Raw genomic sequence first — 140,661 nt, forward strand, 5'->3', positions numbered from 1 at the left:
CTCTAAGTTAGTTACTCTAAGAGTCTCACACTTAATAATACAGTGCGGGTGCGCGTGTGCGCGTGCGTGTGTGTGTGTGCGCGCATAATGAAAAGAGGAGGGAATTATGCCAAAACTTCCTACAGTTGTTGTCAAACATAAATACAATTGGTATCTAATTTTCAAACAGCTGAACTATGGTTATAATAGATGTTCATCCAATCAACTTATAGCTTGAATTTTTGTTTACGGCCTTCATTCGTTAATGCAGATCATATTAATGGATAATATTTCTGATTCTAGTTTATAGGACAAGAATTCTTATGCGTTATTTACTGTCTCTTCTGAATGTCGAGTAAATTTTATTATTCTAATATCAATTTCTAGAGGTGTTGAATAAATGTTAAAACCGAAAAAACTGATCAGAATTTTGATTTTTATGGTTCGGTTTTAAACTACTTTCGGTTGGTTCTGGTTTCGGTTTTTCGAAAATTTCGGTTTTACAGTTATGTTTCGGTTTTCAAAATTAAAAAACCGTAAAAAACCGAACCAACTATTTTATATATAATAAATAATAAAATAGTCAAAAAAAGTAATTTATTATTTTATTCATAAACTATTCATGTTCATGTTTTCTTTTGTCATTTCCAGTGTTTCTCATGTGATAATTTATCTTTTTATTTAGATTTATGAGTTATGATGTTTTTGGTTTTATTTAATTTTTGGTGGTATATTTGAAGATGATTATGTGTTTATGGTCGGAAGATATTATCAAAATTAAATCGTGCCCATTATTGGTGGGTTTTTTTTTTTTATTTTTAATAATATTTTAAGCACTTCTTTGTTTCAATTCGAAATATTAATAAGATAAGGTGGACATAATGGAAGATGTTAAATTGCTATTTTGTAAAATAAATTACAAGCTACTTGTTTGATTATATATTAGGAACTTTGATGATATTTGATTTAAATTTGCTTATTTTATTTAATATGGAAACTTTGACACTTTTAGATATTTTTAAAAAGTATTGAAATGTTTACACGTAATTCATAATTAGTAAAATATGCAACTTGATATATAACTTAATTTATTTCACAAGCTGTATTAAATCAAAACGTAATGTAAACAAAAACGAACCAAACCGAAAAAAAATTGATATGGTTTCATATTAAGAATTTGAAAATTCGAATCGTAATTTATTAAAACCGAACTAAATTTACTGTTGAACACCCTTACTAATTTCATACACCTATAGAAATCAAACATCAAAATAGTTTAATCATTTTTTATGGTTCTCTTTCAATGACATCAAAAGAAATTATAGATCTCTCGAACTCTACAAAAATCATAAGTTGTGTTTTTCTATTATCTCTCAAGTGACAGATTTCGGATAAATTTAACATTCAGTATGTGATCTAAATTATAAGAACAAAAAATATTAGACAAAATAAACATAAATTTCAAATCAAATTCCATCACTATCTAGAAACTACCAATAAGTTTACAGTTAATTAATTAAACACATGAGCATGCTCAACAATCTCATTATAAAATCAAGGAAAATAATAAAAGTCAAAGAGTGAAAGAATTTCTTTCTTCTTGTGATTCAACCATCACTTGTCATTCCATCTCATGTCTCCAATTCGTTTTTCAAGCCTCTTTGAACGTGTAGTTGTGTGTTGTGTTGTTTATGTATTGTGTTGTTGGATGTTCTAGGGTAAAAGAATAATGAAAAGTGTAGCATTTCATTTACAAAACAGCCGTGATATTTTATTTATATCATAATTTACAGGCAAAAAATGACGCACAAAGCCTAAATATATGAGGTTTCCATGAAAACGAGATTCCTAGCGCCCGGACGCCTTTGGATTTTTATTTCATCGTTGGACAGGGCAAGCGGGGTGCCCTAGCGCCTTAAATGAGGCGCCTAAGTGCTCCTTGATCTGTAACGACGCTCGGTCTCTGTTTTTTGGAGCCTCAGTGCCTGTGTTTGTGCTGAAAAGTCTGTTTTTTCTTGTTTCAATTTTTTTTTTTATTTTTTAAAAGCTTTCTCCTACAATATAAGCATAAATCAATGTCATTTTATCTTTGTGTTCAAAATCAACATAAAACATCAAATCTATGACATACAAACATGACAAATTAAGGACTCATCATTTGTCTATATTGAGCATATATGTTTTTTTTTTATGTTTTTCTAGATTGTTGAGAATCTTTTCGTTTTTTTTTCTCTCTCTCTTGTGTTTCTTGACTAAGTTCTCCATTTTCAATAGAAACATATGATGATTAAAATCGTCGTTCTCCTCGGTGAAATCCCTCTGCGTCGACGTACGCGAGAGAGAACCTTTTGACCAATCTTTCTTACATCTTTACAAAGTATAACTCAATATAAACTCACCAAATGCTATAATTATTTTCCTATGTGAGACATTTCTCACTTACCATCCACTTGTCTAGTTCTTGTTTGTCTAATTTCTCATTCAAAAAAAACAAGCCCAATAGTCCAAATGTTCTAAGTCAACAGTTTATACTTTTTTCATCTAAATTTTGATTTCCCACTTTTTCTGAAAAAAAATTAAAAACAATTTTAAATCAAAATTTGGATAAAAACCATTCAAACAGTAAATTAGTTTGGTTTTGTAGCACCTAAACCAATTCATTTCACGAATATAATAGACTTTAGGAGAAATTACATACACTATCCCTACGATATCTCGAGTTTGCGCAAATCCCCCGATGAAAAAGTATTGGCTTGTATTTCCCCACGGTTTTTAATTTTGAGCTCACTTACCCTAATCCCCCTTTTTTAGTTTAAAAAAAATCCGGAATTGCCCTCGTTCAAGAATTCGGAGATGACGCCGATGAGCAAGAAAAACAAACCATCCCATGAGTCTACGGAGCGGAAACGTTGGATTCGGCAGAAAAATCCCGTGGCCGAGAGGAAAAAGAATTCGAATTCGCGTTTGTGTGGCGGGGTTCTGAAACAATACTCCCCCCAATTTCAGCTGATGAGATCTTCCACAACGGTATGATCAGGCCCATTTACCCGATTTTCAACCCAATTTTTTTCCTGGGAAATACGAAATATCACGAGAGAGTAGACGAGAGCAGGATGAATTCGGGTTTGTTTAAGGGTGTGAAGACAGGGGACTCCAATAAGGAAGCTTTTTACTGAAGAAAGGGAAGCATTAACGACATCATCGTGCTCTCTTGGGAATCCGACGAGTTGGACGAAGTCTCGGCTGAGATGTACTGCGTGTGGCAGCCAAAACCATCGGCGGAGAGGCAGCTGCAGAAGAGCAGCTCCACAGGTTGGAAGTTCAAGGGATTTCTGCAAAAGAGCCATAGTTTTGGCAGCTTCGCAATTGCGTCTCTGAACAACGGTGAGCGTAAAAGGGATGAATGTGGCAGCTTTTTAAGATCATTTGTTAGTATAAATTTGGATGTTTTTTAATTTATCATTTCATTTCTTGATTTTATTGCAGTATTTTAGTGAGAATTATTTAGTCACATATGTAGGAGGATGAAGCTATTTTAAGAAACTAAATTTTATATACAGTTTTTTTATTATTATTCAAAAACATAAAAGGGAAAAATCTATATATAAAACTCGAGATAATGGTTTTTATACCTATCTCCCAAAGTATCACCCACTTTTTCCGGTGAGTCTTCCCTCTGTTTACAAGATGGCATTTCATTTCAGAGAAATCATCAATGATATATAGCAACACATAATTTCAAGTGTACGGTCGGTGCACATCTGTTGCATACTTGGAGGGGAGAGTGTTGAGAATCAGATTACACTACCTTTTATCAACTAGGATGTAGTCCATTCAAACGCGTACAACGAAGGGTAAAATCACTTGATCACAGTTGTGTCCGATTCGGTCTTGAATTTAGGTCAGTGGTCAATGGAGTCTCTGAAGCAAGTTTTCCACCCTTATTTTTTGTTGTGTCGGGCTCAACGACTCCGTCTGCATGATTGTGTTTGCAACAAGAATAACAATAGAAGGAGAGATAGCATTCACCTACATAGTACAGTGTTCTTCAGTTAAGAAAAGGGGGACTCAAATGTCAAAGAAGACGCCATTAGGCAACAAAACACGTAGTTCGTAAAAAGATACATACCCAAACACGACCATTCAAACCAACTGCAATCTCAAAGGCAAGCTTCTTCCCAAGCGTTTCGAGAACTGGGCATGTTGGAGATTTCAGCAACCTGAAATGGTAGTTAAGAGAAAACTGACTAAATAAAGAAATCGCCAGCTCTGTTCTGTCTATAGACGAAGCAAGAATCAGGTCATTAACTGAGTACAAAGACACAAGTGGAAAAAAAGACAATCATACATTCTACATAATCCGGTTGATGATTCAAACGAGAATCCATCTTTAAGAGGGCCATATTCTGCTGCTTTCCCACTGGCTATAGAATGCAAAAGGAAAGAAAAGATTATTTACACATATAACTGAAACCATATCTTTGTAAACTCAAAACTTGCATAGTCAAACATAAGTCTAAGCATAAACAGTAAAAAAAGGTAAAAATATCAACCATCCATGCATGATAACTCTGGGTTCATGCCAATGTTTGCCTTGACAACACGGACATACAACAAAGTACCCATCTGCAGGCAATAAAAAGTTTCCACAGAGTAAGAATACACACTTGTGTTATAAAAGGGCATATTAGCATAGAATCATAACAATGATCAATGAGCACAGAACAACCAGCTTCTTTGAATATTTTTCAAGAATATAGTATGCAACATGATGCACATAGTTATGAGTGCAGAAAACCACTTGTTCATCACAAGCATGATCTCAGTATTTACAGCGTACAGATGATGAAGTGTTGAAGGAGCGCAAAAAGGAATAACTGGTTCAATCCGTTTAGAGCTTTAAAAAGTCGACAATCATGTGTTACCAAGAATCACATCAAGAACGAGAAAAAACATACACAACATAAACTTACGTTAAACTTAGGAATGTTCCTCCTGGTTCCACCTTCAAAAGCAAGCACTGGCAAATATGCCACTGTTGGACCTTTTATATCCACAAGAAAATTCTGTCTCAAATAAACAAAGATGGGTGAGCCCACACAATATAATGATACACATATTATCAAATTATATCAAGATAATCTATATTAAAAAGGATAGGCACGTGAATAGAAAATCATTCTATTCATAAACTTGAACAAGGAACGAAAGAAAAGCAACAACTGATTCCTTTCAAGTAAGAGGTTCATTTGGAGAATTAAAACAACTACCTAGACTTGAATACTTACATCAGCTTTTGTGTCAACCACTATGCCAAGAACATCATCCCCAACACAAGGTGTGTACTGCAAAAAAAAAATATTTTAAGTCATTAATCATAAACCCTCTGGTCATCAGATGTAACAAAGAAACAAATGTTCTTCACAAGAAATAACCGTCAAAATTCATTAGGTCACAGTCAAAAGTTAGACCTATTCAAATATAAAATAAGTACAGCCATAAAAAAAAGAAACAGATGTCAACATGATAGAGATCTAAAGAAACGTAAACATAAGCAGCAAGGCACATAGTTCTTCTTCAGTGCATATTCATATCAATGGGCAAGGTTCATAGAGAAAAACATCTAGATTTTTTAGTGAGTGACACGATAAAAAATACAACTAACCAGGAAGCAGAACAATCTTTATGAAATGCTCCAAAAAAAAATATCTCCGAAAGATCACTTTGTGGAAAATTAAAAGAGACTTGAGGTCCATAAATGATTGCTATTTCGCTTCCAGATACGTATCTTATTACAAAACAAAATGCATTCAATCAGGGTTTCAAAGTATAGATATCTGCAAGAAAGAACATTTATTCTCCATGTTCAAGTCTAATGCTTGATGCTCTACATGAAAAGCTAGGCATAATTCTGACTTCAGAATGTACACGTGGATGCACATGGGTCATTAGAACTTTACTCAAAATGCAATCTTCACTTGTTTGGCGATTGAAAGAGAACTCTACATAAAAGTAAAAAGAATACGAACGTGTAGCATTCTTATTTAGTATACAACTATTTAAAACTTATTCTGGAATCAGCCGATAAGCTAGAATAGGTTCACTCATCACAATTCCTTTTCCTACTCATAAGAAGTAAATCACACTAAACTCACCCGTTTATTGGAGCTCTCAATCCAATACTTATTTGGTTTTGAAAACCTAAAGATTCCTGCTTTCATAACAGATATCACATCACCATCCTGCAAATTAAGACCTATACAATCAACATCTCAATGAAATATAACTAAGAATATGTAAGGCAACTAACTAAGGAGTCGGCAAAGTTATGAAAATGGGTGAGGGGTACAATATGAAAATGTAAATAGAGGATAAAGTGAACAGAGATTAACAGTTGGACGGAATAATATAGAAAAAAAAAGAATAAGAATTGCATCTCAAACAAGCCCTAGTTGAAGAAGGAAACCTGACGGAGGCCACCGCCGAGCTTGATAGTTTGATTTGTCAGATGGGAGAGATCCAACACCACATCCCCTGGAAACTAAATTTTTTTTCCACACAAAATCGAGCAACAAACACTATTTTATATGGATATACAACTGAATATGATAACATGCCAAAAAAATATATTGTCCACCGTACTTACTACTTGTTGATCGACCAAGCTTGCGGGAGAACTTGAGGATTTTGAATCCATTTATCCACCGACGATTTCCGTGCTGCTTCCGAGCCTGACAACCGCTGCGCTCCGCCGCTGCTTTTGATTGTGAGAGACTGAGAAGCAAATCAGAGGTGGCCTGCAGATAGGTGATTAAGCAGGCCCATTAGCACAAAAAAGCCCAAGCTAGCCCATTTGAAAAGGTCGGGTACCCGAGTCCGAATTAGGCCACGCGCAATCTCTCACATATACCCGTGTTCTAAAAAGTACTCTTAAGCGTACGTTTAAGTGCGCTTAAACTTGAAGTTTGACAAAAAACAGCCTATTCCGAAGAAAATCGGTCAAACTACAGTTAAACGTAATTAAGGCGTTTAATTAAGCGTGTTTAAACACAATTAATCGCATATGTTTATTTTTTAATTTTTTTTTATTTTGAAAGTATGTTTTTTTATTTTAAAATAATAAATTAAGTTTATAATTTAGATGATTATTTTTAAATTTTAATTATGATTAAGCGTGCATGACAATGATTTGACAAATATTTAGCAATTTAAATGTAGTCTAGTTGCAAAAACAAATAAAGATTATAATTTTGAGATTTTTATATTTTTATAAATATGAGAATTAATGTATCAGACTTAAATTTATCATATTTATGTATTATTTTATCTATATATTGATTTAAGATAATTACATTTACACTAAAGATAAAAAACGCTTTTTCACGCTTTTGCTAATCTTGCTTAAGCTTAGAGCTCGACATCCTCACTTCGAGACGCTTCACGCTTTTTTGAACCTTAGACATATACACACTTGAAGATTTACAAAAAAACAAAGACAAGAAGATAGCATCTAATGGTTAATGTAAACACATTGAACATTCCATCACAATGTATGTGTACAATACTGAGCAAAACACCTCAGTCTGGCATGAAAGTGTTGTCCTCTGAGGATATGTAAGGTAGCTCCGAACAAAAAACACTCAACAAATCGGCATGAAAATGGCATCAGAACCCCGAATCATATCAAATTCTTGAATCCCAGTTGGTGTGAGCATTAACGAAGTTATGGGGAATCACAAATTTCAATTCAAGAGAGACGAGGCGAAGACTCTTCAATCACAACCTGCACAGGCTCCATAAATTCCATGTTGCTAGTTGCTGCTAGCGGCCCTCCGCTTGCCTCTGTTTCAGCACTGTCTACCTCACTTCCAAATGAAAAATTCTATGAGCTTACAACCTCAAAAGATAAGCCTGACTATGAGGTTGCTTTCTCGATATCGACTTGTTATAACTACATTGGAAGATGACCCTTTCTGAATCAGCCCGGATGCCATTGGAAAAATAGTGAAAAATTGGAAGATGACCCTTTCTCGCTTCGTCAATGCATTCCACGTGAAAAATTGTGAGCACAAGGAAGACCCCGGACCTGCATCATGTCCAGTGAGGAAACTTGCGCAAGTACTCATAGAATATCCGACCAGGATCCTCTACGATAGCATCCTCACAGTAAAGGATGTTGAGCCATAATTTTTTTAAAAAAAGATTTTATATCTATATTTTTAATTTTTTTATCATTTTTTTGGATTTTTTGTTTAATTTTTTTTTACTCCGACTCAAAATTTTTATTTTTAAATATTTTTTGCTCCTTTTAAAATATATTATAATTTTTTTCCCTCTTTCTTATTTGTAGAACCAAGTATAGAACCAAATATAGTTTGGCTCAAATCATACTTGAGTTCGATTAATTTGTATACGAATAAAACATTTTTCGAGTCAACTAAAAAAATGTCGTAATCTGACTCGATTTATTTATACCTTCAGCCAGGTATAACTTTGGAGGTCAATTACTAATTCCGTATGTACCGATCCTTGTATACGCACACATCCATGTATACAAATGTATTGTGTATTTAACGGGCTTAAGAGCCCAATTCAACGATCCGGCCCACCTAATTCAAACATTCCAAATTAGGGCACAAATCGATGCCCTTTCTTGTTCTCACCTCTGCTCTCTGTCGCCTTAAAGGTTTGCAATTTCTCAATTCTCCGTGTTCCTTTTTTATTTTCCTTAAATCCCTTTGCTTATATTACAACCTTAAGTTTTCTTTCGTTGATTTTCTTATTTATTTTTAGTCTAAAGTCTTCGAACGAAAATTTCAACCTCCTAATTAGATTTTATTGAAATTAATTTCTGCGAAATGGGTTCACCCTGCTAAGGAAAGGTACTAACTTTGATTACATCGAGGTACCTACTTTGATCCCTAATGTACAACACACAGTGTTGTGCTGTTGCTATGAAGCTATTTCGAAATATTTTGAAGAGATGAATGTTCTGGAATTATATTCTTGAATTATAATTTTTTCAAGTTTTCATAGCTTCGGATGTAACTAAGTTATGTTAAATGAGGAGGATTTTTTTGGGATATCATGTTATCTGTGTTTATGAAATTATTAAAACTAACAAATTGCGTATATATATAATCATACATAAAATATCTGTATAGTGTATATCATAAATAAATCATTCTAGAAATTGAGAAATTAGAAGAATTCCCCAAAGGGAGTCACCTGACTTTGGTTTTTTTTTTTTTTTCTTTTGGAGTCAGAAAACACTTGTGTTGGCAAAATACACAAATTCTTGTAGGGAAATCTAAAATATTTTATGCAGTCTCTACAGGTGAAAATGTATGCAAGTGAATAGAATATGACCTCAATATAAAGATTTAAAATGTGCCTGTGATATGACACTAATGGTTGGCTAAATTACTGTAGTATTGTTTGTGAAACTTCTGCTGTCGAATTAAGTTACCATCTGTGATGTATAATGAACTGCCTATAATTTGGGCCATGCGATTCAAGCCATTGTACCTTGTTTTGGCTGGATGAACGTTAAGAATTTCTGTTGCAAATATATGGTATTTTGATTTTGATTAGATTGGGATGCAATTGACAGAGGGAAAACCGGTGGCATGAATATGTTGGAGCATGAATGCGTATCAAACCCTACTCATAGTAAGACAACAGGACTGCCTCGGAAGCGATTTTATCGAGCTCGCGCTCATAGCAATCCTTTGAGTGATTCTCATTTCCCTGTCCCAATATTCCCCAGTCAGGTTGACTATAACCTCCATTACCCCATGTACGATGGTTCAAAAAAGATTGAATTTGCAGACATTGGTTGTGGATTTGGCGGGCTTTTAATTAGCCTCGCCACTCTTTTTCCTTGTACGTTTATGATTGGGATGGAATTGAGGGACAAGGTGACAGAGTATGTGAAGGAAAGAATATTAGCATTGAGGGCCGCTAATCCAGGCCAGTATGAGAATGTGTCCGTGGTTCGGACTAATTCCATGAAGTACATTCCCAATTACTTTGAGAAAGGACAGCTCGCCAAGATGTTCTTTTTGTTTCCGGATCCTCATTTTAAAGAGAAAAATCATAGGCGCAGGGTAATCAGTCCACATTTACTCGATGAGTATGCATACGTTCTTAGAGTCGGTGGGATTATATACACAATAACTGATGTCGAGGAGCTTGGTTTGTGGATGAAGTCATGTTTGGAGAGTCACCCGTTATTCAAGTCTCTTACTGAGGATGAGCTCCAAAATGATCCGGTTGTAAAGCTCTTGAGCACTGCAACTGAGGAAGGGCAGAAAGTTGAGAGGAATGGTGGCCAAACGTTTCAATCTGTTTATAGACGCGTTGGACTGGCTCTTCCTCATTGAGTTATGCGCCGAGTAACATGATTTATGGAATTAATCCGTTCATGTTATAGTTTTCAATCAAATTAAATGATGAATGGAAAGCCGGTCTTTCTTTTTGCGCGTAAGTTAGCCCTTTTTACTACCGTGGTATTCCTGTTATGGTGAAGAAGTATTGGACTGCCGTATATTATGCTCAAAATCTGAATGACGCTATTGAAAGAGCTAATTGATGCCTTTTATATTGTTTGCCGATGTTTGAAAACAAATATAGGGCGGCTGTAAGAGAGAAACCATTGAATTGGACGTCGGTCGATGTTCATATGAGTTATGCCTGTGGGATCAAGTATCCCAATGATAGGTTGCTCTTCATTTATGATTTTAGTTTAGACTCTGAGAATTATTGGACTCCATTTTTCGCAATGATATATATATATATATATATATATATATATATATATATATATATATATATATATATATATATATATATATAAAACATAATATCCATTAAAAATTATAAAAAAATGTATATTTTTAGCGAAAACAAAAAATCATTCGTAATTTTATATTTTATTTTGAAGTATAATTTTCAATTTGTACACGTAATATCTTAAAGTTGATGTTAAGGGTGTCAATTTGGCAGGTTACGTCTGGTTGAGCAATAGTACTATTCAAAATGAGTAGGTCTCATGTAGACCGTCTCACGGATCTCAATCTGTGAAACGGGTCAACCCTACTCATATTCACCATAAAAAGTAGTACTCTTAGCATAAAAAGCAATACTATTTCATGGATTACCCATATAAAGATCCGTCTCACAAAATTTGACCCGTGAGACCGTCTCACACAAGTTTTTGCCATTCAAAAATTGTTCAATTCGAATCCGAGCTAACCCGAAAACTCTAAACCCGAACCTGAATCCGAATCAACCTGATCAACTCGTATAATCTGATTTTTAATTTTTTTTAAAGAAAATAAAATAAAATTCAAAAATAATAATAATAATAATAATAATAATAATAATATTTTAATTTAAACACATAATAATGAAAGAGTGAGTCTCATGTGAGACGATCTCACGGATTTTACTATGTGAGACCGGTCAACCCTACCGATATTCACAATAAAAAGTAATTCTCTTAGCATAAAGTAATATTTTTTCATTGAGGACCCAAATTAGAGATCAGTCTCACAAATACGACCCGTGAGACCGTCTCACACAAGTTTTTGCCATAATGAAATCTCCCTCATATACATATTATTTAAATTTGAAAATCTAATGTAGAAAAATAAAATATATTTACTAAATCAAATAAACAATTGTTTAAAAAATAAAAATGTTTAATATAAATATTAAATTATGAAAATTTATGATATAAATATACAATAATATTTTTTCAGACATACAATACATAAAAATGTAGGCAATATTTATTAATTATATTTTTAAAAAAAAATTAAAATTTTCGGGTCAACCTACCCACCCCAACCCAGCTCGATCATTTTTTTAGGATCAGCTATCGGGATCAACCCGAACCCGAAAACTCCAAATCCAAACATAATTTTTTTTCAGGTTGAACCGTATCGGGTTGGTGGATCGTGTCATCGGACTCCTTCCTCATTGTCATCGTTCGTCATGTGAACTATAATTCATTTGAGGGGATTCTTCAAGGAGTTCTTGAGAATCAGGTTGTAATCCCCGTCGCATCGACTTCGTTTATCAGCAATTCTTCATCTTCAGATGCATGCACACGATTTTAAATTCAAAAATTATAATTTTTTACGAAGGAAAAATTTATAATTCGATGATACATATATATGTACATATATTAGTTGAAGGACATATAAATAATTTTATTAGAGCATTGATATAGTGAATCATATCATATTATCTAAATCATGTTTTGGTGATGAAAATGGGGAAAAGTAATATATAATAACTATATTTTATTTAATTAAAATGTGTAAACTGGTTGTGCTGATGGCGTGGTCATAATATTTAACATGTTATGTCATATTAATATGAAATTCATAAAAATATTAATATTATTTTACATATAGTATGATAAAAAATAAAATAAAAGACGTTGGAAGAGCCTTCTCCATGGGTGATCATTTCTAATTGAATTAATTTGATCGTCCTGAGTCATACGTAACAGTGCAATCAACTAATAAGATTTACTTCCAATGTTGTTTATTTATCTGAAAGGAAATAGAATTGCAACACCTCCCAAAATATGATCAAAAAAAATTGTTCTAAAATCATCGAGACGAGGAAAGACAAAATCCAGGTATAATAATCGCCAGTAGAGAATATTATGTAGTTGAAGATGAACAAAATATAAAATCTAAAAAAATCATCGCTTCATGCAAGAGAAATGAACTTTCCTATAGATTACCACTCGCTTCAATATGAATTCAGTTCGGTGATTGGTCATAGCAAGTTGGGGCATGCCAATCCAATTAGCAAAGAAGTATCCCTTCTCCTAATCATATGTTGTTGCCCTAGTATTTGTTTCAGTGTCAATCTTTGCAGTAAACCCTCTGTCAATGTAAATAATCATATAATTTGTCAAGAATTCTTCTTTCATTTATTCCACAGAGAAGTTTTAGAATGATTGTGCTATTGTTGCAGTAGAAATATGAATCATTAAAATAAGACAAATCAATCTGTCAATTAAATGATAATGTTGTCTCTTTTCATTCTCTACTAATCATCGATATAATTCAGAAATAGTAGAAATATTCTAAACCTTTTATGATGAATTATATCAAACTTATAATGATCTAATTGACTGCTCAAATAATGTAGTTCTTGTCAATTGAAATCACTGGATAGAGTTTCTCTGCAAGATTGTAAATATCATCAACATTAAACAACTTAAAATTGTCTCGAGGTTCCAAAGAAAAGCTAAGTCTAAGATGTTCTACAGCTCCATCATCGAATCTATTATTGAGTTCTTCCACTTGAAAATCTATTGCAGCATGAAATACATCAAAACAGTAATGGTGTTCAAACGTAATAGAATTTCAATCCTAGCACGAACATCCTGTAGCGGATCTATAACAAGCATAAATATCTGGTATCTCAATGCCATTAATTTCACAAATTGATTGCACGATCATTAGAAGAATAGCATAACCTTCTCTCAAAGTATGAAGTAAAGCTTTTGCGGTTGAGACAAAATCCATTGCATTAAAAATGTCTAAAGACTTCTCTTGCAAAGCTCGGCAAAACAAATCAGTTATCCCCATAATCTTGTGCATCAAATACAATAAATACGAAATCAAATGATCTCAATGCAATCAAAGAACTCGTAGCTTCCCCCCGTATAAAATTCAAAGATGCTTCTTTCACCATGTACTCAAGCACAATAATTACAGAGTTGTATATAACTATTATACTACAAATCGACTCAAAATGAGAACTCCAACGCGTCTTGCCAGCTTGCTGCAAAGTTCCAATCTGATTAAGGCAAGTACTTGTCTTGCGAATACCAGTTGCTATCATATTTGCAATTTCAATAGCTTGGGCAGATTGCAATTCAGTGTGACGTTTTGGAGACGCCTTAATGAGATTACAAATAAAAGTTAATTTTGAAAAAAATAGTCAAATAGAACTCTCTTTCAGCAACGACTACCAACTTTAACTGAAGTCTATGTGCGAAACACTGAACATAATATGCTTGTGGAAAATCTTTCAGAAAAAGAACTTACATTTCTTTCCATGAGCCACACATATTGCTAGCTCCATCTTATCCTTGACCCCAAATATCTTTGATATGCAACTCATGTCGACCAAGCACATTACACTTTTTTTTGGTATCATCACAGTTTTATCAACAACGTGTACAATATTAAAGAAACGTTCTATTAAGAAACATTTACAATCAACAAATCTCAACACATTAGTCATTTGCTCTTTGTTTGATATGTCTTGAGTCTCATCAACCAAAAGACAAAATTTTGCACTCCCAACCTCCTAACATATTTTTTTTCTCACTCACTAAGCAAGAATATGCAAAATATTTCGTTGAATGTCTGACGATATATACTTTGCATTTCATGGTGATTTTTCTAAAACAACATTATTAATTTAACAACCATTTTCCCCATAAGCTTTATCATCTCTATAATATTACCTTGATTGTTGGAAGACAAAGATACATCATATCCTCTCACAGAACATCTTTGCAAACTAAGCTAACGAATGCTTTCAATTGTGACTTCAAGCCTCAGTCGATTCTTCTTCACTTCTTCATATGTTTATGCATTTATCACTTTATCGATGTGACTACTTACATTCATCAAAACACTCACATATTGAGTTGCATTGTTAGGCCAATTCTATCCTACGCTAGGTGAGGTACTTCTCTTTACTTTTTTTTCTTACGCGTGTCTTTTTTTTATTATTATTATTACATTTCACACTACTTTAACCAAAATCAACCAAACTAATCATTAAACTAATTTCGTTTAATGTATATAACATGTGTTATATCATTATATTATTATTATTATTCTCAAAATTTAAACTTAATATTTTATATTTAAAAATTACGTGAAATTTTTTTTGATAGTAAAACTTTTAGGTTTGAGGTTTGAGATTTTCATTTCTATTATTCTTATTTTTGTGGTAGAATCATATGAAATGTAAAAAATCAATATTTTAAAATTTAATTATTATAAGAAATTCTATGTTCTACCTATTTATAAACGCTAATAAAATTATTGTAGCTATTTTTAAATGTTATACATGTATATATTATTTAATGACAGGGAGTAAATCTCCCGGAGTAGGATAGAATTGTCCGCATTATTATGTGGTGAAGTGGGACCTACCACATTCATTAAAAAGTACATATCTTCTCATCATTAACTATTTTCCAACTTTTAAAACCATTAACTATAAATGTTGGATAACGAGTCACTTTTCCTTGGAAAGGAAAATAAGGCCCAAAAGACCGCATCTTTATTAGGAGAGTACTCCAACCAGGAAATTGCTCAAACCAACATTTTTGGAATAATCGATATTGTTATACTAATTTGGTTCGCAGATACTCCATAACATGTTGATATGACCCCTTTTAAGATATAAGCTCATTTGATTGCATCTCTTTCATTGACAGGACATTGCCATATTGGAGTACGCATGATCGGATCTAGTTGAACATAACCGCTAACATCACTTTCAACCCTTTGATACTTGGCGGGATGTTGGTCCTCATGGTTTGAGGTCCCAGCATTAGTTGGAGAATGCTCATCTCTAGTTGATGTACTATCTTTTGGTTTTAAAAATGAACATATATTTTTCTTCTGGCTGCCTTGAGCTTCTCATGGGCCTAATCCTCTAATTTCTTTTCAAGCCCATCTCAAACTTAACCCTTGTAAATAAGATTGTAGATTTTATTTTCAAATGAGACTCAATCTTTATCAAAACTTCAATAATATCAAGATAATAAAATATAAGAATATTTTATTTCTTTTCCTTTGGTATTTTATTTCTTTGAAGTCTTGTAGATTTATTTTATTTCCAAATTTAATCATTTTTTCTCTTTTATTTAAATCTACAATTATTAATTCAATTAAGCATATAATTAGGGATAAAAAGTCTAGATAAGGACAAATATTATCAAATCAAATCCCTAAAATCTTTGTAAGATTTGGCCTATCAGCTTCCATTAGAGAAACCAATCTATTATATATTAAAAAATGTTATTATTGTGAATGACTAATTCACTTAACCATCATATGCTTATTTAAAACTAAAAGTTTAAACAATTCCAAAGATTTTAAATGATGGTACACCACAATTCTATCAATATATGATTATTAAAGTACATGAAATCTTTTCTTCATCTTTGGTGAAATTAATCGACTTGTGACACTTTTCAACCTTAAATGATATTGAATATCATTAAAATAGTAAATATCAAATTTCAACACATTGTTCCCACAAACCCAACACCAAAACCAAAACCAATCTTTAACCAATGAATTGAAAGTTCTTGAACTAAATAATTCTCAATGTATCGATTCATTCATCTTGACCAAATGTAAAGAAATATCATTATTTTATTTGGATTGCTTCGATCAAATGTAAAGAAAGATCAAGTTCTAAATTTTTATAATATCATTTATTTTTTTTTTAAAACAAATTTCCAATGATCAAGCTTATTATCGCTTTCATAATAATATCTTATTTAAATAATAATCCTTCCATGTTTCCTATAAAATCCAAGCTATTCAAAAATCCAAAATGATAATTTCATATAATAAAATGAAGCAATGATATAGAGGAAAAAAGAAGAACATACAACTAATTAGGGGGTAACAGAAAATCGTCGATGATGTGAGAAGATCCGATGAGCCGTCCATGAGATAATGACTCCGAGTCTATAGAAAATGAAGGAAACAAAATTGAGAAAGGAAACGAAATTGTGAAGGCAAGCCTTTCTGTCAGCTGAATGCTATCAAAACAATGATTAGGCTATAAAAAAAAAAATTGGAACCCACTCCAGCTTTTGGGATGACTCCATCCCGAAAAATTACTGAACATCATGAATATTTTTGGAAAAGTAAGAAGCGAATGAATCGTTATTATGGAAGATAAAAAGTAAGATGAAAACATATTCTTCAAAACTGATATTAAAAATATGATGTGTTTTAAAAAATATCTTGATAAAATTCTAACAATGTTATGTCTATGGAAAAAAAATGTTAATAGGGTTCTAACAATCAATATTATAAGGGGGCAAAATTCATACAAAAGCCTCAAGATTTGAGAGTTCAACAACTTTTTATCCAAAATGCCTTAAATGAATAAATTAATGATAATACTTTTATTTTAATAAATAAACCTAATTTGAAATTTTTAAATCAAATTAGTTGATGTAATCCGATTTTAATTTTATTTCTTTTAACATTAATATATTAAGTTTTAGTAGGTCCCTTATGAAACGGTCTCACGAATCTTTCTCTGTGGAATAGATCAACTATATCGATATTCACAATAAAAAATAATACCCTTAACATAAAAAATACTATTTTTTCATGGATGACCCAAATAAGAGATCCGTCTCACAAAATACAACTCGTAAGACCGTCTCACACAAGTTTTTGCCATTAATTTTTTATTGCATGTCTACATTTTGAATCAAACCGCCGTTGTACAATCTATATTTCACATGCATAAAAAATGAGGGTAACAAAATGATACTCATAATGATTTATAACAGAGGCATTATCTATATCACTGAATCTTTTTGTGAAACAATATATCCCATCAATTCAATAATCAATATATAAATAAAATCTACCATACAATAAATATATATCAATTAAACTTCTCAAACCATCACATCTCCTCAACTCATCTTCCAGTATCTATGTGAGTTTATTAGATTACACACCTCAATGTAATTGAATGTGAAGTCTACAATTTAGCGGTGAGGATCTCTTGCTTAAGCAAAGGCCTCACATATTCGTAGTAGCCATCGGGAAGAACTGAATCATTCAAAGGATCCTTCCATGCCGCCTCATAAAGTTTGGGATAAACATTCCCATCATACCGTCCCAGAATAGAACCAAGGAAGTGATCGGTATAATTGAATGAATCAACAAGCGCAATAGCATTCGGACGAACCTGAAACGAACCAAATTTCTGAATATGCCACGACCTTTTTGGGGAGATACGTTATACAAAATTACACACACACACCTTGGAATACAGTGATCTTAACAAATCATTAGCGAGTGAAGCTTGTTTTGGAGTGACATAACCGGTTGCAAGGAAGTCGCCTTGGTGCTTGTGAAGAAGGAAGAGGTAATATATACCACAAAGCACCTCTAGCTGTTGCTTGACCCCTTTACCAGGGATTTCTTGCTTCAGTTTCTCGATAAACCTAAGCAGGGAAGGTTTTTATCAATCACAGCTCAGGTAATTTAATAACTTGGGGCTCAGAAACAGAATGAAGTTTGCATGCAATATCCGCATACAGGAAGAGCATGAAGTCCAGAACCTTAAACCGAGCAAGAAAACGATGATGCTTTTATTCTACATTCCCCTGATTCTGGCCCAGTGGAGTGCTATTATATGAAATGTTACCTTTTTTTACTACGTCAATTGAATATCAAATGTTTCGGGTGCCAAGCGTAACAATGTGTTTATAATTATTATTTGGGTTCAAGGGTGGACTAGGCCGGGAATATTGAAACACCAATACATAACACAAAAGCATAGGAACAAATTAACTTGCCAGAAATACAGAACTTATAGTGTGTTGGATTGAGTAATTTAAAATCAGGACTTACAAGTCCTTTTAATAGTTTGGGTAATTTTGACTAAGAGGAATTTCCAACACATCCCCCGTCGATTAAACCTTTTGCTAATTATTTTGATATAATTCAAATGTACTGTACCTAACCTTAGTGTCATTTTAAGTCCAACCTTTGAATCCTTTCCACAAATGAAATACCTACATCTAAGTCAAATTAATCCATCTAAACATGCAACCTCAGAGATTTGCTCCCGATAATTTAGATGTAAAAGTTTAATGGTGCATCTTCAATTGCTGAACGGTCAGTCTACAAAACCAGAAAGGTTGCGAATGGATCGTGGGTCACCATCATAATGTTTGGTGGTTTTGGAGCAAATGGGAGATGTAAGCTCTCGAGTAGCATATTGTTATTTAGAAGAACAAGAACACTTACTTGGAAACAACAATTAGTTGACAGTGAGCGACTGCTGCCTCCACCAAATCAGCTGATAGCTCTGCAAAACCTGAAAGGCGAAAGGTAAAAAAATAACACTAGGAATTAAGAGAAACTACAAAATGAATTTCAAGATAATGCATTCTCAACATACAAAGGACCAAAAAACGAAACCCTTTAAATTGTTCAATTTGATTCTAATCAGATCAGTCAAGACAATGAGGTTTCAATTACAAGGTCCTTTGTTTGAATAACAGAAGGTGCAAGCAACTCGCCTAATTAGCGAGAGTTTATGCAAGTCCTTTTCAGACAAAAATTAGGTTAATGATGGTAAAATCCGGGAGTATAATTCACATATCAACTTTCAGTTGCATATTAAATAAAGCAGATTTTAAAGGATAATAACATTACCTTCCTCTGGACTAGCAAACTTGCTGACATTTTGAGCGCACGAAACAGACATTCTAGCAGCTCTTGCCTCAAATGCTTCCAATACTCGACTGGGCTTTAACCAATCCTCAGCTATATGACACACAAGCAGAAATCACCAAAAGATTCCTCACAAATATGTAAAATATTGATCAGTAATTTGAGAGGGTCTTTCATCACCATATGCAACATTTCTTATGATCAATAATGGTGAGAGCCGAATGAAAATAACAATTTTAAACAGAATAATGCTCATATTTTGCTGGGCGAACAGCAAAATTCCGACCAACTGATTATATAATAATGAACAACGCAATGCAACCTAAGATTGTGTTTGGTTGATAGATTTGATTTGGAGAAATAATTGAGTCATAATTTCAAATGACACTCCTCGTGCATTTAAAGTCCACCACAATTATTAATGAAATTGCATAACTTGATATGAAGCAGATTTGAAATTCAAGTCTAGTTTGTTCATCCAAACGAGTCAAAAAAATTGGAAATCAATGGATTTAAAATCCATCATCTTAAATAAATTAATCCAAGCACAACCTAAAAATATAAAATTTCATTTTTGTATTTCAAGTGCTTCACTAGAAAAACCTAACCTTTTTGAACATTACAACTGCATTTCATTAGCTGTTCAATTCTTCCCATATAAGAAACCGTCCCAACTGGTGGTTTGCCAGTTCCAATCTGGGAGACAGTTTTCACAAGAAATCGAGCAACCTAGAGGAGAAAATGAATAGATTAGCGAAAGCTTAAGTGTGCATTACCACAAAGGAACATTTTTATCAGCGAAGTAAATGTATAGCTAAATGCAGAAGTATGGAAATTATTAATATGAATTCTCATCAAACATTAAATCATTTGATGTCATGCTAAAGCTTGACATACTACGTTAATCATTTTCATTGAATTCATTATTTTTTACTATGTCTTAAAAAACGAAAATCAAATCAATTTGCGCTGCACTACAGATATTGGAAGTCCATCCACTAACAATTCAAACCATTTTTAACCGAACACCAATGATGGTCCATTAAAGCCCCAAATTTTGGTCCATATAATGTTCTAGCTCCAAATAGTATCATTCATAAGCACTGAATTGACCCCAAAAAACAAACTTAACAACACAGAAAAAGCACAAAAAAGTTAGAGATAATAGGAAAAAAATTGGTGGTCGCCATCATTTGGCAATCGAAATACAATCCAACATTTTTCTTTATAGTCACTCCGGACCAGAAAATACAAATGAAATATTTGCTGTCTCGGACTCCATCAAGCAGATCTTTTTCCAAGAAGAAAATAAACAAACATGTAATGAGTGAATATGATTATTAGGGAAATAAAATTTTTTGAGAATAAAATGCATCGTGCACACAGAAAAGGCTACCTGTAGAAGCAGCACAATGTTGTCCCCTTCATATGTACAAGCCGGAACATAGACCGCAAATAACTCTGGAAGTCCACTACTGCAAAGGTAACCATGGCCTCCACATAACTTTCGACATTCTTCAATACCATCCTGTGATGCAAAAGTAGAATAATGAAAAGACTTGCTCAAAACTCAGTAAACATGAAGTTTAACATCAGTCGCACCAAGACAAATTTGACTACAACAGAAGTCTCATATTGCGCATATCAACCACGACAAAGTCGTAAAGGCAAACAGATACCCTCATATACACAAGTAAGAATGCAGGATGGAACAACACTCACATATGAAAATACAAGGGTAGAAAGATGAAATATGTGTTACTTACAGCAGTGGCTGTAGTAGTCAAGGACTTCAACCCGGCAGTACAGGCATGAGCTTCGGGTAATGTTGAAAAGTCATTTGCTTGCAATCTTTCGGTAACATCGGTGTACAGCCATTTAAGCCATTCACCAACAAATCTAAAGGCATAAGCAGAAGCCAGCAAAGGGAAAAGTCTGCTCTGTTGTGTTTTGTAGTCAATAACCTAAAAAAAAAAGGTGTCCAACCAATAATTAAAAAAAAAATAATAATAACATAATCAACTAAAATTCTAATACATGTAAATACCAGAGTTTAAAAGCATATACTTAATCGGGGAACCTGTCCATCAATAAGCATCTCATGGAGCTTCATAGTGAAAGTGAAATCAGACACATAACGTTGATGCATATTCAATGATACAAAAGTTTCAGTCCAAATGCTGTTATGGTATGTTTTCCCCGATCAGAGAAATAGCTACGAGTTATAACTACCACATTCTGAAATAACCCATACCTGAGTTTCAGGTTTACCATTTTGTGATCCAAATTGTCTTCGTACAGCACTATATCTTGTCGCAATACAAACGGCCTTTGATAAAGCATAAGATGCATCCACTACAATTGTTTGTCGAACATATACCATAGTCCCATAAACTAACTGTCTTGGGACATCAGATTGCTTATATTTGCCCTCTCTTGTAACCTGTGAAACCCTGAGAGATACAAAAGAATCAGCTACACCAACTTTTTAAGAATGCAAAAATGGAAGTTTACACATGTTCTCTTAAAAACCGTTACATAAGTGGTTGTGTGGTGAACAAATGTGTTGTATTTACAAACAAAATGCATGGCAAAAAGGGAGAGTTGAATACAGTGAGGACTGAGGTCGATCCAACCCTTATGATATCCAAACATATTCTAAAGCATAGACAAAGATTTGTGACTCGATCAGATTTTGACCCATCCAGATACAAAATGAATTCCAACAGCAAAATTAATAGCCAAACCTGCACATACTGTTCTTTGTTGAATCTTGCAGGGAGAGTGCATGAGATTAAGATATAAAAGTACCAATAGATATCTGAGACAAAACATAGAACTAGACCAACATGGAAACGCTAACAATCATAATTACATTTCCCAAAAATTGAGATTTTTCTAGTTTACTACTAGCTGATTTTATCGTCTTAATATTGCATTGGGCTTCTTACCACAATCCTTTCATCAGAAAATGTCAAAATTAAAACCCAACTTGTGATACACTTCCACCTACTGACAACATTTCTCATTTTACGTAACTATCAGTGTCACTTGACCATTCCACATGGAGAGCTGAAGTTTCATAAAACACGTAATTCATAACAGAATTAGACCAGTCTGACCAGATAAATAGATTTGAAGCATTTTATGAATAACGAAGTTGCAAAAAGGAACCTCATCAGCATTTGATTTCTCGGAATGCGAACATGCTCAAATCTCAACACGCCGTTGTCCATGGTGTTGTATGCTCCATTTCCAAACTTCATACCAATATCTCCAACAGTTATTCCTGGAAGAGGTGTATGGTCCTCCATTTTCCGTAGTTGGACAATAAATCCTATTATATGTTAGTTAGTATGCAACATTATGAAGGAAGAAAACATACTTTACACCCAACTACCTGTTATCCAATAAAAACCTAAAATTCCTAGCTTCTTTTCTTTGGCGACGGGGAGCCCTTAAGGGAAGCGTTTGGGTATCATGTACTCACCGTGCACCCCATGGTCTTTACCATCGGTGATGAGACGAGCATAAACAACAGCATGAGTTGAGACTTTACCCAGTCCACCAGGCCACCACTATAAGAATATAATAGTAAATGAATATATGATTGGGAAAATTATATGACATAAAAGAGAGTACAAAATACTGTACATTGACTGTGTGTAGATATTTCAAAAGCAGAACATACAAGCACCACAATATTGCAAACATCAGAACAAACAAACATTAAGAGAGAAAAAACAATAAGATCTTGTCAAAAAAATGTTACTTTGCTTGATGTCAATGTGGGACTATGAATTACAAATTCATCTGTTTGAGGGTCGAATGAGGCCGTGGTTTCAAGACCTTGCACATTAGAGCCATGACCAAGTTCTGTCTGTGCATAGCAACCAATTATTTTCATCTTATAGGCCAGTGGCAACCATTGCTGCTGCTGTTCATCGGTGCCTTGTCCCTTGATGGCTGGTACGAACATTCCCTGCACAGGAAAGTGTAAAAGTAAGCCATGATGTTAGAGCGACTCTCCCGAAACAGGGCCCGGAAGATAAAGTCTAAGTTACCAACAACTTCAGTAAAAAACAATATATTACAATTAAAAAAAGTAAAAGTAAAACCTACCCAATGAAGATCAGTATACGCTGGCTCATCCATGTAAAACCGTAACCTGGATGCCTCTTCCTCTGCAAGAATGATATTGAAGAGATAAGAAAAATATTGTCAAATAAATATGAAACCGTACAATCACCTTCGAATAAGGAAAATCTTGCCTGTCAAATGAAGTTCGATGATCCGTTTCCATGCATAAGCTGCCTTCCTAAGTGTATTTTTGAACAATTCCTTTCTTGGTAGCATAGTTCTTTCATCCTTCCGAAATGCCTAAAGCCAACAAAATAACACATTTAATCATATTAGCTATCAGCATACAAACAAATATCAAAATCTTCAATTCATCAGAGTTTTAGAAGTAGAATTTCAAAAAGGTAAATATTTCATTTTCTAGGTGTTAAGATGAGAACTTGGACCTAACTCAAACCCAAAAGCTAGCTCAAGGGGGGAAGATTGAGAGTGGAGTTTACAAATAACCTAATTATGGGCAGAACGAGTGGCTTAATTATATGCAGTCCAACACATAACGGTGGAACCCGGGCTCTGATACCATATTAAGATTGGAACTTGGACCTAACTCAACCCCAAAAACTAGCTCAAAGGGGGAGGATTGTCCAAGACCATATATACAACTCCCAGGTATTTTATACAACCGATGTGGGACAACTAACACTAGGTAGCAACTTAACTTCTAAAGGACAAAATCTCTTTCGTTGTTTCTTAAATTTATATTTACTCATGAATAAATATCACTTTCTTTGAGGTCCAAAATGCGATAACATAAACCAACTACATGTAAATCTAGGAAAAATAGAAAATGCTTAATTAAATTATTTTAATTGCATTAATTATATGTGGTAGGCATGTTAACATGTTTAAAATATGGTTTTCTATTAGAATACATAAAACTGTCTTTTCAAGAGTTATTCGAGACACGTCCAAATAATGGAGACCGAGGACGATAAATAGAAAATATTTTTATTAAATGATTATTTTTAATTATTTAATAAATGGTATATTAAATATGAAATTTTGAAAAATGGTGTCTTTTGATATGTTTTACATGCCGAATCGTATTTTAAACCGATAATCAATTGTTGACGAAAAAAAGGACTTTTTGGAGGCTCGGTTAATATTTTCGAAAACTTTCCTAAACGAGATATTTTTCCTACATTAAAATGGGCATAATGGGCCTATTATACTAAGATTATTGAGCCTAAGTTTCTACTTTATTATTTATAACCATAGGAGGTATTTCCAAAGCCTAAAACTCTTCAACGCCTCAAGCAATAAGAAACCTAGGGTTTCTTTCCCTAGCACACACGCACACACGCCTACGCGTTTAGAAGCAATTCACGTTGGTTTTAAAGAGGATAAACGCAACAAGGATTCCCCGTCTCTCCGACGTCCCTTCGCGTCTAGAATCGAATCTTCGTGCGTGAATCACAAAGGCACGCATTATTCCTTCTTTTCTCATCATTCATACCATATTATGTGTGATTATGTGTTCTTACATGAAAAATCTCAAAGCATCATGGTATTTTCGTTTTTAAGGGTTATACATGGAAAACATGACTTTTCTTGCATGATTCTTGATGGTTCTTGTTAAAGAGAAGGGGCTGCCAGGTTAGGGACTCTTAGATGCACGGCTAAGGGCTGGAAAGGAAGGGCAAGGGCTGCACGATTTTTGGGTTCAACAAAGGCTAGGGCACGGCTTTGGGAAGGAAATAGAAAGGGGGCCGCGCGGGGCGCTTTCCAGGCGAGGGGCTGGGCTCGTGAGGGTCCTAGCATCAAGCCATGGTGGTCCACGCACGGCTGGAGAGGCTAGGAGGGGTAGGCGCATGGCTAGGGCACTACCTAGAAGTGGCCGTGCGCCAGATGGACGAACCATGCACGTCCTCGTGTATGGCTCGCTAGGGCTGGTCCAATTGGGTCCTAAGGGCTAGGTCCTAGGGTGGTTGGTTAGGGTCTGGTCTCGTCGGTTTGGGGCTAGCATCGAAGGAGCTTGGGATTTGTTGAGCTAGGGTTTGGTTCAAAGGTGCAGAAAAATTCAGTAGCTTGCTAGGCTATTCTGAGGGTTCTAAATGGCTTGAATTGGGTTGAAAAAAGGTTGGTTAGGTGTCATAAAGCTATGGTTAAAGTTTGGTTAAGATTTGAGTTGATTTGGGTTAAAACCGGGACTTCGATTCAAGTTTTAAAACGAATTACGAATTTAATCAAGGGGCTTAAGTTTACGACCAAGAAATGTTTATGGGTGTGTTTTAAGGTGTTATGATAAGTTTGGATGGATTCGGGTCGAAATTTTAAGTTCCAAGGGTAAAATGTGAAAATTAGGTTTTCAGGGGTAAAATGGTCATTTTACACTGAAAAATATTAAGAGTCCTGGCAATGTCCTGAAAGCTGTGATGAATGTTAAAATGTTTATTTTGAAAAAATATGGAATTTTATGATGAAAAATGCTAAAAGACGAGTTGCATGTTTGGTTTAAAAGAAAATGACATCTATGCATGTATTTTTATAAAGTGATGGAACCGATGAAAATGTTTTGAATGAAGTGACTTAATTGTGACGGTAAGGAAATAGGGATTTGTGAGGGACTAAGCCCCAATGGCCTCGTGGAAACCTAATACCGAATTTCCATAGGTCATGGCCCAGTAACAGAAAAGTGGTTGCTATTGTCCCCGTCAATTATAGGCCAAGGCACAGAACAGAAAAGTGGTTACTATTGCCCCACCGCCCATGGTTAAAGCTGAGATTGATCAATCGACCGAAAGATGAAATGATGGTCACAGAACGAACGAATTTCACCTCAAAAGGAAATATATATGTATATGTTTATGATGGAAAAAAAGTATACAATGAAAGAAAATGTTTAAATTTATGCATGTCATGAAAAGCTATTTTTATTAAAATTATTTTTACTGTTGCATGTGAATGTATACGTATTACTTATTACAATGGTTAAGGCTTGTTGAGTCAATAGATTTACTAGGTGTGAATTATGCATGTGAGAATTTTACTGTTGAGACAAGAGCGTTGGATGACTGAATTGGCTGGACGGATGATGTACTAACAGATGACCTATGCATTGGTAGTTTTTCCGCACAGCTATTGATTTTACATTACTTTATATATATAGGTGTTCGGCCGAGGCCTAAGGATTTAATAAAAATTCTAGTATATTTTAAAGAAAACGAGTTAGAGACGTTTCACTTTCATACAAAAACAAACACTTTATAATTAAATGAATGAAGATAAAATTGTAAGTAAAAAGAATCTAAGTTTGATAGCGGGTCTTCTAACCAAAACCAATCAGTCCAATCCCTTGATGAGTAGGTCTCTTGTGAGACGATCTCACGAATCTTTATCTGTGAAACAGATCAACCCTGTCGATATTCACAATAAAAAGTAATACTCTTAGCATAAAAAGTGATATTTTTTCATGAATGACCCAAATAAGAGATCTGTCTCACAAAATATGACTCGTGAGACCGTCTTACACAAGTTTTCAGCCCCTGTCTATACCAATTACCATAGCTTATAGTCTTGCTCAGTTAAAAGGAAAAAAGAAAGGCGAAAATGCAAGCAAAATTCCAGCCATTTACCTATTTACGTCCACCGACCAAGTTAGAACAAAACCAAAAACAACATAAATAGTGTAAACCAACAAAATTGTAAAAAAAAAAAAAAAACTAAAATTACAGGATCGTTAGCGACGAGCTTGGAAATCCGATCCGAAACTTCAAAGGCGTGTGAAGAACCAGCCCATACAATCTTCATCGCCTGCACATCGAACTCCGCCTTCTTCCTCTCATCAGCTAAATGATCCACTCCCGCCATTTTTCCCTGGGTCAACAGCAATACTAATTCCACCGATGCAATTCTCGACTTTCTGAGTGATTTTTGAAGTGTTTCAAGGAAAATGCTGGGATAAAAAATATCGATATAGATAGACGTCGAGGATTCCAATGGGGATTTATGCACATTTATTTCAATGGAATAGAGTCATACTTGGTCAAATTTGTGGTTAATCAATTCAATTATTTATTTTAAAAAACCGAATAGAAAATAGAGCGATATGATTTATGGTTTTTTCTAAGCATCAAAGACAATGGAATCGTTCTTGTGACCCAATTAAGTTTTAAATCGAAAAAAATAGTCATTTTAATTTTATTATTTTGTCGATAAAAATAAAAACTTAAATTAACCAAAATAAAAACTACACGTCAAACTCAATTCAGACATAAAACTTCATCTAGTCCAAAACTCAACTCCAAATGTGTAAAACTCGAACAAAATATAAAAACATTAATCTAAATGTGAAAAACTCGACCCAAACATGAAATCTTCGAACTAAATAAGAAAAACTCTACCTAAACGACTCAAGCTCGATCCAAATGTAAAAAACGTGGCCACTCGAACCAAATGTGAAAAACGTTACTCAGATATAATATGAATATAATTATTTACGTAAATATTCAATTAAACATGACATAGTGTAGGGGTAAGATGTTGTGTCGTGCAAAAATACAGCGTTTGAATCTGAATTGAGTAAAAAAGAAATGTTATTTTTTTATTTTATTTTAACAAGCATTTGTAAATATTATCATGTCCTTTAAGTCAGTCTCTTTGATCAAATTAAAAAGTCTCACTCCTTCCAAATAAAATAAATTGTTGAGAAGTCGTATATTTTAATAAGGAGTGAATCTCATGTGAGACCGTCTCACGGATCTTAATCTATGAGACGGGTCAACCCTACCCATATTCACAATAAAAGTAATACTCTTAGCATAAAAAGTAATACTTTTTCGTGGATAACCCAAATAAGAGATTCGTCTCACAAATACGACCCGTGAGACCGTCTCACACAAGATTTTGTCTTTAGTGATTCCCCAACTTATTTGGGATACTACTGAAACGTCCCATGTTCTTGTGTTTAAAATGTACTAGAAATTTTTTTTTTTTTTTTTAAATTTCGGTCCTTGTAAAAATATTTTAATAAAATATTTTTGTCCATGACCTCGAACATTCGCTAGCTAGCATTTAAAAATCAATTGCAAACGTCATAAAATAAAATAATCGCATGAGTTACCAAACCTAGAAAGCAATAATCGTGAAACGTATTTTCCTCTCCAAAACCACTCTAAAGCATAAATAAATGGTTTTAAAAATCTTTTAACGTAAAAACGTAATCATGATCGTGAGTGGGAAAAAAGTAGAAGCGCTGGTCCTCGGGTTGTGTGCACCTTCAGTCCAGTCATCTCATGCGTCAAGCCCTCCCTCAACCTCACCTGCATCCATCACACCTAGTGAGTCTAAAGACTCAATACACCAAATCTTTGTAACGAGTAACAGATATAAAATCACATGCAACAGTGAAAATACTTGTACTTAAAATATCATTTCATGAAAATGCATAAACTTGAGCATGAAAATTTTCGTAAATATTTTCATGATGCATAACATGAACCTGAACCTTTACCTTTTCCTCAATCATAACATGACATAATAACTTGACGTGATAACATGACGTGATTCTTTTCATGATCATAACATTATCTTTCTCTTGATTGAATTCAGATCGTTAATTGTGACTTTCCTGACGTGACATGACATGACATGACATGACGATGATACCATCTACATGAAACCACAGTACTGGGCGGCGGGGACATCAGCGACACAAGATCGTCAACTGAGCCTTGGCCTATTCTTGATCGTAACCTCAAATCCTCAATTCCTGACATGACATGACATGACGATGGTACCATCTACATGAAACCACAGTACTGGGCGGCGGGGACATCAGCGACACAAGATCGTCAACTGAGCCTTGGCCTATTCTTGATCATAACCTCAAATCCTCGTAGTCACAATTACTTCACCTTCATCAATATTTTCATGTTTTCATCACCTTATAAAATCATGCATGAATGTATTTTCTTTTGAAACCAAGCGTGCACCATGTATTTTAAATGTCAATTTTAATCATAAAATTTCATGGACATTTAAAATAAATCATAAATAAATCATGAACATTTCATAAACATTTGAACATGAACATAATATCACAAAAACAGCATTTAGGGCACTGCCATGACCTTTACTAATTTTGGGTGTAAAAAGACCGTTTTACCCCTAATCGTGACATTTTTACATTTCTGATTTTTTTCTTGATTTCTTGACTTCGACATGTCCTGAATAGTTATTTAAGCTTACATGAATTTCCTCATATTTTTATTTAGCTTAAATCGAGGACTTTTAAATTTAATCTTGAAACGTGACGTATTAATGCGTTTAAATCTCGAATTAAACCAAACCTTAGCATAAAATTCCCAAATTAGAAATTTGGACTTATAATAATTATTTAAGCTTAAATATAATTTTTCATAATTTTATCAAGCGTAAAACTAGGCGTTTCAATTAACTCGTTAATTAGCGTTTCGTGCGGCGATTAAATCCCGAAAAATACCAAGCTTTAATATAAAATTCCTAAATTCTAAATTTAGTCTTTTTATATTATTTCAGCTTTTATATACCAGGACTCGACCCCCGTGAACCATTTCAATTTTTATTTAATTAAAGCCCCTCATTTGACACCTAAACTTCAACCCCGAGCCAACTTTCGATTTTTCACGAGCTACCCCCGAACCATGCTGGTCCAAAACTTGCCCAACCTCCTAAGTTAACCTCTTGGGCCCTCAACCCACCGAGATACCAGGCCCAAAGCCAAAAACGAAGGTCCCCAATACACCTATGTGCTGGCCGAGAGTTTTCTTTTGCGTGGTGACTAATTTGTGAACCTATGGACCAAGCCCACACTCCAGCCCCTGAACCGACACCTTGAGCACTTAACTAGGACCCTGAGGACTCGCCCTAAACCTGCCTAGGAGCCTTGGACCGAAGCTCCTTCCCTGCACGAAGTCTGCATCTCAAGATGCAGCTTCTCGGGTGGGAGTCCTTGCAAGGACTCCCCCCTGCCGTTCCAGACCGAGCCCTAGCATGGCTAGGACTCTCCCCCTGACACCACCTGACCCTAGGCTAGCCGTGAACCTCAGCCCACGCCAGCCCTCCTTTTAAATCATGGAACCCGTATCCTTAAAGTTCATGACAGCAAAACGGGTTTCCGAAGACAGCTTGCGGTGCAGCGTTTTGAGTGTGTTTAGGACTCTTTAAATTCGTGTAAAAACCTCTCTCGATCATGTTCTAACGTCATGGCAGCCCCTTGCATGCAAGAACAATTTATTAGATCCAAAAATCATGAATTAACCACATGTAAGTGCATAAACTCGAAAGTTTCAGAAAGTTTCTTGATGAACTTTATGCATTCAATATTTAAACAATAATATGATATGATGGATGAGAAAAGGAAGATCTAGGCGTGCCTTTGCGTCGTAAACGCACGAAATACCGATTGCGACGAAGAACGGAGAGATTCGAGGCTAGTTTCCCTTAAAACTCTTGAAGAACCAAGCTATTTCCCCACGGCCGAGAGGTTGCAGCCGAGGGAGTGCTTCTGCTTTTTGGTAAATATTTTAGCGGCGTGAGAACGAGTGTGTCGTGAATATTTTCTGTGCGCTTAGTCTAGGTTTCTTTTTGTTTTTAAATGCTAAACATTTTATTAATTAGGCTTAAGGCCTATTAAACTCTAATTAAGCCCACTAGTGCAAGCTAAGCTTTGAATAAACTTTAAAAAACATTTTCATAAAAAAATAATTAGTGAATTAAGTAGCTGGACTGCTTAAAAGATCGAATTTTAGTTGAAAATCCAACACCGATAAAAATTAGTCCCGGCGTATAAAATCACCTCAAAATTCTTTGATTTCAAAAAATATGAGAAAACCATCACCCTTAAATTAAATAATTAAAATTAATTAATTAATAAAACATTTTACATTTTTCCGCCCTTGGTCTCCGTTCCTCGATCGTCACTTGAATATCCTTTAAAAATGCAGTTTAATGCAACCATGCAGAAAATATATTTTAAACATGTCAAAATGCACCACATAAATAATTCATGCAATTAAAACATTTAATTAAAAATACAAAAGAATTTAATACTTGCATGTACATGGTTTGCGTGGACCTTAAATTTTCGGGGCGTTACAACTGCAAACTTCATAGATAAATAAATAAACTAGTGAAAGGTCTAATAATTGTATTACGGCTTCTCTTGCACTATTATGATCATTTCCGTATAATTTCCTTCTAGAATTTAAAGGAAAATTCCAATTTACAATTTAAAATACACAAAAACTTGTGTGAGACGGTCTCACAAGTCGTATTTGTAAGACGGATCTCTTATTTGGATCACCTATGAAAAAATATTATTTTTTATGCGAAGAGTATTACTTTTTATTATGAATATGGTTAGGGTTGACCCGTCTCACGGATTATGATCCGTGAGACGATCTCAATGAGACTCACTCTTTAAAATATGATCTTATAATTTGAATTCATTTTCTCAAATATTCATTAATTTTGGAAATAAAAACCAATTTTTTTAAAGTTAACATAATTTCATCAATAACATATGATGATATCAAAAAACATAACTTGAGTTCGGTCTTGTGAGCTCGATATTTTTTTGCGGGCTCAGTGTGGGTAGGACTAGGGTTTAACTTGGATCTGCATAGACGAACAGAAGTTAGAAGGAGACAGAAGTGTTTCCGATGTAGTATCTCCGATGCATATGTCATTACTTGGACACAACTTAAGTGTGGAATAAAAGTATTGTTAGTGATAACAATGATAACAATGAGTGAAAGTATAAAATCATGGGAAGTACCTTATATTTATATAGTGAAGAGTAGCTAGATACCTTGTAATAAAAGAACTCTTAGTAAGACAAGTCGGTGAAACACCAGATTTGTAGCTATATTTGTACTGACTGGTCCTTGTATTTAGCAGATTATGACTTTTAAATGTATCCCCATAGCATACGTGTTTTTCCTTGTACAAGATATTTGACAATGTATTTTGCATTAATAGGACTGTGCATTCACCGCCATAATTATTTGATTGAGTTTGGCTCGGACAATCATGTTGCGAGCTTGGTTGTTCGTCTTGTGTGACCTTTTTCCCGAGTAGAGAACAACTCGGCTATTGTGTAGGATCTTGGGCTCTTACTATGGTCTAATTATGACGAATATGGGCTTACCAGCTTTTGTAAATGGGCTCAGATCTTGATAGATTCAGATTGGATTCTGGTTGGGTCGGATGTACGGGGTTATCGATGTTACATCCCCTTTTTTGTTCTAAAAGTAGTATAAAATTTAGACCAAGTATTTGGACCTAGACTCGGCCAACTCGAGTATAATCTATTGATTCTAGATTTGGGTTTCTTCCAAATTTGTGTTAATTAAGGCTATATCATATCCAACAAATGGACGATCGAGATCGTGATCTGTGCACATTATGTTTCTTTCAAATATTTTGTTTGTTTGGATAGTATATGAGCCGTTAAAATCAATGATCGGGATTTCGATCAGCTTGCTTGTTTTTAGAACCATTGATTTTCGATCAAGATCCTGATCCTACACACATTTTTCCGATATGCATTACTTCAAAGATCTTCGAGCATACTTAAAGCTTTCATATTTCAATTCGCTCAACCTAAGCACACGTCTATCTGATTACATCACAAAGTCTTTTAGTGAAATCCTTCTTAAGTGGAAAAAAGGATGAAATATGGGTATTTATCTCCGAGCATTCATATACTCGTCTCTTTACTTTACACACATTTTACTATTTGTTCATATATAGTTGTTTTTTGTTAACTATCAATCGCATAATATTTACTTTATCACCAGTCAAGCCGGATACTTATTCACTTTTTTCTAGTGGTCCGGTTGTTAAGGAGAGTCAAAGTTTGTAAAAATTTTAAAAGAGTTTATTCACACCCTTTTAAACTCTAATTGGATCCCAACAAATGGTCACAGAGTATGTTTTTTCTTGAATTCTGATATATATTTTTTAAATGGCATCCTTTAATAAGATTCCAATGTTTTCTAAAGAAGATTATGATGGTTGGAAAATACTCATGCAGACACGTTTTACTGCTCAAGATGATGACATGTTGTATGTCATTACTGATGGTCCAATGAAGCCGTAGCAAAATCTGATGGTGATCCATAGATGGTGGAAAACACCGGTCTGAATGGACGACTGAAGATAAAGATAGGGCCAACCTCGAAAATGTGGCCAAAGACATCCTAAACAAAACTCTTGAAAAAAACAAGTTAAGCAAGATCAAGACATGATCAACCATCAAAGAGATCTGAGAGAAGCTGACAAATATGTGAGGGCAACGATCAAACCAAAAAGAACAAAATAATTGTTGCAATCCAGAAGATCAATAATTTCAAAATGAAGCCCGATGAAACTCTTTACGAGTTAATGAACGGTTTAGTTGTACTGTTATTGAACTTGTATCACTTGGTAAAGAATACTCTAACCATGAAATTTCTTTAAAGGTTATGAGAGCATAACCCAGATAATGTGAAGTAAAGACAATGGCAATAAGGAGTCCAAGGACCTCAACAAACTCGAGTTGTAGGACCTTTTTGTTGATCTAAAAACCTATGAGTTTGAGCTGGGGATTCTGACTGAAGAAAAACCATCCCCTCCACAACCACCAAAGCTCTAGCCACCACAACTTCAAATTCTCTAGTGAAGAAGCTTCCAGGATAAAATCTGTTGATCAGATAAGCAATGAAAAAATGTATTAATTTAAAAAATTTGGCAAATTTATGAGAATGAACCAACCCAGATATAAATCTTATCATAAAAGTTATCATAAAATGATCAAGCTGCTGACAATCAGACTTGTATTAACTGTGGAAAGAAAGACCATTTTATTGTAGACTTTAACATGTCGAAGAAAGATGGTAAGAAGCCGTTCGAGAAGAGACGATATAAAGATGACAAAAGATATTTCAAGAAGAAGACATATCAAAAAGTATTAGTTGCTGAGGAAACCAAAAGCAAATAGGTTGACTCGGATTCAGACCAATATAGTTTAGAGACCTCCACAAATAAAAGTAAGGATGAAAAAGGTCAAGTGCCTCATGGTAGATATTGATCCGGAGACTTCAGAAGTTGAGCTGGAAACTATCAATGACGCGGTATTTAATTTTGACCCAGATAAATTCACACGAGAGGATCTTGTCACGACACTGCATGATATGGTGTATGATTTTAAAAGATTCTCGTAACCATTCGAGGAAGCTAAGGTGGAAAACAAAAATGTAACAAATAAATCAAGCAACTCTAGCTGCTCGTAGCTAAAAGAACTTGACTGTTTGAGAATAAAAATAAATCTGTTAGAGACTATGAATGATGACATGCGAAGAGCATTTTAAGCAATTATTAATGAAAATAAACGACTGATACTTCTAGTTAATTGTTGGAACAAATCTTCCGCCTCCATTGAGAAGATACATGAGTTGCAAAAACCATTCGGTGACAGAAATGGGCTAAGGATTGGCAATGATGAGTCTAGTTCTTCTGAGGTGAATACTCAAACGTGTCTAGACAAAGTAAAATCTAAAATGATGAACTTTGTTTGGTCTAGTATGATATTTAAACATGATCATCCAGAAATCCAACATATCCGAAATGTAAATCTTGAGAACAGGGGCAAGTATCGTGGATTTAGGCTATGTTGAACCAGAGAGTTTTAAGTCTAACAAGACATGGATAAAAAGCAGAAAAAGTCAAGCTGATTACAACGACTCCAAATGATCGTGCAAAAAGCCAAGTTCAACCGGACATTACATAAGAACTCTAAAGTTAAGCGTGCTTGACTTGGGGCAATTTTGGGATGGGTGACCTCCTGGGAAGTTTCCCAGGATGCGTGTGAGTGAGGACATAAGCACGCTGAAAAGACCCGTCTTGGTACAGTGAGGACAGTCGTCAAATCTGGGGCGTTACAAGACATTACTCTGACAAGGGAAAATCTAATTGTTACCACAACTTCAGACCGTTTCAAAAGAGATACATACTTGATGGGAAAGATGAATGGCCCAAACAACACTTTGTGAGGGAGAGAACACAACACACAGCAACACCTGGTTTTGCATAGAATCGCACTCTTTTGGATATAAACACTAGTAATCATATTATACTTATTCAAGTGTGAGTCTCGAAATAGTTAATCCATTTAGGAACCAACAAAAATTGGATACCAAAATCTTATTTGAATTATTGCAGGTACTAAAGAAAAATACTCTTAAATAATCTACATGGTTTCTAGACTTTGAGTGCTCCAGACACATGACTGGTGACATCAAGCTGTTGTTCGAAGTTAACAACAACAAAGGAACAAAAATCACATTCGATGATAACTCGAAGGGTAAGGCTATGAGTAAATATAAGATTATCCACGAGAACATAATCATCAATATTTTTTATTAGTTGAGAATCTTTGCTACAATTTTAATAGCATCAATTAACTATGTAAAAATGGTTATTATGTTGAATTTCACAAACATACTTGTACTGCTAAATCTATAGATGGTGATATTATGTTAATCGGACAAAGAGAACAAAACACATATAAAGTAGCTGGAATGATGATAATCTTAATTCTACCACAGGTTTTGTTGCTTTACATGATAATAAAAGTTGGTTATGAAATTATCGGCTCAATCACTTAAATTTAAATTTTATTGCAAATGGTAGCAAGAAAAAATTGGTCTTGGGGTTACCTAACATTGAATTTTCAAAAGATGTTTGTTATGTATGTCAGTTAGGTACACAGGTCCGATCAACACTCAATAATAAAGGAAGAAATTCAATGACTCGGTGTTTGTAACTTCTTCATATGGACTTATTTGGTCCAATACCCGTGATGAGTATAGGAGGAAGGAAGTATACACTAGAAATCGTTGATGATTTCTCCAGACATATACGGGTTATCTTCTTGAGTTCTAAATATCGGATCGTTGCACACCTTATCAAGATTCTTAAAAGAAATTATAATGAGAGATCCTCGGTGCTGGATCGGATAAGGAGTGACTGAGGAATTGAGATCATAAAAAATCTCATTTCAACCTGTCTGGATGATAATTGAATCAAGAATGAACTTTCTCAAGATCACGTCAGCAATAGAGTAGCTGAGAAGAAGAACAGAACACTCAAATAAGCGGCTCGAACCGTGATAGCTAAATTTGGTATCTCTCAAATTTGGGCAGAAGCTATGAACACTACATTCTATACAAAAAAACTTATCAATGATTAACAAGAATAATGGGAAGACTACCTACGAGATCAGGAATGGAAAACAACTAGAAATATAAGGTTTCTACATATTTTGTTGTGAGTGTTTCATTCACAATAATGGTAAAATGATCTAACTGCCTTTGATGTTAAATCTGACGCTCATGTGTTTCTAAACAATTCTTCGATTACTAAATCATATAGGGTTACAGTTATAGAACTCTAATTATTGAAGAATATGTGTATTTTGTCTTTGGTGAGTCTTCCATTTGTCATGGTAATAATATAAATATTATACATCATTTAAGCAACAAATTGGATTCCACTAACATTGATTCTAGTAATGATCATGAGATATATTTATGAAGAATAGCTTGAATCATCCCTGAAGCAAATCCAGTCGACAATAAATAAACTTCTCATAATCAAGCCGATGAAGAAGGTGAGCTAGTGAACAACCACCGGCCAGAAATGCCTCAAGAAGAGAATGCTATAAAAACTAATGAATATACAATAGCCTAATAGCAAGGTCCAAATCCATTTGGACCAAGCCTCCAGTTGAATAAGAATTATCAACTTGAGCTGGTCATTGGTAACTCGACTGCTCCTCTTAGGACTAGAAAGCAATGTTAGATGAGTTCATACATGCTGCATTTTTTTCTCAACTTGAACCAAAGAAGATTGATGTGACCTTAGGAGATTCAAGATGGATAGTTGCAATGTAGGAAAAACTTAATCAGTTTGAAAGAAGTAAGATTTGGCACCACCTAGTTCCTCGCCCATCTAATCAGCATGTTATATTGAACTATATGGGTATTTAGAAATAAATTGCATTAGAGTAGAAAATAATTAGAAATAAAGCTAGACTTGTATCCTTGAAGTTTTTTTTTTCACTCATGATTTGTTGAAAAATATGTGATATTAAAGTTAAAAAAAACACTCAAGTGATAACATGGCCAATCTTTTAATAAAACCATTGTTTATTATCAACTTTTGAGAAATTGGTATACAAGATCAGAATGCGGCACTTTAGAAATTTCGAGCGATACTTGTACCACTATGTACAATTGGTTTTTCTGGATAATTATTTTTTAAGTTTAGTTAATTTTTATTTAAAACTATGGACAATTATATCGAAAATATTTGTAATTAATTTGTTATAGTTTGTAATTATTGTTTGTATAATGTTTATTTTTTTTACATAAATAATTATCTAATTAAAATTAATATATCTGTAATTTTTATATAATATGTGAATTTTGAATTTTAGAAAATTGATGGGATACAGTAATTATGGTAAGTTTTTTTTATTATTATTAAAATAGGTTTTTTTATGAAAAATATTATTTTCCTAAGTTGTTTTGGGTATATGTAGCCATATAAAATAGTTACTTAAACCAAGAGAATTCAAAGGATACAAAGATGTCGGATCCAGGTGCATGAGTGTCACTCTTGTGAACCGTAAAAAATATGGAGGATTATCGTTGGCGTCACAAACAAAAATGTTATAGAAACCAATACCCGGCGAAAACTGATAGCTAAAAAAAATTTCATAAATTACTTGTAAAAAAAATACATAAATGAATAAAACTCTAACAAAAATGAACAGCAAAGGACTATTTGACTGATGCAGAAGTGTTCGATATTCAGAGTATCAGAGTAAGAGTTTTGGAACCTACAATGTAATTGTAAGATGCTGACATGATGTTAATCTTAACCTGTACACAAACTTACGAAGACAACCTAAAAAATAACATTAAAAACTTGGCGAAACAACTGTCAAGCACTACGATCTTCTAGGAAGAAATGGAGCAGGATGGCAAGAAACAATCCGATGGCTCTGAGAACATGTTCTTTATAGGGCATGAATCGGGCTATGACTTGAGTTGATGCCCGAACTGTCGGGAGCAGGATTTGCATGAAATGCTGATGGCCTTGTCGAACCTTCAACAAGTTTAAGGGACAAAGTGGATGGCCCAGAATCGGCTAGAGATTCACCTAAGCTGAGTTTTGACATGCCAACTAACTGATCAACATTGATGGGCTTCTTGGAATGGACAGCCATCGGCTTCACCACTTCATGAGTGTCTTTTGTGGGTTCTGCATTATATCCGGGCCAGACTGGTATGGAGAATGGGAAGAATGGTGCCACATAAGCAGGATATACTAGAGGATATGGATATGGCAGGCAGTCAGGATTTGGAACCATGGTGATGTTGTGGTCGTTGGAGTTTTCTGATTCCATCGATTCACATTCTTTGTCTGCAGAAGGAGGTGGCACTGGGATGGTGCTGCTTTGTGTCTCAGCTTGAGGGCCACCAGAGAGAAAATCCCGATAAACAATTGGAGTGTCGACCCGCTAAAGAAAATGCAAAACAGAAACAAAAGTAGCATACATATAAGTAAAAGTTTAATCCTTTTTTAGTATGTTGTATGTTCTGAGAATTATTAGAAAGTATTACTTGGGAAGCTTATAAAATATGCTTACTTCATCGGCCACAATATCGAAAAGGCTGGAGCGTCTTTTTCGCCTAGACATGTTATTGTGTCTAATGAAATATTTCTGCGCATGGCTAGCAACCTGGGTAGGTGTTCTAGAGATCACATAGCTCCGTGCGATTCCACGCCAATCACCTTTACCAAGCTTTTGCAAGCCAAGAAGAAACATTCGGTGTTCCTCTTCTGTCCATGGAACACCTGAAAAAATAGAATATCATTTCAAACAAAAAGTAAACAAACTATAAACTTCACCACCCATCAAAGTAATGCGTGGAAAGACTAAAGAGAACAACACCATCTTTAATAGCTTCACCACCCTTTTTCAGGTGTGACACATATGTTGAGTGATGAATCAGGGTCACTCATCCGTACGTCACGGTTGAACGAGTACCCATTATTTATCCGTTTAGTACACGTATGATGTGTTGAGTGGATAGGAACACTATCCATATGGATAGCATGAACAACATCCCTTTTTCATAATGATTATCAAATCATCCAACCAAATTAGACATTCCATATTCCACTCAATTTAAAAGGTATGATTCTGCGACCATACTTTCTATGTTAAGGATTTACATAATAATTATGCTCGCCCATTGCTCCCACTGATAAGTGATAAATGTAATTTCACATGTATTGCCAACAGAAGAAACTTCAGCGAAAGAAGGTATAAGAAAAAGTCCATAATCGGTTTCATAACGAGGTTGCTCTTTTTTGCTGAGATCAAAGTCGGTTTTCAAACTTCCTTTCAGGAGACTTGAACTCATGTCCACCGAGGTCAATGGTGCAATTTTCAGTTGATCATACACTTTCGATGCTAATTATCTTCAAGCAGTCATGCACATTCATGATAACTTCATAACTATCCAACCCCACATATCTCAACCCCCTGTGATGTTTCTGAGTTCCCCAAATTGGCTGGTCTGCTTTAACAGCTAAAACCAGAGCTCTTCCATACTTTTCTTGCTGGTTTTTTCAATTTGGTCATATAGAGAACACAGTAAAAGTAATATAAAACTTAAAAAAATCCACAAAGCAAGGCCATGGCTACTAATTGCTAAAAAAAGATATCACAGAAAGTTCTCAGAGCTCAATCCACTGAAACAACTTATATGCCATGTTTGTATGCTCTTTTGACGTGAAAACACTTCTATCGATCCACAGCTATTTCACCCTCTAGAAACCATAGACAGTAAATGTCTCAATACACTAGTTATCCAAGAGAGGATAGGATCATTTTTACATCAGCGATTGTTCTGCAATTGAATGGCGAAAAGCAGTAGAAATCCAAAAATCTCCATTCCACTGTCGTTTCTGATTCTCAACCACTCCAATCAGCATCTTGCTAAAAGGAAAAAATAGAAAAAGAGTGGATCAAGGAATTCAGTTGAGAGATAACTTGATCAGTGTTTAAATAGAGAGATTTCGTGAATTGAAGTAACTAAGTCCTAATAAAAATCTACTCAAATTGTTAGGTAATTTCATATCCATGGACTTTGAATCTCTCAACTTTCATTTGAAGGTATTTTTTAACCAGACCAAGACATTCAAATGTTCAACCTCCCATCCAAACACAACCTTAATGCATTTTTTCAGACTATGAAACTTATTACTTCAGTAAAATCACACAAAATAAATTCGAGGGCAACTGCAAGCGTCACCTCCTGGTTCACCATTGACTTAAACAAAATTAATGCAGCAAAAAAGTCTGAACCAAAAAGAATCCGGATAAAAAAAATCAATCTGGCAAAACTCTACTTTATTCTGAATAAAATTAGTTGATAAGAACAAGAAAAGCAGAACCATAATAAGCATCATTTCTTTGATATTCCAGGGTACGTTTCCTAATAAACTGCAAAGTTTATCCCAAAACATACTTATACAGAAACAAAATTAAATTCCCACCTCCCTACTCTTAAAAAAAAAATCCCACCTCCCTACTCTCAAAAAAAAATAAAATTTCCCAGTTCCCTTGCTAAGAATATACGCACCCAAGAAATTTACACAGAAACAAACATTTGAAAGTATACCAATAAAAATACTGAAACAAACTTATACACAAGACATGCAAATGATCAACAGCCACCATTCTCGTTTTCCACGCAAATCAGTTCATCTCAAATAGTCTACAATAAGAAGAAAATTTGCAGATCCCCAATTCTGAAATAAACACAGATTTCACACAGACAAACAATCACAAATTATCTTAATATAAACAACCAAGTTAAAAACCTTTCTTCCTTTCTCGGCTGAACGAGGAACCAGCAACAAAATCTTCCGACCCATATCCATCGGCAGCAGCTGAGACAGCAGAAGGGTGGTCAGGGGTGTCCGCCGGAGATTCAGCAAAACCGCCGTTCTGCGGGGTCCCACTTCCGCTACCGCCGCCACCCCCCGTATAATGAGTCAAATTACCCATACTCGCGCTCTTCCGGATCGACCCATCAGTCAATCGAACCCCAAAAATCTTCACCCCACGATTCGGACACGTCCGAGAATTATGCCCGTTGTGGCTGCAATGCGAGCACCTCCTCGTCATTGAACCAGAAAACATAGACTCCTGAAAATCCAAGAAAATGGAAATCAATCGCTCAGTCCGTCGAAAATGGAACAAATCATCACGATCCAGCCGAATGATTGGCCTTGTTTCTGGGTTTGAATGGAACAGTTGGTGTGTGGATACGGATAGAGATAAACTGAATTAAAATTAACTAGATTTTGCGGATTTGAAGAAAAATAAGCGATATATGGCTGAGGATCGTGCACTGTGTGTGTGTGTGTTTGAATAAAGAAACTAGGCTAAAGATTTGTCTCGCCATTTTGGCGGACTATTTCACCCTACCCGTGACTGCTTGCAAAGTACATCCAAGGGTCAGAATTTTTTCTGGCTCAATTTTTCTTTTTTTTAAATTTTTTTATTCCCCATGATATGAATCTCAACCCTTGATCCTGGTGTGGACACTGCCTCCATACCCAGGATCGAACCTTCCCATTTTGGCTATGTCAAAAAAAGGTTCATTCGAATAATTTTCTTGAATTTTTTAAAATAAACAAATTTAGCTCGTGTCAATAAATTTAAAATATTATCACTTTTTTAGATAATATATTTTATTCATATGGTAGAATCTTATATCACATAAAATTCATATATTTGACCTTCGTGGATAAATCAAATTAATTACTATTATTATTATACAAAAATTCTTACACAACAATTCTTGTGAGACGGTCTCACGGATCAATTCTGGGTCGAATATTTTATTTGACTCATCCATGAAAAACTATTATTTTTTATGCTAAAAATATTACTTTTTATTGTGAATATCGGTAAGGTTGACTCATCTCAAAGATAAAAATCCGTGAGATCGTCTCACAAGAGATTTACTCAAATTCTTATGAGATCATCGCACGAGTCGATTTTATGAGACAAATCTTTTACCCGACCCGACTCATGAAAATGTATTATTTTTTATGTAAAAAAATTAACTTTTACTCCAAATATGGATCGAGTAGACCTTTATCAAAAATATAAAAGCGTGAGACAATCGGACAAAATACTTACTCTTATTATTACTAACAAATATTCAAATATCATGTTGATAAGTTTGAATCTCATAAAAATTTTAGGAATCTTATTTTATCATATTTGTGTTTATCTTACCATTTTTATTTCATATTTGTGCTTATCTGGATCACAAAAGCTCTTGTGAGACGGTTTCACTGATCAATTTCGTTGGTCGAATTTCTTATTTGGGTCATCCATGAAAAAGGATTACTTTTTATGCTAAGAGTATTATTTTTTATTATGAATATCAGTAGAGTTGACTCGTCTCACAGATAAAAATTCGTGAGATCGTCTCATAAAAGACCTACTCTATTTGGATTAAGATTATATTGCTCCAAGGTTTGACAAAAATGTTGAAAAACTTAATTTTGGAAAAGAGGTCATACAATTTAATATCATTAAGGAATGACCCCGAAAATACGGAGGGACTCTTAATATTCCAGGAAAGAATTGGTGGAGAATTTTTATCATATTTTCATATGTGATTTTACATTACTCTAGGAATGTAAATGAGCCGAGCTGTTCGCGAGTTTCTCGGATCTCGGCTCGTTAAAAAGCTCGTTCGGGCTCGTTCGTTAAGCTTATCGAGCCGAGCCCGAGCCTTATTTTGGGCTTGACAATTTTGTGGAGCCGAGCTTGAGATTAATGATGTTCGGCTCCTTAGCTCGTGAACATGTTCGATAATAGGTTCGTGAGCTCAAAATTGAGCTCGGCTCGTTTAGTTGGCTCGTGAGCTCGAATTCGAGCTCGGCTCGTTTAGCTGGCTCGTGAGCTCGAGCTCGGCTCGTTTAAGTGGTTGATGGGCGAAAAAACGGAAATATCAGCGACGATTTTTAATAAACCGTCGCTATATAGCGACGGTCTGCATTAAAACCGTCGCATATTAAATTTAGCGACGATTTATTAAAACCCGTCGCTATTATAGCGACGGTTTACATCAAACAGTCGCTATAATAGCGACTGTTATGAATAAACCGTCGCCGATTAATATAAGTGACGGTTTTAGCAAACCGTCGCTGATGGCAACGGTTTTAGGGTTTAGGGTTTAGGGTTTAGGGTTTTAGCAAACTGTCTATAAATTGTCGCGTTTAGAGTCGTTTGTAACATTTGCACTTAGTCATCCTGAGTGTTTATTAAATAGATATATCCGTTGTCCTTACAATCGAAAAAAATGTCAGAACAAACCATATTTAGACGAAATTACAAACCATTTGTGTTTCCTAATAAAAAGTGCAAAATTGTTGATGTCAATCGAAAAAAGAGTCTTGGATACTACGAACCATTTGTGTTTCCTACGCAAGTCTCGCAAGTTGTGCATTTGACTTATCCAACAACGAAGAGAGCAGAATCAGATTGGATGCATGTGAGTACTCTACGTAGGCGAGCTTATGTCACTGATGTTGAGCAAAATACTGAGCATAATCAAATTGATGCGAATGATGCATTTCAAAACAACGAAAGTGGACCTCATGACATCTCAACTCAATTTCTTTTATCGTCTCAAAATCTAGTCGATGTTAATGTTATGTACGACAACGAAATTGATTTGAACTGAAAGTGAAATAGAAGAAGTTCAATATTCGAGCGACGATGTTCGTGACATTTATTGAATTGTACTTTGGAAAAAATATTTATTTCATTAATTATAAATGTTAATGTTTTACAATTATTGAATTTATTTTAGCGAGCACGACATGGCAGAGATCCAACGTCATGGGAGCTATACGTTCACACACATCGACATGCAGATGGATCTTTCGTTGACACGCGATCCCGCCTGCTCCACGTAAGTTTATTAAATTTCGTTATTCTCATCAACGTTACATTAAGAAAATTCAATTTGATTCATTTTAAATCAACATCACAGGAGGAGATGTAGCGCTACATGGCTGATTCATTTTGTATGAAACACTTGTATTATTATTTGCAGATTAATAATATGATTACATTTCTCAAATTTTGTTAATTTTTTTTCGATTATACAGCACAATATATTTTTATTTCAGATTTAAATAATTATAACATTAAAAAAAAACATTTAGCGGCGGTTTTTGTTCAAACCGTCGCGACATTAGCGACGGGTTTTATAAAACCCGTCGCTAATGGCGACAGGTTTGACATACTGTCGCTATAATAGCGACGGTCTAAAATAACCGTCGCTTTTTGGCGACGATGTCTGTAACTAGCGCTATTTGCGACAGTTGTAGAAAAATGTCGCCGATCAGATCGGCGACGGTTACCCGTCGCTATTAGCGACGTTTGTGTCAATACTCGTCGCTATTAGCGACTCTTTTAATCAAAACCCGTCGCTATTGGCGAACCCGAGCCAGGCTCATTAAACAAGATAAACGAGCCGAGCTCGAGCCGAGTCCGAGCTTCATAAATTCCGAACGAGCCGAGCCTGAGCTTCAAACCCGAGGCTCGTAACGAGCTCGAGCCGAGCCGAGAAAATAATTAAACGAGCCGAGCCCGAGCCAGCTACTGCTCGGCTCGGCTCGGCTCATTTACATCCCTACATTACTCCAAGTGCAACAAAATAATAAAAAATAAATAAATAACTAAAAAGAATTTTAAATTCTTAGACACGTTGGAGGGTTTGTTGTTGGTAAAGATTTTTTTGACAAATTTCTTAGACATTCGCGCGAAGTCTTCAAAAAAGATTTTTGTGCTTTTAAAATTGGGCCATTGACTAAGAAATAAAAAGAACAGAACGCAGATTTCTCATAAACTTTACGTTGCAACCATATCTTGGAACTTGGAGGGAGACGACGACTAGGATTCGAGATAAGGGAGGAATACGACTTCATTGTGTGAATCGCGCTAACCATGTTGAGATTTTCTTATTACTTCATAGAGTTTATTTTTATGAATTAAAATATTGTGTTTTGCTTAGTTTTGATTTTATGGAATAAATTTCCCGATACTAGAATTATGATAGGGGCCAGAAAATGCTATGTTTGATATTTTATTTAGTTTCAAGAGATTATTTTTCCGTTTTCAATTATTGATTGATGTTGATTTAATATTTCTCATGAATAGCTTGATTACCTATTTATTATTTGGTTGACTAATCACGAATTGAAAAAGGATTTATTAAATATAGTAACAAATATGTCAATCAACAAATAATAAAATTGATTATGTATGTTTTTAAGTGTAAAAATGAAATTCCACAAATATTTAATGTAATTAGATATAATTAAATTTAATTAGAAAAATAATTAGATTGTTAGATTTAAATAGGTTTATTAACTCAAGAAATCGTTTAATAAATAAATTATGGATTTTAATGTGATTGTGCAAGAATATAATAATCATTTAGATTGTAACATGTGTCAAATATAGTAGATTTTGACAACGTGGTGTCTTAGTTTTTATTTGAATTTGAATCATTTCTTGATTACTGAACATTGTCATCTTTAATGAAAATTGTTATAGTTAATTAATTTTGATTATTAATAAATACTTTTTCTATTTTTATTTATTTATTTTATCTAGCTTAAATGAATTATTTAAAAAATTTATAATTAAATATTAGTCTATGTGTGATCGGCTCAGACTCCAATCCGATTATATTTTAACTTGACATAATCTGCTGCAAGTGTTTCCTAACCGAAAATATCAGTCAATTTTTTTTTAACGTCGTTGTCGGGGACTAATTTATTCAATATTAAAATAAGTTGCTTGCTTGATACTAGAAATTTTTTAAAAAACCCTTATATTTCTTTAATTTTTCTTTCTTTTGTTTAATTTATTTGTTTACATATTTTTTCTTGTGAGGTACTTCGAGATGGATCATCGAACAATAATCGGAACCATTTTATATTACTTGGAATTTGGAAACAAATTTCGGTACCATGATAAACTACATTCTCATTCAAGTTTTCTATATAGGTTTGGATGAGGCAACATAAAGTAAGGTAAGTTATAGAGCTTTGGCAACTGGTAGACAATTGTTCAATAGAGATTATGATGCTGGAAATTTCAAGTAAATTTAAAGATTGAATAAAAATTATGTCTCATGAATGTGGGAGTGTTTTTTGGCTCTCCATATTCTTGAGTTACATGACTGCACAAGATGATGACATGACGGTGACCGGTGCTTTTAACTATTTGTGGAGCACCATTAGACACTGCTATTGTTGTATCGACTTTTAGAATATTCATTATACCGTCAGTGATGTAGCATGTCATCACTGGCGGTCTAATGAAGATTCTAAAAGCCGATACAACAATAGCAGTGTCTAATGGTGCTCCACAAATAGTTAAAATCACCGGTCACCGTCATGTCATCATCTTGTGCAGTCATGTGTTCCTGGGTACGAATCTTCCAATCATCATATTCGTTTTTTGGAAAAATCGAAATATTATTAAAAGAAATCGTTATAAATATATAGTTATCATAGTTGAAGAACAAAAAACACTCTGGTACCACTTGTTGGGATCAAAATCTAATGGATGTTCGGAGATGAATACTTCTATGTCATCTCTTCTTTTATTTACGAAAAAATTCTCTAAAAGACTTTGGTTTTACAAAATTTTGTAACAACTCATTTCAACTAAGACTTATCATTGCCTAAGTTGAAACTCTTAGTGTAAAATCAACAAATTCTGAATGTTTGAGAACCTTTGGTTTGCCAATAATACAATCTAACAGTCAGCTTTGAATGACTTGAGTTGGTAGGATAGTACAAGATGATCCTTGAAGATCTAATAGATTCCGAAATATGTGTGCTAAGTTGAGAATCTTGATATATGATCGCTTAAGTCTGCTCGAATATCACGGAATATTGTAGACTTGAAAGATGTAAACTAGTAATCTTTAAGATAAGATTTGTTTCTTCTGTCTTGAGTTTGTATATTTATAGATGAAAGTCTCGACCAATTATAATTTTCTTTTTACTGCATAATAGTCTTTTCACTTTCAATCATCGTACACAATATTAAAATCCATTTAATGTCACTTATCTTTTTCCAGTTTTTGCCCTTATAGTATCTGAAAATTTGATTGAATTTTGAAAATTTTTGAAACATTAATATGTCAATCGGAGTTGGTAGGATACTGTATCATAATACTTAAACTGAAACGACTTGAGTTTAATGTATCCACCTCGATTTTCTAATATCTGACCGGTTTCAGTGTGGTTGGATTTTAACGATTATACTCGTACACTTCATTTAAGACTTGGCCCGGTTAGAAGTCACACGATCTTTTGCAAGTTTAATTCATAGAATACTTGAGTGATCTGACTTGATCCATAGGTCAGAAAACTTATAAATACAAAATATAAGCAGCTGAATCCTGAAATAACTCAGATGTTTATTTGTCAATCACCAAAACTCATAGTAAAATGAATATTCTAACAGGATCAATACTCGTGATACTTACACATTTATGAATTTGGAATCGAATAATATTAATTTGGACGTGACACTACTAATCGCTACATGAATCTTACCAGGCACTACATTGACCATAAGGAAAAAAATATGTGACTCACATGGTATACATATCATACGAAGTAGCCAAAACTCACAGAACATAGCGTAACCTCATATGAAACAACACATTTAACATGTTGACCACATGAGTTAAAAGTTTGATTCACATGACAGACATATCATAACTGAACAAAAAAACCATAAAATATTGAATATCGAATTCTAAGAGATATAAATAATAAAGCATGTAACAATCACATATATATTCAAATTCATTATTATGGAACTTTTGCGAAATAATATCAGAATAAATACTGCACGCACACACGAGTTCCTTAGTTTAATTAGAAATCTGGACATCTCGGAATCTATAAAATGGATTTATTTTAATGAAACAATAACCTAAATACAAATCTTTAAATTAACTCCTCAAATTCTTTATGTTCTTATTGCAATGAATACAAAATACTCCCATGTAGGGCTGCAAACGAACCGAACATGTTCGCGAGTTTTTCGAGCCGGCTCGATAAATATTCGATTCGTATTCGAACTTATCGAATTTGAGCCGAACTCGAACACGTTCGAACTTTTTTCGAGCCGAACTCGAGCCCAAATTATTTTGTTCGATAGCTCGCAAATAGTTCGCGAGCCTTAATATTTTATTAATATAATATAATTATATATATATATATACATTTCGAATATTTCGAACATTTCGAGCTTTCAAACCTTAATATCCGAGCAATAATTCGAATAGTTCACAAATATATTCGAATATTTCGAGCCGAACTCGAACTCGAACTTCATTTCGAGCCGAGCTCGAGCCCAAATATTTGAAATTATCGAACTTCGAATCGAGCTCGAACTCGAATATACCTATTTCGAGCCGAATTCGAGCCTGACTTTTTTACTATTATTCGGCTCGATTCGGTTCGTTTGCACTCCTACTCCCATGTATGAGTGTCGGCTTGATTTTTGCGAATTAAAGTCCTGTTTTTATACTTCATTCCACACCTTTTGCTTGGCACACAAATAATGGGTTATATATATAAAGAAAAGTATCCAAGAGACCAGTACCGGAGACCCAACCAAGAAATTTCATTTCATATTATAAAAATATTTTAAAATTAATATTTTTGAAATATGATATTTAATTTTTTATGAAATCCATATTTATACTAAATCACAAGATCGTGACCTCATTATCGACTATCTTTGCACTTTGGCAGGAATTTGGTTCTGCCCGGGCTAGAATTTTAAACTTTAGAATCTTTTAATATTTTAAATTGATCAACCCGGACTAATATCACGTTAATTAAAAATTGAGTAGGTCTCATGTGAGACCGTCTCACGGATCTCAATCTGTGAGACGGGTCAACCTTGCTCATATTCACAATAAAAAGTAATACTCTTAGCATAAAAAGTAATACTTTTTCATGGATTATCCAAATAAAGATCCGTCTCACAAAATACGACCCGTGAGACCGTCTCACACAAGTTTTTGTCTTAAAAATTATACAAAATTTACATACATTTTTTTTAAAAAAAATTGGAATATCCGTGGACTTTGGTCTTATCTATTTATTCATCGTACTACGCTAATATCATTAATTATAAAAATGAACTAAATTAAAAAATATATTTTATAAAATAAAGTTCATTAAAAAAACAAAAAGGCACAAACTCTTCAATAAAATTAAATAAAAACAAAAATATTTTTTTAAAAAAGATTATTAATTCTATATAAATATTTATTACATAAATAAAATATATTCTGAATTTATGCAACGTATGACTCCTTTCGTCTCCTTTTTTGATTTTAAGCCCTTTCGTTTACTTTTTAAGTCCACATCCATGGTGGTTTGAATATTGACCAATACCAAAAATTATTTTCCAAGCATTCCCACGGAAAAAGAGAAAAACCTATTTTCACCTATTTATTGGAGACTTTTTTGTTTCAATTATGACATAGTTTATTTTTTTAAAAATTCATTTTTACAATTATTCCTTGACATATACAATGTATGGATAGAAAAAACCATACAACAAAAAGTAATAATAGTAACTAGTGTCGTTGTATACGTGTCTGGTGTTTGTACAGTTGATTAATTTTCTCACATAATTGTTTTCAGAGTTAAATTAAATATTATTTAAAAAATGAACAATTGAATTGAAATTAGTTGTAATTATTTTGTGGTGGATTGTTATTATTATTTGGATAATATATAACAGTTATTATTTGGATAATATATAACAGTTTCAAAAATAATGGTGTAACTATATTAAAACATATTTTGTAATTTTCTCAACATAACACTTGAATTCTTACGTTATCTCTGGCTGATAACACTATATTATTTACCACATTCTGAGTTGCATCTGCGTTACATAAAAATCATCTCTAATTCATTTACTCAACTTTCTGTATTACAATAGAATGTTTTTTGTTATTATTATTTCAACATTAATATTTTTATTTTCTAGTAATTTTTGTTGACCCAATACAATCTGTATATTGTTCAGTCCAAGCAGTAGGACAATGTTCTGGATGCATCCAAAACATTGATATTTTTATTCGTAATATTTGTTATTTGTCGGCCATATTTTATACATTTTTTAACACGCTAGTAATTTAATTTTGTTGTTTGTTAAATTTATATTTTTATAGTTAAATAATTTCAATTCAAAGTATATATATTTTCTTATAAATAATTTTTAATAATTTTCAAGAAAAATGATTTAATATTTATTTAAAATCACAAAAAATAAAAAATTGTAAATTTTATTATTTAATTGAAATATAAGATAATAAAATTAAACAAATATATTTAAAATAAATAAATATAAAGTAAAAAAGAAAAAGCAACAGTGCATCACATGTGGTGCAATATTTAATGTTGCTTCAATCCAGAGTGTTCGTTATAGTTTTTTGGTTGGAGATGGTCTTATAGAAATAATTTAGCGATTTTTAAATTAATTTTTAATTATATTCTTAGATAGGAGTAACTCTGTAGATTGAGAACATGTACCTTAGTCTTCAACAATCAACCAAACCGGTGATAAATCAGATTATTCAGACTCATGTCATAAGTTCAAGTCCAATGGGAGCTTACTAATAATTTTCTTAGAGGTGAGATGATGTTATGTTTGAGCTCAAGTGTCACGTCCCGAGACCGGGTTAGTCGATACCGATGTTATTTTACACTCTCAAAATTTTGGGTTCTCAGATCAAGTGCCCGTCTGAGAGATTATTTCCAATCATATATTATGCATGCAAATTTCCAATCATCAGCAGTTTTCTTCTAAAGTTATTCATGGGAATTTTCGAAGCAAACTTCTGAGAATATACTTGTAGAGGACGATCCCCTAAAAACCGACAAACAAATTAATCAAATGATCGAAGACTTGAAACACGTACGAATACACTTTCCTAAAACTATATTTGTCTCCTCTCAATGTTATTTAAGGAGTATGACAAATAGTTTTTGGAATATAACAAGCTTTTACAATAATTTCTACAAGTAACAATAGAAAATATTTTGGAACTTTGAAATGTGTATTGAGTTTGAATAAAAGAATTCAAATATTGAGTTGTGATTATCATTTTCTTTGAATTCATAATCACATGCACTGTTTGTAGCTAGCCACCAAAAATCATCTTCAAAAGCCACAATGAATGTGTAATGTCCAGAAAATTTGAAAGTCCACGTGAACCACATGCATGCAAGTTATTAAATTTCTTTGGTATTTTATTAAATTATTTTAAAGCTTTAAATGCATGTTTATTTCATTAATTGTGTTTTAATTCATTGTTTATTTAAAGTTCATACAATCTAGGATTTTTATTTAAATTATGGATTTAAATTATTTTATGCATTTTATGCATAATTCATTCATGATAGGATTTAATTCATGAAATTTTAAAAGTTCACGCATTAGGGTTTCTAGGTGCATTTCACACTCGAACAAGGATCGGAGACCGGAGAATTTTCAGGAAAATTATTTTATTACACGATTTATTTTTATAAATTAATTTAAAGCATTTTAAGTTATTTTTCGAAAATGGGAATTTTTTTGGGTATTTTTACCCACGGGATTTTAATTTTTAACGGTACGCAAACTTTATCGAATCGGGGGACTTTTTAATGGTTCGGCTAATATTTTCGAAATCTTTTCAATACGAAATATTTTTCGGGAATGCGTTTGGATTTAATGGGATTATTTTTAAGCTTGTTGGGCTTAAAACCTTTTTTTTTTAACTTTTAAAATGTATTTTTATGGCCCATGCACTAATTATTATCTATATAATTAGGCCCTAATCACCCAATTAACCCTAAACCTAATTTTACCCCACCAACCAGCCGACACCCTTTCAGAATTCATTAGTTCCTTGGTTTCATCATTTACTGCTAGGCCCCATCGGTTGGCTCTTGTTCTTGAAAAAGAATTTCCTCCGGCCTCGTGTTTGTGCATCATTCCAGGCATGCTTTGTATCACCTTTGCTGCATCACTCATGTTGTATATATTTGATTTGTATGTATTATGCATGAAGGAACTCGATCTGTCCAAGATCATGAAGAAAATTTTCGACTTTCATCCATATTATGCATTCTTTTCATTATACTCACGTTTTTCCCTAGTTTGTGCAAGGGGCTGAGACCTACGGCTGTTAAGAGATTGTTAAAGGCATTGAGGGTGTTCCTGAAGACAACACGGAACGTTGCTTGCTGTGAGTAGTAGAGACGAAGGGTTGAATCGAGGTGGGGGTTCGGGTTTGCTAGTATTGTGGGTAAGGGGGAGAACCATCGGTGCTATGGTGAGCCAAGCGGTGGATCTACTCCTGGTGGGTCTGGTCCACGTCCTTGGAGGACCCTAGCTCTGCTGGTTCGATCCTTGAAGCAGCACACGTGAAGTGGAAGCGAGGGAACATGGGTTAGGAGATGGGATTCTAGCGGGTAAGATGGCGGTGTGGGGGCATGCATGGGAGTGGAGGTTTGAGTCGGTGGAGTACCTTAGATGCTGATCTACGTCCCTGGTGTGTGGGCTCGTGAGTGGTGCGTCGATTTGAGGGTATAGGCGTGAGTTATGGCCAAGGGAAGTGTATGAGGTGGACAAATAGGATAGGACCGAGAAGTTAATAAATTTATAGTATTGATTAGCCGTGTGTTAGGGAGAAAATGTCATGGTTTTAGGAGCATTTTAATATGTTAAGATATGGTATAAGGTTGGGAAGAATTTAGTAGAGTTTTGAGTCGGTTCGGTTTGAAACCGGGATTCCGTTTCAAGTTTTTAAAACGTGTCGGTTAAGTTCTGATTTTGGCTTGGGATTTACATCTAAGAACACTTATAAAAATGGTTTGGGATACTTTAAGGAGTTTGGTAAGCTTCGGGACAATTTTAGAAGTCCAGGGTTGAAACGATAATTTTTGGGTTTCTAGGGGCAAAATGGTCATTTTGCACCCGGGGTGAGATTTTGGTCCTGTCAGCGCCCTGAGCACAAATTTATGATATTTTAAAATGTTTATGCATCACGTTGATGATTTTTACGCTATTATGATAATTATGGTGCATGCTTGGTTTAAAGGAAAAATTATGTATACGCATTCTTTCAATTAAGTGATGAACATGATGACACGTTTTGAAGGAAGTGATTTAGTTGTGACTAACACGATGACACGATGACATGTAAGGCCCGGGCTCAGTGGGCGGGTAATGCCGTCGCTGATGTCCCTCGCCGCCGGGTACCGCGGTTACACGTAGATGGATCCATCGACTGACATGATGACATGATAATACGAAAGTCACAGCTAATGAACGGAATTCAAATTAAGATTTTAACACGTATATGTTGATACGATGATACATGCTATTACCATGTTTTGACAGGTCACAGTTACGCATATGATATGATAACATGATGAGACATGTTTTGACAAGTACGATTTTACACGACACGCTTATGTTCATGTTTTTAAGCTCATGAAATGTATGTTGATTATGTTATTTTTCACTGCTGTGTGCTACGTATGTGTACTTGTTATTACTGGTACATGTGTGTTGAGTCTTTAGACTCACTAGGCGTGTGTGATGCAGTTGTCATTTTGATCAAGGGATCGGAGGTGCCGAAGACTGGGTAGGCAGGCGGAATGCGCGGTGACACGACCCGAGGACCATTATTTTTCCGCATATTTATTTATGAGATTGAGAGGAGTTAAACATTTTTATATGTTGATGATATTACAATTTTTACACATTTACGTTTACGTTGATTTTGTATAACGTTAATTATTTTTAAACTGCGATATTCTTGTTGGCAAATGAATATGATTATTTTTAAGTGTTATTTTGTAATTGCGAGCTTTTAAAAAAAATAAATAAATATTTCCGCACTTTTAAAACTAGTAGACGTTACAGAATGAGATGCATCTCTTCTCAAATATTACATGTCAATAGACACGATGTTAGATTAAAAAAAAACCTGAAAAATAATTTATTTATTATTATTTTTAAAATAATTAACAATAAAACTGCATGTGGTCAGTTAATTTAAATGACCATGTCATTTATAGATAAATGATTTGAAACTAACTTTTTCAAATGCTAAGACTTCTAAATCTGAAAATGAAATCAAGATTTTATCTAATTAATTATATTGAACAAATTCTAACACAAACTTCCACATGGCCTAATGAACCAAAGCAGTGTTTCCATCCTTTTCAAGCAATTTCTAAAGCAAACAAATAACAAAAAATACTTGGATGACAAATTAAACATATGAAAGCAAATGATCCATACAAATATACTAGAACAATTAGTCTAGTGGTGGAAAAATTTAAAACTTAGATATTGGTTTCGGGATCGAGTTATGGCCAGCGAGTCAGGTTAGTCCACAAAAAAATAATTACTAACAGAAGAAGGTGCAGCAACGTATGCTACAGAAAGTTGATCGTCAGTTAAGATAGAAGGTAATAGTCATCTGATGTGATCTTTGAAGGATAAACAAAACCACCTTCAACTTACTCATGTCCAGGAATAAGATTTGCAATGTTGATTTTTTTTTTATTCTTTTAAAAAAAATAAATGCTACCACGATGCGTAACATAACATAAACCAAAGATGACAGTTGAAAAACTAAATACTAAATATCGCTCTTGACTTGTTGATATTACTCAATTCAAGGTCGCGACCTGCACAATATGGCAATGCATAGAATGAACAATGGAAATAGGTCTCTTTGATGTTTGATAAGTATGATAACTGCTAGACCAAACTATCCAATGGAAATTAATGAATGTTATCCGGGGAAGAAGTTTAAGAGAATAACTACTGAAACACCAATGTTAACAATGAAACTCGTGCAACTCAAATTTTGAAACAATAACCAAATACGATGAAGCACTCTATAGTTGGAAAATACAAGTAACAAATGCCATGTTTCCTCATAATAATTAAAGCAACAGCAATTTTCATCTAGCATTAAAGTCTTTTAACGTCAATTATTAGGATACAAGTGACAATCATTATGTGCAATTGTTTCATTTAGCTTCCTTTGTTGGTGTAAAATCATAATAACAGCTTTTTGACAAAATTTGGTACTAACAATCCTTCTATTCACTACAAACCCTATTGGAATATTTTAATTTGAGAGGATAAGGAAAAGGGTTTTCTTTCCATTGATCTAAGCTAGAACAATGAAGTCTGTCCGCATGGGTTTAGCTCAGTTGGTCAGCAGCAGTGAATCTTGGAGCAATGACCAGGGATCGAGTCTCGCAAGCGGCAGTGTGGGAGTTAAATTCCCTCCAATGAGGGGAGCTCCTTGTGCGCGACGTAGCATAAAGTCTAGCTGTTGATGGTTGACTGAGTCACCATGATTTACCTCCTCTCATAATCCTATCGGGTCGGGGATGAGGGGCGTCTAAGGTGAGCGATTTCACCTTTTTGGAGCAACAATGAAGTCTCTAGCAAACCAAAAAAATCAATATTGGTAAGTCTTTTGCACAAATTTATTCTTTGTTATTAAATGTTATATAAGTATGCCACTAAAAAATTGCATAGTCTTGATATCTCATTCTTTTGGGAGTCTTCTCATCACCTTCAAGATCACTTCCTGTTGTTGTACACTTTTCCAGATGTACTAAGTTCAATCATGATTTCACCGACTCTCTCATGAAAGTAAGACGTTGATGCTCCAAGTTTCATCTTGATATTATCAAACTTCTATATGATCACATAGAGTTTGTTTTCTTTAGTTTGTTCATTACTTTCGCATAACTGAATCAATTTCTTCTCAAATTTCTTTGCAGTCTTGTATATTTTGATTTTGCTAAATATGTTCTTGTCAAGAGTTTTGTACATAATATCTTTAGCCACATTATCAAGATTGACTTTCTTCTCATCATCATTCGTCTATTCACTTCATGGTTTTTCTAACATTTGAGGATCACCTTTAGTTATGGATTTTGTTGTATTGGCTTTCAATATTTTCATTGGTTCATCCATGATAACGAACCACATATCATCATTCTGAGAAGCTAAATGAGCGTGCATTTTTATCTTCCAGTCATCAAAATCTTCTTTGGAGAACATCGGGATTTTGCTGAATGAAGCCATATGAAAAGAAATGTTCAGAGTCGAGAATAAGCCTCAATCTGATACCACTTGATATGATCAATTAAAGTGTTTAGAAAGTGGTTGAATAAACACTCACTAAATTTCTTCGTTTAATGATAATTCAGTCTGGTTAAAAACTGAACTTGATATTCTCGATTGTCAAAGTCAGTTGGCTAACAAAATATATGTAAAAAGAAGCCAAACTGACATATTAGAACAATTCAAACAATGGCTTGGATATGTTAATTGAATGGTAAACTGAAATTAAAATGTACGCAAGTTTGTTTCTGAACGTTCGGAGAACTCAAACTCCTATGTCACTCATTCTTCTTTTTGGGAAGATTCACACAAGAAATCTTTGGTCTTTACAAGTAATTTGTAAAAAGCTAGTTTAGTTTGAACTTAATACTATCAAAAATGAAATTCGTAGTCGACTCAACTAAATGAACAAACATTATACAAATTGTTCTCGATACAATAAATTACAATGAATTCTCTTGACACTTAATGATCCTCAATGATCAAGTACAATTCTTTATAAAATGTGCTTGACTGATTGAGTGTATCTCAAATACCCGAGTCCAACTGTCTCGAGTTTCAAAAAAGACTTGTTCCAAATAAAAATATCTGTTGGTATGTCTTTTATCTACTTCAACATTATCTTACAATTGTACGCTAATACGGTTAGTTTTGTATGGAAAAACTTATCCAATCATCATTTTAGCTTCTCTAGACATAAATCGACGTCCTTGAGAATGTATGTTAATTTCCTCGACTGATAGAATTGATAAAGTGATAAATTTCGATCAGTGTCAGTTTAGTTTGTATGGTAATTTAGTTTAGCTTGTGGACTTAATTACTTAAGTTTAGCATAGTTCGGTTTTTCCTTATGATTTGTTTAACACCTAAACCTAAATTGATCCAACATAGAGAAATGTCCATATCAAACAAAAGATGATCCAATCTTTCCGACCAAGTAGCACAAAATCCACAATTATGAAAATTGTTCAAAACGGGCGTATAATTTATAAGTTGTTTTAAAAAAGTCGAGTCGTCTTAATTTCAAAATGTTTTATTATGTTCAAACATATTTTTGTATACTATATCATAAATATTGATTATTGGGTAGCAATAATTATTATTAAAATATTATGTATTATTTCTAGCATTATTTTTATTATATTTTAATTATTTTATAATTAGTTAGTATTAATTACTAATAGTTATTTTATAATTAGTTAGTATTAATTACTAATAACATTTTATGTTATATATAACTATGTTAATATAATATTTGAATTATTTTCATATATAATTTTTTAAAATAATTATCAAAACACAAAATATGTTATGATAAAAAGACATTAAAATATTTAAACTTCATAATATTTTATCAGAACATTTTAATAGTTGGCAAAAACTTATGTGAGATGGTTTCACAGGTCGTATTTTGTTAGACAGATCACTTATTTGGGTCATCCTTGAAAAATTATTACTTTTTATGCTAAGAATATTACTTTTTATTGTGAATATCGGTAGGTTGACTCGTCTCACAAATAAAGATTCGTGAGACCATCTCACAAGAGACCTACTCTTACTAGTTTGTTCACTCAGTAATGAAATATTTTCTAATTTCCATAAAAAAATCTCAATTTTTTTTAATCTTCTTTCTAAAATAATCTCAATCATTTGTTAGCTAACAATATTATTTTAAAAGAATAAATATTAATAATATATTTTAAATTATTTAATGTTTTTCACCATTTTTAAAATTTATTTTAATTTCTTCTCACATGTACATTTTTGAGTAATAATTTTTTTCACTGTAGTCGCATATAAATTGCTTGAATTTTGGTATAAAAAAAATTTGCTGATATATAAATTTTATATATTTTAATTTTTAATAACTTAATTAATTGATGGACTCGCCAAATGCCCAAACACTACAGTAGGTTAAGCCTAATTTTCAATTTTGCGGAGCTCGAATGAAGCGAAGTTCTTCGCAGAATCTCGCGAAATTCTTCTCCAGACGGTAGTCATCGCCGGCTGAGTGATTTATATGCTGACGGAGTTTATTTTAAGGTACAACATTTTTATTCTCGGAGATCAACGTTTATTCCGAGTTGTTGAACCAAAATCGGAGGAAAAGGAAAAAATTTGTAAACCCCGTTATGTTTATGTTCTATTGCCTCTCAAGATATGAGTTATTTTTTTTTATCTGTTGAATCTTGTTTTTGGGTTTTAGTATTGTAGGAAAAAAAATTTAGTTTGAAATCTGATGGAGCTAGGGTATTAAGCTTGTCATGTTTTTGAGATGTTAGATTATTGATTGGAAGACCGAGCTTTATTTGATGACAATATATGTCAAGGTTGGGGACTTGAGTATGTTTCTGGTCTCTCGGGAAATGGGAATATGATTTCGGTATCTTAGTGTTCAGAGGTGTGTAATATAATCTCTTTGTTATAAAGATACGGGAGAGGGATATAATCTGCCTTTTTATTTATTGCAGAAAAATGATTTTGTATCAAACTCAATATAATGCTTAACTGATCTAAGGTTAAGATGTGATACACAGTTGGATTATTGTTATCTTCAGTGAAGTAGGGGTGCCATATTCATAATGGTTATGAAAACACATTGAATGTTAATGTTACTAGATGGTACAGAGACGTGAATAGTTTTAGAATTACCTATGAGTGTGGAGAATACTAGGAAAACTTATTTCCGAAGTTCAGGAAGTCCATTTCTTGCATCTGTAGGCTTTTTTTTGGTGGATTGGTTTAGTGATTAAAATAACTGTAGACTATCTCATTACAATCGTGATTGTTTTAATTGGCCTGTCTGAGACTTGTACATTTAGGATAGACTTTTGAAACTGGAAAACCCTGTGTTGCCAACTTGCCATATAATATCTTCTGATTAAATATTTTAATTATTTAAATGATTGGATGTTGATGTGGGACTATTGTAATTTGTACCTGTGGACTTCCATAACTGTGATAAGCTTTTGTGGTTCTTCGAATGAATTTTTGTAGAACTCAGCCCATATATATAAAGAAAAAATGAATTTATATAGTTGAAAATGTCTTAGTAAACGAGGTCCGACAAACAAGTACTCTGGTAGCAGTGTTCTAAAAATTGGCCTAGGCGCCGGCGGACCGCACCAAAAAAGTTCTAGTCAGCCAGCCTAGGCGGCCCTGAAAGTTAGTTTTTTTGTGTGCATTTTTTTGGTTTTTTTTATCTTTTAAAAGTTTTTTGGGCTTTTAATAATTTAAATTAAAAGCCTATTAAAAAAATGAAAAATAATATTTTTATATACTCTAAACCAAAATTTAACGAGAAATGTGATTTGTTGGTTTGCCTTAACATACTAAAATTCATCTTATTATGTCGATACCGTTGAATCCGGCTAGCGGCGACTAGTCTCCGACTGGACCGCCTAAGCGCTGCTCTTGCGCCTGGCAAATTTTAAAACTTTGTCTGGTAGTCTTTGAAAGTAACTCTGGGTAATTTGAGGATACACAAACTCTAGAAAATAAAGGATTAAAAGAGAGAATTTTAGGAATCCCCATTGATTTTCAATTTCCAACAGTTTAAATGCATGGTATTTCATTACAGTCATGTTACTTCTTCATGTGTAGGAAAAGGAAATTGGTTGCTACATTATTTTGCCGCCATAGTATAATTTAATCACTTTTCCATGTTGGTTCTCTTCTTCCTCTTAAAGATTGTGTTTTCCTAGCATGAATCTGATTACTGATTACGGCATATTCTCTAGTACATTTAATGATCTTAGCTTTTTACCTATGCATGTTGACCTTCTACCCATCTCAGAATGACATTCAAAGTTTAGCAATTTATTCGGTGATGTCAATTATCCTGATTCATTACTAGTGACATTTGTTATGAGTTGGAGAGAATCACCTTTGCTTTCTTTTGCTTTCCTTACGGGTGTTCAATATGGTATTATGGTTATGACTTTTTCATTGACACTAATTAGATGCGTGATTAAGGAGTTTTCAGTTTTTAATTGTAAATTTCTCAGATGCATTAGAAACACCTATACAGAAATTTGAGGTCTTCTGAGTTCTTCTATGTGGACTCAATATTCCGATTGCAGTGTTAAGGTTGAATTTATCAGTATGCACTAAATATTCATCTAGTTAAGTCCAATGCTGGGAAAGAATCAAGATAGCGATGGCAATGTGGGTTGGTGATCGAGCAAAACTTGCACTGTGGAATCCTCAATAAAAATATGTTTTATATGCTCAAAATAATCGCAAGTGCACGATGTCAAGTTATAATATAGTGTACGTGAGTACGAGTATCGTTCCACTGAAGACTGTGTTTAACAATTATTATTCCAGTTATTCAAACTTTAGCAACGAAATTTGATTTGATTTTTTTATAACTAATAACATTTAATAAAACTAAATAAACAAGTTCAAGAATTTAATGAAGAGATATGAATGCTAGATCAATTGATTAAATTTCAATGATAAATGAATTTGTTGGGAATTCTGGTTCACCCACCCTTTATTAATTTGTTAATTCGTTCAATCGTGTTTATATGCTTCCGACAGGATCTCCTATTCAATTGAACACACTCTCTCGAGCTATGCCAAACTAATTCTATCCAATGAAGTAATTAAATGTCTTTAATTATTTATCAAGGGTGAATCGCATTACGATTTATGAAATCCCATAATTTTCGACCCTTAGGACTATGATTATCGGCACGTATCCAATTTCATATATCTATGTAAATTGTAGATCCGCGGATTATACTACTCGATCCTATCACTAGTTATTCTCTCGAACTCACTCGTGATATTGAAAACGTCGTTAAAGTTAGCTACGCTCTAACAACACAATAAAACAATAGTATAACCAAGAACAAATCACAAATTGAAATATAAATTAACTAAATCAAAGTTTGAGGTAGGATCTCCTTAAATCCCAACAAATATAAACGTTTAGCAACTAGAATTCATGACTGAAAATGAACAAAACAAAGTTCAAATGCTAAAACTAAATAAGAAATACTAGAAGTGACGAAAAACGCAAAGAACGATGCCCGGAAAACTTCAAATCTTCAATCCAAGCACGAACGTCTCTCCAAAGCGTGTGGCGGCTGAATAATAGTGTCTGAATATGTCTCAATGATGTCCAAAACGTCCACCCCTCCTTTCCATATCAGCCGCCCCCCAAAAATAAGGTAAGGAATCGCACACAATATTTTTCCAAAAATAGGTGGCGCTCGGGCGGTAGAAAACTACCGCTCGAGCGCCACACCTTCTGTAAAATCTCTTGGGATGTGCGGCATTCGCGCTCGGGCGGTAGAAAACTACCGCTCGAGCGCCGACTCTTCTGTAGATTGGATTTCCGAAGACATCTCTCGCGCCCGGCCGGTAGAAAATTACCGTCCGAGTGCCGACCTTTCTGTCAAGTAATGCAATTGTTCATCTTTCGCGCTCGGGCGGTAGAAAATTACCGCTCGGGCGCCGCTCATTCTGTCCACTGCCTTCCATCTTTTTCACTTTGCTCCATTTTTGGTTTTCCGACCATTTTTCCTGCAAATTCATCACCCAACAGTGAGACATCATAATATACAAATGATTACTCTAAAACGAACAAAATGTAAATGAAATGCGTGCATGAACAATTTCAAACACAACTAAAATTAACGCAGTGAAGCGCGTAAAAACCACACCTATCAGTTGGCGCTCATGAAGATTTCAAGAATATCTCCATATTTGATATTTTGAGAGATTGGGCTTTTGTTTATCATTAAGTTTCAAAGTCTTGTGTAGTTCTTGATCTAGTGGATCACTAGTCCACTAATGTAATTTGACACTTTATTATCAATAACATATCGTTTCTTATAAAAAAAAAAAAAAAGAGAGAAGGTGGAAACGAAATGCAGATACTGCCTCAACTATTTGAAGAACAAGTTTTTCCTCTTCTTCTCACTTCTATCTGTTTGTATAAATGCGAGAGAGCTGTTCTGGTACAGGATTATTCCTAATATGGAATTACTTTTTGGGTGTTTTTCATTGTTGTTTTTCATTGTCAACATTTTAAATTTGGATAAAATAGTTTCGGGTCGAAATTGCCTTTAACATTTGAAGAAATGACATGGTTATTATCCTGGATTTTATTCAGATCAATGCATACTGGATATTTAGTTAATCAATTTTCTGAATGCATGTACGATTTTAAGTAGAAAAAGTTAGTTTGCTTTTGTTTTTGGAAGTTTTCAGGTCCCTGGATGATGGTTGCTTCAGAATCTACATGAGTTTTTCTGATTTGTTTTCTCTGTCTTCTGATTTTACTTTGGAGAAAGCCTGTAAAATTCTTCTAAATGATACTTCGAAATGTCCTGTATATGCCTCTGCTAATTATGAGACCCTACTCGTGGATACACATGACAAAAGGGAAAAGCGTAGGAAATGAGGCAGTTCTTTTTCATCTATAGCATATTTCACAATTTATAGAGCACATAATTAACTCTAAGAAGCGTGTCTCTGCTAATAAATGATTACCTGGAATCGAGTATACTTTCCAAGAAAAGGTGACTATCCAAGAGGCTGGTTGAGTGACAAACTTTAAAGGCCAAAACTATGTCAGTGGGTGAGGTTTTTGGAGAGGCCAGTCTTTTGTCAATTCCTAGTGACGATAAACTTTTGCATGTGTTATGAAAAATTTAGAAATTGAAACACCACTGTATTAGTCTTGTTTAATTACGAGTGAATATTCAGCAAAAAAAGTAATTAGATTAGCATTTTTGTCTCTTTTCACACCCATGATGTAAAAAGATAGCAATGATGCAGAATGGTGGAGAAATAATGCCATTGGACACCATGGACAATAAAATGAAGTAACAGAGCAATATATATATACTGAGAGGGGGTGGTAGTGCTATAGGAACTAATGATGGCATCTGAGTTTCTGTTGTCACACGTGCGAGAATATGCCCTTGTTTACATGAAAACATGTTTTATGTTATGGAGTTGGTATGGGCAATGTTTTCCATCTCTCAGTAAGAATTTCTTGATTACTTTGCACCACAGGTGGTATTTAAGTTTATTTAAACTGGTTGATACTCATGTTTCGATTATTTGGTCTGTTAAATTTGACTTTGATGAATACTTCCAGGTAAATTACCCAAACCTGCTTCGATTATGAGTGAATCATTTACAATTCAGCTAAGCGGTAATTTGGTTAGGAAACTTCTCGATGATGGTGAGAAGTTAAAAAAGAAAACAAAGAAGTCGAAACCAAAGATTCCACAAGAGCCAAAAAATTCCCAACCGAAGCAGCTTTCTAACGATGCGGAGACATTTACAAAACTTCCCTCTGCGGCAGGATGGCCACTTCAGCCTCCTGTGTACCTCCCAACTCTACCTCCTAAATCTGAAAATGTGGAGTTAGATTCCATCAAGTCTCTCCTTCAGGACAGCCAGAACGTCGTGGAAAGATTGCAGAAACGGGAGGAGAATATGTTACAAGAGGTTACACAAAGAGCTAAGGCTCTCCATGATGAGGAGTTTAAGCTTCCAAATCGCCAGCCAATGCCCTGTTTGAATGAGAAAGATGAATGTTTGAAGTGCTACAAGGAGCATACCAAGGACCCCCTCAAATGTGCTAATCTGGTTAAAGATTTCGCAGACTGTGCACGAAGAGTTAGGCAACTAGTCAATGCAGCAGAGAATTAGAGATCCTGATTTGCTCATATATTTTGGCCCAAGCTCGTAGGTAATATAAAATTTACAATAAAGATTTTCTTGGAAGTATGTCGAGTTTCTTGATGCCGGAAACACCTCTTTGCTCTATGGATGCATTATTTTGGATGGAATCCTTTTTTGGGGAAAACATCTGACTTTTGTATGGCCTTCGAATTGAAGATGACTTTTATGCCTCATTTTTATAACTTAGGTTCTCAATCGCGTTGTATTGATGGTATGTTGGGTTTGAGAAAAGGAAAAAAATGTCGAATAAAAAAAGATTTTTGGCCTGGTCTGTCGGAATTTCCATTCCTTTCGAGGGGTTGGCGACGAGAGAGAATCCATTTCGGGATGATAGTACATGGATTCTTTATGATCAATGTACCCCTATTAAGTGAATCGCCCAAGAAGTTCTTTCGGTTAAAACGCCGTGCGACTCGGGCATGAGACTTCTTTATGATCATTGTACTCCAAAGATATATTTCAATTGCATCCATGTAAAGCTCATCGGCAATTGCTCTTAAAAGAAAGATCCAATTAAAAATACTTTTTGTATCTGAAAGTTGAAGGATTATAAACAGCATTCCTTCAGCACGTACTTCATGAAAGGACTAAATGGCAATACATTTTTACCAAAATAGTTTTATTTGATTGAAAAACAATTTCAAATAATTATTACGATACAAAAACAAAAGACAAATTGTAAATATTTTCTTGTGAAATATCGAAAAGCGTAAAACTCCTTGTATAAGATTTTTATAAGCATAAAACTCCTTATAAAGATCTAATAGTAGTTTATCTCATGCACGACACAAAAACAACAAAAACCAAGTGTAATTCTATTCGAAACTAACATAATTAAAATGGATTAACATATAAATTAAGTCTTGCACTTAATAGTTATGTTGATTCTATTAGAAATACACATGTCAGTAATAAAATAAAGGTTTAGTTTCACTATATGGTGTTACTAATTAAGTTTTGAAATATATTTTAAAGAAAAATGTAGGACATTGTGGCTATCAGGGAATCAATGGGTGGCAGAGATATAGAATGACAACGAGACACGATGCTTTGAAATTTTTAGAATGATAAAATATGTGTTTTGTAAATTATGTGATGATCTACTAAAAAAATATAGCTTACAACCAACAAGTAGAGTTGATATATATGAAAATGTAGGATTATTTTTGTATATGATGGGTCAACCTGCTTCAGTTAGAGATGTTCAAGAGCGTTTTCAACATTCAAGCGAAATTGTTTCAAGATAATTTCATAGGGTTTTAGAGTACATATGAAAGTTTTCGAGAGATATAATCAAAACCGTCGATCCTAAATTTACAGATGTCCCTAGACGTATTAAGAATGATAAAAGATATTAGCCTTATTTTAAAGATGGTATAAAGGCTATTGATGATACACATATATGCATTTGTATTCCTCCTAGCAAACAAATAGATTTCCATGAAAGAAAATAGTTTACTTCGAAATTGTTATGGCTGTATGCAAATTTCACATGTGCTTCACTTTTGTACGGGTTGGTTGGGAAGGTTCTGCTCATGTTTCTAAAAATTTAAGAGCCTATGCAAAGGGAAAAATTACATTTTCAACTCTCACATGCTAATATATCTTATGTTTATAAATTGTTTAAATCAAGATTTATAACTTAACTCTTAATTTTTGAAGATATAAGTATTATTACTCGATGTTGGTTATCCTACTTTCAAAGGATTTATAGGGAGTAGAAAGATATTAGATATCACTTACCATAATTTCAAATGGCTCCAAAATTCAGATCAAGAAATGAAGTATTTAATTATAATCATTCAAATTTAAGAACAGTCATTGAAAGAATATTTGGATTATGCAAGGTGTAATGCCCGGAAATTTAATCCTATTAATCTATAATTATTGATATATAATTTGATATGATTATGAAAGGATTAATCGGGACACGAAAATAAGACTACATGTAAAATTCGAGGAAGTTGGGCAGAGAGTGTGGCGCCCGAGCGGTGGTTTTTGACCGCCCGAGCGCCAATGTTCAACAGGAAAAATGTTCGGGCAGAAGATGCGGCGCCCGGGCGGTAGTTTTTGACCGCCCGAGTGCCAAGATGCAACACGCCGAGTGCTTGGACAGAGGATGCCGCGCTCGAGCGGTAGTTTACCACCGCCCGAGCGCGAGTCATGCAAAACGTAAAGAAGCCACGTTTGTATGCAGGCGTGAGATGTATATATATATATATATATATATATATATATATATATATATATACACATACAAACGTTATTCAGAAATTGTAAGAAGAAAACCGAGGGAAGCTCTAGATTCTTACGCCGTTTTACTTCAATCCGCCCGTCTGATTTTGAATCCGAATACGGTATCGTGTTCCTATCAACGTAGGCTACAACTGGACGTAAGTTTTGCTACGTTTTGACGTGTTTTGAAATTAGACTATTGTCAGAATTGAATAGGATTCATGTATGATGTTCTTGTCATGTTAGACATCATAGAATTGAAGTCAGATTGAGAAACAGATTGATTATGTAATTGTTATGATTTTTGGAGTCGATTTGACTGAGAATTCATATCAGATATGTATTTTTATTGAGATTATGACTGGTATCGATATTGATTATGAGTTCTGGTATTATATCTGTGATGTTCGGACTGACGGGGTTATCGGGACTGTATTGTTATACCGTCGAAACATCAGTTAATTGATATTGAACAGATTCGGTAGTGATTTTGATTATATCGTGATATCGTCGATATGGATTAGATCGTATCTCAATTGACATTGATCAGATTTTATTGTGATCCGAATATTGATCAGAACAGGTATTGAATTGAGTTGTTTATTGATACTATATCTGTTCGATATTGTTATTACCAGATTTGGGAATGGACCGAGATAGAGTCGGGACTTCTTCTTCTTCTTCTGAGCGAGAAGATAAAGGTATAATTCAATGTGTATTGGGACATCGACTCAAGTAGGATGTACTTGAGTTTCCCTAAATCACATACTTATTATTTGTTTATCATTGTGTTTAATGATTTGATTTAAATGCTTGTTCTATGGAGTTATAGGAGCATGCATTAGACGAGTAATCTTGTGACAGAAGTACCTGATAGTGGCGGGTAACCACGGGTACATTGCACGATGTCACAAGATATGGTGATAGACCATAGTCTATGACGGATGCGTCTGGACACTGGATGTTTGGTTATATCGACTTGGATAGAACTGGAGTCTTTTCTATTACTGTGTGTCGATATAGGAATGCCATATCTGGAAATCGGGATCCCTAGGCTAGGATTGAGTCTAGTCTGAATCGTGGAGTCACGAGTATTGTCGACAGATTGTTATTGTTTACATTTCGGATTTTGATATGTATTACTGTTATCGGTTTCATGCTTTGTATTGAACATATGACTGCATGTTCTTTGATTTATACTGGGATAATTTATGTTCCTGAAGATGGTTCATGTCCCTTGATGACCCTGATATTGGTACATGTATAGAATATGATTTATTCTTGTTATGGATTTATATCATGATTTTGATATATGAGATGATTGTTTTGATATATGCTCTTATATTGTTTATATAATGGCATGTATACATGATTTATACTGGGATATTTATATCTCACCGGAGTTATTCGGCTGTTGTCTTGTTTGTATGTGTGCATGGCAACAGGTGGGCTAGGATCAGGGTCAAGAAGAGAACGAGGCTGGACTAGATAGCGTGGAGATCCGGGCTTTGAACCAACTTAGGATTCAGCACTGACTTGTAGTTGAACCTAGTCGGATTATTGTAGATCATACAATGATTGTATGTTATGTTTAATAAGTAATTTGAATCTAATTACATTATGTTTCCGCTGTTTATTTTTTTAAAAAAAAAAATTAGACCCTGTTTATTATAATTGTTTGAATTATTCCGAAAGACGATTAAGGAATGAATTAGCGTCCGGGTCCCCACAACAGGTGGTATCAGAGCATTAGGTTTCAGAGCTGTAGGTCCTTGAACTATAGGTTCCTTAGCACTGAGATAGAGAAGAGTGAGCGGGGTAGAATGAGTTTTCTTTCCTTGCATGTGGTTGCTAGCATGTGATTGATTATAATGTGGAATTACATTGTGTATGCTAGCATGATATTATGCTTTACTGCCTGGATTTATATGGCATATGATTGAATATAATGTTGAAATTACATTGTATATGCTAAGATTTCAGTATGTTTTTACTGTATATTAAGCTACATGTTACCTGAATATCTGAGTTGATTTGGTAATATGTATTATTTGGAACTGGATCAGAACCAATTCTTGATCAGAGGTAAGCTGATCAGGATTGAGATTAAGACGGATTTGTCTCCTGTTACTACTAACATCTGTGATTATCAGATATTCCTCCTAGAAGGATTCCAGAAAGGGGTAGTACTTCGTCTGATCAAATAGATGTATCAAAAACTCAGATGGAAATAAAGTTGAGAGAGTTCCAGTTACTGCAACCGCCGATTCTGAGTGGTATCGAGACGTCTGAAGGTTGTGAAAACTGGTTTGATGATCTAGAAATACTGTTCGATTTACTTGATTGTACAGATGAACAGAGAGTTAAACTGGTATTCCATCAGTTACGAGAGGCTGCCAGAAGTTGGTGGATTACAACCAAAGGAATACTAGAACTGCGTGGTACTGTGATCACATGGGAAGTCTTTAAAGTTGAATTTTATCGAAGATTCTTCTCAGGATTGTACCGAGAGGACAAGAAAGTAGAATTTGAGAATTTGAGCTAAGGTCAACTGAATATTGAAGGGTATGTTGATAAATTCTCTACTCTACTGCGTTTTGCTCCTCATGTAGCTGGGAATGATGAAGCTATAACGGCTCAGTTCATCAGAGGATTGAACTCAGAGATAGTTGCATTGATGAATATGCAGCGACCTTACCATTTTGCTGATGCCTTGAGTAGAGCGGAGACGAGTCTGATTAGACAACTAAAAAGGTTGTGTGCGGTGCAACCCCAGACACAGCGATCCCCTCTCCGATTTGATCGCGGTAGCACGAGTGGAAAGCAGGATTTGCTGAAAGCTCGAAAGAAGCCATTCAAGAAATTAGAGAGTGGTTCATCTAGCTCCAGCGGTTCTAGTCCGAGTTATACTGGAGTTTATTGCAGAAATTGCGGTGGAAGACATTCCACGGAGCAATGCCGGGGAGTAACTGGCAGGTGCAATATCTGTAAACAGCAAGGACATTTTGCTAAAGCTTGTCCACAGAGAGGTCCCCGAAGATGTCAGGGAGCAGAATCCTCTGGTGGGAGGGATCGAGAAACAGACCCAGGACACACATGATGATACAGTAACAGGTACTGATCCTTTATGATTATGTTGCATATGTATTGATGTATACTAATGCATTCCTTGTGATTATCTTTGACTGAGTTGCATTGATATATGTTGTACCTGTTGGGTCTGTGTTACTGTAGTATTGACCTTTATACCTTTTGGTAACGTTTGGTTGGGGTGATTGGGTAGGATAGATAATTTTATCCTACTCTATCCGGTGTTTGGTTGGGGTGATTATTTAACCAAGTCAATCCCTCCTATGAATGATTAGGTTATATTAGGTAGGTTAAAATAATACCTCCTCACCCCCTAGGATTATTTATCCCACTCTTAATACCTCCTATTTTTCCAATTTTACCCTTCTCCTAAATTCAAACTCACCACCACTTCCCGCCTAAAATCAAACTTACCACCACTTCCCGCCACCGACTGTCGCCTCCACAACCGCCGCCGGCCGACCACCGGTCGACGGTCGACGGACCGCCAACCGCCTGTTTAGCGACGGTTTGTAAAAAACCGTCGCAAATAGCGATGGTATTTTTTCAAACGGTCGCTAAATGTCAAATTTTTTAGTAACTAAAATAATTCAAAACCAGATCGGCGACGGTTTCTCCAAAACCGTCGCTAATAGCGACGGTTTTTAAAATCCGTCGCTAATTTCCGGAAACATTCCGACCGGCCACCGCCGTCGCGAAGGGGAAGGGCAATTTCGTCTTTTCATCCAAAAATTCAAAATTATCCTACACTTAAAAATCTTACCAAACATAATATTATTTTACACCATATATTACAATCCTACCAAAATCATTTTCTTTATGATTTACGTACTAATCATTAGTTTATCCTATCCTTCCAACCAAACGCAGCCTTTGGGGAAAAGAATCGATATCAGTGATATTCTGTGATATATCATATACTGCAGTAAGTTGAGAATAAGATTGAATTAGACTAACTTGTACTTGTATTGTCTGATGATGACTGCGTGATTGATATTGATATATCGAACAAGTACAGAGCTATTATAGAGTCTTGCCAGGAAATGGTAAGATTTGAACCTGAAATGGCCAAATAATGAATGATATACGGTAAGGATTCTTGATTTTGAATTCCTTGATATCCGTATTATATATGATTCGATGATTATCGAAAAGAATGGAGTAATTCCTCGTATATTCAGTTGATTACTGAAGATGAGCCTATCAGGGATTGATTTACTAGTAGCAGGAAGTTTGCTATAGTCTTGCAGATGAGATTTCAGGTTTGTCCTGTATCAGGGAGAGTGATTTCAGCCTTGATGTGATTCCAGGTATTGGTTTCATTTTAGAATTTCTTATAGACTGATATTGATTGAATTGAGATAATTGAGATATCAGTTGAAAGAATTTGTGAGGCCCGGGGCCGAAGAGGGCGGGGGGTGATCGCCGGTGCCATCAGTTGCACGGACAATGAGCGGCTCCTGGCAGGCTTCTAGGTGAAGGGAACATGAATGAACCGACCCACACGGGAATGAGAGGGATTCCGAGACTGGGCAATGTAATGGACTGAACAGTTGAAGAGGGCTTAAAAGATTTGATTGGTACTACTCATATCACGAAGGTGCATCTTCTTTTCGGTAGCTCATCACATAAGAACTCCACAGTTAAGCGTGCTTGACTTGGGGCAATTTTGGGATGGGTGACCTCCTGGGAAGTTTCCTAGGGTGCGTGTGAGTGAGGACATAAGCACGCTGGAAAGACTCGTCTTGGTACAGTGAGGACAGTCGTCGAATCTGGGGCGTTACAAGTGGTATCAGAGCCGACCTCTCTTAGTACGGTGTGGTTCGGGGACGAACCAAGCGGAAGCTGGTGGGCATGTGAGGCCCGGGGCCGAAGAGGGCGGAGGGTGATCGCCGGTGCCATCAGTTGCACGGACAATGAGCGGCTCCTGGCAGGCTTCTAGGTGAAGGGAACATGAATGAACCGACCCACACGGGAATGAGAGGGATTCCGAGACTGGGCAATGTAATGGACTGAACAGTTGAAGAGGGCTTAAAAGATTTGATTGGTACTACTCATATCACGAAGGTGCATCTTCTTTTCGGTAGCTCATCACATAAGAACTCCACAGTTAAGCGTGCTTGACTTGGGGCAATTTTGGGATGGGTGACCTCCTGGGAAGTTTCCTAGGGTGCGTGTGAGTGAGGACATAAGCACGCTGGAAAGACTCGTCTTGGTACAGTGAGGACAGTCGTCGAATCTGGGGCGTTACAGAATTACTGCCTGAAAGTTAGAGTTACATCTGATTATATGTTTCTCTGTAAAGTACTTCAGTTCCATTTATGGGTTGATAAATCCTGTGCTCGGAACTGTTCTGATGATTTTATGCTCGGTTTATCTATGACCTTTTGATATATTCGCAGCATATGATTGATTGAATTGAACAGTTGAAATGATATTGAATGTTCTGGGAATTGAGATTGTAATATACAAAATTGTTCGGATATGAATTTTGACTGTTACAGATTGTATTCAGAGTCTGTGATATCTGAAAATAGTATACTGATTGAGTATATCCCAGTGAGACGTGATCAGTGGCTGAAAACGACATTGAATATGGCAGAGGTTCAGAAGTAGCATAAATGTCAGAAATTGCGTTCTATGCAGTTATGAGATCAGTATTGCGTATTGATATTTTGAATCTGATCCGATATTATTATCAATTTGAGTCCGTATTTGATACCGATTGTTATGAACCGTTGAGCTTACATACAGTTCAGTCAAGTCAGAACTGATTTTGAAGATGAAAGCAGTTCAGAAGTTTGATCAGACTGTCCAGAATTTGATTTTGATAGTCAGAACCGAATACCAGGTAGGTATTTTTCTTTAATTTATCTTATTAGCTGATTTGTTTATGTCAGATATTCGAATTGGAAATGACAGGTATTGTCAGATGCACACAACAATAGATTCAGTACTATTCTGGTAACAGGAAATGTGTGATAATTCGAATAGACAGTTTTGAAGTAAACAGATGAAAATCAGTTATGTCAGAATTTGTATTGAAATGTCTAAATCGCTGACAGATGAAGACAGGCAGATAGAAACTTTTAGATTACTGATCTTGATTATTGATTTCTAAATAGAAATAGGAGTACATTTCTATGGATTGTGTGATGACACTACTGCAATCTGGCCAAGATGGTGATTGTGATTGAACGATTGTTCACATCTATACATGTTATATGATACAGGAAGAGGCACAGACATGACCAGATGATGGGGAAGTATGTCAGAAATGGAGATTAGATTGTATTGAATGCCAAAGTTGATTTTATCAGACTGTGATTTTCGTTTGATTTTATACTTTTGGCTGAATGTATAACATAATTTTTCATCTATGATTTATAGATTGACGGATAGTCGGAGTGAACTATCTTGATACTGGAGGATATCCAGGAAATGTAGTGCTGGATTATAGCACTAGTTGACATGATTCATTGTCATTTTTGAACTATTGTACAATAATAGCTACTAAACGAGTATTGAAATAGCTTGAGTTGAAGTATTGTACAGTGAAAACTGCTATTTTCCTTCTGATGGGAATGATATTGCAGTAATGCCTGAGATTGGAATTAATAGAAACAGAAATCTGATAAGAAAAATGGAACTGATTCAGAAGAAAATGGAAACAACTCAGAATAAAGAGATTAAATATGCTAACGTCGGACGATGACTGTTAGTATTTGAAGCCGAAGATTGAATATGTCTTTGACTGGGATTAACAGATAAGGATATTGATTGTTATGAGTTGATTGATTGGTATATACAGATGTTGTATAGCCATGGTTCTGAGGTTGATTCTATCACGAGTGATTTCATTGATATGAGATCATTAAAATTTCTGTAAGTCTCCTTCCTGTATCTGATTTGAGATATGATCTGATTATCTGTATAACACGAGTTGAGTGTTTGTGATTTCGGGGACGAAATCATATCTTAGAGGGGGAGAAATGTAATGCCCGGAAATTTAATCCTAGTAATCTATAATTATTGATATATAATTTGATATGATTATGAAATGATTAATCGGGACACGAAAATAAGACTACATGTGAAATTCGAGGAAGTTGGGCTGAGAGTGTGGCGCCCGAGCGGTGGTTTTTGACCGCCCGAGCGCCAATGTTCAACAGGAAAAATGTTCGGGCAGAAGATGCGGCGCCCGGGCGGTAGTTTTTGACCGCCCGAGTGCCAAGATGCAACACGCCGAGTGCTTGGACAGAGTATGCCGCGCTCGAGCGGTAGTTTACCACCGCCCGAGCGCGAGTCATGCAAAACGTAAAGAAACCACGTTTGTATGCAGGCGTGAGATGTATATATATATATATATATATATATATATATATATATATATATATATATATATATACACACACACACATACAAACGTTATTCAGAAATTGTAAGAAGAAAACCGAGGGAAGCTCTAGATTCTTACGCTTTTTTACTTCAATCCGCCCGTCTGATTTTGAATCCGAATACGGTATCGTGTTCCTATCAACGTAGGCTACAACTGGACGTAAGTTTTGCTACGTTTTGACGTGTTTTGAAGTTAGACTATTGTCAGAATTGAATAGGATTCATGTATGATGTTCTTGTCATATTAGACATCATAGAATTGAAGTCAGATTGAGAAACAGATTGATTATGTAATTGTTATGATTTTGGAGTCGATTTGACTGAGAATTTATATCAGATATGTATTTTTATTGAGATTATGACTGGTATCGATATTGATTATGAGTTCTGGTATTATATCTGTGATGTTCAGACTGACGGGGTTATCGGGACTGTATTGTTATACCGTCGAAACATCAGTTAATTGATATTGAACAGATTCGGTAGTGATTTTGATTATATGGTGATATCGTCGATATGGATTAGATCGTATCTCAATTGACATTGATCAGATTTTATTGTGATCCGAATATTGATCAGAACAGGTATTGAATTGAGTTGTTTATTGATACTATATCTGTTCGATATTGTTATTACCAGATTTGGGAATGGACCGAGATAGAGTCGGGACTTCTTCTTCTTCTTCTGAGCGAGAAGATAAAGGTATAATTCAATGTGTATTGGGACATCGACTCAAGTAGGATGTACTTGAGTTTTCCTAAATCACATACTTATTATTTGTTTATCATTGTGTTTAATGATTTGATTTAAATGCTTGTTCTATGGAGTTATAGGAGCATGCATTAGACGAGTAATCTTGTGACAGAAGTACCTGATAGTGGCGGGTAACCACGGGTACATTGCACGATGTCACAAGATATGGTGATAGACCATAGTCTATGACGGATGCGTCTGGACACTGGATGTTTGGTTATATCGACTTGGATAGAACTGGAGTCTTTTCTATTACTGTTTGTCGATATAGGAATGCCACATCTGGAAATCGGGATCCCTAGGCTAGGATTGAGTCTAGTCTGAATCGTGGAGTCACGAGTATTGTCGACAGATTGATATTGTTTACATTTCGGATTTTGATATGTATTACTGTTATCGGTTTCATGCTTTGTATTGAACATATGACTGCATGTTCTTTGATTTATACTGGGATAATTTATGTTCCTGAAGATGGTTCATGTCCCTTGATGACCCTGATATTGGTACATGTATAGAATATGATTTATTCTTGTTATGGATTTATATCATGATTTTGATATATGAGATGATTGTTTTGATATATGCTCTTATATTGTTTATATAATGGCATGTATACATGATTTATACTGGGATATTTATATCTCACCGGAGTTCTCCGGCTGTTGTCTTGTTTGTATGTGTGCATGGCAACAGGTGGGCTAGGATCAGGGTCAAGAAGAGAACGAGGCTGGACTAGATAGCGTGGAGATCCGGGCTTTGAAGCAACTTAGGATTCAACACTGACTTGTAGTTGAACCTATTCGGAATATTGTAGATCATACAATGATTGTATGTTATGTTTAATAAGTAATTTGAATCTAATTACATTATGTTTCCGCTGTGTATTTTTTTAAAAAAAATTAGACCTTGTTTATTATAATGTTTGAATTATTCCTAAAGACGATTAAAGAATGATTTAGCGTCCGGGTCCCCACACAAGGCATGATGGAAGGTATTACAATTACATGCCGACCTTTTCTTTGGACACAATGCAAAATTATAGTAGCGTGTTTTGCTTTTGCACAATTTCATAAGACGATATGATGCGACTGGATATATAATTGAACAACTAGATAATATTGATGATTTGCAAGAATCAAGTAAGATGAAGAAAATGATCATGTCTATGATAGAAATACAAAATGAAATGAACTAACACAAGACAACATTAGACAAATAAAAAAAGTGAGAGATGATATAAGAAATTAGCTGTCAATACAACGTCGACATTAAAATAAGATTTTATATAAATAATTTATAGCCAATGGAATGTGGGAAACTAACAATTGTTTTTAATTTTTTTTTAGATTTCAATATGTATGGATGGATATTGTTATGACTTATAAATTTAATGTGTTATTTAAATTTTTTTATATTTATAGATTACATCTAGAGAAGTATAATAGAAAAATTATCTCAATTAATAAATAAAAAACACTTCAAATTAATTCATCTAAACAAATTTTATGAATTAAAATTTTTTTTAATCTATTTATCCAAAAACAAAAATAGCACAACTTTTACTTAAAAACAACACTTTCAAGAGAAAATTTGAAAAAAAAAAACATTTTTTCAAGTAAAAAACTATTTAAACTAGAGTGGGTTTCATGTGAGATCGTCTCACGGATCTTAATCTGTGAAACGGGTCTACCTTACCCATATTCACAATAAAAAATAATACTCTTAACATAAAAAATAATATTTTTTTATGAATGACCCAAATAAAAGATCCGTCTCACAAATACGACCCATGACCATCCCCCACGAGTTTTTGTCAAACTAAAGGGGCTAAAAAATGGGCAATAGTATTAACCTATTAACCCCCGCATCGGCCGTTGCTGCGAGTTTTCATTCATTCTTCGATGTCGTACAGAGGCAGAGGAAGAGGAAGAGGTCGCGGCGGCGGCTTCGGCTTTCGCCCGGCCAAGCAAGTGTCTTTTGAATTATTTCCGGTAATCTCCACTCTCTGTTTACTTAAATTTTTGCTAAATTATACCGTAACTTTATATCTTGTAATTTTAGGAAATTGAGGGTTTAGGGAAGGCGGAGTACTCGGCTGAGCATTTGCGGTTGATTCAGTGGGGTCACGAATTGCAAAAGTTTTGGAAGAATTCCCCCTATTATGTTAAAGATAAAGATAGCAGCCAACGAGACGAGGAGAGTGAGTTTTCTGCTTCAATTTTAATGGTTTATTAATAGTTTGTTCAGCTGGGAAAGAAAATACTGTCCCTTGTTTTGTATGTGTAATTTCTATATGGGAAGCAGAAAATATCCGATTCTCAAAATTGTGTAATACATGAATTTATTATTTCTGATCATGTCGCTTTGAGCATCCTTGATCGTAGCTTCATTTTGTAGGAAGTTTCGTCGCATTTTTTTCTTGAAAAATTCGTAACATCTTTTATTGCTTATTCAAATGGTTAATTGGATTAGCTCTTATATCTTCTCCAGCGAATGGTTGCAGGAGAGCAGCAGTCATACATAGAAAGGTATTCCGATAGGAAGTCTCAAGCGATAAAGGTTAAGTCACGACTCTCGGACTATATGGAATTGAGTCCAGGTTATTTTCCTGGAGAACTAGCTATAGGTATATACTCTTACCTGTTCTGGAAAGCCCCGTAGCTTCTTTTTTTGCTAAATGTCTTCACATATTCATTTTGTTATGAATGAAACAGGTGGGAAGAAGGGAAAGCGTGCTGTCAAGAGAGTAAGATGGACGGTAGCGTCGGGTATGATGGGAACAAATATTGTCTTTTCTCTCTTTTTTTGGAATTTTACAATTGCATGAAATTTGTGAACACGTGAAAAGGAAGAATTTTTTCAGTTTTTGGGATTTGGAAATGGTGATCTTGCAGCTTATTATGTACCAAGCCTGTATTATTTGTATCTTTGTTAATCTTGACTCCATAAAATTAGAGTTAGGAGATGCTTGATTCAGGTTTTTATATACTTTTAAGTTTTAACACTGGGGCTTGGGTGGTGATGGTGGGCAATGCTGGTTACTTTGAGCCAAACTTAGATTGTTGGTAGAGCAGGGGATCAATTTTCATGTCTGTGCAGTTGCAATGGAGAGTTGGTTGCGGAAAAAATAATAGTGAAGCAAATTGAATGGTGTTGTTTTCCCCAAGGTGTAGGTGTTATTCTATTCCAATAGTATGATGAACTTACTCTCCTTATTCTTTGCGATAATTAATGTTGTAATCTATGAGTTGGTTATGGTATTGTCATCCATATTCTTTTTTTTAGGCATGATGAATGAACGTTGGTTTATTTCTGTCTTTTTTTAGTGACTTTATGGTTCATCGACAGATTTGCAAGAACAAGATCCAATTGAGAAGTTTTTACAAAATAATAAGGTATATTCTCCCATTGCACCTGAATTTCTATTTAATATTTCCTAATTTCAATATTGTTTTTATGTCGCAATGTTCATGGTTCAGGACCAAGAAGGCGATGACAAGAAAGAAGACGAAAATGAGGAAGAAGATGAAGAAAACAATGATGAGGATGAAGAAGAATACAGTGATGAGGGAGATTATGAACAAGTATGCTACATTGCTTTGATTTATCCTTTTCAGTGATTTTTTCCTAATTTAAGCCAACAAGCTTCTATAATGAAGTGCATGGTAGTATCTCTGGGGCAATCTAATTTTTCTAGAAGATCTCCTGAGTTCAACCATTGGAGTTTGCGGGTATTCTTCATCTTGTGCAACTGCTTCTTCATGTTCTTGGTTACTGCTTTTCAACTCATTCACGGAAATATCTATCAAAGACACTTTATCTGTCTTTTTAACTTCAGGGCATTCATCTCTAGCTCCAATGCTTGACCTGTCCTTGTACAATACTTGCTCATTGAAGATTACATATCTTGTCCGAATGATCTTCCGATTTTGGTCATCCCAAAACCGATAAAGAAACTCATTTTCTCCATAACCGATAAAGGAACACTTTATAGATTTCGGATCAAGTTTTGTTCTGCTAACTGAATCAATATGAACATATGATATACATCCAAACACTTTCAAGGAAGAAATGTTTATTTTCTGCAGTCAAGCGGTACGCTGTAGTGTTAACGACATCAACCCATAATGATTTTGGTAATCCAGACTGCAATCTCATGTTCCTAGCGCGTTCATTCAAGGTTCTGTTCATCTTTTCAACTACATCATTTTGTGATGTGAATTAGGAATGATTTTCTCCATCTTGATCCCGTTTTGTGCACGATATTTCTTGAACTCATCATCTTCTCATCTTCATATTCACCACCATTATAAGACCGTAAGACTTCACCTTCAAGTTGGTCTCATTACCAATCACGGCTTTCCATTTTGCCCCTTAAACATCAGACTTATTTTTCAGAAAATAAACCCAAATTTTTCTGCTCGAATCGTTGATAATTGTGACATAATATCTTAAGCTTCCAAGGGATGTCACAGGAGATGGTCCCCATACATCAGTATGAACCAGCTTTGCTGCTTTCGGCTCTCTACCGACTTTTGGAAAACTCACTTTTTCTGCTTTCCAAAGATGCAACTTTCACATAGTTTATGTTCAACTGTCTTTAATTCTGGTAGCTTCCCATTTGATACAAACATCTTCATTTCATTCTCACTCACATGCCCAAGTCTACAATGCCATAGACTTGAATTAGCTCCAATATCCGCATTTGCTAATGTATCTCTGCAACTGGAAGCCATATAAGGTGTTTCAATTTTCTTTCCTCGAGCAACAATCAGGGCTCCTTTGTTCACTTTCCAAGAACCATCGCCAAAGGTCACATTAAGGCCATCGACTGTCACACTGAGATCAGATATCGTGTCAATTTTGGTACATGCCTTGCTTTGTTGATTTTCCATATAGATCCATTTGACATCTTGATATGGACATCACTCATACCAGCTATTTCCAAAGGTTTTCCATCTGTCATGAAAACTTTTCCGTATTCACCAGCAATGTAATTATCGAATACATCACGATTACAAGTGGTATGGAACGAATTTCCTGAGTCCATAAAAAAAAGCAATTGGGATGAAGCGCTTTTAGTGAGAGAATTTTTTGAAAATGCTCTCTCCCCCCTCCAAACTTTTTTCAATCGTACTTCTTCATCGTTCGTCCTCCGATCTCAACTACTAAAATTTGTCGGTCGTACCTTCTCCGTTCACCGGCGCCGGCGTCCGGCTGTCGGCGATCTTTTATATCTTCTTTTATAATGGCATTTTCGGTCCAGCTGTGCTTTGCTCCACGGCCGACTAGAGCATAACATTTTCTTTACTAGGGTTTCGGTATTCGTCGATCTTTTCTTCTTCCTTTGCTTTCCTTCAGTTTTTCCCCCGTATTATTTCTCGTTCCTCTCTCAGACCGGCTACACTTCTAGATATATCGCAATGCCAGCTAGGGCCAGTGGGCTTACGTCTTCAGTGCTTCGGAAAAACAGTAGAGACGAAGGGGTTAAGATCGAGTTCAAATGGTTCTCGGTTAAGTGGGCAAACAGAGGAGGCTCGGTTCATTGGACTGAAAGAACTAGGAATGCGACTTACTACCTAGACTTGGATCGAAGCGAGGCTCGGTGGTTCAGTTTAAAAATTAGAAACTTCATTAGTATTCCTCATTCATGCACGGACTTCTACCGTTTCAGGGGATGCAATGCAACGATCGTAGTCCATAGATTTGTCAACAAAAGAGGAATGTTCCTGGAAATTTCTAGACTTAGCAATCAGGGGAAGAAACAGATCATTATCATACCCAGTGGTTTTAAGTTCCAAGGATGGATCAGGATTTCAGATATCCTTATAAAATTATTGTCAGGGAGTCAATCGACTTTGGGTCACAAGCAGGTTGAGCATAGCAACAAGCCTAATACATTATCAAGGAACATGAAGAAAGTTAAGATAGGAGATCGGGCACCTTTTCAAGACCAGTCTACGGAAACGGTTGCCACATATTGCAAGTCTTCGGAAACAAATTGGGATGAGGCCATTATAATCATTAGAGGCAGGGTGAACGTGTCTTGGGATCAGGTCGCGAAGGTTATAGGTGATGATGTTAAGAGGAGAATCGAAATTCATCCTTTCCAAACAAACAAAGCGGTTTGCTGGCCTGCTCATCGAAAAGAATGGGAACACTTTACCCATTTAAAAAGAGGTTTCTTCGATGGAGGAGTGGCTTTGGATTTCGAGAGGTAGAGTTCTGAAAACATTGTAAATGATTCGGAACAGCTGGATCAAGATTGCAGGGTTACCTTGGCATTTATGGACTTATGACGTTTTCAAGGAAATAGGAGAGCAATGCGGGGGCCTTTTGGAGATCAGTAAAGACACTAGTCTCCTTCGTGATCTAGCTGCTGCGAAGATTAAGGTCAAAGGAAAAAGAGATGGATTTATTTCAAACCGTATTATGTTGAATATCAACGGGGTTCCTAAGGATTTCAATATCACCGTTGTCAATTTCGATCGCAATGCTTACGACCTCTACGTTAAACAGACTTACGCTCAAGCTCTGATAAACGGGAAAAGGATTTTGGGTAGAGGGGAAAAAAAGAACATTTGCAGAAATTGGTCGGAATCTGGAGAACCAACTATGAGCAATTTGAATCGAAAAGCAGAGGTGAATGAAATAGGGTGTACAAGCAGAGCAGCGGACTAGCTTAATGAATCTTCAATGAAGGCAGCCAATCCTAAAGATAGAAAAGTGGATAAAATATTGCATAAAATATTGCAGCGGATCTCACCAAAAAAACCCGAGGATTTTACTAGCTCTCCTATACATTCTTTGTCCATCGGAATTGGGGAGGATAATGATCTTCACAAGTCAGTCGAAGAACATCTTTCACCTAATATTCCAGTAGGGCAGAATGACGCTTCAAACTTCAACCACTCGATCTCAAAGACTGCGGGGGAAGTTTTGGTAGGGGAGACAGTCGTTAACAACGAACTGGAGGACTTGACCAAGAAAGGAGAGTGCGAGTTTGACGACACACACGACTTTGATCTTGAGCAACCTGAGGATGACCAATGGGATGAGGGATTTGTATCTTCGGATTCAGATAGCATCTTCTCCTCTCAAGCAGAGATGCAGATTAATCATGAATCTGTAGATATGGATTTACAGCAGCTGTTTCAGATAGAAGAGGAGAAGCAGAAAGATAACCAAACGTCGATTCAAGGTAACATTGATCCAATTGGGGGTAAGGCACTTTCTTGTTTTCCGTATTCAAATTCAAAGCTCCCTTTTTTTCTTCATTCTTTTTTCCCCGCGTCTTTTATGGCTTTGGGTCAGTCTAGTGGGTTTTTAGGAGGGGGTCAATCATTTACTCCTGACAAGTTGGGGTCCGAGAGAGTATACCAGCAAAGTTTGGATGAAGCAGAAGGAATCATGGCTCAATTAACACCACAGAAAGATTGTACTTCTTTCAGAAGTGAAAAGGTTGCGATCAAATCCATGGGTAAGCTTAGCAGAGAACTTGTTAGATTGCACAGCGGGGTTAACTATGAGAAAGGATCGGCTTCGAAGGGTCCCACTCGTCTGTTATGAAGATTTGTTCATGGAACATTAGAGGGGGAGGTTCATCTCGCAGAAGGGCCTTAGTAAGAACATTAGTGCGAAAAGAAAACCCAGACATTGCAGTCTTCTTAGAAACCAAGAGCAATACAGTTGATAGGCGATTTGTTTCCAGTCTTTGGAAGTCTAGATTTGTAGATTGGGTGTGTTTACCAGCTGCTGGAAGATATGGTGGAATCATAGTTCTGTGGGATCCTAGAGTGATTGAGGTTTGTGATAATTTGATCGGGAATTACTCGGTATCAATTCAAATCAAGCGCAGGGATGATATTTTGTGGTGGTTCTCTGCTGTTTATGGGCCGTGTAATCCGAGGCATCGAGAATTGTTTTGGGAGGAATTGGCAGGCTTGAATTCAATATGTGGAGTCAGATGGTGTGTAGGAGGCGATTTCAACGTGGTTCGCAATTTGAATGAAAAGTTGAATAGCAACTCGCTCACCACAAGTATGCAATGCTTGATGCTCTCATTGAGGAGTTGTGCCTTCACGATCCGCCTTTATTGAATGCTAAATACACTTGGTCCAACTTCAGAGTCAATCCAATTTGTAGCAGATTAGACAGGTTTTTGTTATCTGAGGCATGGTTAGCTATCTTCCCAACGCACCGACAGATGGTGCTTCCAAGAATTACTTCTGATCATCACCCGATAGTTTTGGACACGAAGAGACTCAAATGGGGACCTTCACCGTTCCGATTTGAGAACGTATGGTTAACACATAAAAATTTTCATCAGTCATTAGCATCGTGGTGGAACGCTTAGAATTTTCAGGGATGGGCAGGCTACAGATTTATGAGGAAACTTAGAGAAACAAAAAAAAGGGTCTCAGAATGGAATAAGGAATTCTTCGGTGACGTTAACATCAAGTTTAAAGAGCTACAATTCATGGTTTCCCAACTAGATGAGAAGGAGGAAACAGGTGTTTGGTCAACTCAACTAAAAGAGCAACGTAGGGATGCGAGAAGTGAGCTGGAACTACTAACTATACGAAAAGTGCAAATGGAAAGTCAAAAATCTAATGTCAAATGGCTCACTGATGGGGAACAAAATACCAAGTTCTTCCATTCCTTGCTGAAAAACAGAAGAAATAAAGCACTGATAGAAAAGATCGAGTTGGATGATGGGTCATTGCTTACAGACGAATCGGAGATAGAGAAGGCCATTATAGAATATTACAAAAAACTGTTCAGGAAATCAGAGCAAGTTGAATCGGGCATAGAGGGATTGGAATGGATGTCCTTAAGTCCAGAGGATGCAACGAATCTGGAAGTGCCTTTTTCCGAGGAAGAGATTAAACGTGCGGTGTTTCATTGTGACGGAAACAAGGCACCGGGACCTGATGGTTTCAGTCTAGCTTTCTTTCAAAAATGTTGGGCTACGGTTAAGGGTGATCTGTTACATGTTTTCGATGAATTTTTCACGGATGGCATCGTAAACGGGATAACAAACGAAACATACCTGTGTCTCATCCCAAAAAAACAAGAGACAAAGAAAATCAAAGACTTTCGACCGATCAGTTTAGTAACCAGCATGTACAAAATTTTATCCAAAGTCCTAGCAAACAGACTGAAAGAGGTGTTGAGCAAAACGGTGGCGGAGAACCAGTGTGCTTTCATCCATGGCAGACACATAACAGATTGTTGCCTTATCGCAAATGAAGTGGTTGAGGAATATAGAAGGAAAAGGAAACTAGGTTGGATCTTGAAAGTTGACTTCGAAAAAGCCTACGACAATGTAGATTGGAGTTTCCTAGATTTCGTGTTGGAAAAGAAAGGCTTTGGAGCTAAGTGGAGGAAGTGGATTAAGGGTTGCGTTTCGAATGTATCATATTCTATATTCATTAATGGGCGACCGAGAGGTAAGTTCAAAGGAGAGAGAGGTCTCAGACAAGGAGATCCGCTATCACCATTCCTTTTTAATTTGGTGATTGACAGTTTAGGGAGTATGGTCGATCAAGCTAAATCCACAAACACTGTTAGAGGCCTTGAGGTTGGGAGAAATAAAGTACAAGTGTCACATATTCAGTTTGCGGACGACACATTATTCCTTGTTCAAACAGAGCAACATTTGATGGCAGTAGTCGAAATCCTCAAGCTTTTTTGCACAAGATCAGGGTTGAAGATAAATTTCGAAAAGAGCTCATTGCTTGGATTGAACCAATCGGATGTTACAGTAGAGAACACGGCAAGAACAATTGGATGCAAGATGGAAAATTGGCCTATCAGATACCTTGGTGTACCTTTAGGAGGAAACCCAACCAAGTTGGAATTTTGGATGCCGGTCATTCCAAGATGTCCACTAAGTTGGCTGGATGGAAAAAGGGTTTCCTTTCAAGAGGTGGTCGTCTAACACTGATTCAATCGGTTTTAAGTGCTTTGCCCACTTATTTTATGTCTTTATTCAGGGTTCCCAACCGAGTGGCAAAGATTATGGAAAAACTATTGAGGAATTTCTTATGGGACGGAACTGATGGAGATTCGCACTGTCATGTCATTAATTGGAATCAAGTTAGCAAACCGAAAGAACAAGGTGGACTAGGACTAGGTAATTTACTTCTAAGGAACAAAGCACTACTCGGAAAATGGTGGTGGAGATGTGCAATTGAGGAAAGACCGTTGTGGAAACAAGTTGTTGGCAGTATTTATGGAGTACAAAGTAACGGCTGGGACTTGAGTGAGGCAAGGAATTCGACGTTTAGAAGCCCATGGAAATATATCTCTCGGACTCATTCACTTTGCTGGCATTTGATTGGCTCGGTTATTAAGGGTGGCAATTTATTGAGGTTTTGGGAGGATAGATGGGTGGGTTTGTCTCCTATGAAAGAGTGTTTTCCTCTTCTTTATTTTCTTTCAGAGTCTAAGAACAAAACAGTTCATCATTTTTACTCGGTCCCCGACAGTTTAGGTCTATCTCCAGTTCAATGGGAGGTGAGTTTTAGAAGAGGGTTGAATGATGCTGAATTGGAAGAGTTCACAAATTTATCTGGGGTGTTACATTCGGTTAATTTGAGTGTGGGGGTTAGGGACTTCAGGGTTTGGTTAGGAGATCCTTCGGGTCTTTTCTCAGTTAATTCTTTTTACTCTTCTTTTTCAACATTAGTTCTAACCCAACTTTTCCTTTCATCGCAAAAATCTGGAAAGTGCCAATCCCACAAAAGGTGAAAGTGTTCTCGTGATAGTCGCGTTGGGGAAATTGCAGACGAACGACAAATTGCAGATTAGGAATCCTAATCATGAATTATGTCCTCAGTGGTGTGTATTGTGCAAAAAAGATATTGAAAACCAGGATCACATTTTGGTTCATTGCTCTTACACGACAAGTATTTGGAACAAAGTCATGCAACACTTGGGATTTGAATGGACCTTTCCTTTGAATTCAAGCGATATGTACCTTATGGATCATTGCTATCTCAAAGGAAAAAGCCTAAACCAGTTCTGGCTGATCATAATCCATTGCTTATTTTGGTCGATATGGCTGGAACGAAACAACAGAATATTCAGCGACATAGAAGAGAATTCAGAGAATCTGTGGGAAACAATTAAGATCAGAGTGGCAAGATGGACAGTTGCGATTCCGGCTTTTAACCATTTACTGTTAACAGATCTTGTTAGGGATTGGTGTTTTATCTCATGTTGATTATTGAAAGATGAAGCTTTCATCTTTTTTAATTAGTGGTTTTTTGTGGATGGCTTGTCCACTTCCTATTGTAATCTTTGACTAAATATTATCAATATATATTAGTTTCTTATCAAAAAAAAAAAATTTCCTGAGTCCATAACCCAAGAATCAACCGGAATTTCCATGAATACTAATAAAGCATCATGTATCTCCTCAGTAACAACATTAGCATTGTTCTTTATTGATTTGCAGTTCTTCTTCCAATGATCAGTCTCACCACAACTCCAACACTTCAAATTCTTTTCAAGGTGTTTGTCCTTTTCATTTCCTGATTTGGATTTACCATGCCCGGTTAGAACTCTTTTCGCAACTCGTGCCACTGCATCTGTTCTTGAGATTTAGAGCCTATCTCGATGATGTTCCTTCACGTTATTACATCTTGCGAACTTATTTGGCAAGAATTTGATCTCTGAAATAATTGAATTGTAGTTTTCTTTTGCCAACAGAGTTGCTAACCACTGCCCGTATCAGTTCTCAAATATTTGGTAAAGACGCCAAAAGAACTAGTGCATAAATCTCATCATTAAAATTAATTTCAACCGATGTTAGCTGACAAACATTTGTGTTGAACTCATTGATGTGTGCAACCGCCGAAGCATCTTCTCCTGTCTTCAAGTTGAATAACTTTTTCATGAGGTGTACTTTGTTGTTTGCTAATGACTTTTTGTATATATCTGACAAAATGGACATCATCCCCTCTGTTGTTTGTGCCTCCGTCACATCGTGCCTCCGTCACATCGTGCCACGTTCTTCGTTAGGATCAATCGTATCACACCTAGCACATGACGGTCAAAGAGCTTCCATTCATCAGTCTCCATCTTTTCCGGCTTCTTTCCTGATAGAGGTTGATGCAGCAGCTTCTTGCTATACAGATAATCTGTTTTGTAACCGCTTGGACGAAAATTATGTTTCGTAGAGCTAGTTGATACCAGGTCCCGATCGATCTTCTCCAGCCACCGCTTCTCTAGCCTTAGCGAAAAGTCTCAAGAAGATTTTTTAGGTTAGGAAGATCAGATAAAGCTGCAACCACATAGCATACTCAGAATTCTTAATTTACAACAAAGCTCTAATACCAGTTGTTGTGGAATATACCGAAGTGATTGTCACGAAGGTAATATAACACCATAAATGCTGGATAAAATAATCAACAAAAACACAAAGTTACGTGGTTCACCCAATATAAGTTACGTTCACAGAGCTATTGCAAATCTTTATTATAAGAAGAAAACTAACACTCGATATCTCGCAATCTTAATTCGAGTATAACCGAGAAAATAATTTCTCAAACTTACTCAACAAAATAGCGCTCAATCTTTTCCAATAACTTGATTTGCTATCTTGAGCTTGAGAAGTTTTGAAGAAAGCTTCCGATGGTATGATTAAAAAGAAGCAAAAAGCCACCTATTTATATGTGCAAACTATGGTGTGATCTCATGCAAGGTTTTCCATCAAATACGACATCTGGTCAAGAAAGTTTTGTTGCATGTGTTTTTTTGACTTTTTCTCATCTACCATCTCATCCACTTAATATTTCTCTCACTTAAAGACTTGATTTCAATTATGTATTCGCACCATCAATTCAACAACTCATATTTCCTTTTGTTCTGACTTATGACTGCATATCGGCTGGATTTTTACTTCCAGGCATAGCTGTCAAGGGCGCAAGGCACACAAGGGCCCTGAAGCCTAAGGCGCAAGGCGAGGTGATCGCCTTACCGAGCAAGGCACACATTTTTAATTTTTTTTAAAAAAATATTTTTATTTTAGAATATGAAATATTTAAGTCACAATGTCACACAAAACAAAAAATAATTAATAAATTCATAGTAATGAGTAACATGATTAAAACTCTTCAATCATCCAAATCTAATTCATCTTTTTCCATCGAATCATCAGAGTCCTCACAACTTTTGGACTTGTATTCTTCTTCATCTTCATCACTTTCTTGATTAACATCAATTTCTTCTTCCTTTTCATCCAAAAGATATGAAATCGATAGTTTTCTGGTTATTTTGGATGTAGATGCCCTTATCTCATTCTCCTGTTCAGCGATCTCTTCATCTGATTCTGACGTTGGAGCGTTGGTTTGCTAGGGTTTGGACTTTTTGTTTTAAACAAGTAATTTTTTTTTAAAAAAACAGAGAAGTTGCAACTTCTCTGTTTTTTTTTTAAAAAATTCTCTCAGGCGTGCTGAGTGAACTTCCAAGGATTTCTTCTGCAGCACCCAAATCCTTCATAACAAATTCTTTTGATAACTCTTTCTCGAGTTTATCAATCTCCTTCATAATAGCTTCTAATATCAACATATCATCTAAAAAAAATTCTCTCAGGCGTGCTGAGTGAACTTCCAAGGATTTCTTCTGCAGCACCCAGATCCTTCATAGCAAATTCTTTTAATAACTTTTTTATCGAGTTTATCAATCTCCTTCATAATAGCTTTCAATATCAACATATCATCTACATATAGTAGTAGAATGATATAAGAACCATCAAGCTTCTTAACATAACAACAATGATCATTTTGACACCTCATGAAACTATTAATACTCATGAATCCATCAAACTTGTTGTACCACTGTCTTGGTTCTTGTTTGAGACCGTACAAGCTCTTTAGAAGTTTGCACACCATGTTTTCTTTCTTCATACTTCAAATCCTATGCTTCTTTCAAATAATTTCTTTCATTCAAGTCATCATGAAGAAACAGTGTATTTACTTGTAACTGATTTAGATGCAAGTCTTCTTTAGCCACTAATCCAAGTGCAGTTCTGATAGTGGTTAACTTCACACTGGAGAGAAAATCTCAGTTAAATGTTTTATTTTTGTTGAAAACCTTTTACAAGTCTTGTCTTGTACTGCTTGCTGTCATCATGTTCTTTTAATCGGTACACCCACTTGTTATGCAAAAAGAAAAGATTGATATAAAAGAAAAGCAGATGGAAGGAAGAGAATTCATGAAGAAGACGGAGAGAATACCAAAGAGGGGAAATTGGAAGACATGGAAAATACAAAGACAAAAAATGCTGAAATAGAAGAAAATATCACAATAAAAAAGGAATCAGAAAATATAGAAGAAGATAAAGAAGAGAAATTTGAAATTTCTGAATATGAGTTTTTAAATATCAACTTGTGATTGATTTTTTTTTTTTTTTTTTTTTTTTTGATAAGAAACTAATTTATTAATAATAAGAGCTTAAATTCTAGCACATTGCATGATTTGAGGACGAATCTTGTTGAAGGAAGGGAGAATGATGTGATCTTTACTATGATAAACAAGCAAATTAATGGTGGAACATTGAAGTACCTTGATTCTTATATATTGAACATGATAAAAGAAATTCGAGATCAAGAGATTGGAAATTGAATAAATTCAAGAAGTTGAAAGAATATGTTTGGAAGTTTAAATTATCTATTTAATTTTGGTTATTAATTAAGTTCATAAGTCCACGGGATGTTGAATTCCATAATCTAGAACTTTTACCTTGATTAGGATTCTTGTGTTTTACAAGTTCGTAAGTCAAACGACTGTTGGATTCCATAATCTAGAGAGTTTACCTTAATTAGGATTATTGTAAGAACACTTTGTGGTGTTTGACGATTGTTATTTGTTTTTCAACTGGGTTTCCAGTGACTAGTTCTTTGGAGGTGTAGTTAATTACAATTGTTGTTTTGCGTTATTTTTGTTGCTAAACTTTAGAGTTTAGAGGTGGAAATACGAAGCTTGAGTCAAAGAAGATAGGGACGGTTCAGTGAATTCTTGTTGTATGTAGAATCGAACGCATGCGTTTAATATATTTGTGTTTGTGTTTCTCCTGCTTAAAAGAAATCATATCAGAGTCTAGTTTAGTAGTGGATTTCACGAACACTTGTTTCAAAGATTGAGACCTAGTTTTTACAAGAATTCTTGTTGATCATTGAATTAAGGGCATGAGTGACATCAATTTCGTGTTTGATTTTTCATGCATCCTAGTTTTTACAAGAATTCTTGTTGATCATTGAATTAAGGGCATGATTGACATCAATTTCGTGTTTGATTTTTCATGCATATAAGGATTCAAATCATTCTATCTTTTTCATGCATATGAGGATTCAGATCATTCTATCTCCTGTAATGTTTTGGAGATTATATCAGAATTGGTTTTACATAATTTTGACTATTTCATGTTAGAGGAATTGCCTGAGACAAAATAATATGGTTTGAATGATTGATGCTTCCTTAAAGTCTCCGAAATGTATCATAAATAGTTGATACTTCTCGAGTCATTGGCTAACAGCTTCGCGGTTTTACAGGGTGAATATTTTGATGATGATGAAGACGACTACAATTTGCCTGAATCCGACGATGGTATACATATACATAATACATCGTATCTCTCATGCTTTCCGCTATTTTTCTCCCTTTGTTGGTTTCATTTCTCAGTACATGCAATAATTCTTTTCGTCAACAACCATTAAAACATATTTTCCTTTGCTATCTGATGCATCTACGTTGTTAAATTTGTGATGTTGCAGAGGGCCCAACTTACTGATTTCTGATTTGGTGACGGATGTCTTCTCCTACTTGGGGTCGTTGCGTGTCAGTTTAAGTCCTATACGTCTTGTTTACATTGAGCTTCACATATATTTGATTGTGTACTTATATTTATGTTTCTATTGCTTCTTATCTGCATCCAAATGTTGTTGAACCAAAGAACAATGATAATTTCTGACCCACCATGCATATTATGCTTGGTTAGTACAGCAACTCAAGTGACTTTTTCCAAATGTTACCTACCAGCTGTTAACATACAACAAACAGTACATGTTATTTCAATTTTTGCCTATGTAGTAGTTGTATGCATTTCTTGTGGACTTCGTCGGTGGAATCTATCCTTTCATCATATGTTTCAACCCTATTGCTCTCTGCATAGTTTTACAAGGGTTGTGCTATTGCTTAAATATTATAAAGTTTGATCAAATTCAACGAAATACCGTAAAAATGGGTGATTTAAAATAAATCTAATAAAATATAGGTAATAACAATGCAGTATGTGGAACATGGAAACATAATGGGTTCTCTCTTAGTGTTTTGTTTTATAACAATAAGAATATATGAGATGATATGTGAATTAAGTTATCTTAAATGTATTAAACGTTACTCAAGTCATATATCTATAGCCTTAAGCACCTTATAAAAACTGCTAAGGAGGACACCATCTTTTTTCCAGTTTTACCCTTATATGCTACTAATATTACACTTTTGTTTTTTGTTTTTTGTTTAATTTCAACACACATTTTTATTTTTATTTTTTTATTTCAATCATTCAAATATCAATTTAGTCCCTCCATAATTTGTCAATTTTCACTTTAGTCCATCGATAATGATAAAAAAGATTGTACACACGCAACGCGTGTGCAGAGTAACTAATGTTTAGAATAATTGGTGTGCTTTAGTTGCGCAACCGAACTTAAATTTCTCCTTTCTAATTAAAATGAGGTTGGTGTGCTTTAGTTGCGCAACCGAACTTAAATTTCCCCTTTCTAATTAAAATGAGGTGAGTAGGGTCGAATTTAAAGAGAACAGAAGAAAACAATAAAAATGGGGGGTTTGTTTGATAAAAATTAATTAAAATATAAAACTAATTTAGCATGCAAGAAGAAATAAACAATCAATAACTAATAAAATGTAAAATTTGATACTACCAAGCTTTGATTCAAGTGGGTTCCACTGCTCAATTGTATCACTGTTTATCAGCTAACATATTATTTATTTATGCAGTTACAGGTAACTAACTTTAAAATTATATGGATAACCAAACACAACCTCTAGTCAAGATTTATCAATAACTAACTGAGCACGATAGCTTTCCATATTAGTTAAAAATAACATTTTCGTTTTATGAAAATATTTAATTTTAAAATCTAACAACCGAGATAACTACCATTGATAGATTTAGTTTCATTGATTTATTTAGACTAAATATGTTATGGTAGCACAACATATCTAAATATATTTGAAGCAAACAAGAATCTTAAATTAAGCACAAAAACATCACAATGATAAAATCGAAATAATGGAGTTTTCCCTTCAATCTGAAATAAAAACTTAGCCTAGAGTTGTAGAGAGAAGATGAGAACTTCTTGCGCCTTCTTCGTGTTCTTTTTCACGTTGAAGAGAGAATTCTATTTTTTTCATTTATGTGCGCCTCATTCTCTTCTCCATGTATAGATGGTTATTGGGTGAAGGAGAAAAAACACTAAATTAAAGAAAAACCTAATGTACAAAAAATAAACTACCAAAAGGGTTGATAGAGTTTTTATGAAATAAAACTCTATCTTATTTTTATTTTTCCCAATAAAAATATCTTCTCTCCAAATAACTGCAGAATATTCCACTCGATAAATGACACCTACTTGGAAAGACCCAGGGAAAGTTATTTGGTGCATCATCCAATGATCGCCTATTTTTATGAATGGATATCTTTATGCCCTTACCAATGAAACACGACGTTTACATCACAGATATTAGTCTCAAATTCGAGCGATTTTTATTCTTATTATTGGATTGAGAAACACAAGCAATCTTGATTTTGATGATAAAAAAACTTGTTATTGTATTTCTAATATATTTACTCGAGTGTGAAGTTGCTAACTCAAGTTGGAAGCTAAAACTCGATTTTAACCAAACTGAAATCTGGTGAACTTCAATTTTTTGATGATATCTCATAGTTCGTTGATCTGAATGACACGTTGCCAAAACTACTCAACAGAAATCACAATTTGGTACAAGCTGTATCTCACATCTACTGAGCTAAATCGTGTTATCTAGGTAAAATGATGGTTTCAAGACCAAACTGATTGTAAAAAAAAAACAACAATTAGTTGAGTAAGAGCAGTTTGGGTTTTTTACTCATCCTGATCAGCTCGTTTATCCAAATGAAACGATTCAGTATGCCTTACGAAGCTAAGACGTTGATATACAAATCATATTCACTAGTCAAAGTCTGAATCGTAGTGTAAAATATTTATAAATTATGATAAAAATATGAGTTCTATGCAGACTGAAATCAGCCTTTCAGACCTCATCAGTTTGGTTTAATTGAGCTGGTTCAGTTGATCAAGTTCAGTTGAGAATATTAAGTTGAGTAGACGAACAAAACTGAATAAAATCCCAAAATCAGTTGGGCTTAAGAAAAGTGGCAACAATGCGGAAATGGTCGTTTCAATATCAGAAATAGTACAGAAACATTTCAAGCAATCATATTCTTGTATCTAATGTATATATCATTGTTGGGGTATATAGAAACATCTTGAAGATCAAATACAAGATTTTGAAGAGGATTCAAAGCATCGGTAGCATACATGAAGATATTAGCTAAAATGAAAGCAATCCCAAATGTGTGATGATGCATTTGAGAGATGAATACACTATAAAGAATTTAATCCTAACACACAATCACTCACACATATACATGAGAGTTGAGCAGTCTTCACACAAAGACATTAAAAATTATGTTTGTAGTTTTGACATAAGAGACGTTAAACATTATGCGGATTGTGATATTGTGATCTACAATCAAGAGTGTGCTATGATTTCAATTAGGTGATAGATAAGTTCTAAGTTGAAATGAGTTTGTACAAAAAGTTGTATAAACCAAAGTCTTCTAATGGATCATTTCCAAGAGGAAAAAGAGGTGACGTAAGAATTGTTAATCTTCGAACATCAATAAACAAATTTGTCTCTATTTATTTATCGCATTTACTTATCATTTCTATTATGTTTAAGATGTATTCTTGAGTATTTTATATGTATTTCAAATATCAAATATTGTATACCAAGTGTTTGATAAAATACTTCAACCAAAATGTTTTATTCATTCAACTTGCATATCTTTTAAATACTTTACAAAATATTTAATCGATTTCTACAAGGGATTATTTTGAGTGTCTTCCTCTTAGATTAAAAACCAGACTCGATTTAATTTATTGTTGTTCAATATTCAAGAACCAAACTATTTTAACTCAACGATTATCCTCCAATCAATCCTATCACTTATTTTAGGTGGATGAATCGACTAGAAACCATTCTAGAATGAGTAGTCACTTGTGAGACGGTCTCACGAATCTTTATCTGTGAGACGAGTCAACCTTACCGATATTCACAATAAAAAATAATACTCTTAGCATAAAAAATAATATTTTTCATTGATGACCTAAATAAAAGATTTGTCTCACAAAATACGACCCGTGAGACCGTCTCACACAAGTTTTTATCTTTTAGAATATATAATATGCTTTCTATTGAGTTTCATGATTTCACGCTGAGAGACATACCTCATGATATCTATTATATATTCAGTTACTTTATTTATGCAGCTTGCATATATATACAGATAAAGTAAATGTCATAATTGGATAAAAACGTAAAATATCACTAAAATAAATCTTGTTTTTAAATAAGAGTCAAATAAGCGACAATGACAAGTTCGATCATTGGACACCTACTGTAACACTAATTTTATCCAAATTCGAGCCTTAAAATTGGTTGATGTTCAATTTAGTTTACTTACACCCTTAATCCACATCATGGACATGATAATTAAACATTGTTAAAAGCTAAACATTTGACATAAAAGAAAATACAAGAAAACAGAGGCCTAGTTTGATCCATCGTAGGTCCAATCCAAGTTCATTTACTATCATTATTCTATGCGGTACCTTAATTAATCCAGTTTGCAACGACCATGGACTATCCCGATCTTGGACTCCCTAGCTCAACTGGTACCAATTATCTTTGAAATATGTACTTATGCCAGGAGGTAATGGGTTCAAGAATTTCGAAGTATCACTCCAACATCCTGATGTTGAGAGTCCGATGAGTAATGACGAATAGGAAAGCCCGTGAAGAAAAAGACTCCAGTGGGAACCCAAGACAGGACAAAGCATCCGAGGGAGCCCAAAACCGAGATAACCCATGATCGTTACATAAGCGCTCCAAGTTCGTCTTTTTATATTTTAAATAATCCATAAGCGCTCCACTTTCATTTTGAAAAAACTAAGCGCTTATACTTTTTAAAAAAATTAAATTATTAAAAATATTTATGAAATACATCAGGAGAAAAAGCCAAGAGAAAACAGACAAATCAAGGGACAAGAGAGAAAAAATGGTAAAGGAAATGGATTGAAGAATAATTTAGATATAAATATAATCTTTAAGGCTATTTTATTTATTCCGAATAAAGCTTATAAATTTAAAAATAAGTTACATGACCTTACTTCTTTTAAGGATTTTTAAATTTATTTTGAGACATTATAATATTTCAAAAATATTATTTTGAGAAACATTATTAAATATCTTATCAATTTTTAAATAATTTACTAGAAGTTTTATATGTATTATATAAAGGGAGTAAAAGACTCCACTTTTGAGACCAAACGCACAAAACACAATCAATTTCATGCGGATGAGTTTTCAACTATTTTCTTGAGGAGAATTGGCATGAGGAATAATTACACTGGTCATTCAGTCTTGACGTGCATTAATATTTTAATATAAATAATAAATTAATATAAAAATAGTTTAAAATATAATAATTATTCGTATCCGAGTCATTCTTTCCATATCAAAATTCGTGTTTAAATTTTAATTTCCAATAAAAAAAATAAGGATAGTTTGACATGAAAATAGCGAATTATTTATTATAAAAATATTTTTATTTTTTTGATAGATAAACATAAAATATATCAATAAAAAAAAGATATAATTACATCATACAACGGATATATAGCACAAATAACAAGTCATAACATATCAAGAACAGTAAGTTATATAGTCTAGTACATTTTCAATAAGGCTAATAGGAATATACAAGTATAGACAACGAAAAACATAAACTTTGATGTTTGAAAAATAAAGCATCAATTGAGGGGACTTCACCATCAAATATCATAGCATTTGCTTGCCTTCCAAACAGCATGAACGATGTTTGAGCAGGCGAGCAAATGAGCTTTATTAATAGGAGAAGGCTTATTGTGTAGGCATGGAAAAATGGATGTCAAGTAAATCATTAATCATGATCCAAAAATCTGTCTACAAAAATGACACTCCAAGAAGAGACGATCAATAGTCTACAAGTGGCCAAAGCATAGAACACAATTCTTGTCAACAAGGAAAGGGAGTCGCTCTAGTGAGAAGCTTTTCTTTCACAGAAAGCCACAGAATGAAGGCATTCTATGGCAAGATAAATGGCTTCCAGACAACAGTCGTACAAGGGTTACAGAACAAAGGAAGCGTAGGAACTGTGGTGCACAGAAAAGAATAAGCTTGATTGGAGCCCGGGAAGGGGTACCACTTAGAAAGGAGGCTAACAGTGGCATGGATAGAACCAATAAGCAACACAAATTCATCACGAATAGCAAGAAACTTCTTGCTCAAGGGGGAGTCTAAAGTATGAGGCTCTCAATGCCAAACATCAACATGAGACAAGTAATCATGATGTATCCACTTTACCCAAAGAGAGTCGGCCTTTGAATGGATGTCCCGGGGGATCTTGTCTAGCAATGCTTTATTCCAAATTCGAAGATCATGAAGGCCCACGCCATCAAATTCCTTAGGGCGACAAAGGGAACTCTGAGCAATAGGAGGATGCTTAGAGTTCCAAACAAATCCACGAAATAGAGTACAAACTATCAATGATCCAAAAGGAAAGAGGCAAAATCTAAGGCCAATAAGCATCTTTTTATTACATAGACAGATAGTGTAGGTAAACAAGGGGAAACTGGTCAGCAGACAACTAATATAGCTCCTGCCAAACATTTGTGAGTTGATTCCTGCTCTCCATTGGGTTACTTCATGCCACACCTAGAGATCTACTTGCCCTCCATGTCCAAAAACTCGAAATGACCTCAAAGATACAAGCATCGGTAATTTTACTCTATCTTATGCATCTCCTGGTAACAAATTGTGCAACAGAACCAAGAATGTGCGTGGGAACTTATGTCCATGAATTTCAATACAAAGAAATTAAACAAGTCGAAAAGCAAGCTGAAGCAATCCCTTGGAACGAGCCGGAGATTCCAAAATGAATGTAAGACACAGACAAGAAATGCTGAAATGGTAAGATTTTTATTATTGCAACACTAAATTAGTCAGTCACCTTTTACAATTGCGATTTTTGATTTACAATCACAACAGTTGAAAAGAACAAAAGCAACCCAGAAAACTAAACGGGCGACATTTTTCTGCAAATGTGTAAATTCACATGGGATTTCCATGCTTTACAAGTACTACAAGTCTACAAGTGCTACAGGAGTGTTTCCTTCATTATTTTTTGGACCCATCCTCGGAATCAAGACCATACAAAACTCCTCCATACCTCTCTGTAGAGCCATTGAAGAAGTTGTCTTTCAACTTCTTGAACGCACGTGAGGTGAGTAGACTATCCGAACCCGCCTGATGACAAATCCCAAACCTCTCTATTTCTAGGAGTTCGGCTAACTTATTCAATCCACCGTGAAGGCTGTTGCAGAATTTCATCAAATGTTTGATGTCATACACCACTGGGAAGTATATATTAAGTAACTCAAAGAATCCAGCTTGAGTTTCGGGTAAACTTCGACAAGTCAACAGCTTAAGCAAGTATCCAAAGTCATAGCCGCTATGGAACGTCACCCAGTGGACATTATCATTCAAAACAATCCCAGAAGACATCAAGAGTTCAGAAAATCGGTTCACATCAACACCCATTTCATTATTTTTCTTGAAGTCAATCCCAGATTGCCTCAACAATTCAATTGAATCATTTGCAAATACATCCTTACTCACCTTAAATTCACGGAAATTAAACTGCCAAATGCAGCTTGTACCCGTCCCACAAGTAGGTAAATTCCCATCTTTATCCGAAAATGTGAGACCCAACTGGATTAGCTTCAACATGTCAACATTATCCTTCAAGGTCTGATAATTATACTCATTGATACGCTTAAAGTTGCCAACAGGGCGAAGAACAACTCCAGGGAACTCCGTGTCCATAGCAATATAGGGATAATCATCAACTATATCACGAATCAGAGTAAACTCTGACTCAAGATTGTCATTCCATACCTCTCTGATTTGAATAGAATCGGTCTTCGGCAACTCCGATGTTTCATCCATTTCTTATTGATTTTTATACTATCGGGCAGGAAAAGATGCAATCTTCAGCAACTAAACGACTACAATAAGTAGCCTTGAATTCAATCTGCCAACTCTGCAAATATCACATGACAACAAAAATTAACTCAACACAAAAAAAGATCAGCTACTAAACAGAAAATGGTCAATAATTGATCAAGGGTTAAACCAAATAAAAACATACATGAAAAAAATTCTTGTGCCACTTCATTTACAATCTAAAATTCTGAACTCTAAAAACTGAAAACACCGCAACTCCTCAAAAAAGAGATAACTTCGATTGTATAAATGTGTCAGTCTTAATGTATAAATGAGTTGCAATCACCTCCATGGAAAAAGCTCACTATTGTTAGAGCAGACCCGATTGACTGGGTAAAACATTGATCAAATTGTATTAGTTATCACTTACGAAATTCTGAATCCTGAATCCCTGATCATTGATCAAATTGTATCGATTATCACTTGCGAAATTCTGAATCCTGAATCCCTAATCACATTGCACTTAACGCAATAATTATCAGACACCGGTCTACACATTTAAAATTCATGACATTAATCCCAAACCTTGGAGAATTTTAATTCTGTCCAGTTCACAGATAATATGAATGAATTTTATAATTTAAATTCAAACCCAAAACTAAAACTCAGAACCCATCTGTGAATACTTGGAAATCATCTCCTAGCTCTCAAACGGGGCCAATCATATCCAAAGAACAGTCAACCCAACAGCCGAGGCTTTAACAAGGTAAAATTTCAAAGATACGCGATAACCTAAACAAAAACCCAAAAATACCAAATACTCAAAACGCATAAACATAAAGCTTGAAATGGTCCAGGGTAGAGATCCGGGTACCAGGATCTAGCTTACGCCGAGATCCAACACAGTAGATTTTAAGGCGATGTTTAAAAATATACAGAATCGAAATAAAGAAAAAATATATTCAAATTTGCATCTAATTTTGTTAGTAACGAGAGATACAATAATCGAGTAACGAAGACGCAGACGAAGACGAATTACAAACCTGCAGCGAAGATTGAATTTAGTGACCGAGGAGGAGGAGATTAGGGTTCTTGTTGTCCACATCCATGGCACCTGATACTGAGTTATGCAGTGGTCATAGATTTCTGATCACCCATTATTTTTATAATTTATTTGATTTATATTTAAATAAAATTAAAATATAATAATAAAAAACAATATTATAATTTTAATATATAAATTAAAAAATAAAAAAATGATGATTCTATGCACTGAACTATATATAACTTATATTAAAATTTTAATATTTTATTAATATATATAATTATAAAAACATATTATGACATCAAAATTAGTTACTCTAATATTTCAAATTTAATAAAATAATATAGATTTTATGGAGTTTAAAAGTACATTTATATTTAAATTATATATGATTTTATATTATTTAAATATATATGTCAAATTATCAGATAATAAAATATTACATCGAAGGAACTATTTGGGGTTAGACTGGGTTAAGCCCACGTAGGAAATATTTATTAACTCATATATATTAATATTATCTATTTTAAATTATTTGGGCCTACTGTTTTCCATTTAAACTTATAAAATTTATTTATTTGCTACTCTATTGTCATCGGACAGTATCAGTCGACCGGAAGTAGTTTGGGAGTCTTGTTGGACATATTTATCGGATGATATTTTACACAAACAACGTATCTTACTACAACATCAAGGTATGCAACTATATATTATTTTATTTTTATGATTTAGTAATTTTTTGCAAGCTATTTGCATTTATATATTTTAATTTAATTTCTTTTGTAGAATTGGAATTGACTGAGGATCAAATTAAAAGTCAAGCGTTGGTGGAAATTGAGAAACTATTGCGAAGCTATGGAAAGAGTTTACGTGGATTTCAATCAATGCCATTTCCAAGTGATCAATACTTCCAGTATTCGCGAAATAGCCTAATACATGATGAAATGCGGTTTGATAGAAGAGCTCTGTTCAGAGAACATCATAATCTCCTAAATAATTTGAACGATCAACAACGCCAAGTATATAATACGATTATGGCTGTTGTCGATTCGAAGACGGGAGGGATTTTCTTTGTATATGGATATGGAGGTACTGGAAAAACATTTATTTGGAAAACTCTGTCTGCATGCTTGAGATCAAATGGAGAAACTGTTTTGAATGTGGCATCCAGTGGTATAGCATCTCTTCTGCTCCCTGGTGGAAGAACTGCTCATTCTCGCTTTTCAATTCCATTTAATCCTACTGAGGAATCAACATGTAATATCAAGCAAGGAAGTCCTCTTGCTGAACTTATAGTAAAATCGAAACTTATCATTTGGGATGAGGCTCCAATGACACACAAGTTTTGTTTTGAAGCTCTGGATAAAAGTATGAGAGATATAATGAGATTCGTCAATCCTTCAAGTTTTCATATGCCTTTTGGAGGAAAAACAGTTGTTTTCGGCGGTGATTTTCGACAAATATTGCCTGTTATTCCAAAAGGTAGTAGACAGGATATTGTTCTTGCCACTATTAATTCATCGTACCTTTGGAGACATTGCAAAGTTTTGAGATTGACGAAAAACATGAGACTGCGGAATTTGGGTTCTGATCAAGAATATGCTGAATTGAAAAAATTTTCGGATTGGATTGCTAATTTAGGGGATGGAAAAATAGGAGAAGAAAATGATGGTTATGCAACAATTGATATTCCTAACGAACTTTTGCTGAAAGATTACGATGATCCTATTGCAACAATTGTTGAGAGCACATATCCGTTGTTTGGAAATGCTGTCAGTGATACAACATATCTTCAAGAAAGAGCTATATTGGCCCCGACTCTTGATGTTGTTCAATCAGTAAATGAATACACGATTTCTATGAACCATTTAGATGGGAAATTGTATCTAAGTTCTGATACAACATGTCATTCAGATAAAAATACTGATTTATTAAATGATGTGCACACCCCTGAGTTCTTGAACGCAATAAAGTGTTCTGGAATACCAAATCACGAGTTAAACTTGAAGGTAGGTACTCCGGTTATGTTGTTGCGGAACATAGATCATTCTCTTGGACTGTGCAATGGAACTAGGTTGATTTTGACAAGACTTGGAAATCATGTTTTGGAAGGAAAGATTCTAACCGGAACTAATGCAGGTCATAAAGTTATTATTCCCAGATTGTCATTGACTCCTTCTGATACAAGACTTCCTTTCAAATTTCAACGAAGACAATTTCCTTTGATTGTATCATATGCAATGACAATCAACAAAAGTCAGGGGCAATCTTTATCTCATGTAGGACTTCTTTTGAAAAAACCAGTTTTTAGTCATGGTCAGTTGTACGTCGCTGTATTCAGAGTGACAAATCCTAAAGGTCTAAAAATTTTGATATGTGATAGTGATAGTAGCAAAAAAAATTCAACGACGAATGTTGTATTTAAAGAAATTTTTCAGAATATGTGAAAAATTTGTTTCTGAATTGTATGAATTATATTCATTTTTTCTTTGTATTTTAAAATTCTATATAATTTAGCAAAGTAATTAAATTCATTCCGTGCATCGCACGGGTTAGCTACTAGTATATATATAAAAGTAGAGTTTTTGTCAAAATAAGAAAGTTCCCGCCAAAATTACTTACTAAAAAAAGAAATAAAACATTTAATTAATATTGACATATGTCTATCGCAATAAATGATCACTTCAATTATTGTTTGCATTGATTATATCAATTCATTTAATTCAATTTTGAATTTAATTAATTTTTATATTAATTCAAATTTAATTTAATATTATATGTTTTTTTATTTTTTTTTACTCAAATTGAAACTAAACTCTGTTTAAAGCGTAAACTATTTTAAAATTTTTGCATTGATTATATCAATCAATTTAATTAAAAATTGTATAATTAAATTTAAAATACAAATTATTGTAATATTCAGTATCACTCATTAGATAAATTATTCAAAAATACATTTTGTTAATTTAAATAATTTCCTAGCCAAATTACTTATTGAAAATAAATACAATATTTAGTTAGTTTATTTATTTTTTCTAAAAATAAAATTGTTCGAGTGCAAAAATTATCACTACAACAAGATTTTTCAATATATATCTATATATATATACATATAAAAACAGAGTTGTTGCTAAATTTAGTAAGTTCCCGCCTAAATGACATTCTAAAAAAGGAAATAAACGAAAAATATGGTAATATATATTATAATAAATGTCTAAATATATTTAATTCATTATTAAAACTGCATATTAATGTCTGTGTATAACTGCTTGAAAATTGAATGTCTCCTAGGAATTACAAACCAAATTAAATTACATTTCAAGTTTCAAATCCAGAAATTAAATTTCATTCTGGGAATTATAAACCAAATTCAAATTGTTATTCAAAATTTAAATATGAATTCTGAAAATTTGAAACATGTTTCAAAAATTGTGCTCCATTGAAATCATTTTAATAATTTAAAATTAATGACACACACACACACAAATATATATATACATATATATATAATATATATATATATATATATATATATATATATGTAAGGCTATTATAATTAAAAAAATTTCATCTATATTTTAGATGAACTAATTTTTAATTTTATTTTATTTTTGAGATCTAATTTATTTATTTCAATGATAGTATAAAATAATTTTTCTCTTCAATATATTAATTTTAATCTTAAACCAACAATTCTCGAATTATTATAGATGTTTAAAAAATAATCGTATCAATTTAATATAAACTGTCATTTTTATTATATTTTTTATTCATGCTAAGTAATATAAACAAAGAAAAATTTTTAATTAACATATTTAGAATTAAAATATATTTATGGAATTTGACATATATACTGAACAGACAATTTTTGTTAAGCAAATTATTTCAAGGCCAAAATTGATTATGAAATTGTATAATAGGCTATTGTTAATAATCACTGTCAAATAAATTTATATTAAATACCAATTTTTTTTTATACTTGAATACATTTATCTTGTGAGTTATCGTTATAAATGTTTCTTTTAGAATTAGTTCAATTTATTTTAATTATTTGTTGTTGTAAATATTTAAACAAAAAATATGTATTTGAGAGCCAGAGTATCTCAACAATTTTGTTTTTATGGTTCAGTCAAGATGCTGATTGCAGCATCAATATACACGTTAAGTGATATTACAAATATAATGATTTCTTTTAATTAAATAAAGTAATTTATCTCCAACATAGATCATTCTCTTAGATTATGCAATGACAGTAGATTAATCGTGACAAGGCTCGAAAACATGTTTTGGAAGGAAAAATTCTTACTGGAAGTAATGCAGATCATAAAGTGCTTATTTCAAGAATATCATTGACGCCTTCTGATCTAAGACTTCCTTTTAAATTTCAACTAAGACAGTTCAGTAATTTTTGATTGTATCATATGCAAAGATAATTAACAAAAGTCAGGGGCAATCATTGTCATATGTAGGACATTTTTTTAAGAATCCTGTTTTTAGTCATGAACAATTGTACGTTGCTGTATACAGAGTTACGAATCATAAGAGTGTAAAAATTTTGATATGTCATAGTCATAACAACCCAAAAAATTCAATGACAAATGTTGTATTTAAGGAAATTTTTCAAATTTGTAATTAGTTTTTTTCTAATTGTATGATTTATAATCCATTTAGTTTATTTATATTTTAATTTAAATTATTTATTGAAATTAAAACTACATTAAAATTTTGTATCATGTTTATCATTTTATTTTGTTACAAGTATTATTTTCTGCATCGTACATAAATTTATATGTGAAAACAATATAATTGATAGACACATTATGTCATTCATTATTTAATACAACCGTGATATTAATTTTCAGCCGAAATACAAAAATGACTCTTTTATTCAGTGTTTCATTGTTAAGATCTATATACATATGAAAACAATAAACATTTCACTTTGATAAAAAGTCACGTTAAAGAGAAAATAAACAAATTATCATACCTACTAATTTTAATAATCAATTAGATAAAATAATTGTCCGTGCATCGCACGGGTGAAAAACTAGTTATATAAAAAAATTTAGTTTCTTATGATATGAACTAGGTGATATTTACATTGATTAAATGAACAAATATCTATGTAATTAACATTCTAATTACATTTTTCAACACATTGGTTTTCTCTATTTAAATAATAAATGAATTTTTTATATATATATAATATAGTTAGATATGAACATAAATTAAATATAAAAAATTATACCCCTCTAATACCATATAAACTGTAACACCCTTCTTCTAAGCTTGGCATGATTAAGGATTATGCTCATAATTAAAATAGAGTTTGATAGATATATCTATATCATATAACAATCCGACCTATGGGCACTAATTGAATGGTTTATAAAAAATTTGACATGACGTTCCTATATTTCAGACGATCCAATAACACAAGCAATAGTTAATTCGTATAACGTATATTCCACGAATTGCTTATATAAACATAAACACATCTACATCAACATAATTACAAGACAAATATTTCGTCCACAGTTTTCTTAATCCCTTCTGTATACAAACACACCTTTAACATTATACATATAAACATAGACAATGTAAAACTTATTTCAAACCCTAACGTAAAATCAGCTATAACACATATGCGGAAGCCATGACAATAGCATGTCTAGGTTCTTGTCGAAGTAGAACACTTCACAAGCATCTATTGGTGAACCGGCAATCCTCCTCATCTTCATTACCTGATCCTGTAATACATGAGCTACGTGAGTTTATAAAACTCGATAAGTTGGAGGTTTCTTTCGTACTTGAGCCTTGTTTGTTAACATTTACTATTGTGCTTGTTTTATAATAATGCTATTACTGTTATGAGCGTCAGAGTGCCCTGTGACAACTCCACGATCCATGAACATATATTGGCCAATAGGTTGGTGGGCTTAAAACCACTCATGATGTCAACGAGCTCGTATAACATATAATAACCCGTTTCATTCGTTTCATACCATTTTCATGTCATGACATAGCACCTCTCTTGAACATTCATGATCTTCATATCTAATACATAACAATGATATATGATGGTGCTATGTTTTCATCAATAAAAATATTAACAAAGTACATATAACAATAATCAATAGAAAACATTTGAAACTCAAAATATTACTCATGTATTACTTCAAAAATAAAGTTCTTTGGTCCTATGCTATAAAATACATCAATAATTCAGTCAGTACCTTCATACTTAAGCATATGGTTGAAAGTTACTCTATATGGTCCTCTACGTATGAAAACCAACATTTGATGGTGGAATGGTGAAAATGGCTGAAGCACTCGATCCTTATCCATTTAAATCACAAAAATCGTGTTTCTAAGTCAAACTTTCGCGCAAGGGCGCTAGGGCGGTTGAAAATGGTCGCCCCAGCGCGAGCCTTTCTGTTAAAATACCTAATATTTGGTACAGGAGCACTAGGGCGGTTAAATTGACCACTGGGGAGCCCTTTGCACACAGTCTTATCAGTGTTTGCTAAAAAAGAACATCTTCCTTTCATAATTTGAAAAAATGGTCAACATAAAAGCTATAACTCTATGTCGTGATTTTCATCTCCAATTGGCCTCATGTCATTTGAATATCTGATTAAAGAGTTAGGTTCATTCTACCAAAATGTGTCAGTGCAGGAATGACGATACACACTGCACATTTCGGGGCGCTTTTGGCTTATCTTCCACAAGATCTGCACAAAATCTAAAACATGAAAGTTGTAGCATTATATCTTAAATTTCTAATAGTTATGGTCTCACACAATTTTGATCAATATCCAAATCATTATGCTAAAAATCGTAAGAACTGTCATATTTTCATCTCATTTCCTGAATTTCCATACAAACTTCCATTACACTACTTTATCTACACATCTTACTATCACTATTTAGACATATTCATTCTCAATACATATAATATAATGTCGTCAATCATAATTAAAGAATATTCCTATTATCAATTATGATTTAATTTTTTAACATCATTAATAAGTTGGCAGTAAAAATATATATAAAAAATTTTAAAACATAGAAATTAATTAAGAGAATACAAAGATTAACATAATATAAATGATATTTTGATTCACTAATTTTTATAAATAATTTTTTTAATGTAAAATCCAGTTTCAGGAAAAAATCCCAGGTCCGCACGTTTTGTTTAATACAATTATTTTTAAAAATATTTCAATCATTAAATAAGTATTAGATATTGAATTTTTCTTTTTCTGTGAATTTTGATGGGACATTTATTATTTTATCCAGAGTTTGAAAGGACAGATCTTATTATGTGGATGTAAAGGTGGGCATTCGGATACGGATACCCGATACCCTCTCCCCGAATACCCACCCGACCCGATCAGTTATTTTTTTTTTTAAAAAAAATCTGGTTTGAGTAATTCGGGTATTATGGTAATCCAAAATGTATAAGTTGGTTAAGAAAATTTCGACCCGATATCCGATTGGGTACTCATATTTAATTAAATTTAATAATAAATATATTTATTTTTCAATCTATATATGTAATATTAGCTACATATATTACCAATAAAGAATAAAATAATATTAGCTACATATATTACCAATAAAGAATAAAATATGATGTTTTATTATTTGAGTCTATACTTTTTTCATGATTAGATAAGATTATTCCCTAAAATTATTTTCTTTTTTAATTTTTTGGACACTTTTGAATATATTACAAAACAAATTAAATAAATAAAATTTTCATGCGTAACATTATACAAAGATAATCAAACTAATATTATATTAAAATAACTAAACTAGAGAAATTATACCAAATAAAATATTTTTAGTTTAAATATCAATTTTAATCCAGACCGAAGACTGGCGATCGTTCTTTTTATTTTTTGAAATATTTTTTTTTTAATTTTGTGGCCGAGAAGTACGTATATCATTGTATGAAACCCGATATTTCACTATATCATGTACATAATATGACAATTCCAATTGAATATATTATCTAGTATCAAAGTATTCTCCATTGTTCATTCAACCAAAAATCCTTGGTAAAAAACATTTTCTTGTAGATTATATAATTTTTTTTTAAAAAAAAGTATTATGTACCCGATGTCGGTTACCCGACAATCATGTATCCGGTTTTGTCATATGACAGTCGTGATTTTTCCCTACCCGATACATCGAGTACCCGATTAAAATTACTTGAACCCGACAAACTCCAACCCACACCTGCCTTTATTTAATTTGTTAATAACTTCAGTGCATCTCACTAATATTTTTACATGTTTTTCTTAAGTAACTCTTACACCTTAGAATAAGTATTTTTAGTTTATTTATCTATCATTTTAAATGTGAAAGCATAACTATACCAAGTATTTGAAGATAACCACTTTGTAAAAACATCATAACTAAATCAATTTTTATTTTGAAAAATATGAATTTACAGAAAAACTTTTATAAATAAATCATGTTGGGATCATAAAAAATTATTAATTTAAAGAGTTATTAATTAATAAATAAACAAATAATTATTATTTTAAAGAGTTTTTTCAATCAAGCGATCATAAATTTAATTACTGATTTTTTTTTTATTATCTTTATCATATTCCTTGAATAGTAGAAAAACTAATATTCATTGCACCTATTTAGAAAAATTCATTGTTTACAATATAAAAACTAAAAATTTACTACAAATAAGGTCATCTCCAACCCATATCTTTTATTTTTCATCTTCTATTTTTGAAAATAGAGATTCGTGATCTCTATTTTCAAAAACCTGCTCCAACCCATATCCTCTAAATATTACCAAATACTCTATTTCTTTAATTTATTTCATTTTCAACCAATTTCCTTTAAATATTAAGAAATACTCTATTTATTTAATTTATTTCATTTTCAACCCATATCTTTTAAATATTACGAAATATTTAATTTTTCTAATTTATTTCATTTTCAAATACACACACATATAAATAACTAATTAATTTCATAATGTATTATTTAACTAAACTTAATTAATTCGCTAAACATAACACAACTACATGTGTATTCGACTCGTTTATTTAAAACAATATATTTATTTTGTCATCAAATTGCAAACAAAAGACAACATTCATCAAACAGACATAAAATATAAATCCGTGCATACTTGATCAAAGAACAACAAAAAATTTGTCAGAAAAGAATGGAGACGAGTGATGGCTCCGACGGAACTTCTATACCGTTTGGACAGTTCTTCGGAGGAACTTCACCATCCGGGTCCGACCTTCCACCATACTAGTGTTCTCTCATGATTGCAATGAATTAAGAATGTATTTATCTTTATTGTTGTGTGTGTGTATTTTTTTTTTTTTTTGGTGATATATTTATCTTTATTGTTGTATGTGTTTCTTTATTTTCTACTTTATTATGTCAACAAATATCGCATGTTTATCAAGTTAAATTAAATCGATAATAAATGTTTGTAGTAAATTATGTTATGTATTTTTTTTTGTCATTACATTGTTCATCAAATTCTATTTCGTGAATATTATAAATTGTAAATTATAATTAATTCATGCAAAAAAATAAAACAATTAAAATAAAATTTTCAGGATTACTGTAACGAACCGTACTTTACATACTTAAAATTTGCGGAAAAATTAAAAATTTTCTTAATTGTAAACATTCATACGATTCATCACTCAACATTCGTAAAATAAACTCCCAATCATCCATCACAAATAAAAATTTGGATAAAAGAAATTGTCTCAAAATATTTCGCATCCAGATGCTTAAAAGCTCAGAGTAGTTTTAAACTTTGCATAAAACGTAAACTTTGCGGTCCTCGGGTCTAGCCTGCCACTCAGCGCAAGCCTGCCCCTTGGTCATCACCTCCTGCCTCCTCAACATAGTCACCTGCATCGATCAAGTCTAGTGAGTCTAAAGACTCAACACGTATAAACTGGAATAACGAGTACTACATAATAAAAATCACGTGCACTTTAAAATAGGACATACATAATTTGAAGCTTGAACATACGTACATACAAAACTAGACGTGCCATCAACATAAACTTTCATAAACATACTGCATACATAAACATACATAACTTCATCATTTTGCGTAGAGGCATGTTCCAAAGCAAGTGACCCATAACATAATAAACGCCTGATAAGACATACCACAGGTTGGGCCGACAGGGACGTATCCACTGCCACATACATAAGATCCCCATTCATAATTTAACGGGCTGGTTGGTCCCCGTTCATAATTTAACGCTTTCCAACCATGATCTAACCCGTTCATAATTTAACGGGCGGATTGGTCCCCGTTCATAATTTAACGCTTTCCAATCCTTAACTTTCTTTGGTCACGAGACAATTAGCATACCTCAAAAACTTAGAATACTATCTTTGCACGTCATACATACTTACTTGGCGTTGAGGGATTCATTGGACTTCGATCGGGGTCGTTGTTGCACATACCAACATGAATTCACATACGTAACTTGCATAACTTAGACGTAAATGTCATACTTACTCTCAAGTTCAATCGATACTTAGGACGTTCTAACATTTCCCATAACACGACCCTGGATAATACTTGCACTAAACCATAACATCAAACCTCAAACGTGTTATAATATTTTTCCCAAAATATGAAGGACACGAACCCCGTACCTACATCCGTGCATGGGTCCGTGTAGGTACTGGAAGTTGTGTGCGCAGAAAGGAGGAGACACGGACCCCGTGCTGAGGTCCGGGTAGGGGTCCGTGTAGACACTGTAAAAAGACATCGCAAAGGAGGGAGGGGCACGGACCCCGTGCATAGGTCCGTGTGGGGGTCCGTGTGTAACGCCCCGGAAATTTTAAGGTCCACGTAAACCACATGCGTGCAATTATTAAATTATTTTAATTGCATAAATTAATTATGTTGTGCATGTATGTATATTTAAATTATATTTTCTACATAGTTGCATTTAAATGGTATTTTTAAGGATTATTCAAGCGACGATCGAGGAACGGAGACCGCGGGCTGTAAAATGTGTAAAATGTTTTATTAAATAATTAATTTTAATTATTTAATTTAGGGGAGATGTCTTCTCATATTTTTGAAATCAAGGAATTTTGAGGTGATTTAATACGCCGGGACTAAATTTTTATCGGTGTGGGATTTTCAACTAAAATTCGATCCTTCAAGCAGTCCGGCTATTTAATTCACTAAATATTTTTATGAAAACCATTTTTATAATTTTATTCAAGCCTAACTTGCACTAGTGGGCTTAATTAAAATTTATTAGGCCTTAAGCCTAATTAATAAAATTTGTTAGCATATAAAACAAATTAAAACCTAAACTAAGCACTCAGAATTCACGCACACACACTTTCACGCCGCCAAAAGAATTTTCAGAAACCAAAAACTCTCCTCGGCACACAGAAGGCTACGGCCGTGAGGAAAATAGCCTTTTTCCTTCAAAGTTTTAAGAGTTTCAAGCCTCGGTTCTCCCCGTTCTTCGTCGCCATCGGTATATCGTGCGTTTACGACGCAAAGGCACGCCAATATCTTCCTTTTCTCGTCCATTACATCATAGTATTGATTTAATTTATGTATGTGCGAAGAACATGAAGCCTTATTTCGGAAAAATTCGGTTTTTACGTATTCATGCTATGAACTAACGTTTTCTTATGTCGATTCATGTCTTGCATGGTTTAGAGGGCTGCCATGACTTAAGGTTTCATCACACACGGTTTTACATGAGTTTGGAGGCCTTAGAAACCAACAAAAACACCACAAGCATTAGAACAAAAGTTGTGCAGCAACTTGCTGTCATGGAGCATAGGGGTTCGGTTCTATTGTTGCAGGGGCTAGGGCTTGGTTGGCTGGTTCCAGGGGCTAGTCAAGGTCGCGGGTGAGTCAGGGAGAGAGTCCTAGCCATGCTAGGACTCGCGCTCAAGGGCCACCCGAGAATCAAGGGAAATCGCGTGCAGGGTCTGTGCTTGTTGCAGGCTCGTGGGCGCTGTCCAGGGGGCCTGGGCTGGGTCGGGTCGAGTCCTAAGGGTCCTAGGCGAGTGCTGGAGAGGCTGGTTAGGGAGCCCAGTCATGGGCTAGAGTCCTAGACACCAAAAACGTAAGAGTCATGCACATGCAATTCTCGGCCAGCTTAGGGTAGGTGTGTCAGGGCTTCGTTTTTCTTTTGGTTGTGTTTTCCGTGGGTTCTTATGGGTCAGTAAAGTTCCTAAGTGTGTTGGTAAGGGTCTGGTTCGTTATGGTTCGAGGGTGGCTCGATAAAATCGAAAGATGGCTCGGGTTGAACCTTCAAGGGTCAATTAAGGGTTTTAATTACTAAATTAATTGAAACACGGCTCACGGGGGTCGAGTCATGGTTCATAAAAGCTAAAATAATATAAAAAGACTAAATTTTGAATTTAGGAATTTTATGTTATAGTTTGGGATTTTTTTCGGGATTAAAACACCGTCAAAACAGTTATTTAAAGATAAATGAAAAAGTCTAATTTTTAAGCTTAGTAAAATTACGAAAAAATTCGTGTAAGCTTAAATAATTATTTGGGACATGTGAGAGTCAAGAAATCAAGGAAAAAGTCAGAACGTAAAATGTCACGATTAGGGGTAAAACGGTCTTTTTACACCTAAAATTAGTAAAGGTCATAGCAGTGCCCTAAATGCTGTTTTTATGATATTATGTTCATGTTTAAATGTTTACGAGATGTTCATGATTTATTTATGATTTATTTTAAATGTCCATGAAATTTTATGATTAAAGTTGACATTTAAAATACATGGTGCATGCTTGGTTTCAAAAGAAAATATATTCATGCATGATTTTATACGGTGATGAAAACATGGAAACATTGATGAAAGTGAAGTAATTGTGACTATGAGGAATTCAGGATTTGAGGTTATGATCAAGAATAGGCCAAGGCTCAGTTGACGATCTTGTGTCGCTGATGTCCCCGCCGCCCAGTACTGTGGTTTCATGTAGATGGTACCATCGTCATGTCATGTCAGGAATTGAGGATTTGAGGTTACGATCAAGAATAGGCCAAGGCTCAGTTGACGATCTTGTGTCGCTGATGTCCCCGCCGCCCAGTACTGTGGTTTCATGTAGATGGTATCATCGTCATGTCATGTCATGTCACGTCAGGAAAGTCACAATTAACGATCTGGATTCAATCAAGAAAAAGATAATGTTACGATCATGAAAAGAATCACGTCATGTTATTATATCATGTTATCATGTCATGTTATGATCAAGGAAAAAGGTAAAGGTTCAGGTTCATGATTATGCATTTCATGAAAATATTTACGAAAATGTTCATGCTCAAGTTTATGCATTTTCATGAAATGATATTTTAAGTACAAGTATTTTCACTGTTGCATGTGATTTTATATCTATTACTCGTTACAAAGATTTGGTGTGTTGAGTCTTTAGACTCACTAGGTGTGATGGATGCAGGTGAGGTTGAGGGAGGGCTTGACGCATGGGATGACTGGACTGAAGGTGCACACAACCCGAGGACCAACGCTTCTACTATTTTTCCGCACTCATGATTATGGATTATGATTTCACGTTAAAAGATTTTTAAAACCATTTATTTATGCTTTAGAGTGGTTTTGGAGAGGAAAATGCGTTTCACGATTATTGCTATTTAGGTTTGGTAACTCATGCGATTATTTTATTTTATGACGATTGCAATTGATTTTTAAATGCTAGCTAGCGAATGTTCTAGATCATGGACAAAAATATTTTTATTAAAATATTTTTCAAGGACCGAAAAAAAAAAAAAAAAAATTAGTACATTTTAAACACAAGAACATGGGACGTTTCAGTTGGTATCAGAGCAATGGTTCTGTAAAGGGTTGTGCCACCATCAGGGCCGGGAAGATCAGTCGTCAAGCCTCAAGTTGTAAGTTTTACATACTTTATATGATTTATGTGATGATACCTACATGTTTACATGATCTAAATGTTTAAGCTACATGTGCATACACATTTTGAAGTTGATTGACGTTATGTTTAAGGTTGCATGGAAAATGATTTTTACCCTGCATGGTTGCATGACTTTGTTATGCTAAAAGATTTGATGCTTCATGATTTTTATACGTGTTACGATATGAAATAAGAAATTATTTTATTTCAACGCATGTGGGTTTTGTGGTGGAATTGGACTATGTTGATTTTTGAGTTTTAGTATTGACGATTTACTTTTTGGGCTATAAGTTAATCATGAATATTATGAATGCTTTGGAACACGTAGATTTTCTAAGAAAATATTTATGATTCATGGTTACTAGTCGAATTAATTTTTGGGAATTAGACGTAAGAAATAATGATTTAAGGATTTGCAACGACTTGGGAGTAAGAAAATGTATAAATTGAGATTTTAAGTTTTGATGAAAGGTAAGATTGGTTGTAGAAATTGTTTTTGGGAAAATAAGCTTAAAATTTTTGAAATTATGTTAAGGGAAACCAGTAGAAGGAAATTAAGAAATTCAAGAACTTATGGGTTAATCGTAAGATTTTCGAAATTGAGGACCAAATAAGATAATTTTGAGGAAATTAAGAATTAATTTTGCAATTTTTAAGGAATTTGGGAACTAGTTTAGCAATAAGTGATAACTGAATGGGTTAAATGTTAAGAATTTTGAAGATTTAGACTTTTAAGAATATGTAGAACCTTGGGATATCTCGGTTTCAGTATTATAAGAAATTTTAATCAAGGGTTTTTAAGGATGAATCGATACTAGGCTTGAAAATTTAAAGCGTTAGCGGATGCGTTTGGGATTTTAAGATCAAAATTGGATAAGTCGACAAACATTTTGAGTATAAATTAAGGAAAGAAATAGACGATAAGTTTGGTTGTTAATATTTTAACGATGGGAATCGTAAGGAAAATTTAAATTCGAGGTTATAATAGTAATAGCACTAAGTATTTGGGTCTTTTAAGTTGGGATTTGAAAATAAGGATTTAAGAAGGAAAATTTAATTGGGATCAAGGAGACGTAAGGACACTCTAGAGTTTAAGTTTTATCAGAGTAGCGCAGCCGAAGCGTGGATTTTTGGGATATTAGAACAAACTCTAAACTTGGGGCTAACTAGAATAAGCGAATTTCGAGGACGAAATTCAATTTAAGAGGGGAAGATTGTAACGCCCCGGAAATTTTAAGGTCCACGTAAACCACATGCGTGCAATTATTAAATTATTTTAATTGCATAAATTAATTATGTTGTGCATGTATGTATATTTAAATTATATTTTCTACATAGTTGCATTTAAATGGTATTTTTAAGGATTATTCAAGCGACTATCGAGGAACGGAGACCGCGGGCTGTAAAATGTGTAAAATGTTTTATTAAATAATTAATTTTAATTATTTAATTTAGGGGAGATGTCTTCTCATATTTTTGAAATCAAGGAATTTTGAGGTGATTTAATACGCCGGGACTAAATTTTTATCGGTGTGGGATTTTCAACTAAAATTCGATCCTTCAAGCAGTCCGGCTATTTAATTCACTAAATATTTTTATGAAAACCATTTTTATAATTTTATTCAAGCCTAACTTGCACTAGTGGGCTTAATTAAAATTTATTAGGCCTTAAGCCTAATTAATAAAATTTGTTAGCATATAAAACAAATTAAAACCTAAACTAAGCACTCAGAATTCACGCACACACACTTTCACGCCGCCAAAAGAATTTTCAGAAACCAAAAACTCTCCTCGGCACACAGAAGGCTACGGCCGTGAGGAAAATAGTCTTTTTCCTTCAAAGTTTTAAGAGTTTCAAGCCTCGGTTCTCCCCGTTCTTCGTCGCCATCGGTATATCGTGCGTTTACGACGCAAAGGCACGCCAATATCTTCCTTTTCTCGTCCATTACATCATAGTATTGATTTAATTTATGTATGTGCGCAGAACATGAAGCCTTATTTCGGAAAAATTCGGTTTTTACGTATTCATGCTATGAACTAACGTTTTCTTATGTCGATTCATGTCTTGCATGGTTTAGAGGGCTGCCATGACTTAAGGTTTCATCACACACGGTTTTACATGAGTTTGGAGGCCTTAGAAACCAACAAAAACACCACAAGCATTAGAACAAAAGTTGTGCAGCAACTTGCTGTCATGGAGCATAGGGGTTCGGTTCTATTGTTGCAGGGGCTAGGGCTTGGTTGGCTGGTTCCAGGGGCTAGTCAAGGTCGTGGGTGAGTCAGGGAGAGAGTCCTAGCCATGCTAGGACTCGCGCTCAAGGGCCACCCGAGAATCAAGGGAAATCGCGTGCAGGGTCTGTGCTTGTTGCAGGCTCGTGGGCGCTGTCCAGGGGGCCTGGGCTGGGTCGGGTCGAGTCCTAAGGGTCCTAGGCGAGTGCTGGAGAGGCTGGTTAGGGAGCCCAGTCATGGGCTAGAGTCCTAGACACCAAAAACGTAAGAGTCATGCACATGCAATTCTCGGCCAGCTTAGGGTAGGTGTGTCAGGGCTTCGTTTTTCTTTTGGTTGTGTTTTCCGTGGGTTCTTATGGGTCAGTAAAGTTCCTAAGTGTGTTGGTAAGGGTCTGGTTCGTTATGGTTCGAGGGTGGCTCGATAAAATCGAAAGATGGCTCGGGTTGAACCTTCAAGGGTCAATTAAGGGTTTTAATTACTAAATTAATTGAAACACGGCTCACGGGGGTCGAGTCATGGTTCATAAAAGCTAAAATAATATAAAAAGACTAAATTTTGAATTTAGGAATTTTATGTTAAAGTTTGGGATTTTTTTCGGGATTAAAACACCGTCAAAACAGTTATTTAAAGATAAATGAAAAAGTCTAATTTTTAAGCTTAGTAAAATTACGAAAAAATTCGTGTAAGCTTAAATAATTATTTGGGACATGTGAGAGTCAAGAAATCAAGGAAAAAGTCAGAACGTAAAATGTCACGATTAGGGGTAAAACGGTCTTTTTACACCTAAAATTAGTAAAGGTCATGACAGTGCCCTAAATGCTGTTTTTATGATATTATGTTCATATTTAAATGTTTACGAGATGTTCATGATTTATTTATGATTTATTTTAAATGTCCATGAAATTTTATGATTAAAGTTGACATTTAAAATACATGGTGCATGCTTGGTTTCAAAAGAAAATATATTCATGCATGATTTTATACGGTGATGAAAACATGGAAACATTGATGAAAGTGAAGTAATTGTGACTATGAGGAATTCAGGATTTGAGGTTATGATCAAGAATAGGCCAAGGCTCAGTTGACGATCTTGTGTCGCTGATGTCCCCGCCGCCCAGTACTGTGGTTTCATGTAGATGGTACCATCGTCATGTCATGTCATGTCATGTCAGGAATTGAGGATTTGAGGTTACGATCAAGAATAGGCCAAGGCTCAGTTGACGATCTTGTGTCGCTGATGTCCCCGCCGCCCAGTACTGTGGTTTCATGTAGATGGTATCATCGTCATGTCATGTCATGTCATGTCACGTCAGGAAAGTCACAATTAACGATCTGGATTCAATCAAGAAAAAGATAATGTTACGATCATGAAAAGAATCACGTCATGTTATTATATCATGTTATCATGTCATGTTATGATCAAGGAAAAAGGTAAAGGTTCAGGTTCATGATTATGCATTTCATGAAAATATTTACGAAAATGTTCATGCTCAAGTTTATGCATTTTCATGAAATGATATTTTAAGTACAAGTATTTTCACTGTTGCATGTGATTTTATATCTATTACTCGTTACAAAGATTTGGTGTGTTGAGTCTTTAGACTCACTAGGTGTGATGGATGCAGGTGAGGTTGAGGGAGGGCTTGACGCATGGGATGACTGGACTGAAGGTGCACACAACCCGAGGACCAACGCTTCTACTATTTTTCCGCACTCATGATTATGGATTATGATTTCACGTTAAAAGATTTTTAAAACCATTTATTTATGCTTTAGAGTGGTTTTGGAGAGGAAAATGCGTTTCACGATTATTGCTATTTAGGTTTGGTAACTCATGCGATTATTTTATTTTATGACGATTGCAATTGATTTTTAAATGCTAGCTAGCGAATGTTCTAGATCATGGACAAAAATATTTTTATTAAAATATTTTTCAAGGACCGAAAAAAAAAAAAAAAAATTAGTACATTTTAAACACAAGAACATGAGACGTTTCACCGTGTACCTACTGTAAAAAGGCACTACGGAAGAACAAAAGGCACAGACCCCGTGTACTTACTGTGAACGCGAACCAACGAAAATTTTGTACATGTTTCGCTTAACTTTCTAGACTCGATTGTACGGACTATGAATCGACACCACGAGCTCATCTTAGGCTACTAATTCAATGACCCAAACCTAAACAATTGTCCCAAAACAACCCAAAATCACAATCAACCCAACAAACCCGTGAACGAGACTTTTTGACAACAAACGGTTCTATACGACATTCAATCTCCCAAGCGCCTAACGACAAGAAACGAAGCTTCATTATACATCCCAACATCATAATTAATATACCTATATGCAGCAATGATCACCCGTCGATCCCCAACGAAGCCTGCAACATAAAACTTCAAGAACATAATTTACGTAAAAGTCGCAGTTTGAGCAGTCCCACGAAAAACGCCATAACTCACTCAATTTTTGTCCAAAAATTTCGAATCATATATCAAATCGAAGGTATCGAAAAGTTCTACGACTTCGTAGTTAAAAGTTTTCTCAAAATATGCACCGAAAATTCGCAGTTTACACGGGAACAGCAAAAACGAGTTTTCAGATCTAAAATTTATTCAAAACCGATCTAAATAAATTTCTGCTCAAACGACGAACGTCACATACAAAATTTTACGCATAAAACAACGCAACACATAGTATGACCTGATCGATACAGAAAGAACAGATTATACGTGCCTTTTTGATATTTAAAATACCGTACGACGACACCGAAGCGGAGATGGAGCGAGGTTTGATCCGGGACGATTGTGGCACTGAAATCTTGCAACAAAACCCACGAGAACTTGCTGGAAAAACCGAATGGAAGGGGGCGGCTGCTTTTAGATAGAGAACCCTAGGTTTGCACTCTCACAAGTAAAAGAAAATCTGATTTGAATTTGTGTGTGCGTGTTAGGCGTTATTAGTGTGTGTAAAAGTGTGTGTGTGTGATTAATTAGGAGAAATTAGTGCTAATTTAATTAATTGAAAACACTAATTACTAGTTAACACCCACTAATTTAGTCAAACTCTACAATTATAATAATTACACACCAATTTTAAAAGTTTCAAACTCTTAAATCACTAAATACATAATAATACTTCAAAATATTAAAACTCGATAACTTAATAAAATGCCCCATCCTCAACTTAAAATAGAATACCATATTTTAAATGGTCACAATCGTCACCAGTCTCTTCCTCGATCTCGCCTCGAATAATCGCCTGAAACATTAAGCTCGAAAAACTATTATAACGTGCATCACATAAACATAATTAATTTTAGAAAAATGCATTTAATTAAATCATGCACTGCTAAACTCATATTAAAATAATTTAAATGCTTAAATAATTAAATGAATGCATGGGTTATACGTGTATTAATTTTGGGCACTACAGTTCCTCCCCCACTTATAAAAATTTCATCCTCGAAATTAAGTCTTACCCAACAACTCCGGGTAGCGAAGTCTCATATCTGCCTCTGACTCCCAAGTGGCCTCTTCCACTGATTGATTCAGCCACTGAACTTTGACTAGCTTAGTCACTTTGTTCCGGAGTCTGCGCTCCTGTCTGTCGAGGATTTGAGTCGGTCTTTCCTCATAAGATAAATCTGGAGCAAGCTGCAAGGGTTCATAACTCAGAATGTGCGAAGGATTAGCCAAATATTTCCTCAGCATCGAGACATGGAACACATTGTGCACCCCGGCCAGATTCGGCGGAAGGGCTACACGATAAGCTAGTGTCCCAACTCTGTCCAAAATCTCAAACGGTCCAATAAACCTCGGACTCAACTTGCCTCTCTTTCCAAATCTCATAACACCCTTCATAGGTGCTATCTTGATAAAAACGTGATCTCCTACGGCAAACTCGAGATCTCTTCTTTTATCGGCATAGCTCTTCTGACGGCTTTGGGCAGTCTTCATTCTCTCACGAATCTTGACCACCACGTCTGCAGTCTGTTGAACTATCTCGGGACCAAGTTCTGTCCTCTCACCAACTTCATCCCAATGAACTGGTGATCTGCACTTCCTCCCATACAGTGCCTCATAGGGGGCCATACCAATAGATGCTTGGAAGCTGTTGTTGTATGTGAACTCCACTAGAGGTAGTCTAGACTCCCAAGCTCCTTGAAAATCAATCATGCAGGCTCTCAGCAAATCTTCCAAAATCTGTATCACTCGCTCAGACTGGCCATCTGTCTGCGGGTGGAATGCTGTACTGAAAAGCAACTTCGTCCCCATGGCTGCGTGTAAGCTCTTCCAAAAGGACGATGTGAACCTCGGGTCTCTGTCGGACACAATCAAAACTGGAAACCCATGTAAACGGACTATCTCCTTGATGTAAAGCTCCGCATACTGCGTCATAGAGAAAGTCGTCTTCACTGGTATAAAATGCGCTGACTTAGTGAGTCGGTCCACTATGACCCAAATGGAATTCGATCCTCTGACTGATCTCGGCAACCCAACAACAAAATCCATAGTGATGTTTTCCCACTTCCACTCGGGGATGGGGAGTGGCTTAACCAGTCCTGCTGGCCTCTGATGCTCAGCTTTTACTTGCTGACAAGTGAGACATTCTGATACGAATCTACGGATGTCTCGCTTCATCCCTGGCCACCAATACAATAACTGTAGGTCTTTGTACATCTTGGTGCCTCCGGGGTGGATGGAATACGGAGATGCGTGTGCCTCTGTCAAAATATCCTGTCTGCTCGAACCAACACTAGGCACCCACATTCTGCCTCTGTATCTTACCATGCCGTCTGAAACTGTATAGAGAACACTGCCCTTGGCCTCATCTTTCAGTCTCCATTTCTGTAACTGCTCGTCTGAAGACTGTCCTGCCCGGATACGGTCTAGCAAATCAGATTTTACTATCAGATTAGACAGCCTAGGAGCTCTGCCCTCACGATAAATCTCTAGACCAAACTTCTGAATCTCCGATTGAAGAGGTCTCTGAACTGATAACTGAGCTACAACTGCCACTTTCCTGCTCAATGCGTCTGCGACAACATTAGCCTTTCCCGGATGGTAGCTAATTTCGCAGTCGTAATCTTTCACAAGTTCCAACCACCGTCTCTGTCTCATATTCAGCTCTTTCTGCGTGAAGAAGTATTTGAGACTCTTGTGGTCGGTGAAAATCTGACATTTCTCGCCGTATAGGTAGTGTCTCCAAATTTTCAGTGCGAAGACGACGGCGGCTAACTCAAGATCGTGCGTCGGGTAGTTCTTCTCGTGCACCTTTAGCTGTCTGGAAGCATAAGCTATAACTCGACCCTGTTGCATCAACACTGCTCCTAAACCGAGCTTAGATGCATCGGTGTATAACACATAATCTCCTTGCCCTGATGGCATGGCTAACACCGGTGCTGAAATGAGAGATTGCTTCAAAGTGTCGAAGCCCTTTTGACATTCATCACTCCACACAAATTTAGCATTCTTCTTGGTGAGTGAAGTGAGCGGCACCGCTATGGATGAAAATCCCTTAATAAACTTACGGTAGTAGCCTGCTAAACCCAAAAAGCTGCGGATTTCAGATGCATTCTTCGGCTCAACCCATTCCTTGACAGCCGCTACTTTCGCTGGATCCACCTCGATTCCACTGCTAGATACTATATGCCCCAAAAATGCCACCTTTTCTAACCAAAATTCACACTTACTGAATTTCGCAAATAACTTGCGACTCTGCAATGTCTGTAATACTGTCCTCAAGTGCTGGTTGTGCTCCTCATGGCTCTTCGAGTATATTAGAATGTCGTCAATGAATACTATGACGAATTGATCGAGGAACGACTGAAATACTCGGTTCATGAGATCCATGAAAATCGCTGGAGCATTTGTCAATCCAAATGGCATCACCAAGAACTCGTAATGCCCATATCTGGTCCTGAAAGCTGTCTTGTGGACATCTGCATCCTTCACTTTCAGCTGATGGTACCCTGATCGAAGATCTATCTTAGAGAACACGGTGGCTCCCTGCAGTTGATCGAACAAGTCTTCGATTCTAGGCAAAGGGTATTTGTTCTTGATCGTTACCTTGTTCAGCTCACGGTAATCGATGCACAGCCTCATGCTCCCATCCTTCTTCTTTACAAAGAGCACTGGTGCGCCCCACGGTGAGAAACTAGGGCGGATAAATCCTTTGTCGAGGAGCTCCTGAATCTGCTGCTTGAGTTCTAACATCTCAGCTGGAGCTAATCGGTACGGTGCCTTAGAGATTGGCGCTGTGCCTAGCACGAGATCGATTGCAAACTCCACCTCTCTCTCCGGTGGGAGGCCGGCGACGTCATCAGGAAAGACGTCTGGAAATTCTTTGACTACAGGTACCTCTGACAAAGATGGAGTGGGCACGTCAGGCGCTGAAATAATACTAGCCAAGAAGGCCTGACATCCCTTGGAGATCAAACTCCTCGCCTGCAAGCACGAAATCATGCGAGGAAAACTTCTCCATCTGGCTGGCTCAAAAAGAAATTGCTCCATGCCCGGCGGTCTAACTAAAACTGACCTCTTCTGAAAATCTATCAGAACTCTATTCTTAGTCAGCCAGTCCATGCCCAAGATAATGTCGAATTCTGGCATCGGCAATAGGATTAAATCTGCATATACCAGGTGACCATGCAGTTCCAGATCAATGTCTCTGATCACACTGGTAGCCAACAGCTCTTCCCCTGACGGGACTATCACCGAAAAGTTCACGTCTAGGCCAATGGACTTGAGGTCTAAATGATTGGCAAACGTCTCTGATATGAAGGAGTGAGTAGCTCCTGAGTCTATCAGTGCAGTTGTGGATAATCTCTTAATAAAAATGTTTCCTGAGATGCGTTAGCACAACACAAAACTTATATCCCCAAACTTACTAACATACCTCGAGTAAAATAGAACTCAATATCCTTAGGTACACAAAATTCCTAGCACGCTAATAGTCCCAAATAAAATTTCACATGCAAGGCGGCGAAATATCGAGCTTAGGTAGAAAGGTTACCTGTCAGTAAAGTAGTGTCTGGATCCGCCTCCTGAGCATGCATGGCGAATACCCTGCCCTGGGTTGGTTGCTTCCAATGTGGGCACTCTTTCAGCATGTGGTCCGTAGCTCCACATTTAAAACACTTGCCTGACTCATATAGACACTGTCCCGGATGCTGGCGGTTGCATTTTGGGCACACTGGAAAAACAACTGGTCTCTGCGGCGCTCCCTGCTGCTGAAGGGACCCTTGCCCTTCGGCGGTCCCTGAAAAAGTTTCTTTCCTGGCGGCCTCTGATACGGTTTCTTGAAGTGGGGTCGCTGGTTCTGCTGCTGATGGTGTGGCTGCGGTGGAGCCTGATAGGGCCTCTTGCCCTGCCTGTCCGCCTCAATATCCCGCTGGTCTTGCTCTGCAGCCAGAGCTCTAGAGACAGCAACTGCATAAGAAGTAGGGCCAGCTTCCCTCACGTCACGGCGCAGAATCGGCCGCAGACCATTCAGAAAATGCCTCAACTTTGTCTGCACATCATTTGCAATGAGGGGCACGAAGTGACACCCTCTCTCAAACTTCCTCACAAATTCCGCCACGCTACTGTCCCCCTGCCGCAGAGTCATAAACTCGTTGGTGAGTCTGGTTCGTACTTCCTCAGTGAAGTACTTGGAGTAGAAAACCTCTTTAAAACCATTCCAAGGCAGCACTTGCAAGTTGACTGCCACAGATGCACTTTCCCACCATAACCTAGCGTCCCCTGTCATAAGGAACGTGGCACATCTGACCCTATCTGCGTCGGTCAGTTCCATAAAGTCAAAGATTACCTCTATGGACTTAATCCATCCCTCGGCTGCCATCGGGTCAGTGGTACCCGAAAACTCCTTAGGACTCATCCTCCTAAACCTTTCATATGCCGCCTCTGGTTGGGGCCTCGCCCCTGCACCTACTGCTGCTGCCGGTTCCCCGCAAACTGTGCGAAGAACTGCGTCATACCAGCAAGCATCTGAGCCTGCATATCTGGTGGTGGAGGTGGTGGGGGATTGGCCCTCTCCTCATCTCGATGTTCCCTGTACTCAACTCGATGCTCTATGTTCTCATCCCTGTCTTCTCGGTTAACCACTCGTCTAGGAGGCATACTGTTCCAACAATTACCCAACACGTAAACCCAACATGCATGAATATAATACCAATGTCATAAGATGCACGTAAATTGACTTTAAAACATAGACATGCTGAAATCCTGATTTAAAGCATAATACATAGCATAACTCAAAACTTTAAAACTTACAGACTTGAGGTGTGACTTCGTGAGCTTCTTGCGACTGACGGTAGGCGTAACCCTTTACAAGAACCTGGCTCTGATACCAACTGTAACGAACCGTACTTTACATACTTAAAATTTGCGGAAAAATTAAAAATTTTCTTAATTGTAAACATTCATACGGTTCATCACTCAACATTCGTAAAATAAACTCCCAATCATCCGTCACAAATAAAAATTTGGATAAAAGAAATTGTCTCAAAATATTTCGCATCCAGATGCTTAAAAGCTCAGAGTAGTTTTAAACTTTGCATAAAACGTAAAATTTGCGGTCCTCGAGTCTAGCCTGCCACTCAGCCCAAGCCTGCCCCTTGGTCATCACCTCCTGCCTCCTCAACATAGTCACCTGCATCGATCAAGTCTAGTGAGTCTAAAGACTCAACACGTATAAACTGGAATAACGAGTACTACATAATAAAAATCACGTGCACTTTAAAATAGGACATACATAATTTGAAGCTTGAACATACGTACATACAAAACTAGACGTGCCATTAACATAAACTTTCATAAACATACTGCATACATAAACATACATAACTTCATCATTTTGCGTAGAGGCATGTTCCAAAGCAAGTGACCCATAACATAATAAACGCCTGATCAGACATACCACATTACTGGGCCGACAGGGACGTATCCACTGCCACATACATAATATCCCCGTTCATAATTTAACGGGCTGGTTGGTCCCCGTTCATAATTTAACGCTTTCCAACCATGATCTAACCCGTTCATAATTTAACGGGCGGATTGGTCCCCGTTCATAATTTAACACTTTCCAATCCTTAACTTTCTTTGGTCACGAGACAATTAGCATACCTCAAAAACTTAGAATACTATCTTTGCACGTCATACATACTTACTTGGCGTTGAGGGATTCATTGGACTTCGATCGGGGTCGTTGCTGCACATACCAACATGAATTCACATACGTAACTTGCATAACTTAGACGTAAATGTCATACTTACTCTCAAGTTCAATCGATACTTAGGACGTTCTAACATTTCCCATAACACGACCCTGGATAATACTTGCACTAAACCATAACATCAAACCTCAAACGTGTTATAATATTTTTCCCAAAATATGAAGGACACGGACCCCGTACCTACATCCGTGCATGGGTCCGTGTAGGTACTGGAAGTTGTGTGCGCAGAAAGGAGGAGACACGGACCCCGTGCTGAGGTCCGGGTAGGGGTCTGTGTAGACACTGTAAAAAGACATCGCAAAGGAGGGAGGGGCACGGACCCCGTGCATAGGTCCGTGTGGGGGTCCGTGTACCTACTGTAAAAAGGCACTACGGAAGAACAAAAGGCACGGACCCCGTGTAGAGGTCCGGGTGTGGGTCCGTGTACTTACTGTGAACGCGAACCAACAAAAATTTTGTACATGTTTCGCTTAACTTTCTAGACTCGATTGTACGGACTATGAATCGACACCACGAGCTCATCTTAGGCTACTAATTCAATGACCCAAACCTAAACAATTGTCCCAAAACAACCCAAAATCACAATCAACCCAACAAACCCGTGAACGAGACTTTTTGACAACAAACGGTTCTATACGACATTCAATCTCCCAAGCGCCTAACGACAAGAAACGAAGCTTCATTATACATCCCAACATCATAATTAATATACTTATACGCAGCAATGATCACCCGTCGATCCCCAACGAAGCCTGCAACATAAAACTTCAAGAACATAATTTACGTAAAAGTCGCAGTTTGAGCAGTCTCACGAAAAACGCCATAACTCACTCAATTTTTGTCCAAAAATTTCGAATCATATATCAAATCGAAGGTATCGAAAAGTTCTACGACTTCGTAGTTAAAAGTTTTCTCAAAATATGCACCGAAAATTCGCAGTTTACACGGGAACAGCAAAAACGAGTTTTCAGATCTAAAATTTATTCAAAACCGATCTAAATAAATTTCTGCTCAAACGACGAACGTCACATACAAAATTTTACGCATAAAACAACGCAACACATAGTATGACCTGATCGATACAGAAAGAACAGATTATACGTGCCTTTTTGATATTTAAAATACCGTACGACGACACCGAAACGGAGATGGAGCGAGGTTTGATCCGGGACGATTGTGGCACTGAAATCTTGCAACAAAACCCACGAGAACTTGCTGGAAAAACCGAATGGAAGGGGGCGGCTGCTCTTAGATAGAGAACCCTAGGTTTGCACTCTCACAAGTAAAAGAAAATCTGATTTGAATTTGTGTGTGCGTGTTAGGCGTTATTAGTGTGTGTAAAAGTGTGTGTGTGTGATTAATTAGGAGAAATTAGTGCTAATTTAATTAATTGAAAACACTAATTACTAGTTAACACCCACTAGTTTAGTCAAACTCTACAATTAAAATAATTACACACCAATTTTAAAAGTTTCAAACTCTTAAATCACTAAATACATAATAATACTTCAAAATATTAAAACTCGATAACTTAATAAAATGCCCCATCCTCAACTTAAAATAGAATACCATATTTTAAATGGTCACAATCGTCACCAGTCTCTTCCTCGATCTCGCCTCGAATAATCGCCTGAAACATTAAGCTCGAAAAACTATTATAACGTGCATCACATAAACATAATTAATTTTAGAAAAATGAATTTAATTAAATCATGCACTGCTAAACTCAGATTAAAATAATTTAAATGCTTAAATAATTAAATGAATGCATGTGTTATACGTGTATTAATTTTGGGCACTACAATTATATAATTCAAAATATAAAATATAAAATGGACAAAAAAAATTATTTAAAATTAAAAACTTTTAAAAAATTCAAAATTAATAAAAAAGTGGTCAAAAAATTATTTAACATTAAAAATAATTTAAAAAATCCGAAATTATTAAAAAATTAGCCAAAAAATTTGATAAAATTACAAGGGTTATATTGCAATTTTCATAATGGCAATTCTGTAATTATTTAAAACATTCACCCCATCCTCCATTTGAATAGTTGTCCTCTATTTTCAGAGAATTACTATTCCTTCCTCTAAAATGGAGTACACAAATGAAGATGGGTTGGAGGAGAATCCATTCTATATAATGAAGGAATACTCCATTTTGGAGTTGGGTTGGAAATGCCCTAATTGCCTATATTAGGAGTATAATCGAACTGAAACGCTTAGATTGGCACACGATGTAAAATTGGAGTTGTATTATTACAATTAGATTTTAATAAAATAACAAGAATTCGATTTTATGTCTATGTTGTTTTTAATAATTAAATAATATTAATTATATTGACTAATCAAGTAAATATCACCGTATAAATAAACAAGGATAAAATATATACAATAGAATTAATTTTTTTAAAAAAATATTTTATGAAATTTCCCTAGAAATGCATGTAATTTTAAAAATTATTAATTTATGATATTAATGATACCATAAATATATATAAGAATAATATGAAAAATATTATCGTACTAATTTATTGAAATTATTAATTTAGAAAATTGATTGTTGGGTTGAGAAACACAAATAATCTTGATTTTAATGATAACAAAATGTGATATTGTGTTTATAATATATTTACTCATGTGGGCAGTTGCTAGCTCAAGTTGGAAGTTAGAACTCGAATTTAGCCAAACTGAAAATTTAGCGAGTTTTAGCATTTTGAAGATATCTCATAACTCGATAATGAAAATGACAAATCATCAAAAATACTGAATAGAAAACTCAATTTGGGACAAATTATATTTCACATCATTTGGGTAAATCGGATGTTATATAGGCAAATTGATGGTTGCAAAATCAAACTGATTTTACAAAAACAACAATTAGTTGGGTATGAATAATTGCGATATTTTGGTCAGCCTGATCAGCTCGTTTATCCAAATGAAACGATCCGGTATGAGTTATTAAACTAAGACGATGATTTAAAAACCATATTCATTAGTCAAAGTCTAAATCAGAGTGTAATATGCTTATACTACAAACAACTCATGACCTTTTATACAATCATATTCTTGTCTTTAACGTATATCATTCTTGAAGCTTATAAATACAACATGTTGGAGATCAAATACAAGCTTTGGAAGGGGATTCAAAGTTTGGGCATCCTACATGAACAAATTAGCTAGAATGAAAGCAAGCTCAATGTCTGGGGATACATTTGAGAGATACACATACTATAATAGATTAAATCCTCACACACAATCACTCACACATATGCATGAGAGTTTAGCTTCAAAGTTTAATTGAGTGAGTCTTCACACAAAGACATTATAGATTAATGTGTTTGTGAAGATGTATTAAACATTATGCGGATTGTGAGGCTTCTCTAAAATATTCTATGAAAACTTTACGTAGTAATCACTATTACACAATTATTATATTTAATTAGCAAATTTTAAATACACTAATTAAATAATTTTGAACTCATTAGAACCCCGATCGATGATCAGACAGTGTCGATGTGACGAAGGTACAAATCTTGTTCATATAATGAAAAATAAAAATTTCAAAGGCCAAAATTTTCAACAAATCCATTTTTTTAAACTGTCAGTTTCGTAAACTCCTTCACTAAAACAGTCAGTTCTACTTTCCCCACTTAATTAACAGTTAAGCTAATTTCAACAACTTTCAATAATGAAATCTACTCATAAACTTTTTTATAAGCAATTTGTTTGATCTTCATCAAACAACAGTCACCAAATTCAACTCCTTAAATATGATTATCTCAATGAGAAACACAAGATCTAATATTTGTGTGACTCTCGATGGTTTAGAGGTACTACTAGCTGTCAATTCACAACTTCATACGATTCAGAACAACAATTGTTCTTATTCAGGTTTACCCTAAATTAGCCTCATTATTTCCATCAACCCCTAGATCAAAACTTCATAACTCAATTTAGATTGTACCGATCAGATCATGGTAAGAGTATCCAGTAGCATTGTCCCATGATCCCCTAGGTATCCGTGATAGTGCATCCAAGAACCAGTAAGTTATGGTTAGCATATAATACAGTCCCTTCAACTCACATATCCCGATTGAATCTGCAACCACTGTTATATCGAGAGATGAAAATGAATTCGATCATGATATGATGTATCTTAAAAATAGTGATATCGTATGTGTAACTAAGAAAATATATTTCCTTAAAGCACATGTCTTGCTCTGTTTAAAGACTCCTTGCACAATTAACTCATCAGATCAAATATGATATCTCTAATTATCAACTACAATATATTGGCTCCTAAACCTCGCCACCTGATTACTCTCAATGGAGTTGGTAAAACGGATCAAAATACATACTAGTATACAGAGTTTCCATGTTGTCACAGGTCAAAAGACTAATGGTGTACAACCATGACGGTAGACTATTATACTTGATAAATGATAACCACTTGGACAGTTCGAGGTAAGATTCTTCATTGCCTCATCAAACGATCACACATATGTATAAATGGACATCCTCATGTCTTTACCAGCACAAAAAAGGAAGAAATGAACAGAAGAAAAACACAACTCATCGCTCAAACTCTACAACAAGAAGTTTGCAAAGTATCCTCGCTTTCTTTAGGCTTCTTGTTTAATTCTTCCAGAGTTTTGTCTAGTTTATCATTAAGTTTCATCAACTTTCATAGTGTTTTATATTATTTTAGTTTCTTTGTGATTATGTAAATAAAGTAATCATGACATAAATTTTATCTATAATTTTTAATATTGTTTTTTTCATTTAAACATTTTTTTTAGCGTTTTCCAAGACATCATAACTAACGATCAAATTTGATATCAACATTTATCCAGAGTCGAGAGTTTTCACGTTTTTACTCAATTTGATACATGGTTATTACACTCAATTTGGTACATGGCTATTAAGAGTTAGTCTCACAATTTTCACTCAATTTGGTGCAATTAATGGTACATGGTTATTAAGAGTTGGAGTTTATTACGTTTTCACTCAAAATTGATGTCTGATACTTGGACGCCCGCTCTTTACAAATATGGAGCAGACAAAGTCCTATATTGACCAAAATTTGACGACTTACATGTTACAAGATGTGTACTTGGGAATCATTTTTTTTTTTTTGGGGATTTTCCCATTCTAGGACAGCAATAGATTTTTCCCGAAAATCTCATGAAAACAGGTCGAGTGTCATCTACTTCGATATTATTGAATTTTCTTTTACAACTCTACCAAATCATAGCAATATAGTACTTTATTTTAAAATAAATTATTTGAAATCTACCAAATCTAACACAAAATGTGCATAAAAAAACCCCATGTACATTAAATCAACATATAAATTAACACAGACGTATAATATTTACAAGACCTTGAATCCAACGTCCAATCATTATGGTATATATGCCTACAAATTTCACGTGGAACTTGTCTTTCACTTGAATCATTCTAACAATAAATCATTATCACACCTTTTACCTTAAACATAAGGTGCGGTTTCCTACCGTATCTACCCAATATACCTAAAACCCAACATTTTATACATCGAGGATCAAATAGATCTCGAAAAACCAACCGTGCCACTACAACCTCGAACGGCAGAAATAATGTGGTAGTCAAGACTCGCCGGAGACGACTTTATTCGGGCTGTCCAAGCCAATGGAGATGATCCCATCAGCCTGATTAGGGGCAGCGGGCCAACCAGAGACCAAGGTGATTGGTGGGAAACAGCATTTGCATGGCTCTTGGCATGGCTTCGGAGTGTCCACTTGTTTAAGGTCGATACTGCTTACAAGCGAAATCTTGTCGGAATCGACCGGTATGGAGGGAGAAGCTGGCTCTTTCAGAGGGCCCCAACACTCGATCTTGTTGAATTCTGGGATGTTGGAGTGGAAATATACCCAAACCAGTGCATCTTGTAGCTCTGGGTAATTGTTGAGTAAGTTCACATCTCCATGAACAAATGCCTTCAAAACCTAATAAATATTTTTTCCCCAATTTTTTAATAAATCATATATTTAACTGAAGTATCTCTACTCGAAATAATCTGCGGAAAAACATCGAAAGATCGTCTTTCAATTAGTCAAATTATGCTTACTTACATCTAATATTGGCCTACTAGATGGCTAAAACCTTGCCAAACTACAGGACGAATTTTTACAAAAGCGTCTTGGACTACATTTGGATTTTTTTTCGGTCCCGGATTCGAATTTCATATCCGTGTTCATTCATATAATTCGGGTAATCTTCACACACATCATTCTCAATTCTAAGGTGTACTGCCAAAGAGGCCAAGACATTTCAAATTCTCGGGGTCATTTTAAATCCTTCTTTTTTCAAATCCTTTTCAGAAATAAAAAATACTTGTAGGACCGAGCGCTTGCCGCTTTACCAAAAACTATAGCTGGTGGTAATGGTGCGACTCAAATCTTTTAAACTGCACAACAACTCAAGCACCACGGTTCGATCGCTCTACCGACAATTATTGTACCAAACAATACTTTATCTTTAAATGAAAATTTTCAAGGAAAAAACTCTCGATCCTAAATAATATATAAATGGAATATAAGAAAAGCAACGTATAATATTTACCACGGGAAGTTCTTTGCAAAAAATGTAGAATCTGAGCCTCGCAAACATATCCAACAAGAAATGGCCGCCGCTTATGTGACAATGAACATGGAGTGACATTTTATCTTTGATCTTCTTCCACTCCGCCACCACTTCATCTCTCTGTAATCTGTTGTACCACCCTTGCAACTACATCCAATGATAATATTATTTCGATCGTAATCCACTAATTTACACATTTTTTACTAACTTTAGTCCCTTTTCACCGAATTGACATCGAACATATACTCGTCAATAATTTTTTATGTCACACAACTTAACTACATCCAATGATAATATTATTTCGATCTTAATCTACTAATTTACACATTTTTTTGCCTAACTTTAGTCCCTTTTCACCGAATTGACATCAAACATATACTCGTCAATAATTTTTTATGTCATGCCCTTATTTTTATACTAAGATAATAAAACAGAAAAAGATACAAATTTGAAAACTACGACCATGAATGGACCATCAACCTGACGGAAAACAACAAAAAAAACATGCAAATTGCAAAAGCCACGATTCATGTTTTCATAATTTCACAAATTTTCGAATAATATAAAAATGTAAAGAAATCGATAAATGAAGGCCGACATATTCCACTTTCTTGTCTTTGTTAGGGAATTTATAATTAAATAAATAAAACACCATCTACTTGCACGCTTTCCAACTTTTCTCGAATAATCTTGAATACCGACAGATACATGAAAATAATACCTGTGAGATCTCCCATGTTTCCCATTAAATTTAAAATAAAAATTATAAAAATGGTAAATATCAATAATCCCATCATTAACCTGAATGAATAATATCATAACAAAAATATTAACCTGTGAATTATCGATGGTTTGAGATATAGCAAGAGTGAGCTTGGATGTGATATCACTGTGTGTAAGTGTGTAAGTTCTTGGAAGCTTTCCGGGGTGTTTCTTCTCGTCAACTCCAACGAACAGAACTTTCAGCTTCGATGCTTCAAATATAGCTGGCCCAAATAATCTCGCAACCTGATAATTGTATTCAACAAACAAAAAATTGAAAAAACATATATGAAATAATATGTTTTCAAGGGAAAAAAGATCAAACAAACCCCTTACTGCGGACTGCTTCTTCTTGGTGGAACATCTCCTTCTTGCTCTGTGAAGAGAGAAGAATGGTTGTTCTTCAGAAAAGGGCTGTATTTTGAGCTTTGAAGGGAGTACCAAAGCCAGAGTTAGAGCACCCATAGCAAAGATTTGGGAGAGGAGATCGACAAGTTTTATTGAAAGAGTTTGGTATTTCAGAGAGGGATTTTCTCCGGCTGTCTGGTGAGATTATGGTAAGCTTGGGAAAGCGTACAAGCTTCGCTTAAAACGTGGAACTTTATGCGAGAGTGATGCGAGTAGTAGATGCGTGTCAAATTAATACTAATTAAGAAAGGGAAAGAAATTTGTGCTCCATTTTATATTGATTTCACTTCTATAAATATTTAATATTTGGCGTAAATTTTCGTTAGATTGTGTACTTAATCTGTTAGACGGGTCAACTCTATCGATATTCACAATAAGAAACAATATTTTTTCATGGATGATCCAAATAAGAGATATGTCTCATCAATACGACCCGTGACACCGTCTCATATAAGTATTTGCCTTTTCGTTAAACTGTTTTAGTTTAATTTTATAAGTTATCTTTAACTCAACTCATATATTAGTTTTACGTGAAAAATATTAATTTTCATGTTAGATATGAGTCGAGTCGACTCGTCTAATAAATACAGATTATAAAACAGTCTCAACAAAACTTATTGAATCGAAGCCGTTTCAAAAAATACTTACTTTTAATATATTATACTATATAAAATAGACGATATATTATATAATGTCATTGGGAGGGAGAGGGTTTGCTTCAATGATTCAAACTTAGGAGGGAAGAAGGCAACAGTTGTGGCATTGCATGGTTAAAAGCGGACCACGTAAATGGGCCGGCTCGATGGTGTGCAGCAATATAGTGTTGACACTTGACTTGCGTGTCTTCTGCGCATTTCTGAAGGAACGTGAAACAAGCAAAAATCGTTGGAAATTTTTATATATGTTTCTATTTTTTAAAAATAAAGTCTATTATTGAGATATTATTTTTTCTTCTATTTTCTACCCTTATGGTTTCATTAACAAAAATCTTGCTTGAGAAAAAGCAAATTTCTTGCAACTCAAATAGACAGATATTTAATTGAATTACAATTTTTACTTTTCAACAAATTTTAGATAACCATCTCCTGATCGAATACTTAAATTATTTTACAAAATTCTTCTGAGATCGTCTAACGATGTACTTTCTATGATTGATCTTCAACTTTATGCGACGACTCATGGAAAGTTTTACTTTTATGTCAAAAATATTATTTTTTATGATATAGTTTTGCAGTTTTTTTCGACTAAATTAATATCTATATTGATATCGAAAATATTCGGATGGCCGGAAAAATTTATGTCTTGATTCGGAATATTCAAAGTTGAAAAAAACTATTTGGAGCTAAATGCAGAAGAAAGGCGTGTCAATGAAGAATATGGAACACATAGTTTTGTCTCCATTATAGTCTATCAAGGCTGAAAATCAGCTTTACCTAACTGCATAAGTTTTTTTTTTTTTAAAAAAAAACCACCTTTATTTTTTTCTTAAAATTTTGCTAATTTTCAAGAAATTGGACGTTTTAGTGTAAAAAAATGCTAGAATGGACATTTTAAAAAATACAACAATAATTATAAAGAATTTGTCGAAATTAAATTTATTTTAATAGGTTTCCAAATAATTTTGCCTAAATAATAATATATTCGATTAGGTGGCTGCTCCCAATTGCCAACCCTAACCTAGATATCCACAACTAATTGATTAGGGCTTGATTGATTGTTTATATTTGGTGATCCAATGCTTGGGTTGTATATTTGTATCCCAGTAGATATCAGGCTTGGATGATTATGTGCAGTGCCACCTATCTCATGTATATTTCTGGAACACTTTAGGTTTGAGTACCTGTGTTTCCACATTCTACTGTTGCCATAATAAAAAATTTGGTCCAAAAATTTTCAGTTTCCCTCGTATCACACCCCGCGTCCAGAGCATTCGACATGATGTTTTCTTTTTTGACAAATAAAAATTCGAAAAACAAAAAGTCTCGTAGTACATTATAAATCAAATTAACTAGTCTATTTTACAAATAACTTGTATTTACAATTGCGGAAGTGTTACACAACTTAATTAAAAATTGAAATAACTGAACTAAAATAGTTTTTAAACTTAAAAACATCTTTTTCACGGGCCCAAAAACATAGCTCGATCATCCTCGTCTAACTGATCTTCGTTCTTATCATGGGAGGCCAGTGAGGGAGAGTAAGAAGGTGAGTGATTGGAAACACACTCAACAATTGGGGGAAGATCAATCATATATAATAAATATATAGATAATTTCAAAAATATGGGCATATCTTGATAGAAAACATAGTATATCACAACATATAATAAACATGAAAATAAAATTCATTTTCTTTCTATGGTTTACTGATATCGATCAATAATTATTAGTCTTTTAAAATGGCGAGACTCTACAAATGTTACAATCCCACCATATAAGGTTCATATCTCATCATAGTTCAGAATCCTTTCCCATATCAAATCGAATCATAATAATGCTTGAAAAAATATTAATTTTAAATAGGACATGAACTCGAACGAAAATTTTCGAATACAAAATCATATGTCAAATATATCATACATGAATATACTTTTTAAAACACAAGCCCATATAACTTTTTTTTTCTATATAACGTGAAGGACAAGGGTGTTGCTCGATAATCTTCTGAAAGAAATATTTTATTTCTTTATTATTTTATAAGTTGATATTATCAATTTATAATTTCGTCTTTCTAGATTATTGCTTGATTTATTTTTAGATGATAAGATCTTACTTAATTTATCTCTAGATATTATAGGATTTGTTTTGAATATGATTTTTATATCTAAGATATTTTATCTTTGTTTAAATTTTTTTTATATATAATGAAATCTTGTTTCCGTATTTTCTAGCACTATTTTAGGGAATTGTTTTTAGGTCAAACATTGGATATAAATATGGAGGGACTCACAACCGCAAACAAGGAGTTGTAGAGAGCGTGTTGGACAGAGTGCTTTTCATAGAGAAGAAATTACAAGAGTCCAACATATATTTTCTCTACAGTTTTTATGTGATCGGGTGATCACTTTATTGTGTAGATGCTGAAGTTTTGTGTTATCGCGTGTTCACTTTGTTGTGGAGAGGATCAGCTGGAGGTTTTCGAAGTGTACGTGGAGGTCGACAGAAGAGTTCCTTCAGAAAAGAATATACGAGAGACGGGCCTATTTTTGTGAGACTTTTTATGTGACTAGGTGATCACTTTTGCAAGGGCACAGCTGCTGAAGTTTGTCTCTGAACACACTCATAGTTCAGAGTGGAAGATTTTCGTGTGAAGAGTTTGTGTGATTGATTCACAGATTTACCGTGTTGCCGATTGGTGTTGCCAACACTCAAGAACAACACTGGCGTAGAGTGTTGATCGAAGAGTGGTTTCGTTTGGTTTAAAGCAATACGTGTTTGTTTTATGTATCTAGATTTGATTTGTGTTTTTATGCATATTTTAATTCATTGGAGTGTCAAGGAATTTAGTTTTGTTATTTTCACTAATATTTTTTTTTGGTGTAAACGATTTAAATATTTTTATAGTGAAATTTTTGCCATGAGGCATAGCACAAGTATTCGTACTTGTGCATAATTTAAAACTAATGTTTATTTATTAAAATTATATTTGTGTGTTAATGATTAATTTCCGCTGCATGTTGTTTGCTCGTGTTCACAACACCAGAGCACAACACTAATTCTGATACACACAATATATTTATTTCATGTACGTTTATGAGCAACATTTCTTTCAAGTGGTATCAGAGCCAACACTTGATACACTAAGTGATTGATTCTGGTTTATTGTTGTTTTTACATGAAATTTAACAGAATCCCAATGGAGGTACAATCTACAAACACTGTTGTTTTGAAGGAAAAATGCTGGCTGCAAGTCAACCCGCACGGTGTTGCCTCACGTGTTGCAACACTGGGCCGCAACCCCACTTCAAAATCCTCGTGTCTCAATGCTAAATCTCACTGTGACTCAAGTAATCATGAATTCCATGTTACTGATTATGATGAACTCACATTTGAAGGTGTGCAGGCTATGTATGAAGAGCTATACGAAGATTGAATCAAAAGAAATGAAACAAATTATATGCTCTCAAAGGAAATACTGAGTTAAAGAGTAGTCTGTCTCAACTGGAAGTCTTGTTGAGTAGGAAGGATCTAGAACGGTGCAAAGTCAAGAATGATATTGAGAAGGCCACAAAGACTCTTGCTAAGTTCAACTCAAGTTCATCAAAACTTGACTCAATGCTAACTATGGGAAATGACAACAGGACTGGTCTTGGATATGTTGAAAGCGCATATGAACATGGTGAAACTTCCAACTCTAAATCAAAATCAACCGTGTTTCTAAAGGCAAGTGAAGACTGCTCTGTCCCCTTAATACTGAAACCTACCATGAAGACTCTGCCAATCTCAAAGCAAGCATCGGAAAAATTGCTGAAACAAAACAGAGCTTCCTCTTCTCATTTGAAAGTTGACCCGCCAGTGAAGATGTCACAAACCAAGAAGCCAATGTCAACTTCTAAATCAAAGCAAAGAAAGCGACATTTTATTTTCCATTACTGTCATAAGCCAGGTCACATCAAACCTTTATGTTTTAAGCTGAGAAATGACTATATGACCTGGCATGCAAATCGGGTGTTGCCTACTGTGTTGCCCAACACCAGGCGCAACATAACAGTCAAGAGACCTCTTGTGAAGAAAGTTTGGGTACCAAAAGCTGTTATTCATTGCGAATTCATTATACGTCTTTTAAAACTAACATTGTAGGTATATGGTATTTCGACAATGGGTGTTCACGCCACATGACTGGATCCAAAGAGCACCTAACGGATTATGTTGAAGTAGAAAGTGGGCGTGTAACCTATGGTGGTGGTGCCAAAGGAAGAATTGTAGGCAAAGGAACCCTGAATGTTGACGGGCTTCCTGAACTTCATAATGTTCTATACGTTGAAGGACTTAAATCAAACTTAATAAGCATAAGTCAACTTTGTGACGAGGATTTACATGTAAATTTCAAAAATAATAATTGTGAAGTTTTTAATGATGCCGATGTTTGTGTAATGTCAGGTACTCGTTCTACTGACAATTTCTATCAATTGGGAGAAGGTGATGGTTGTCTAAGTGTCAAGGTGAGTTATTTAGACCTATGGCATCAAAAACTAGGACATGTGAGCTTCAAGACTTTGAAGAATCTGTGTAAGTTTGATGCTGTGAGAGGTATGCCAAATTTAAGTTCAGGTAACTCATATGTTTGTGGAGCGTGTCAGAAAGGTAAACAAACTCGTGTTGTGCACCCAGTGTTGCAACACTTTGGGACACCACGGTGCCTTGAAATCTTGCGTATGGATCTAATGGGTCCGATGGAAGTTGAGAGCTTCGGTGATCTGACAATTAAAACACTGGAGGATGGTTTAGAAGAATTGCTGGATATAAGTGAGCCACTGATCAGAAATGGTGTTGAGTCTGGTGTTGAGACCAGTGAGGCAACACCAAGCACAACACTGCCTCTGAACCGAACAGAAACTGTGGATAATGATAACGATGATAATGATGATGTGATCAATTCTGAAAAATAAATTCCCAGCAAGATTAAAAAGAATCATCCATCATCACAAATAATTGGTGAATTACATGATGATGTGCAACAAGAAAGAAAGAAAAGGTAGACTACCGCAAAGTGATTGGTTTAATCTGCATGAGCTCCACGTTTTCCCAGGTAAGTCACTCATGTTTTGTTTCTCAAATCGAACCCAAGAATATTAATGATGCACTAAAAGATGAATTCTGGGTAAATGCAATACATGAAGAACTTGAACAATTTATACGCAATGATATACAGGATTTAGTGTCTCGACCCTTAAATACCAATGTTATTGGAATGAAATGGATATTTAAAAATAAAACAGATGAATCTGGTAACATTATTCGAAATAAGGCTCGATTGGTAGCTCAAGGGTATACGCAGGTTGAGGGGGTGGATTTTAATGAAACCTTCGCTCCTGTAGCTCGAATTGAGTTTGTCCTATTGTTGCTTGCTGTTGCATGCCACATGCTTATTAAATTGTATCAAATGAATGTAAAAAGTGCTTTCTTGATTGGAATTCTGAATGAGGAGGCCTATGTTAGTCAACCTAAAGGATTTGAAGATCCCCACCACTTGGACCATGTCTACAAGCTGAAGAATGTTCTATATGGATTGAAACATGCTCCATGAGAATGGGATGGTAGGTTGGCTAATTATTTGATCAACTTGTGCTTTAAACGAGGTGAGGTTGATAAAACTCTCTTTATTCAAAAATTGAAGCATGATATTCTGATTTGTCAAGTTTATGTAGATGATATTATCTTCGGTTCTTCATCACAAAAACTTGTTGATAACTTTGTTGAGTACATGTCTTCACAATTTGAAATGAGTATAGTAGGAGAGTTGAACTTCTTCCTTGGATTGCAAGTTAAACAACTGCATGATAGTATATTGTGACAACTCTAGTGTTATAGACATTTCTAATAATCTTGTTCAACACTCTCGAACAAAACACATAAACATAAGACATCATTTTATTCGAGATTTGTTTGAAAAAAAATATTTCGACTGGAATTTGTTATGACTGAAAACCAGCTGGCTGATATATTCACGAAATCTTTGGATTTTGAGAGATTTTCCAATCTTCGGAAGTCACTCAGCATGTGCGTACAATAATCACACACATGTTGTCATTGGTGTTGCCAACACCGGTGACAACACCATTTTTGCATGTCTATTTTTAGGATGCTAGGCATACTGCATAATCATAAGCATCCTATTTATTTTGTGTAAAGTCTGAACAGTGAAGGTAATTTCTGAAAATTACTCTCTGAGTGTTCATACTTCCAATCAACTGTTGAAGAGTGAATTATGCTCAATCCAAGCCATCGAGTGATTGAAGATTTTCATGAAAATCGTGATTTTTTCCAATATTAAAAGGTGACATGGAAAATATGAGCATAAGGAGAAAAACAGAAAAGAGGTAAAAAATGTTTAGAAGAAAATGGAAAAAGCTACTTAGAGGAGTCTATTAATGACTGTTCTTCTAGTGTGAGAGCTACCACTTCTAAGTAAAAATAGTAATGAAAAAAGCTAACTAGGGGAGTCCATTGAAGACCGTTCTTCTAGTATGTGAGCTATCATTTCTATATCAAAAAAAAATTTTATGGAAGTTTGACTAAAACTTAGTGGTGTTTCTAGGAGGTGTTGCCGACACCAAGTTCTGACACAACACAATTTATACACTGCCTGACATTTCGATATTTCATCATATTGGAGGTATATTTAGGACATCCATATTGATTTTTGTTTCGTGAATTCATCGTGTGCAGTGACATATCAGTATCTGACATATGACAGTTGATAAAAACCTTGATTACCTAGATTTTGAATTTATGTGACTACTTGTGTTTAGTGAGTTATAATCGACGCGGGTTTTTACTAGATGTTTTTTTGAAATCATCGTAACACGGAGTTTGAATCAATTTTACTGTTTGATTGTGGGATATAACCGTAATTAGTGTTTTGGGTAAATTTCGGAAATATTACCTTCATCGTGCGGACTTTTCGGGGCTGAATGATTGAATCAATTTTTTGTGTAAGAGTAAAAATGTTTTGTTGTTGTTAAATGCCTGATAATTACTCTTGCTTATTTTCACTTGCTCTCGTATCTTTTCTTACTCTCATGATTTTTTTGTGCGTAACTCCTGATATACCTTTATAATTTTCTCTCACATTTTACAGGTGGCTGAAGATACTGCTGATGTTGAGTCCGATGTTGTCAA

The 140,661-nt window shown here is 34.8% G+C and overlaps 10 protein-coding genes and 1 long non-coding RNA gene across 19 annotated transcripts; 5 read left to right on the top strand and 6 right to left on the bottom strand.

The window, feature by feature from the left end:
* Positions 1-3,564: 3,564 nt before the first annotated feature.
* On the bottom strand, positions 3,565-6,789 carry LOC140813045 (uncharacterized). 2 transcript variants are annotated; one of them, XM_073171456.1, is made up of 9 exons: positions 6,626-6,789; positions 6,446-6,520; positions 6,135-6,221; positions 5,268-5,324; positions 4,953-5,045; positions 4,533-4,605; positions 4,328-4,403; positions 4,109-4,199; positions 3,565-4,008 (listed from the first exon to the last, which is right to left on the bottom strand). In XM_073171456.1, exons 1-9 carry the CDS (start codon positions 6,674-6,676, stop codon positions 3,889-3,891), a joined length of 723 nt encoding a protein of 240 aa, XP_073027557.1. In that variant the 5' UTR covers positions 6,677-6,789; the 3' UTR covers positions 3,565-3,888. The 2 variants fall into 2 exon arrangements, with proteins under 2 accessions (XP_073027557.1, XP_073027559.1); XM_073171458.1 differs by lacking the exon at positions 5,268-5,324.
* Positions 6,790-8,547: 1,758 nt separating this feature from the next.
* On the top strand, positions 8,548-10,468 carry LOC140812758 (tRNA (guanine-N(7)-)-methyltransferase). Of its 4 annotated transcripts, none has more exons than XM_073171115.1 (2): positions 8,548-8,665; positions 9,574-10,468. In XM_073171115.1, exons 1-2 carry the CDS (start codon positions 8,623-8,625, stop codon positions 10,362-10,364), a joined length of 834 nt encoding a protein of 277 aa, XP_073027216.1. In that variant the 5' UTR covers positions 8,548-8,622; the 3' UTR covers positions 10,365-10,468. The 4 variants fall into 4 exon arrangements, with proteins under 4 accessions (XP_073027216.1, XP_073027217.1, XP_073027219.1 ...); XM_073171116.1 differs by having other exon boundaries at positions 8,576-8,665; positions 9,593-10,468; XM_073171118.1 differs by lacking the exon at positions 8,548-8,665 and adding an exon at positions 8,677-8,884.
* Positions 10,469-17,621: 7,153 nt separating this feature from the next.
* Positions 17,622-27,585, bottom strand: LOC140811746 (peroxisomal acyl-coenzyme A oxidase 1-like). Its single transcript, XM_073169808.1, has 14 exons — positions 27,297-27,585; positions 23,756-23,864; positions 23,607-23,668; positions 23,257-23,466; positions 22,975-23,062; positions 22,659-22,821; positions 21,739-21,937; positions 21,251-21,448; positions 20,881-21,012; positions 20,093-20,213; positions 19,467-19,577; positions 19,056-19,125; positions 18,064-18,247; positions 17,622-17,988 (listed from the first exon to the last, which is right to left on the bottom strand). The coding sequence occupies exons 1-14, from the start codon at positions 27,432-27,434 to the stop codon at positions 17,779-17,781; spliced, it is 1,995 nt and encodes a 664-aa protein (XP_073025909.1). The 5' UTR covers positions 27,435-27,585; the 3' UTR covers positions 17,622-17,778.
* Positions 27,586-38,417: 10,832 nt separating this feature from the next.
* On the bottom strand, positions 38,418-42,107 carry LOC140812096 (transcription factor MYBS3-like). Its single transcript, XM_073170294.1, has 3 exons — positions 41,550-42,107; positions 39,304-39,512; positions 38,418-39,174 (listed from the first exon to the last, which is right to left on the bottom strand). The coding sequence occupies exons 1-3, from the start codon at positions 41,869-41,871 to the stop codon at positions 38,671-38,673; spliced, it is 1,035 nt and encodes a 344-aa protein (XP_073026395.1). The 5' UTR covers positions 41,872-42,107; the 3' UTR covers positions 38,418-38,670.
* A 16,742-nt stretch (positions 42,108-58,849) lies between these two features.
* Positions 58,850-64,957, top strand: LOC140812028 (uncharacterized). The gene is made up of 2 exons (XM_073170201.1): positions 58,850-59,016; positions 64,094-64,957. Exon 2 carries the CDS (start codon positions 64,120-64,122, stop codon positions 64,651-64,653), a length of 534 nt encoding a protein of 177 aa, XP_073026302.1. The 5' UTR covers positions 58,850-59,016; positions 64,094-64,119; the 3' UTR covers positions 64,654-64,957.
* A 12,026-nt stretch (positions 64,958-76,983) lies between these two features.
* Positions 76,984-91,322, top strand: LOC140812153 (uncharacterized). 2 transcript variants are annotated; one of them, XM_073170366.1, is made up of 8 exons: positions 76,984-77,153; positions 77,224-77,362; positions 77,653-77,788; positions 77,877-77,930; positions 78,511-78,557; positions 78,642-78,746; positions 90,723-90,777; positions 90,945-91,322. In XM_073170366.1, exons 2-8 carry the CDS (start codon positions 77,324-77,326, stop codon positions 90,959-90,961), a joined length of 453 nt encoding a protein of 150 aa, XP_073026467.1. In that variant the 5' UTR covers positions 76,984-77,153; positions 77,224-77,323; the 3' UTR covers positions 90,962-91,322. The 2 variants fall into 2 exon arrangements, with proteins under 2 accessions (XP_073026467.1, XP_073026466.1); XM_073170365.1 differs by having other exon boundaries at positions 77,666-77,788.
* LOC140812295 (uncharacterized) lies at positions 81,859-83,501 on the top strand. Its single transcript, XM_073170527.1, has 2 exons — positions 81,859-82,363; positions 82,493-83,501. Exons 1-2 carry the CDS (start codon positions 81,859-81,861, stop codon positions 82,729-82,731), a joined length of 744 nt encoding a protein of 247 aa, XP_073026628.1. The 3' UTR covers positions 82,732-83,501.
* A 6,198-nt stretch (positions 91,323-97,520) lies between the features above and the next one.
* On the bottom strand, positions 97,521-99,713 carry LOC140812317 (probable CCR4-associated factor 1 homolog 7). Of its 4 annotated transcripts, XM_073170558.1 has the most exons (3): positions 99,606-99,713; positions 98,993-99,354; positions 97,521-98,659 (listed from the first exon to the last, which is right to left on the bottom strand). In XM_073170558.1, the coding sequence occupies exon 3, from the start codon at positions 98,563-98,565 to the stop codon at positions 97,735-97,737; it is 831 nt and encodes a 276-aa protein (XP_073026659.1). In that variant the 5' UTR covers positions 98,566-98,659; positions 98,993-99,354; positions 99,606-99,713; the 3' UTR covers positions 97,521-97,734. The 4 variants fall into 4 exon arrangements, with proteins under 4 accessions (XP_073026659.1, XP_073026657.1, XP_073026658.1 ...); XM_073170556.1 differs by lacking the exon at positions 98,993-99,354; XM_073170557.1 differs by lacking the exon at positions 98,993-99,354 and having other exon boundaries at positions 97,521-98,689.
* Positions 99,411-102,054, top strand: LOC140811277 (uncharacterized). The gene is made up of 2 exons (XM_073169143.1): positions 99,411-99,432; positions 100,394-102,054. Exons 1-2 carry the CDS (start codon positions 99,411-99,413, stop codon positions 102,052-102,054), a joined length of 1,683 nt encoding a protein of 560 aa, XP_073025244.1.
* Positions 102,055-130,340: 28,286 nt separating this feature from the next.
* Positions 130,341-133,043, bottom strand: LOC140812936 (protein STAY-GREEN homolog, chloroplastic-like). The gene is made up of 4 exons (XM_073171318.1): positions 132,749-133,043; positions 132,485-132,658; positions 131,630-131,797; positions 130,341-131,013 (listed from the first exon to the last, which is right to left on the bottom strand). Exons 1-4 carry the CDS (start codon positions 132,875-132,877, stop codon positions 130,654-130,656), a joined length of 831 nt encoding a protein of 276 aa, XP_073027419.1. The 5' UTR covers positions 132,878-133,043; the 3' UTR covers positions 130,341-130,653.
* On the bottom strand, positions 131,033-131,634 carry LOC140812937 (uncharacterized). The gene is made up of 2 exons (XR_012113794.1): positions 131,534-131,634; positions 131,033-131,400 (listed from the first exon to the last, which is right to left on the bottom strand). It is a non-coding gene; the product is annotated as an uncharacterized lncRNA (long non-coding RNA).
* Positions 133,044-140,661: the final 7,618 nt, after the last annotated feature.

This window comes from Primulina eburnea, chromosome 14 (assembly GCF_022965805.1).
Source record: "Primulina eburnea isolate SZY01 chromosome 14, ASM2296580v1, whole genome shotgun sequence".
NCBI lineage: Eukaryota > Viridiplantae > Streptophyta > Magnoliopsida > Lamiales > Gesneriaceae > Primulina > Primulina eburnea.

Bases quoted from the DNA above. Each gene is read 5' to 3' on its own strand.
- LOC140813045 (XM_073171456.1), bottom strand. From the start codon at position 6,676: ATGGATTCAAAATCCTCAAGTTCTCCCGCAAGCTTGGTCGATCAACAA. The intron at 5,046-5,267 runs GTAAGTATTCAA...TATTTGAGACAG, and splicing joins TGGTTGACACAAAAGCTGAT to AATTTTCTTGTGGATATAAA. The intron at 4,009-4,108 runs GTATGTATCTTT...TGTACTATGTAG, and splicing joins GTTTGAATGGTCGTGTTTGG to GTGAATGCTATCTCTCCTTC.
- LOC140812758 (XM_073171115.1), top strand. From the start codon at position 8,623: ATGCCCTTTCTTGTTCTCACCTCTGCTCTCTGTCGCCTTAAAG. The intron at 8,666-9,573 runs GTTTGCAATTTC...GATTTTGATTAG, and splicing joins TGCTCTCTGTCGCCTTAAAG to ATTGGGATGCAATTGACAGA.
- LOC140811746 (XM_073169808.1), bottom strand. From the start codon at position 27,434: ATGGCGGGAGTGGATCATTTAGCTGATGAGAGGAAGAAGGCGGAGTTC. The intron at 22,822-22,974 runs GTGAGTACATGA...AACATATAATAG, and splicing joins TAAAGACCATGGGGTGCACG to GATTTATTGTCCAACTACGG. The intron at 18,248-19,055 runs GTAAGTGTTCTT...TTCCCTGCTTAG, and splicing joins CAACTAATTGTTGTTTCCAA to GTTTATCGAGAAACTGAAGC.
- LOC140812096 (XM_073170294.1), bottom strand. From the start codon at position 41,871: ATGTTTTCTGGTTCAATGACGAGGAGGTGCTCGCATTGCAGCCACAAC. The intron at 39,513-41,549 runs GTTTTTAACTTG...CTATTTTTTCAG, and splicing joins CAGCCGAGAAAGGAAGAAAG to GTGTTCCATGGACAGAAGAG. The intron at 39,175-39,303 runs GTAAGCATATTT...CATTTTCTTTAG, and splicing joins TCGATATTGTGGCCGATGAA to CGGGTCGACACTCCAATTGT.
- LOC140812028 (XM_073170201.1), top strand. From the start codon at position 64,120: ATGAGTGAATCATTTACAATTCAGCTAAGCGGTAATTTGGTTAGGAAA.
- LOC140812153 (XM_073170365.1), top strand. From the start codon at position 77,064: ATGTCGTACAGAGGCAGAGGAAGAGGAAGAGGTCGCGGCGGCGGCTTC. The intron at 77,363-77,665 runs GTGAGTTTTCTG...GAATGGTTGCAG, and splicing joins CAGCCAACGAGACGAGGAGA to GAGAGCAGCAGTCATACATA. The intron at 78,558-78,641 runs GTATATTCTCCC...TTCATGGTTCAG, and splicing joins AGTTTTTACAAAATAATAAG to GACCAAGAAGGCGATGACAA.
- LOC140812295 (XM_073170527.1), top strand. From the start codon at position 81,859: ATGAAGGCAGCCAATCCTAAAGATAGAAAAGTGGATAAAATATTGCAT. The intron at 82,364-82,492 runs GTAACATTGATC...GTGGGTTTTTAG, and splicing joins TAACCAAACGTCGATTCAAG to GAGGGGGTCAATCATTTACT.
- LOC140812317 (XM_073170556.1), bottom strand. From the start codon at position 98,565: ATGGATGAAACATCGGAGTTGCCGAAGACCGATTCTATTCAAATCAGA.
- LOC140811277 (XM_073169143.1), top strand. From the start codon at position 99,411: ATGGTCCAGGGTAGAGATCCGG. The intron at 99,433-100,393 runs GTACCAGGATCT...TTTCTTTTGTAG, and splicing joins GGTCCAGGGTAGAGATCCGG to AATTGGAATTGACTGAGGAT.
- LOC140812936 (XM_073171318.1), bottom strand. From the start codon at position 132,877: ATGGGTGCTCTAACTCTGGCTTTGGTACTCCCTTCAAAGCTCAAAATA. The intron at 131,798-132,484 runs GTTAATATTTTT...CATTGGATGTAG, and splicing joins AAACCATCGATAATTCACAG to TTGCAAGGGTGGTACAACAG. The intron at 131,014-131,629 runs GTAAATATTATA...AATATTTATTAG, and splicing joins TTTGCAAAGAACTTCCCGTG to GTTTTGAAGGCATTTGTTCA.